The sequence below is a fragment of the Sinohyriopsis cumingii genome, chromosome 2 (assembly GCF_028554795.1).
Source record: "Sinohyriopsis cumingii isolate HCF-2022 chromosome 2, ASM2855479v2, whole genome shotgun sequence".
Lineage (NCBI taxonomy): Eukaryota > Metazoa > Mollusca > Bivalvia > Unionida > Unionidae > Sinohyriopsis > Sinohyriopsis cumingii.
Genome location: NC_142962.1, coordinates 147,859,142 through 148,003,320, shown reverse-complemented (window position 1 = coordinate 148,003,320; position 144,179 = coordinate 147,859,142). Strand labels below are relative to the sequence as shown.

General features: G+C 39.0%; 2 protein-coding genes across 4 annotated transcripts; one reads left to right on the top strand and one right to left on the bottom strand.

Annotated features, from left to right (window-relative positions):
* Positions 1–46,715: 46,715 nt before the first annotated feature.
* LOC149806045 (myoglobin-like) lies at positions 46,716–94,108 on the bottom strand. Of its 3 annotated transcripts, none has more exons than XM_089950910.1 (14): positions 93,978–94,108; positions 93,660–93,791; positions 83,656–83,775; positions 81,059–81,177; positions 78,361–78,375; positions 75,259–75,358; positions 70,455–70,572; positions 62,705–62,756; positions 61,519–61,588; positions 55,793–55,868; positions 52,583–52,681; positions 50,918–51,014; positions 49,547–49,626; positions 46,716–47,634 (listed from the first exon to the last, which is right to left on the bottom strand). In XM_089950910.1, exons 2-14 carry the CDS (start codon positions 93,741–93,743, stop codon positions 47,552–47,554), a joined length of 1,113 nt encoding a protein of 370 aa, XP_089807036.1. In that variant the 5' UTR covers positions 93,744–93,791; positions 93,978–94,108; the 3' UTR covers positions 46,716–47,551. The 3 variants fall into 3 exon arrangements, with proteins under 3 accessions (XP_089807036.1, XP_089807034.1, XP_089807035.1); XM_089950908.1 differs by lacking the exon at positions 93,978–94,108 and adding an exon at positions 92,437–92,532; XM_089950909.1 differs by lacking the exons at positions 78,361–78,375; positions 93,978–94,108 and adding an exon at positions 92,437–92,532.
* On the top strand, positions 94,089–102,190 carry LOC149806044 (small ribosomal subunit protein mS34-like). The gene is made up of 2 exons (XM_089950911.1): positions 94,089–94,276; positions 97,979–102,190. Exons 1-2 carry the CDS (start codon positions 94,097–94,099, stop codon positions 98,288–98,290), a joined length of 492 nt encoding a protein of 163 aa, XP_089807037.1. The 5' UTR covers positions 94,089–94,096; the 3' UTR covers positions 98,291–102,190.
* The last annotated feature ends 41,989 nt before the right edge of the window (positions 102,191–144,179 follow it).

Below are 144,179 nucleotides of genomic sequence, written 5' to 3'. Positions count from 1 at the left end.
AGGATGTACAAATTCACGGTGGACGTGATAAGTGTTCCCACCTTCTTGGTCACTGGTCGTGGTACTATCCACTTTGAAAGGAATGACACGCAGTAACGGCACGGAGGTGTGTCCCACCACGTTCTACTCCACCACATCGGAATACACAAAGATCAAATTCAGTCCTTGGTTCAGTTCTACAGGGAATCGAAAAAACTTGTAAAATTCCGTATTGCTGTTGATCTTCGGTTTAAAATTTGGAGCCATTATTGTGTCTCCACCTAAAACATCAAAGTCACGATTAAAACTGATGGACAGCGTTTGGGTATCCTGAAATTTCATCAGGAGGCGACCAGCCACTTTATGGTACTCCAGGGTGACACTTTTTTTGATTCTGTTCAGGGCTTTGCCAAAGGCTAACTCGAACCTGGAAGCAATGGTGTCCACCAAATGTTGGCCACTAAAATAAAACCCTGACGGAATTTTCAAGGTGTAGATATTGAAGGGTGAATTGTTGGATGGTCTTATGTCCCCTGAAAACCCGGTTTCATTTATGGTTTCTTGCAATTGTTGGTTCAGGATTTCGACCTCAAAAGAGTTTTGCTTTTCAGTGATGTTTTGGATTTGTGTAGGGTGAATCATTTCTACCAAAGTCACTTCCCAATGGACTTCGTGATCTAAGGGGATGGCGTGAGGTAATTTGGCCGTGTAACAGCACAACGTGTTGTGGGGAAACACCTCCATGGAACTGTCACTGGGTAAGGTTAAGTAAAATTGGTTTTGGTGACTCATAATTCCAGAGATCTGTGGCTGTCCAAGGGGTTACTGGACGTCAGAAGCGTGTCTCCGCTCAAAATGGTGTTCTGGTTGTTGTTGGAGTGGTGACTGGCACTGGCACTGGACACAAGGTTCCCGTGGTTCACGTTGGAAGAGAATTTCAGGGAGGGATTGGGAAGCAGGTAACCGATGCAACTGCTCAATAAAATGGTCCACAATTGTTTGTCTCCTTGTTGCAAACTCAAATTGGCAATGACTGCCCCGATGACACAATACACCACGAAGATTTGGCAGAAAAAGACGATTTGCGTTTTTGGCACACGTTCTCCGCACCACACCCACAAAGGTTGAATTGTAAATCTTGCAGAGAAGAACTAGGTGCAGGAGTGGTCGACGTAGCTGCGTCTGTGTGAAAGGGCATGATGGTCACTTCTTTTTATAGTCGATGACTTGCGAAGCGTCGATCCAAGAATCAAAACTGGGTGGATATCCTTTCCAACGTACTTTGACTTCTTTGACACGTCGTTTGCCCACTTTACGGGTTCTGCGTTCGAGAATGCTTTCGATGTCGTACACGTCGTCTTCTTTTTTGGTGACACGTTGTAACTCGGGCAAATAAAACGTTCCTTTGAGCACTTCTCCGTTCATGTCTTCCAATTTATAGACGGCAGGATGACGGCCATGCACTCGTCCAGTGACACGAAACAATTCGGTCGTCCAGTTAGGTAAGTAACCTTTGTCGAAAGTGCGTTTGGTTTTGCCAATGCGCACCCAATCTACTACGGTCAACTCTCCACTTTTCTTGGGGACAGCCCTCGTCCGGGACGTACCAAACAGGCGCTCAAACACCAACACTTCGTTGTCGGGAGTCACATCTTGCGGGGCACGTCCGATGTTTCGATGGTAAGATTGGTTGTACGCTTGCACCAGGTGCGGTAAGATGTCGATGTACTTCAGAGTGTGGTGATGCGTAAAATATTTCCACATGCGTTCTTTCAAAGTACGTTGAAAACGTTCCACGATGCTGGCTTTGGTTTCGGGATTCTCGGTGGTAAAAATTGAATGTCACGTTTCTTTAATTCTTTTTGGAAAGCTTGGTTCAGAAATTCGGTGCCTTTGTCCGTTTGCCATCGAAGACGGTGACGGCCACTTTGTTTCAACACTCGTTGCAGGACTCGCACTAACTCGCTGCTCGATTTGGAAGTCAAGGGTACGACCCAGGCAAATTTGGAAAAGACGTCGATGACACAAAACAAATATTTGTAGCCACGATTGTAGCTGGCCAAATGAGAGACATCGGCTAAATCGGCTTGCCATTGATGATCGATGCCTTCCACTCGGGTGCGACTTCTGGCAAACTTGCGTCGAATGGGTTTGTGTAAAGTGTAGGTAGCTTGTTCTTGTAACCATCGTTGCACTTGAGGTAAACGGAGACTTTTCAGTCGAGTTTTGGCAGCACGATACAATTTTTGAACTCCTGCGTAACCTGCAGGATGGGAGGGATCGTAGTAAATGCTGGCTAACACCTTCTCCATTTTTTTTGGTGTGTTAATAAGTCACCCACTCTTCGGTGATGCTACTTTCGGTGGGTCGAAAAGGTGGTCTAGAAACGGATTTACGTGTCCGATGGGCTACGGGAGTAGAAGTCGAAGGTAGTGGTGGTGGAGGTGGCAATATAATGGCTTTGGTCTTCTTTTCTTTTTTCACTTCTGGTTTCCCTTCTTTCTTTTTCACTTCTATCGAAAGAGGAGTGGACATCATCTTTTTAACCCAAGCTTTCATTTCTTCTCGTTGGGGTGTGGGGGACGGGGTCAACAAGGATGCTGCAATCTTACTTGAAATGGGAGCTGCTGACGGTGTTTGAAACACTTCTCGCATCTCTTCTTCCTTAGGTCTTCGTGGGGTAGCATCTCTGGCGACCCCTGGGGATGGTAGTAGTGGTGGTGGTGGTGGTGGTAGTGATGATGGTGCTGGACTTTTCATTAAGGTCTTAAAATCTTTCAGAGTGGGTAGAGCTGTTTCGTCTAAAGCTTTCTGGTGAAAGAGTTGCAGTTGTTGCAAGAGTTGACCGTACTTTTGCCATTTTTCTGTTTCGGACAAATCTTGGCGATCCATCAAGGACTGCAATTCATGTTGTAACTGGGACATCTCGCTCAAATGGGGATTGGGAGGTAAATGCGGGGTGCGTTGTTCTTGCCAACGATGGTATTCCATCCATCGTTTGTAAGGCACTAAAGCCAGTTTTCGTCCTTCCATGGGGTTGTCAGGGGTCGATTCTGAAATCTTGGGACTTCCGAGGGCCTTTTTATCTTGCTCCCACCAGTCCTCCCAACATGGTTCCCAAGACTCCTTTCAGTAAGGGACCTAACAAGAGGGGTAAAATGCCTCCACGTTGGACCAACATCTTCTTCTTTTGACGAAGGGGAATTTTCTTTTGAACCATTTGGCGAAGAACGTGACGATGTTTGCCTAAGCATTGTTTCTGGTGTTTGGACAAAGGGATCGTGCCTTTCAAGACGTTCAAACAGCATTCGCACACGGTATCGATGACCTCTTTGGAGGCCGATTGAATGAGTTTTTTTTTGTAGAGGTGGAGAAGCTTTGGACAGGACAGATAACATGTCCCCATGTTCGACTAAACGAGGAGGCAGTCCTTTCCTTTTCTTTCCTTGGGGTTGTTTAGAAGAGGGATGTTTTCTGGAGGGTGACATCTTTGAGTCTTCAGGAGCACCAAAAACTGATACCCTACTTGGTCACACACCTTTTTTATACTGGAACGCGTCGCCACTGATTGTCTTTACGTCGTATCAGTTTGAAGACAGGCATGACACGTCGTGCAGGGCTACGCAACGGACTAAATCGAGCCATTTCTTGCTTGGACAAATCCAGTAAACTTTGTAACATGCCCGATCTTTCATGGACTTTGATTTTGGGAGAAGGTACTTTGTGAGCAGCAGCCACTGCCACTAAATTGGAGGGTCCTGCCGCTGGGGAAGTTCTTCTTGGGGTCATCAACAGAGAAGTTCTTAGTGTGATCAACGTCTCCAAGTACTCTTCAGTTCTTGGTGTCATCAACGGAGAAGTGGATGAACTTGAGGATGCCGGAGACACGGTCACCGCCGTGGCAGGTCGTGGCTTGCGAGTGTAAAGTTGCGTCCTAGCCGAAGTGCCTCTCTTGCGACTAGTTTTCTTCTGTGGACTTTTCTTTTTCTGGGGGCTTCTTTTCTTTTTCCGGGGTGGTGTCTGGTAAGAGGAGAGTCCCGCCACTGGGGAAGTTCTCCTTGGGGACCTGGTCTTTTTCTTCTTCTTGGAGCTTCGTTTGACTTTTTTCTTGGGGAGAACTTTGGGGGCACTAAGATCCCATCTTAAGATAGAGCGAATGATGACCCCTCCTAGAGTACCGCTCCCTCCAGGTTTCAAAATCATTTGTTTTTTGGTTTGAGTGTCGATGCGGGGATCGGCCAGTTGGGTCAAAGCGACTTTGTTTCGATCAAAAAAGCGTTTGGTTTGATAAGGAATCTGAATGATTCCTTGTAGTAATTGACGTGCCGTCACCGTGAACCATCGTAAGACTTCTTTGAGACTAGCTTCTAAGACACGAGCTCGTGTTTGTGGATTTTTTTCTCGACTGATGCCATACAAGGCACGAATCAATTTGACGGGAAGATGCGACTGAAGGGACGTCATGTTCAAAATGTGTGTGAGACAGACGAAAAGGGTCTGAGGTTTTTATAGATTTTTTTGTGGAGTGAAATTAAGTCGAGGACGAAGACGTGTACAGGACAGGCCCTCCGTCTTGGCCCCAGTGGTGAAACAAGTGGGTACGAAATCGCAAATCCTCGGGGGTCGTAGGTTTCAAATCGACGAGTAAATAGGCGTGTGGAGTTTGAGTGGCATCGTCGTACGCCTGAGTCAGCCAAGGTGTCCCTAACTGTTTGGCTAAGACTTGCACTTGCGATTTATCTCGAGGGCTTTTAAACAAGACCACGTAATGCGCATTGAGACTGATGGTGCGATGGGCTTTACTTTGTTGAAACAAATTTTGGGTGATGTAAACGACACTGGCATTACGGTGATGCCCTTTGCGCGTGAACCACAGTTTAATTTCTTCTTCGTCTTCTCCTAACATGTCGTCAAAAATGACCAAGTGGGTTTGACGGGAGTCAGAGACGATGCCGTCGTCTTCTTTAGGAATGCCTTCCACAAACACGATGGAATCGCCTTGACTTTCTCGCAAGAGGCTGTACGCCGATTGCCACTCTTTGTAACACCACACGATCCGTTGAGGTGGCCGATCGATCAAATGATGTTTATGTTCGATCAAACGTTTGACGAATTCGGTTTTGCCTGAACCGCTAGGTCCAGCAATGAGCATGTTAAAGGGATGGCGAAGATACAAAGCCTCCCAACTGGCACGATCTAAGTGTTCGTCGATGACTTTGACAGTAGAGGAAGAGGGAGCAGAGACAGCAGAGGTAGCCATAGTGTCAGGAATGTCACTTGTGACACGAAAACAAACAAGACAAGAGTTTATATACTTTTTTTCAGAACACGTTTATTGAATGTTTTAAACATGAATACGAAAGACAAAAATACATAAAAGCCAAAGACTTAAGTACAACGATAAAAGGCACATGATAACCATTAACATGGAATAAACACAAGTGTCTGTACAACATGTTTTGGGTAAAGTTCTGACCACTTCTATAGGGGGTAAGGTCACACAAGTGTCCTCCCGAAAGGGTCTTTCAGGTCTGTCCACGACAGTCCTGTTCTGGGTGATGGGTTCTTCTGGTACTGTCACTAACACAGGTTGAAAAGTCGCTAGGCTCACAATCGCATTCCCCTTCAGAAGCCCCACACTTGAATTGTACCTGTCTAAACTTGTTTTGTGTTTCTCTGAAAGTATGCATCTTTTTCGCTCGGTCTTGGTAGTCACAATGAACTATCGATCTTGCCTAGGGTTCCTTTTTATGTACAGACCAATACCGACGTGTCCATACGGTAAGGTGAAATGATTGGGAAGTTGCACTCGCTTCTGGTACACGATTTGATAGACTTTTTCCAAGGGTCGACTGACGATGTGGTGAGTGGGTAAACGTACAATCTTGTTCGGTTGATAGTTGGTCACTTTAAAGTTTCATCCTCTCCCGATTGCAAGGCTTCTTTCAATACCCCAAAGTTCACCACTCGACTGGTACGATAATTCAGAGTCAATCCTTTCACTTTACACGTCGTGTTAACTTCTCCTTGTGGGTCCCGGTATTCGTAGCCGTAATTTTTGGGACCGCCACTGACGAAACTTTGAATCTTGTCGTCGGGATGCTCGTCTGTCCAGGCTCCTAAACGGTCTCCTTCGATGTCAGGGTGCTGTTGAATCGGGTGATGGATGTAAATGCAACTGTCCGTGTCAAAGTACAGGACGTGTTCCCCTAACAGTTCTAAAGCTTCGTACAATTTTAAGCGAGCATGGGCTGTCACATAAGCCGCAATGATGACATTTCCAAAGGGGTCGTCTTGTACAAAGTCCAGATCTTCTTCGTAATTGACCAAGATCAAATCCTCGCGAACGACGTCCACGTGTTTCATGCATTTGGTTTTGTCGTGAATCATCTGGAAGTAGCGGGAAGGTTCTGTCAAATATTCCGTCTTGGGTAAACACGGTCGTTGTGCCATTTTACCCCACAAGCAATTTAACATCACTTTGGCAAGTGATCGCCTGCCTCGTTTTTCTCGATGTGATCTAAAGAGATGCCTTCTTGTTCATAGTATTTCTCTTTGAATTTTATTTGCTCTTCGGGAGTGTGACACCAGGACGGATAGCCACTGGCTTCTTGCTTGAGTTTCAAAAAGGTATCCACGTAGTCGGCGAAAATGCCTTTCTGCGTGGGGTCACCCTTGTGGTATTGTTGTGTCTTGGGAAAGTGGCAAATTTCGTACACTTCTAATAGTTGGTATCCCATGTCCGGAGCTTTGAACAATTCTACGCTGACCCAGGTTCCCGTCAAGGCACGTTCTTCCTGGGTGTGCTGACAAGGTTGGTCTTGGTTGCACGTTTCGGCACAAGTACGGCACAAAGGAAACATCAGTTTGCCTTAGCAATGGTGAAGTAAGATGGGATGGTATAGGTTCGTGGGAGGCAAAACTTTGCACTTGATCAAGCCTTCGAATTGTCGAATGTTTTTCAGGTCGATGTGTTCCGTCTGCAATTGCGGGTGCCCTGTAGGAAAGTGACAATATTTGCACACGTAAGGATACAACGAACACACGTCCAAGTATTTGATTTCTTCTCCTTTCTCTTCGCCGGCTTGGTACAGCAAACAGGTGGCATTGGTCCTTCCTCCGTACAAACTATCCCTCGGGTTCAGGGGGTCCATCAGCTTGTAACTTTCCACGACACGTTTAAACTCGGGATCGGTTTTCATACGGTGATCGTACTCGTGTTCCCACATTTCCACCACTTGGTATCCTTGCTGTTCTAACTTTAGGCGTCGCTGACAAGTGTTCTGGTACAAGTCTTCCATGGTTCGTTGTAAAAACTGATTTTTAGTGCTACGATCAGGGTAACAGACGGGACATCCGTGAAATAAGCAACCGTTAAACTCGTACACGATCTTGGGGTTTTCTAAGTCCCAGCCATCGACCGAATACGTTCCGATGGTCTTTTCACCCCCTCCGTTGCGCACATGCTGAATCCATTTATCTTCCTTGTCGCACAAGTAATGTAACCAACGTAGGGCTTTGACCGAGTATTGACGTTTGACAAAGTGGGTCGTTTGAGGACTGATGACAGCCACGGTGTTTTCAGGCATGAATCGTTGTCGATACACTAAGGAACACGCTTTGGCAATGGTGCAAGCTTCTTTCAAAGGATCGACCCCTCCGTGTTCCATGAACAGTTCTCGAAATTTTCCACAGCATCGCCGTAAAATGTCCACGTCGGAACGACAATACTTTAACATTTCTTCCTGAAAGTCGAAAGGGTCTGAGGCGTGAGCCTGGTACCAAGCGTAGAAAGCTTCTCGTTGTTCGGTACGCATGTTGTCGGGGTCGTAATAGTGAGCCTCAGGTAAATGGGGTAGAACAGCGTGTTGATTGGCTTTGGTATTGAAAAAGTGTGGAAAGTACCCTTTAGCCATTTCTGTCACTCCAAACGTTTTAGGCATTCGACTCAAAGGCATGGCCAAATAGCTCATCGAATCTTTAAACTGCACTTGTCCCACTTGCATGAAAATGATTTTGGCTCCGTTCAAAGTGACTTTAGGACGTTCGGTGCCTTGTTCCGGATAATACCTCAAAAGAAACTGTCCATCTTATCCGGAGAAATTGTGAGCCATCACTGTGGCATGACGATGACAATCTCCGTAACGTTCGATGTCCTCTTGGCTCCACGTCTTGTCGATGGGGTCTAAGACCCATTGGGCAAAATCGGCTAACGTGTTCGGTCCTCGAAAGATTTTTTCCCGTCCTCCGGGAATCTTGCTGCAGTGAGGGCAATGACTGAAGATAGGTTCTTGAATGCACTTCTCGCACGCTCGATGAGCCACGCAGAAATTAGGAACGTGAATGCCAGTCTCTTGCATGCATTCGAAATCGAAAAAGATGAAATTGCCTTTCTTCTTGTGTCCATCCTCTTTCTCTGGTGGGGGTTGGTATTTTTGCACGTAGCATTGATGTTCCAAGTCCACGATGTGGTGACAAATGTGACATTTTTTTTCCTGAACATACGTGTGTCATGGCACTGTTGGTACGTAGGCCTTGTCCACACGTAGGGCACAATCTCAGGAGTTGACAAGCTCATTTCTGCTGTGAACCTTGCGTCTTCAGATGTTGTTGGTAACGGGCAGGGCTGACAAACGTACGCAGACAAGCAGGACAATGTACTCTTTCTTGTCCTTCGCTCAGACAGGGTGGAGAGGCCAAACATCCTGAGCATTTCCATCCGCACTGTTTGTGTTGCTCTCGATTGTTATAGCCATAGTCACATTTCTCACAGTAATAACTGTATCCCAGGAATCCAGTGATAATGTAATGGTATCGAAATGGTCATCGTGATAATAGACATGAATGTATTTTCCATCCTTAAAGTTTTGGCCTCGAAACAACAGAGGTCCGCGCATTTCTTGAGGGTGCACTTTCAAGGTGTAGGATGGAGCTAGGGCATCTTGCAATTTTTGCATCTCAGGAATGCCACAGAGTGTGTCTTTGGACAGTCCGGCTTGTTGTAACAGGAGTTCTGCTTCGTTTCGTTGTTTGGCTCGACCAGATCGTTGAATAGTTTTCCAGGCTCTTTTCCATTCTACCGTGTCGTTCTTGTTGGCATAGGTTCGTCCCACCACGATGGCTCGGGCTAAACACATCTGGTCTTGAGAATTGTGAATTTGGACGAGACTCTTTTTGGTGCTGCGAAGGTCGTTCACCAATGACACCTTATTGCGTTGTCCGGTCCCTTGAGGAGGAGAGACGTGGGCTATTTTCAGTGTGGCTTTTCCATCGGTGATGTCAAACTGATCATTAGGTTGTTGTACGTGTTGAATCTTGTCCATGACTTTGGAAGGGGTTAGTTCTGCGGGTCTGCTAAACTCGATCCAAACAGGGGATTTCAAGCTGTCGTGATCTATGGATAGTGTCAAGCGAACGTCTTCTTTGGGTTGACATTGTCGCTTGAGTGCGGTGAGCAAAGAATCCCACATCTCGGTGATAAACCCTTTTGCTTTCTCCAATGGTACGTCGGACTTGAAATCTTTAAACTTCACTTTGTAGGTGTAAGCCGTGGTTCTAAATTTTCTAGAGGAGCGCTTTTCCGTCTCTCGAATGGAATAGTACTTTTCAGGGTTGACTAAGGGTGGTGAACTTTGTTTAGAGGGTTCAGATTCTGGTTCACTCATGTCCTCTTCAAAATCACTGGCATGAATTTGTGCCAAGACTTCAGCCCTGGTACGAGGCGATAGATCACGTTTCTGCCTCTTACTTTCTTCTTCTTTCTTCTCAAATGAACTGGATCGTTTCATCTTGAATGAAAAACGTCAAATGACTCAAGTTTAAAAACCATAGACTAATTTATAGTCATGGCAAACCAGCGTATATAAAAGGGTGTGTGTCTTGTCCTTTCACTATTCATTTCACTCTCAAACCGAGCACAACGATGGAAGAGACTAGCCAAATCGAACGTTTCATCAGAGCTTTGCGAGGGGTCATTAGAAAATTCTCTTCAGACCAACCGACGGACTACTCTCCTTCCTTTCGAGATAAAAGTCAAGATACTTGCTATATCTGTCAGAAGAAAGGGCATTGGTCTTCAGAGTGTCCAGACCGTCAAACAAAAAAAAAAAAAAAACAGGGGCTAGAAAAGACAAAAGTCAAGATACCTGTTATTATTGTAAAGAAAAAGGACATTGGTCTCCAGATTGCCCAAAAAAGAAACAAGAGGAGTCAGAAGAAAAGAGGGATTCTTCAGAAGAAGAGAGAGATTCTTCAGAGGAAGAAAGCAGCCAGGTGAAGAAAGAGAAACAGGAGAAGAAAAGAAGAAGGGAAGAAAGTGAGGAGGAAGAGGAGGAAAAGACTGTGACGATGAAGAAATTGAAAAAAAAGAGAGAGTAAACAAAAGAAACAGAAGAAGTGAATGTAATTTATAAAGTGTTCTGTTGTGAATTGTGAATTGGATTGTAACTATGGAGAAACGAATGCATTAATTATATAAGGTAAGTGTCTTTGAGTTTTGATTTTAAATAAGAAGCTACACTCACGCACTCATACACAGACACGTACTATAAGAGTAAAATGTTTGGGTTTCTTTTGTTGATTTTTGAGTTATTGGCAAATTGAAAGGCTATCTCTTTTCGAGAGAAGTGGGTGGCCCTGAAAAGGGCCTTTTTTTGGTGTAGGGGTGAGTTTAAGCAATCAACTTTAACTGCCTTAAGCCTTTGCCACGGCCAAGGCCTACTTCTGATCATGATGATTGGGTTGAAATCACTAAGGGTGGTACGGTAGGCTTAGTCACAGGGTTGGCGTGTTTAGCTCGGGAAGGTCGTATTCTCTTCGGTCGTGATAAAGAAGTCTGATATATTTGTTTCAGACTTCTTAACTCCGCTAAAATGTCCAACAGTACCGTAGCCGTTTGATTTTCACCCTCTTGTTTCTTTGCTGCTACTTCTTGTTGTTGTTGTTTTTTTCTTACCTCTTCTTGTTGCTGTTGCTGTTGCTGTAGGAGAAAAGCTAGTTCCGCTTCCTTTTGTCGTTGCATAAATTTCTCCAATTCTTCTTTCTGTCTCTGTCTAAAATTCTCAACTTGCGGTAATGAAGAATGAGACGAAGGTTCCGGAACAAATTCTTGCGAGGTAAGAAAATCCACAAAATCCCAATGTACTTCTTCTGAAAGTAAGTCCGGGTTCCCTTGGGCGGTCTCCACTGCTGGTGCACCACAGTGAATCGTTTTCTTAGTTTCCGTCATGTTGAATCACTGTCGCATAGATTGACTGCACACAGGCGCTAGCGAATCTATATAGACCACGTGACGTCACAGACTGCTCTCTTCGGATTGGATGCGGGCTGACTGAATTTTGTCACGCATGTTTGGATTGGTGAATGAACTCAATCCGTTTCAATCCTTCCTCTACCTATAAATAAACGCAGTTCAGCGCAATCACTTACCTGTTCTCGGAGCCTCAAGATGTGGACCGACGTTCAATCTTCCACCCTTGTGTCAACAATGATGTTCAGGACGGACATACCCATGTATGTCCGGTCCAAGTGGACTGTTGTTGATAGGACAGATACTAGTCTATGGATGAGAAGAGTTTACATAGAAAGGCAAGGATGCCTCAAGAGGGTACTTGTGTATGGACCTGCAGTTAGAAGGAGTTTAAGAAGAAGAAGATGTGACAGATGCCGTCTATGTTAATATTAACATAAAACCAAAGGCCCTTTTCAGGGCCACCCACATTTCTCAAAAAGAGATTGACTTTCCATTGCCTACCCCTTTTTAAATTTTTTTTTTTAAAAAATCCCATGTTCAATTCCCCTTGTTCCTAAAGTAGTTTTTTTTCTAACATGTTCAATTGCCTTTGTCCCTAGAATCGATATTTTTTCCATTGTTCGAATGCCTTTGTCCCTAGAATGGATATTTCCTTTTTTTCCCTTTCTCCAATGTTAAATTCCATTGTCGCTAATCTTACCCAGGGGTGTTTTTAATGCTAATTCCCATTGTCGCTATCTCACCCCATTCACTACTGCTTATGATGAACTTTTTTCATCAAACGTCCCTTGAGTTAATAAACGAAATAATTTTGTGTTGAATTTATGTAATGTAATAAGAAAAATGTTAGCGTATGGCCGGTGGCTTTTAAATAAATATACACAGTTTTTTTTTCCTTTTCCGATTATACAAAAGTAGTGTATGGGGACGATATAGCCTCACGTAGACTTTTATATTTAAAAAGGGTCACGGCACTATAGCCTCAAGATTTATAGCTTCACGTAGACTTCTTCATTAAATTTGGTCGTTTGTACTATAGTCTCAAGATTTATAGCCTCACGTAGACTTCCATGATAAAAGAAGTGGTTTGCACTTTGGCGTCAGTGGGAATTTAACATGGGAATGTCATCTGGAGATCAATGGGAATTGAACATTGGGTGGTGTTATGGGGTTTCTTAAGTCACAACCATCCACCGAATACGTTCCGATGGTCTTTTCGCCACCTCTGTTGCGTGCATGTTGAATCCACTTGTCTTCCTTGTCGCACAAGTAATGTAGCCAGCGTAGGGCTTTGACTGAATACAGGCTTTTGACAAAAATGGTCGTTTGAGGGCTAATGACAGCAAGGGTGTTTTCGGGCATGAAAAGTTGGCGGTACACTAAGGAACACGGTTTGGCAATGGTGCAGGCTTTTTTCAAAGGATCGATCCCTCCGTGTTCCATGAACAGTTCTCGAAATTTTCCACAGCAACGCCGTAAAATGTCCACGTCGGAACGACAATACTTTAACATTTCTTCCTGAAAGTCAAAGGGATCCGAGGCGTGAGCCTGGTACTAAGCGTGACAGGATGGAAACTTTTAAGTGACCACCTACAAGATTGTACGTTTAACGACACACTAAACCGTCAGTCGACCTTTAAAAAAAGTGTATAAAATCGTGTACCAGAAGCGAGTGCGACTTTCCAACCACTTCAGTTTGGCGTACGGACACTTCAATATTGGTCAGCATATAAAGGGAACACGTCCAAGAACTATAGTTCATTGTAACTACAAAGACCAAGCGAGAAAGATGAATACTTATAAACAGACATCATTCAAGCTGAGTGATTCTCAAATTGAGTGCGATGCTGTGCCTTGAGATGACATCGATGCTGTACGCTGTGACCTCAGCGGTTGAGTATCAAATTATGGGAACTTTGCTATGACTACTACTACTACTACTACTACTACCATACTTACCATGGAAAGTCTTTCTGTGCGTGTCAAACCTGACGGATGCGAAAGCGAAGCCACTCGTTGCAGAACACCTTATAACTTTACTTGTTTTCATGGTCAATGTCATCCTCCACGTGAAGCAATGCGGCTACCACCCTACGGATGTCATCCAAACCTAAGTAAACTCTTGTGGATTTCACCCTACCCTCATCGGACCTGTGAAAGACGAATATTCGTTCCCTGTGCGTTTGCCTGATACTGCAACTTTGAAAGTCGTTTTCAAAAGTTCCAAAGAAAATAGCCTAAATATCTGGGAGGACCAACCCCCAAAGAATTAAACAGAGCCGGATTGTTCTACTTGGGCAAAGGGGATAATTCAAGTGGTTCAGTTGCGGGGTGTCACTTCACGAGTGGGAGCAAAAAGATTCGGCTTTCCTGGAATTGGCTTGATGGTCTCCGCATTGTCACTACCTCCCTTTAGTGGGACCGTAGTCACTGAAGCGACATACCATGTCGTTTAAGAAACCACCTTGGCTAAAAGTTAAACGTTGGACAACACATTTACAAGTATTTAAAAGATAACAATCCAAGAAAATACCACGCGAAGAAAGGAGTAGTATCAGTGAAGAGTGGGTGACTTATTAACAAAAATGGAGATGGTGTTAGTCAGCATTTACTACAATCTATCCCATCCTGCGAGATACGGAGGAGTTCAGAAATTGTATCGTGCTGCCAAGACTCGTCTAAAAAGTCTCTGTTTACCTCAAGTGCAACGATGGGCACGAGAACAAGCCATGTACACTTTACACAAACCCATTCAACGAAAATTTTCCTGAAGTCGCGCTTGAGTGGAGTGCATCGACCATCAATGGGAATCCGATTTAGCCGATGTTTCTCATTTGGTCACTTATAATCGTGGCTACAAATATTTATTTTGTGTCATCAACGTATTTTCCAAATTTGCCTGGTTCATGCCATTGTCTTCCAAATGGAACAGTGAGTTAGTGCGTGCCTTAAGTCTGGTGTTAAAAGAAAGTGGTCATCACCCTCTACGATGACAAACCGACAAAGGCACAGAATTTCTGAACCAAGCTTTCAAAAAAGAACAGAAGAAACGTGACATTCATTTTTTTCACCACCGAGAATCCTGAAACCAAAGCCAGCATAGAGGATGGTTTTCAACGCACCTTGAAAGAACGCATGTGGAAATATTTTACATATCATCAATATGCTCTCAAGTACATCGACGTCTTTCCGCACTTGGTCCAAGCGTGCAACCAATTTTACTATCGAAGCATCAGATGTGCCCCCCCCCCAAAGTGACTCCCGAAAACGAAGTGAATGTTTTTTAGCGCCTGTTTGGTACGTCCTCGACGGTGACTGTCCCCAAGAAAGGTTAAATGCTGGCAGCAGGAGATTGGGTGTGCATTGGCAAAACAAAGCGCACTCTCGACAAATGTTACTTACCCACCTGGACCATCGAACTGTTTTGTGTGACTGAACGAGTGCGTAACCGTAATCCTGCCGTCAATAAATTGGAAGACATGAACGGGGAAGTGGTAAAAGAAACGTTTTACTTGCCCGAGTTACAACGTGTGACCAAAAAAGAAGACCAAGTGTACGACATTGAAAGCATTCTCGAACGAAGAACCCGAAAAGTGGGAAAACGCTGTGTCAAAAAAGTCAAAGTGAGTTGGAAAGGATATCCACCCAGTTTCGATTCTTAGATCGACGCTTCGCAAGTCATCGACTATAAAAAGAAGCGACCATCATGCCCTTCCACACACAGCCTCAGCTGTCACTACCACCGTGACCACTCCTTCATCCAGTTCTTTGCAAGAGCTACAAAAGCAAACCTTGTGGGTGTGGTGTGGAGAACATGTGCCTAAAACGCAAATCATCTTTTTCTGCCAAATCTTTGTGTTACATTGTGTCATCGGTGCTGCTGTGCCAGTTTGAGTTTGCAAAAAGTAGACAAACAATTTTGGATCATTTTACTGAGCAGTTGTATCGGTTACCTTCTTCCCAATCCTTCCCTGAAATATTCCTCAAACTGGAACAACGGGAGTCTTATGTCCAACTTCAGTCACCACTCCAACAATAACCACTCCAACAACAATCCACTTTTAGAGACTCCTCTGATTTCAAGTTCCCCCCTCGGACAGCAAAATTCTGGATTTATGAACAACAATAACCAATTTTACTTAACGTTACCCATTGACAGTTCCATGAAGGTGTTTTCCAACAATATTTTGTGTTGTTACACGGCCAAATTACCACAGGCCATCCGACAGGATTACGAAGCCCGTTGGGATGTGGCTTTGGTGGAAATTATTTACCCTACACAAATAAAAAACATCACTAAAACTCAAAATACTTTCCAAGTCGAAATCCTGAAAGTCCAATTGCACGAAGAGATGAATAAAATCGGATTTTCAGGTGACACAAAGTCAGCAAGCAAACAATCATTAGGCATCTATACTGTGAAAATTTCGTCAGGCTATTATTTTAGCGGTGAACATTTGGTGAACATAATTGCTGACAGGTTCGAGGCAGCGTTTGGCAAAGCCCTGAACAGAGCCCAAAAAAGTGTTAAGATTGAGTACCATAAAGTGGCTCGTCGCTTACTGATGAAATTTCAGGATACCGAAACGTTGTTCATCAGGTTTAATGGTAGTTCGTTTAAACTTTTGGGTGGACATCAACAGCTGGTAGCACAGAATTTGAGTCCGAAGATCAACAGTAATATGGATTTTTACATGGCTTTTGGATCCCCAGTAGAAGTGAGCGAAGGATTCAGTTTGATCTTTGTGTACTCCAATGTGGTGGAGTACTTCGTGGTAGGACATACCTGCGTACCGTTACTGCGTGTCCTTCCTTTCAAAGTGAATTCTACCACGTTCACTAACGAGGAAGGTCGAAACGCCAATCATGTTCAGCGAGAATTTGTACATACTCACTATTTGCCCGTCAGTAGGTCGTATTTCAACACGTTCAACATTGCTATTAACGGAGATTTGGGACAAAATATTCCATTCTCCAAAGGGAAAGTCACGGTGAAACTCCATTTCCAACACGATCCTCTAACGAGACATAAGGCATGTATCCAGTGTACCGAGGAGTCGCTCGACAGCGAGGATATGGTTTAGGAGCTATGTGAATGTTTTTTAGCGCCTGTTTGGTACGTCCTCGACGGTGACTGTCCCCAAGAAAGGTTAAATGCTGGCAGCAGGAGATTGGGTGTGCATTGACAAAACAAAGCGCACTCTCGACAAATGTTACTTACCCACCTGGACCATCGAACTGTTTTGTGTGACTGAACGAGTGCGTAACCGTAATCCTGCCGTCAATAAATTGGAAGACATGAACGGGGAAGTGGTAAAAGGAACGTTTTACTTGCCCGAGTTACAACGTGTGACCAAAAAAGAAGACCAAGTGTACGACATTGAAAGCATTCTCGAACGAAGAACCCGAAAAGTGGGAAAACGCTGTGTCAAAAAAGTCAAAGTGAGTTGGAAAGGATATCCACCCAGTTTCGATTCTTAGATCGACGCTTCGCAAGTCATCGACTATAAAAAGAAGCGACCATCATGCCCTTCCACACACAGCCTCAGCTGTCACTACCACCGTGACCACTCCTTCGTCCAGTTCTTTGCAAGAGCTACAAAAGCAAACCTTGTGGGTGTGGTGTGGAGAACATGTGCCTAAAACGCAAATCATCTTTTTCTGCCAAATCTTTGTGTTATATTGTGTCATCGGTGCTGCTATGCCAGTTTGAGTTTGCAAAAAGTAGACAAACAATTTTGGATCATTTTACTGAGCAGTTGTATCGGTTACCTTCTTCCCAATCCTTCCCTGAAATATTCCTCAAACTGGAACAACGGGAGTCTTATGTCCAACTTCAGTCACCACTCCAACAATAACCACTCCAACAACAATCCACTTTTAGAGACTCCTCTGATTTCAAGTTCCCCCCTCGGACAGCAAAATTCTGGATTTATGAACAACAATAACCAATTTTACTTAACGTTACCCATTGACAGTTCCATGAAGGTGTTTTCCAACAATATTTTGTGTTGTTACACGGCCAAATTACCACAGGCCATCCGACAGGATTACGAAGCCCGTTGGGATGTGGCTTTGGTGGAAATTATTTACCCTACACAAATAAAAAACATCACTAAAACTCAAAATACTTTCCAAGTCGAAATCCTGAAAGTCCAATTGCACGAAGAGATGAATAAAATCGGATTTTCAGGTGACACAAAGTCAGCAAGCAAACAATCATTAGGCATCTATACTGTGAAAATTTCGTCAGGCTATTATTTTAGCGGTGAACATTTGGTGAACATAATTGCTGACAGGTTCGAGGCAGCGTTTGGCAAAGCCCTGAACAGAGCCCAAAAAAGTGTTAAGATTGAGTACCATAAAGTGGCTCGTCGCTTACTGATGAAATTTCAGGATACCGAAACGTTGTTCATCAGGTTTAATGGTAGTTCGTTTAAACTTTTGGGTGGACATCAACAGCTGGTAGCACAGAATTTGAGTCCGAAGATCAACAGTAATATGGATTTTTACATGGCTTTTGGATCCCCAGTAGAAGTGAGCGAAGGATTCAGTTTGATCTTTGTGTACTCCAATGTGGTGGAGTACTTCGTGGTAGGACATACCTGCGTACCGTTACTGCGTGTCCTTCCTTTCAAAGTGAATTCTACCACGTTCACTAACGAGGAAGGTCGATACGCCAATCATGTTCAGCGAGAATTTGTACATACTCACTATTTGCCCGTCAGTAGGTCGTATTTCAACACGTTCAACATTGCTATTAACGGAGATTTGGGACAAAATATTCCATTCTCCAAAGGGAAAGTCACGGTGAAACTCCATTTCCAACACGATCCTCTAACGAGACATAAGGCATGTATCCAGTGTACCGAGGAGTCGCTCGACAGCGAGGATATGGTTTAGGAGCTATGTTAAAATCGGCCTATCGTTCGGTGGTCCCCGTGTTGAAAACGGTGTTGACACGTGAAGTACACGCCTTGAAAGATTCCGCGTTGACGCACGGCAAAGAATTTCTCAAAAATGTCATCATCGACAAACAAAATTTTAAAGAAGTTTTCTTGAGAGCGGGAAAAATGTCTTGCTTCAAACGGGCAAAGACATTTTGGTCGGCGAAAGCCTCTTATGAATGCCCTAAACTGTGCCGAGTCAGGCATTCCTGCTTTACCGACGCCACAGCAAGTACAAGGCAGGAAGAGACTACGAAGACACCCTTCCAGAGGACTTAACACACCCAGAGCTAGAAAGACTAAGAAAAGAAGAACTATCTGAGACTTATATGTTTTTGATTATTAAAAACAATCACAGAGAAAGAAAAATAGAAAATGTTGCACAAAAAGTCTTGCACCTGTTCCAAGTCGAAGCTGTATCTGTTTTCCATGCCACCCACCATGATGACGATGCAAAAATCCCCATGGGTCGAATTTCATCCTGTCTCCTCTTTGACGGCCTCAGCTCCCATCGAGTTTGAAATCAAAGGACAGCCCGAAGATTACATCACTCTGAAACAGAAGTCACTTGTACCTGAAAGTCAAAGTGAACGAAACGGATGGTACCAATCTAGATGCGAATGAGGCAGTAGCTCCCGTAAACAATTTCATGCATTCCTTGTTCAGCGAGGTGGATTTGCACTTGAATGACAAACCGGTCAGCAGCAGCATGGTTATTTACCCTTATCGAGCTTACCTGGATGATCTCCTGACACACGGAAAAGAAGTCAAAAACACTCATCTGGATGCATGCTTGGTATGGAAACCTGACACAGCTGGAAAGTTCGATGAGGTGGCAGATAAAGGTTGTACCAATAAGAGATTTGACGCACGTCAAAAGAAAATTGCTGGAAGCCGAGGTTTAGAACTGACGGACCGCTTGCTTTTGGACATGTGCTTACATGAGAAGTATTTGCTGAACGGTATGGATGTTCCCCTGAGACTCCATTTGACGGCTGGTGCTGACGATTACAAAACCATCATCAAGGACTCTACGTGCGACGTGTGAAAGTGTTACCTAACGTGGGAAACGACATCAGTCACACTTTGAGCAGAACGACCACCAAGTGTCTGATACGACGCGTGGAAGTGAAAACCTTTACAATTGCCACTGGACTCCGATTCAAGGTCGAAAGATCATCTGTTCCAAGAACAGTTACCCAAGCGATTCATCGTTGGTATAGTTAGTAATGCAGCCTTTAACGGAACCCCCAATCAAAATCCTTTCGAGCTGCAGCACTACGAAGTGTCCAAGATGGAAGTCAGCCGCGACGGCAAGACCTTGTGTACCAGACCCTTCGAACCTGACTTCAGTGTCAGGATCGTACTTATCCCTGTATGAAGCTACCAGACAGTTAGGAATCAACACCAGTCATGGCATTACGTACGAGGATTATTCAGGAGTCTACGCGTTGTGGGCTTTTGATTTCACCGCAGACAAAGGCAGCGACGAGGGACATTTCCACCTTATAAAATCCGACCTAATTCAAGTGGAACTTCGGTTTGCTAAAGCTCTACCTGAGACGTCATCCTATATGTCGAATTTGATAATACGATAGAAATCAGCAATTTGAGAGAAATCATTGTAGACTATTAGAAGCAATGGAATACTGTAATTCCTCTTTGAATAGTGGAGAATCTTTGGAAATGGAATGGTAGGATACCGTAGAAGCAGAACCCCAAAACAAAAGACAGACGAAGAGGACATAGTGATGAAGTCCAGATGGCCAGATTAAGAACAACAATTAGTCTCCTGTTTAGCCGAATACCTGGCATAAATAATTAGGGAACTGATCAAGAAAGATTGCTATGGATGTCAAAATGATCATCCCAGTCAAATTCAACACGATAAATGTCTGGTGCTGAATCAAGAAGAATAAATGGATGAGTATCTGGACGAAGCTTGGAGTCTCATCTCTGAAGAAGCAGTGTTGCATCAGTGGTATAAACACTTGCGTGATCATTCCTCTCCTCCAATGATTGCTTTATAGATCCATCACATCGAAGCTCTCTTGGCTCAGAGTACGAAGACGAAGCGAAAAATCGGTTACTTGTCAGACATTTCCAAGCAAAATGTTCGGATTGAATTGATGACTTATGATTACCTGTGAAAAATACAATAACTAAAAATGGATATCTGGGCACTTTATTACCTTTTGAACAACAGATCGTACACTGCTTCTTGGAATTATGTCGTGTGAGCTAAAGATCGACTGCCTCATCGTAATCCTCAAGACCATCAAGCTTATGTCATGAACACGGACGACATTAATCTCCCAGGAACCCACTGGGTAGCCGTCTACTTTCCCCGTGATGGTTGTGTGGAGCATTTCGATTCTTATGGATTGTCACCTTTGGAAGACGACATCATCGACTTTATGAGAAGAAATGCCCAGGCGACATGATTCAATGATGTGAAATTACAAGGTACAGATTCCATGGTGTGTGAACAATATCGTGTGTATTTTCTTCATCAACGCAGTCTTGGATATTCATTAGAACATTTAATGACTTATATTGATCGTCACTCTTCTAGAAACGATGACAAAGTAGATCGATAATTTTGTGACCATTATTGTCGTCTTTTGTTTTTAGCTAGGAAACGTATTGTGTACATCAATGGCCCAACGACTTCCATCATTGGAAGTCTAGCTTGACTTCACAACGTTGCCAACCCTGTTAAAAATAGTTTGTTATTTAAAAATTGTTTGCTTGTTTGTTTGAAAAAATGTTTAATTGTTAATTGTTGGTTGTTTGCTGTTTGAATAAAAAATGTTGTGTTTCGAAACAATTGTGTGTGTCGTTTGTTTTCAATTTTTATCATTATACATGCTGTGTGTGTCGTTTGTTTTCAATTTTTATCATTATACATGCTCTTTGACCTCTCTCTATCCCTCTCCCTAAAAGCAACAATCATTGCACTCCGAACCAACAAAAAATCCTAGGTATGTTTTCTATCGCGTCCATATAAAGGGAGGCAGCCATTGTTGACTCATCCTTTTATGGAGATTTTTTCACGACTAGCCAAGCTGAACGAAGCTTACGTGAATTTAGACCATGTCCTGCAAAGCCTGATACCGAAGCCTGAAGAGATAGAGAATGTCAGAATGTTGAAAGTGACCGAAGACATGATAGAAGAGCTCTTCAGAGAAGAAATCAAGAAAGAGCAAGAAGGTTGTACGGAGAAGTACAGACTTCAGAAGCAGAGAGAACAGAAACAGCAACATCAGGAGCCAGACAGAGGATTTGTCGACTGCCATGTGGACACGAAAGAGTTCTCCTCTTTCCGAAGAAGCAGGCCCTATCTAGCGGGAAAGCCTGCACCCAGACGGGGACACAATCTTAGACCATAAAAGATTGCCATAACTCCCCATCCACAACAACAACCCTTTTCATGGCTACCCCATTACTCTATACATGACATGCTAGTTCAATTGCCAAAAAATTGTGTATTTGTGTTTGTCTGTAGGTTAAAAAATAGAAGCGTGTCTATAAGCACGTCGTTTTCCTAGCTTGTCAAATAGTATATATGTGTTTGTGTTTGTAGTTATTGATTGTAAGTTTAAAAAATGTTTGAGCGTGTTTATTTTAGGCCCGCGCGTTCCATGTTTTAAGGATGATGCTATGGGTCTTGTGAATTTTGGTGACCGGGATGTTTTCCATTACGACCGTGCTTCACAATTACAAAGGGAACCTTTCGTCAGTCTGACTAACCATCGTCAACGAGACAACATGAGTAACATAATTGCTAAATTGCTTGAACCCCAAATGCACCTGGAGTATGCCATACTTTTATTGGATGAGCTGGCTATGGAGGCCATAGCACAAAGTGCTAGGATAGAGGAGGAGGAAGATGAAAAAAGAAAAAGAAGAGGAAAAAGAAGAGAGGGATCCTGTCTCACCTCATGGTGAGACCACTGTGTAAGGTCAAGCCTGAGGCGAGGGCACCTACACAGCCAGTCTCAGCACCACAGCCACAGCCTCTGCCACCAGTACCAAGACCAGTGGTTCGCCAGACTGAAAACTGGGAAGAGGAAATAAGGAGGCAACATCATCAACGCGTGTGACATAGGAGAAGACAGAGGGAAGTCTTCACTATCCCTGAAAGTGAAAAATGGGAGAGTGAAGCCAGTCAACTACCCTCTGCATTACCAGCCACACGCATCAGCTGGAAGCAGATTAGAGCCAGAGATATGTCTGTGGTGCCAGGCCCGAGAGATGTAATCATTAGCCAGGTGTATTTAGAGTTTGGAAAAAAGCCCTTCTCAGGGCTAACCAAATCTCTAGAAAAGAGACTATTTAAGTTGCCAGTTGGCGTGAGTGTGGAGTAGTGTGATTATGAACACCCACTCCTTTACTGATGTGATAGTGTGTGTGTGTTTGTATGCGTTCGCGTACCTTGTGTGGATAGTAGATTTGGGGTTTGTATGCGTGCGCGTACGTGTGTGTAGATAGTAGAGTGTATGTTTGTATGTGTGCGCGTACGTTTGTGTATATAGTAGAGTGTTTGTTTATATGCGTGCGCGAACGTTTGTGTGGATAGTATATATTGGGGTTTTTCGATAGTAGATATTGGATTTTTTAACCTTCCCTTCTGTGTGGATAGTAGATAATATGTGAAGTTAGTGTAAGGGATGTTTTCTTTCACGTCTGTGCTTGATAGATATAAAATCAAGCGCTCGTCATTCATGCCATCATTCGATTCACATTCCATTCAGACACTGGACACCGAGCAGATCAGTCGCATATTGGGTTTTGTCACTCTTAAGAAGTGTACTGGTCCACAAAGCAAAAACGTTTTTGCTGGACCTGTCTGATCATCATAACAACATATAACCGCCGAATCAACCACCACCACCAACAACATGTGAAGTTACAGCCCGTCCAGCTGATTGACCGGCAGACGCGGATTAGCAGCCCGCCAAGCAGTTTGAACTGCTGACGTGATCCAGCAGTCCACTTAGCAGCCTGCCAAGCTGTTAGATATGTAAATGAGGCCCAGCAGCCTGCCCAGCCGTAATCTAACATCCGTCAACACATCTTCAAGAGAAATTTCTTTTAGACAGGGAAAACTAAAAGGTACAATTTATTCAATTGGCATTAAACCTACGGGTATCTACTTGTGCAGTTTGAAAAACATTCACTTTCTCTCATTCACTCTCACCTTTATCCACTAACAACATTATCTTACCCCTAATCCAATTATTTAAGCCTACAGTACATATTAATATATATTTTGGCCAAGCTACGATCACGAATCATTGATACATATCCACATTAATTTCTCAGGATCAGTAGTTAGCAATCAGACAATTATAACCCCCTGACCTATTGTCTATTATTCAAATTCTGGCGCCTTTTCAAAAATGTCATACCGCTCCGGAGGCCTAGTGGTTAGAGCGTCCGCCTCGGATGCGGGAGATCGTGGGTTCGATCCCAGGCCGAGTGATACCAAAGACTTCTAAAATTTATACTAACAGCTGCCTCGCTTGGCGCTCAGCATTAAGAGGTTAGTGATAGGAATGGTCGGCCTGGTGTCAGGATAATGTGACTGGGTGGAACATCATGCTACATGTATGCGGCATGATACCCCAGTGATAGACATCACTAATAAACTGCCACACTGCAGACATCGTAGCGATGTGACTGAAAAATTGTTAAAGCTACGTTAAAAATAGAAATCACACACACACACTCAAAAATGTCACAAGTGATTAGGTCCCAAGTTAAGATGAACGCCATCAGACACAACATTAGGAAAGCAAACAATTCGCTCAGTTTGACCAACAAACTAAACAACTCCATGAACAACTCCCCTGGTAGCCCAAATGCCGCATACCACTCTGATGAAAATGCTTCAAGCAATCACAATGGTAACAATGCCCTACCGAACGCCAACTCTGACAGCCTCCTCACTCTCCATACCGTAATGGGGCTTTTTTTTTCATCCAGCCCCATTTAGTGGGTTTCTGTTCAACGCCCTTTGGACGTGGTTTCACACATATCACGCGATGACCTTTCATTTTCATTTTCAAGCCATAGGACATTTTTTGAACCAGAAAGGATTAACAAAACTCTTCAAATGCCCTTCCCCCATACAAAGCACTCTAGGAAGAAACCTGACTACTCAAGCAGGTACCACATCCCAAACATCCATGTCAAGTTTAAGTGGCCTGGAAACACTCAACCTATCCCCGAATAGGAAAAATCGCATCCAAAATTGCTATCAAATACAATACAATGGTAACCATGGAGGTGAATGACTCAGAAATTTTCACTCAACCTACCACAGACGTTGGGATCTCAGTCACTATGGGAGAGGATAAAACACTCCCGGACTTCCCTGAAAAACCAAACCGTACCATCCCCTCTTCCCATTTAGCTGAAATACACACCCCTTATCCAATGTCTAACCCAAACTCACCGTCATATCCAATTAAATCTCCAATTGTATACCCACCCCAATGATCATCCCCTATACCGCCTTCACCTTCAATCCCTCCACTTCCAATTTTCAAAATCAACAAGTAAATAACGCGACAGACGGTCAAAGTCTATCCGTTATTAGCACTGACCGTGGCTTAAATATCAAGAAAAATCAAGTATCTCCCATACCACCAAAGCCATAAAATCCCAATAGAATGAAGAGCAAGGACAAGAATAAAACTAAACTCAAGGCAAATTCCATACCAAAGGCATTCCATTCCAGTCAAACTGCAGGACCCTCAAAGGAAACAGATACAGAAGAACTATTAGGACTGCAAGGAACAGAAGAAGAACAAATCACTTTCTTCATACATGCCAGATCACCCACAATAAAGAATAAAAATCACCCGTTCAGAAAGCATATCAAGGAAAACGGAAAACTCCAATCAACGGAATACCAAAAGGCAAATATCAAAAGGCAAAAAGACGAAAACAGAAGAAACCAGGACGACCAACCAAAAGATGCAAGCGCCCACCCACGAACGTTAAAACCAAAACCTCAAAAAGCTAATCCTACGAAAGAGGGAAGGAACCAAAACATGGAAAAGAACAACTCAACTAACCAAAAGCAATCCCAGATCAAACAAACACACCACAGCAAAGAATACACCCTTTCATCACCATAATCAGACCAAAAACCAATTATGTTATAAATAAATGCAATAAATGCACATTTAAATGCCAAAAATGTACAAATTGTAGTGAACCCCATCACGCCCTTTCGGACATCTGCCCATACACCAAGAACGAAAAAGAAATCATACGTGTCATGATCGAACAGAATTAACATACCCAAAGGCCAAAGCCCAAACAAAAACAATCAGCAGGAAGGGGAAACAGCACCCGTTCGTCCAAGTAACCCGAACCCAAATCACACTCCTTCAAATCAGCTGATAAAGGGATCAACCCTCACGCCCTCTAATGCGAATGTTAAAAAGGTGGAACAAGCCCCTACGATAAAATCAATTCAAAAACTCATAACATAACAAACTCACAACAGGATGTATGCAATCAATTAAGATACGAACATGCACACAAAATAAATAATAAAACAACAAGCAATGCAAGTGACAAAGGTACAAGCAATGCAAGTAACCCAATGTTATCAACCTTGGAAGCCTTTCCAATAGCAACCATTATTTCTTACCTAAAAGACTTGTTGGCAGGTATCACAACTCTCATCCAAAATGACCACATACCATGTATCCCCTTTTTTAAACTGCTACTAGACTTGATGGAGAAACACCTTGTTTCCATCCAGTAGATACGAGGAATATAATCTATTAATAAAAATGTAATATATATATATATATATATATATATATATATATATATATATATATATATATATATATATATATATATATATATATATATATATATATATATATATATATGGTCAAAACTAGGAAAAACAAACTTATAATTTGGCAATGGAATAGCCAAGGGCATAAAATAAATCAGAATTAATGATCAAATTTAATAAGACCAACCAAAAACCAGATAGCATTTGAAACTTTAATTCATCAAAACTCGAAATACTTACCAAGTAAGAACATATTGAGCAGTATCTTGACAGTGTATCAGTAGTAACAAAAACAATTAAATTGCCAGTGTATCAATAGTAGATAATGCCATGGCAGTGTATCAGTAGTAGATAATGCCATGGCAGTGTATCAGTAGTACCTTATTCTACCAGTAAAATCATTATGAGAGATAACGAATACAAAGGGTATAGACCAGATATAGACCAGTACCTTGCCAGTGTATCAATAGTAGATCAGTACCATGGCAGTGTATCAATAGTAGATAATGCCATGGCAGTGTATCAGTAGTACCTTATTCTACCAGTAAATTCATTATGAGAGATAACGAATACAAAGGGGGAGGTCTCGCTATCTTTGTCAGCGACCTACTCCCACATACTTTGGTCAACACTCAGATTATGAAGCTGACCAGAAATCCATAAAATCCACACTGATCAACTCACAATTGAGATCTTCAATATGTATGACCCTGGTAAACCATATACTGTTTCCCCACTGTCCTATACTCAATTAACAAGCTCCGCAAATTAGTATATAATTTGTGGCGATTTCAATGCACATACCAAGCGATTTGGAGGAAATCACTTGAACAAGACAGGCTCAATGATTGAAGAATGGGTATACAACAATAATCTAGTCATACTAAATGACTGGACCAAAACTAGGATTAGCCCAGAGGACGATTCATTATCAGCACTAGACCTGACAATCCGCACTCCCAATTTAGCAACCATGACTAATTGGGAAGTGGATAGAGAAATCACACTACCTAGCGACCATTTCCCAATAAATATTACCATAAATTTCACAAACCCAATAACCACCTCATCAAAGCTACCCATATGGATATTGGATAAAGTCGATTGGCACACTTTCAATTCCTTACTTTCTGGCATAACTATAGCAAACCTACAAGACGAGGATATCATATCGACATATATAATAACAACATTCTAGAAACGATAAATGAAGCAGCCGCAAAAAGCATCCCCAAAAAGAAATAGGTATCAACACAACTGCAAAACCATCCATCCTATTGTGGAATGACGACTGCAAAAATATAATTAAGGAGAAGAAGAAAGCCCTTAACAAATTCCGTCACACAGGGAAATCATCAGACTATCTGGAGTATAAAAACAAGGAAAAACAGACAAAAGCTCTCATCCGAAAAGCAAAGGAAACATCATGGCAAACATATTGATCCACCTTTGAGATTAAGCAATGCAATTCCAAACAGGTTTGGGAACAAATAAAAGCCACGGGAGGCAACAATAGTAACAGCATTCCAAGTATCATGGGTACAGCAACTAACAAAGATAAAGCTGATCAAGTGGCAATTTTCTTTTCCGGAATGAGCAGCAATAACAATCATTCAGCACAATTTCAGGCACATCGAGTAAAAGTAGAGAGTAAGTATCCTCATCTTTGCACTGACCTGGACCCAAAAACTTCCCCCCAACGCTGTTTTTACCATTGAAGAATTGAAAATAGCTAAAAGAAACAAGATCCACCTCTTCAGGAAAAGATAACCTAGGATAAGAAATCTATAATAAATAAAAAATATCCCACCCAATATCGAAGAAATCCTGCTAGACATGATAAATAAATTTTGGAAGACAGGACAAAAAAATACGCAAACAAGCTATATTTATCCCTTTACCAACAGCTGGTAAAGACCCAACCGAATTATCATCCTACAGACCAACCTCATTCACTGATATTAAATGTAAGGTGATGGAGACAATGATCAACAACAGGCTTAAACATCATCTCAAAAGTAATAACCAAATCTCAAATAACCAAAGTGGCTTCCGTAACAAAAGATCCACCCTGGACCAACTGTTAAGGCTCGAGTCACGCATCAAATTAGCATAAGCGAAAATGCTAGCAATTTTTCTTGACCTTGAGAAAGCCTTTGATCTGGTTTGGACCGATAATCTTATCTCTAAGCTGAACCACTATAGGATCAATGGACACATGCACAAATGGATTCAAAACTTCCTAAAAGGAAGACAAATCAGAACCAGGATAGAAGACCAATATTCAGATCACGAATTAGAAAAAGGTAAACCTCAAGGAAGTGTGTTAAGCCCAACCCTGTTTGATAGTATGATCAACGACCTAGAACGCGTTGTCGACCTAAAAAAAAATTGATCTATCGCAGTTTACCGACGACAATGCCATATGGAAAGCAGGCAACCCATATAGCCAACAATTAATCGCTGATCTGCAAACTAATTTAATAAATATTGGCAAATGGGCTGACAAATGGGTGCTCAAACTATCAAAAGGTAAAACAATTGGAATCTTATTCTATCCTAATACCAGATGCAAGATAGAACCACCCACCCTGTATATACAAGGCGAACCCATCATATTCGAGAAAGTAGCCAAATTCTTGGGTATGTATTTCGATCAACATCTCACATGCAAACGCTACATTACGGAATTAGTGCGCAAATGTAATGGTGGTCTAAATCTCCTCAAAAACATCAAGGGTTTAAAGTGAGGAGCCAGCCAAGACACACTCGTAACGATGTATAGAGCACTTATGAGGTCAAAACATGGACTATGGATGCCAGACCTACGCCTCAGCCAAACCCTTCCTCCTTAAACGGTTTGATATAGTCCAAGCCAAAGCGTTACGTATCTGTACAGGTTCCCTCAACAACACTTCCAAAGAAGAACTACAGATTCTCAAAGACGAAACATCACTAACACCGAGAAGAGAAGAACTGACCCTAAGATACGCACCCAGAATCTCAGTACATGACCCCAGTCATCCATCAAGAGACATCATCAGCAGATGCAACATCCCATTTAGCCGGGGACTTGTTCCCTTCCCACCATCAGGAAATATGATCCACTCATTAAGGAAAGATCTCAGAATTGATAGCCTATAAGCAGAGCCCATCCAACACCCGGATCCCATACCATGGGCATGAAAAAAGCCAAGTATAAGCTTTCTAGCAACAACCTTTGGCTCTAAACAAGACCAGCCGCTGAAAATAAGATCCAAAATCCGAACAATAATTGACAACTCCTATAAGGAATTTGTCAAGATCTACACAGATGGATCAAAATAAAAATAAAACAGACAGAACTGGTGCACCCCTTACTATCCCGGAATTAGACATGGAATTAGGAAGTAGACTCCTGGATAATTGTTCTACATACACAGCAGAATTCTGGGCCATATTTGAAGCGCTAAAATTGATAAACAACCAAAAACGTCATAAAGCGCTAATAATCAGCGACTCAGTGTTTTAAAAAATCCTTAGAAACCGGGCATTCAAAAGGGCGAAAACCCCTCATAAAGGAAATAAAACTACTACTTAGAAACATTATGAAACAAGATCAAATTATGAAATTCATGCGAGTGCATGCAAAGCCGACTTGGCGCCAGAACCAAATTGAACGACTCAAACACTGCCCATTTTGAGTATTGCATCCCAGAGTTATACAGCATGATATCCAAGCAAATCACATCAAAATAGTAAACTGAGTGGGTCCCAAAGATCGTACACTGTACTCGATAAAAAAACAGTGAGTCACAAAATCAAAGCCCCAATAACAACCAACAAGCACAACCAACGAGTCATAAATAGGATCAAAACTGGCAAAACTCTGCTAACATACAAATCAATAAAGAAAGAGGAGCAAATTGTCCGTATTGCTCTACCACTGAGAATCTTCGACATGTATTCAATATCTGTCCTAGATACAAAATACTGAGGGAAAAACTTATCAGTTCTCTTAAGAAAATCGGCTCTCCATAAAACTATCCTGAGCTATTATACCAGAATAATACCAACCCCAAGCTAACCAATGAGGCCATACTAATCTTCCTCAAAGAAAAAGACACTAAGTAAAATCTAATCTATACCAGCAAGACATATCAAACTTTTTAGAACTCGGCCAAAACGAATCATATCATTGATGCCTCTCCCTGATGTAAGGCGCCTTCCCCCCATTCAGTCCGACAATCCCTGCCTTCACCGGTTATCTTGCTCACAAGTGAGTGCGTGTGGGTAATCTCACACTCACCACATGTTCCGTGAAACAACAATGTCTCCACACAAAAAACGGACAATTCAACCAGCGCACAGCGTGTGCATTAAAGCGTTGAGAGGACGTGACACTATTTCGTCCCCCTCGAAAACATTAATAGACCCCTGTGGGGGCATTAAACGGTCGTGTATGCCCCACTGGGCGAATGCGACCTAAATCCAGTGAACGAACGAAATATTCGCGCCATTCAACATTTAACAATCTAAGAAGATGGCAAGTAATCACATCGACAAAATGAAGACCTTGCAAGAAGCTGTAGAAGATTTGGGTATTGTGAAGGAGATGCTCATCAAACTAAATGATGATGACGTTTCTTATAGCCCACATGGAGTGAAAATGGAAATCAACAATTTGAGAAAGACAAAGGAAAGACTAATAGAGCTGATGAAAAAAGAAAAGAAGGAGAGGGAGGATGAAGTGGACAAAAAGAGGATGAGAGCCTAGAACGAAAAAAAATGAAAAAGAAGAGGGGAATGAGAAGAGGAAAAAAGAGGAGGAGAAGGAGAAAAAGGAGAAGATAAAGAAGTAAAATGTAGGACAGAAAATAAGAAGTTGTGGAGGAAAAGAAGAAATTAGAAGAAAAAGAAGAAGAAAACCAAAGGCCCTTTTCAGGGCACTCCATTGCCTCGAAAAGATTTGCTTTCTTGCCTAAAACAACTTTTTAGCGGTATACATGTATTTAACTAATGTAGCACGTATTCATATCAGCCACTTGCTACATTGTTGCCAGCAGTCAGTACCTTTACCTCACCACCTCTTCCATACCTATTGTCCTATACAGTCCCAATACTTGTTGTCTCTCTATAGTCCCACCCATGTTAAAATTTCGCATGTTAAATTTTCCTTGCCCCATATATGTTCCCAGGGTGATCTGGACAGTCTTGTCCCTATACGTTCCCAGGGTGTTTTTCCTTATATGTCCTAATGTGTCCCACGGAATCCCCTATTACTACTCGCGTTTGATAAATCCATCAAAATAGCTGAGGCATATTTGTTTTGTTCCAGAGCTAAGCACCAGTCTTCTTGCAGTCGCATTAGTGTATTTTAAGAGCTGAATCTCTTTCTGAAATGAGAGAGGTGTAGGTGTATGATATTGTGAAAGTACTTGTAGATCTGGTCGCAGATAGTTTTGATATAGTTGGAAGAATGTTGACAGGACGGTAGTTTTGCTATTCAAGGGGATCTTTTTGCTTATATATCAGGGCACCTGTGATTCCTGTGTCGGTTAACAGCCTCCAATATAGCATCGCTGGCGGATTTTGTCATTGAATATGTTTATTACAACTGCTAAATTATTTTCTTCAAACTAGCTCAATATTTTCCGAAAGTTCTTGTCAAGTCAATAGTGAGAAAACCATACGTGTTCTAGGTGACCTTAGAAAACAATCCGAAACCCATCACACGAGTAGCCAAGCCATGCGCATCAGTCTCGCGAAATATCATCACCACATTACAGTTGTCTCGGATTACTTTAGGCACGTTTGCGTATCGTCATTTGGACTTATCTTGGTGTTCAAGCATCACGTTGTCATACACGACACGATTATCCTCACTTAAATAAAGGTCGTCAGTGGTTGCAGCTTCTTAGATTGTGGAAAAGAAATCAACGGTGGAAGATTTACTTCTTCGTGATGACTGAATGGCTACCGTATACTCTCTGATTACGTCTTAACACGGTTGATCTTCAGATGACAACACAATTATGTATAACCAATCCCACGTTAACCATCTCAAAATCGTATTCCATAAATATTGGGTTTTCCCTGAACCGGCAGAGTCAACAATCAGCGCGCGAACTGAGTTTGGAAACATGTCACTGTGCTTGGGTAGTTTGGACTTAACCTGAGCAGATATATCGACGACAGTAAAATCATCGCTGCATTTTCTCTTTCGTGATGCCCTGTTGAATGTTAATTGTTGTGTAATACAATTATGTCTTCATACTATTTGCGATGCCGTATAAATGATCATGCTGAAAATCCAATGCGGGTTCAAACACATAACAGTAGATTTGTGATCTGTGGAACTTGTGGAGCAAAGTAGCTAAATTTCATCTTAAAACGATATCGCTGCTGTCTTGATTCTTGTGAAAGGCACAACTCTGGATACAATTACAGTGTGCCTGGAACATGATTGCATATACTACTTGATTCTAACAACCAACCTTAGCATGAGGAAGCACTATAAACCGCATCAACGCTGAATGCTACCGACATGACTTTGCTTATAAAGCATAACTTTATATCCCTGCATGCCTCTGTGCCGATATAGATCTCATTCATGATTAAATGCAATCATCCCTACAGTCGGAGAAAGAATTGATGGATCATCCAAAGAGACACGAAGGCTAAGACTGCACTTGATGGCTATAAGGTGGAAAAAGTCCACTTATTTGAGATATAATATATTGATATAATAAGCAAACAGATATGCATTGTTGTAAATTTACCTAACCGCGCCAAGAAAGTTTCACGTAGATGGTATTAAGTGAGAACACCTAATGAAATTTAGCAGGCTCATCTTTTGATTCTTCCATATCATCATGTACACGGACACATGCAGGTACGCGTTATCCATTATAGATGTTGGCAGTAGATAAAAGGAAGGCTAGTCGTTGGTGTCTAAAGATACAGCAAGTATCTCAACTGCATTTAAACGTGTATATGCGTGTTCGGTACTTATGGCCCCGGCTATTGCAAGTAGATCCAGGTAAAGAATTTTTCAGAGCAGTTATTAACAAAACATATGGTGCTCGTTCATGTTGGACATGTTAATATAAATCACAACCAACTTATGGTGGAACGATTTAACCGTCACATTTACATAACGGTTATTCAAACATCAATATACGCAGGAAATGTTAACCCGGATCGCAAAGCGATTACACGAAATGGGTAATACAACTTGCATCAGTCACTACAAGCACTAAATAATGAAACCACTCGCGCAGTTGTGTTAAAACCCGCTATTCAACAAAAGGTTATTACCGTTAACGAAAAATGATTTTAAAACCACCACCGTTAGACACGCTCGGTAACAATTTTGTTCGGTATGTGTATGCAACAGGGATGCCGGAAGGCGGGCGACATTGTGCTAATTATCGTGCATGGTCCGTCCATGTATTTACAATTTCAGACCGGACTGATTTCCAGGATAGTCAACACCTTGTCTTTAGCACCCGCTGGCGAATGAGCAGCAATGTCTCCAAGCAGAGTATTTGTGCGAGAAGAATTGCAAGTCATTCCGGCAGATACAGAACTACCATGAAGATCTATTATAATGTACGGGCTTGCGATTAAGTGCCATATGTGCACCAAGAACAATACCTGATATACCTCCGGAGGTACCAGAACGTTGTAACGCCAATGAATTACCTTTGAAAGGTTTTCTAGAGTTTTTGCTTGACGAGTATGCCTATAGAATAACTGCAAAATAATTTTCGAAATCACTATAACGTTTTTGTAACTGACAATCAGGTTACTGGGCTCGCTACGATCGTATTCGACTGCCTCAGCGGCGATATAGGCTGTGATACGTTGACGGTATTGATCATTCTTAACTATACGTGCAATTTCTGCTCATTTGATCCATGTAGGAATGTTGGTATTTAGTTGTGGTGCAGTTTTACAAACTTGTCGCGACAGCTCCGGTGGCATAGTGATTAGAGCGTCGGCCTTGGAAGCGGGAGGTCGTGGATTCGAACCACGGCCGAGTCATACCAAAGACTTACAAAAATGGTACTAACAGCTGCCTCGTTAGGCGCACAGTATTAAGAGGTTAGTTTTAGGACTGGTCGGCCTGGTATCAGGATAATGTGACTGGGTGGGACATCATGCTACATGTCTGGGGCATGATGCCCCAGTGCTAGACATCACTATAAACTGCCACTCTGTAGAAATCTTAGCGATATGACTGAAAAATTGTTAAAGCTACGTTAAAAATCCTAATCCCTGTTGATAGCATGCTTGTATCATCATAAGTGGTGATATCTTCAAAAGAATAGCTCGTAGACGAAAACACAAGTCACGTGTTTAATCAACACACACGAAGGTAACTCCTTCAAGACCACTACAGAATAGAGAGTAACAGTTGTCTTTCTTAGATCATATCAACATCCCTTTTTCTCTAACGAAACTAATTGAGACCTAAACAAAACATCAATTTATGAACAAGTTAACAGGTTATAAAATTTACAGTTACAAAAAGTACTGGCTTTGGATTTTTTGACTTAGATAAAAATTATTGACTAGACTTTAACTGAAAATGATTTAAAGAAGACAGGATTTTATACTATGCAGTCATCAAAATGCAATGCAAATAAATTCAACTAATTTAGCTAACAATAACTGTAACACTTGAAAACATTTCTAGATCACTACAGGGGATTATTATGTCCCTCACAACTGCATAAAATTGACTCAAAACCTCACATAGTCTTTGAGATAGGTTGGCGTCTTCACTTCGCGCCTGGGTCTTATAACTGGTGTAGTCGCTGATTCCAGACATGTCGACTCTGGTACGGGGCGCCTCTGATCAGGTTCCTTTACATGCGTGTCAGCCGTTTGCTCCTGTAAAGTTGTTCTTTCCGGTGATTTATCGCGGATTTGTACTGGGATTGATGTCGGTCTTATGTGTTCACTATTTCTCTTATATTGAACACCATCCGTTGAAGTTACAATACAGTTTCGGTCGTTTGATTCTGTAATAACACCTTTTCTCCAGGGTTTATCTGGTTTGTGTCGGAAATATACAGGCTGACTGTTTTCAAGTTTTAGTTTAATTCTAGCACTGCGGTCATAACTTTTCTTGATACAGTCCTTCCTAGCATCTCGCTTCTTGTTTCTGGGCGACTTCTTTTGAACCAAAGGTAGCATTGATCTTGTTTCTCTCCCAAACATCATTTGGGCCGGACTTAGACCAGTGTCCTGTCTTGGAGTATTCCTTAGTTCTAGCAGTGCTTCGTACTGATCAGTCCTAGAGTTCAGGCATTTAACCATCATGCCTTTTATAATCTTCACACCGGCTTCGGCTTTGCCATTTGATTTTGGGTGATGAGGAGAAGTCACGTGATGTTGAGTGCCCCACTGTTTCGTGAACTGACTGAATTCGTCAGACGTAAATTGTGGTCCACCATCGCTGATGATTATTCTAGGTATTCCAAATTGCGCAAACTGCTTCTTGAGTTTGATAATGACTTGACTTGATGATGTTGTGGTGAGTAAATCAACGTCTATAAAATTTGAGTAATAATCAATCGCCAGCAAATAATTTCTACCCTGTATTTCAAACAAGTCTAACCCAATTTTCTCCCATGGGTAGTTGCCGTCATCATGTTGCTGCAGGGGCTCTTTCTGGAGTTTTGGCTTTCTCTCCATGCAGTGTTCACAATTGTCTGCTAATTGTCTTATTTCTTGATTCATTCCCAGCCAGAAAACGGTTCCTCGTGCTCTCCTAACCATACTGTCAAAGCCAAGGTGGGTACTATGTAAACGTTCTTTAATTTGTCCTCTCCAAGCTTTTGGAATTAAAACAGCTTCCCCTTTCAGTATTATACCGTCATAAAAGCTCAGTGTGTCTCTGATAGAGAAATAAGGTCTCACTTCAGGCTTTAGGTCATTTTTGTTTTTGGGCCATCCTTCTATAATACGGTCAATCAACAACTGACAAGTTGTGTCTTTGGCAGTTTCTCTCCTGATTTCTGTAATTCGCGCATCCGGAATTTTATCAAACATTTCGACCTCACATACTTTCAGCCTAGTCAGTTCAGTGTCATCTGACAAACTTTAAGCACGACTTAGTGTGTCCGCAATGATTAATTCAGATCCTTTGACGTACCGAAACGTAACATTGTATCTAAACATCTTCATTAGAATGTCTTGTAGCCGCTTTGGTGCTTGACTGAGTGGTTTCTTCAGGATGGTTTCCAGAGGTTTATGGTCGTTTTCAACAATCACTGGGCGACCATATGTGTACTGATCGAACCTCTCTAGCCCATACAATACTGCAAGCGCTTCTTTTTCTATTTGTGCCCAGTTCCTTTCAGCTGGTTTCAAAGATCTTGATGCAAACTCAAGTGGGTGTCCATCTTGCAGCAGAGCAGCTCCTAGGCCATCTTTACTACTATCAACTTGTAGTACCAAGTCCTTATTTGGATCATAGATTGCTAACACATCTGTTTGCTTTAACAGTTGTTTCACTCTTTCAAAAGCTTCCGTGCATTGTTTTGTCCATTTCCACGGTGTGTTCTTTCTAGTCAGGTTTCTCAATGGTTCAAGAGTCTCAGACAGATTTGGCACAAATTTAGCCATATACTGTACCAATCCACAAAATCGTTTGATTTCAGTAACGTCCGTCGGAGCATTCATTTCAAGAACAGCTTTGATTTTATCGTTATCTGGCTTGATACCTTGTGGCGTGATTCTATGTCCATGGAAAGTGATTTCAGGGCCCATATCCTTCTTTCCTTCATTCAAAACAATGTGCCTGTCTTCACAGCGTTTGTAAAGCTTTGCCAGCTTTTCATCATTGTCTTTCTGAGCTGCTATTTCATTATCACCACAACCAACGATGATAATATCATCCGCAATTGTAAATATGCCTTCAAGGTCGCTAAGAGCTTCATTCAGTTTCCGCTGAAATATTTCACTGGATACATTCAGTCCGAACGGTAGTCGAGCCCATCTGTATCTTCCAAACGGTGTTATCATAGTAGTAAGTAGACTGGATTTTTCATCAAGTCTAATATGCCAATATGCTTCTTGCACATCGAGTTTCGTGAATACTTTGGCATTATGTAATCCTGGAACTACGTCATCAAAAGTTGGAAGTCTATATCGTTCTCTCACTAACACTTTGTTCAGCGGTTGAGGATCTAAACATATCCTCCACGATCCATTGCTCTTCTTTGTAATTGCCATCTGGCTAACCCATTCAGTTGGTTCTGTAACTGGTATTAAAATGCCGCGTTCTGTCAGTAGGTCAATTTGTTCTTTCACCTCAGTTCTCACTGCCAGCGGTATGTTGCGAGCTGGCAATGCCCTGGGTTTTGCATCATCTGTGAGTCTGAGGTTCACTTCACCAAGATCTCCGAGGTGGCGTTTGACGCTTCCGATAAAATTATCGGTGTTAATTGTGACCAGTTTCAGTTCTTGAACCGCTTTCAAACCTAGCAAGCAATCTAGCTCATTTGGCACAATTACAAAAGTTACGTTATAAGTTTCATTGTTCACTGGGTTTGTCACTGTCAGAGTTGCCTCCCCTAAGGATTTCGCTGTTGACTTGTTCCACATTCTGAGATGTGACACTTTCTGTATTCTCTGAGATTTTCGGACAAATCTCTGTTGGATTGTATTTACCTGGGCCCCAGTGTCAATGTGAAATGTTACATCACAGTCATTTACAATCATTTTGGCTTTTGCCTTTGAATTGATCGAACTGTCAATGTAGTTAAGCCAGAATTCTTCTTCTGTAGCTTCTTCGGGCTTGTCATTTTGGTCAACTGTTTGCACTTTCTTGCAGCATGATTTGAAATGGTTCTTTACACCACAGTTGTTACATCTCTTTCCCCAGGCTGGACATTTTTCTTTGCTTCGTTCATGAAACAGTCCACAGAAACCGCACTTAAGTTTCGGTCTTACCAATCCAGTACCAGATACACCTGCTTGTGATCGTGGTTTCGCGTTATCAACTTTGTTCACCGAATCATGTACTTTGTCTTGTCTGATTTCTTGCACATGTCTATTTGACTGTTCAAATGCTCGGCAAGTTTGAAGACACTTGTCAAGTTCAAGTTTTTCTTCTCTCAACAACAATTCTTGGAGCTTACCACTTGTGCTGAGTACAATTTTATCTCTTATCATTCTGTCTTTTTCTTTGAAATTGCACGACTCTGCTCTTCTCCTAACTTCGGTAAGGAAATGTTCGAACGATGTAAAGTCATCATATTTCACACACCAGAACCTGTGGGTTTCAAGAACTTCATTCCTCCGTGGATTACAGTAGGCTTCAATCTGTTGCAGAACTTTGTCTGGATCGTTTTTGTCATCTTGATTTGCCCATACAAACTGGTCATAAATGTCAATTACCTTCGGTCCTGCACAGTGTAAAATGATGCTGTCTTGTCTTTGTTTTGGGAACCACTAGCGGTCAAATATATTTCTATCTGTCGCTTCCATCTCTTGAAGTTTTCACTTATGTTTCCTTCAGTAATATCTAAAGTCCCAGGTGGCTTTAACGACTCCGCCATGTCGAACGAATCAAATCGGGACGAATGTTCAATTAAATGTGATCTATTTTCGCGACCTGGCTTGGTCAAATTTTCGGAGTTTCTTCAACTCTGTGCGTTTATCCAGCGAAAATCAACGTTGCAGACGTTATCAGGATATGCGTTCACCGCTGCCACCATGTTGATAGCATGCTTGTATCATCATAAGTGGTGATATCTTCAAAAGAATACCTCGTAGACGAAAACACAAGTCACGTGTTTAATCAACACACACGAAGGTAACTCCTTCAAGACCACTACAGAATAGAGAGTAACAGTTGTCTTTCTTAGATCATATCAACAATCCCACATACAGACATGTCGCAGTATGTGGTACAGCTGTAAGAACTAGTAAGGCACGTATGTCAGCTATTCTTGCGGTTCCTGGTATTTGGATATTATGTTCACACGTTCAGTCGTTTTACCGATAATGTTGTTGTTGCAATCGACCGTGATTCATCCTAGGAGGTGGCCGTGGTTGATTTAGGGTTCTAATAACTCAAATATGCCGGCTTTTCGGGTACCGTTTGTTATTCGTAATCCACGCGCGAGTTGCCTAAACTGATTACCGGTAGGGATGCTAGTATATAAGGAGAAATCATTGTATAATTGAGAATATCGTCAATAAATGTTTTAAGAAGTTTTACTTTACCAGGATCAGAAACTGCACTCTCTTCAATCATGGCTATTATTTAATTGATTTCTATATCTTTTTGATCGACGTTGTTGGGTATTTTCTACATGATGTTTCTTCAGTCATATCGTTGGGTGTTTCTGAAATAATAGATTCAGCGAACCTTTAACGACATGGCTATTATACTTGCGAACAGATCTGCGTGCTAGCTGATTACCAGACTTAATACCGATACTAGATTTAAGGCATGGTTGACCACCTACACCAACGCATAACGTAAGTAAATGATAAACAGTATGCATAATGACAAGTTCTGTCGCATAGTTCACGTTTTCCAAGGCATACGTCTATGCACTGATTGTGTGCTAATGTCACTGACCTTCTTATACATTTGCAAATTATATTCTCTAACAGAAATAATTATCTGTGTTTTTGATTGCTGGTGTAAGTAATTTCAGCATGCACTTCTCACCGAATATAAAGGCCTGTTGAAATTCAGTGAATAATATTTGATTGTATGAACATTTGGTGTAAAATATTTTTCGTTTGTGATAGCAATTTTCAAACTCTAGGCAGTGCATTGTAAACAAAACTTTTCACCACACCGCATACACTGAAACCTTTGGCCAAGTAGCTGCACACTGATCAGTACAAAGCATTATACTAACTTGTAAATATTCACCTCTTGTACGTGTAAAATATCTTGCACTGCTTGTATCTGGACTCCATTGTTTCTGTGTCTTTACAGGTAAATATCTTTGCACTTAATTCATAACATTGTATCTCCCGTTTAAACTCTTCACCCTCTAGAACCTTCATATTTTTAGGAAACCGTTCATGATTCCATACATTATAATGCCGGACACATTTCTTTAATTAATTTATCCTCGATGATCATCCTTGCTACTACTGCGAATCACATCAACATTAGAATATTGATTTCACACTTTATTATCCACACTGGATGGCCTATTAAACGTCAGCAACTTCATTTTTCCTACACATAAGTCAATTAATTTATTCATACTCTGGATACGTATTTGATAAGTCATACATCTTTTTAGCCCCTTTGACAAACTTGTTTAATGCATTTAAACGAAACAGCAATTTAGCCTTTTCTGTAAGATTAGAAACACTAAATTGCTCTATTAATATAATCCCAGAATTGTATATGCTAATAAGTTCTTCCAAAATACTGTATGGACCAATAAATGAATTTTTCGTTATTTATATAATAAACTGCAATGATTGTTTAATATAATATACCCACACAATCTCTGTCACTGTCAATATACACAGAGTAAATAAAATATAGCTTTGCAAATGTTATCAGTAGAATATTTCATACATGATATAGTGGTGATTAATAATCATATTCCACATTAGTCACACAGAAAAAGAATTTGTAGTATAGTCACACTCTATAATACAGGCCTGACTGCCTGCATTTTTGTAAAGTTGTTTACATAGCCAGCATATACAAGTAAGAAATCATTAACATTAACACATACTTAAGCACACTGGTAATCTATCCATTTTTTTCTTTGTGGAAAATCATTAAAGCAAACATTGTCTGCAACCCACATTTATGTACACTAGTAAACTTTGGATTATTTGCTTCATGAAATCATTAAAGTAAACAACTACAATTCACCTTTGGCACACCTAATATCAACCATACCAACAATCTGAAATTTGCTGCAACACAAGTTGCAGTGTGTTGATGTGGCTGGGTTCTCTGATTGTTGCCATGATTATTATTTTTTATTATTTATTGCCCCATAGCACATGCATTCATGTGTGATGACTGAGGTAAATATAGTAAAGTCATGGGTTAATGAAGAAATTGATCTATTTCAGCTATAAAAAATTACCATCCCTATTGTAATGCTACTAAAAGGAAAAAGGAGAAAGAGGTGAATTCAGAAGAGATTGTGAAGGAGATATATTGAGAGTAAGAACATTGTATTCGATACATATATACATTGTATTCAATACATATATACATTGTATTCAATACATATATACATCATATTCAATACATATATACATTGTATTCAATACATATATACACTGTATTCAATACATATATACATCGTATTCAATACATATATACACTGTATTCAATACATATATACATTGTAATCAATACATATATACATTGTATTCAATACATATATACATCGTATTCAATACATATATATACATTGTATTCAATACATATATACATTGTATTCAATACATATATACATTGTATTCAATACATATATACATCATATTCAATACATATATATACATTGTATTCAATACATACATACATTGTATTCAATACATATATACATCGTATTCAATACATATATACATCGTATTCAATACATATATACATTGTATTCAATACATATATACATCATATTCAATCCATATATACATCGTATTCAATACATATATACATCATATTCAATGCATATATACATCTTATTCAATACAATACAATAATTGAGTATGGTAATTTTTTTACATTTTATTTTATGTTTTGAAACCCTGTTAAGAATACATGATAAGACCACTTTATAGGTAGTAGTGAAAGAGGTATTGGTCTCAATTTTTAAATAAGTCTTACCTTTAACACCTTTAGGAACACAAGTTCCCTTTAAGTTGCTTAGAGACTAATTATTTCAGACCTAACAAGAAGATATCCTAAATCATTAAACAATAAACAGTCTAAATCTGGACTCTTCAGGGCAGCTAAAGCTTTGGAATATGATACTCATTAATTATTAACTAAAGAGCAATATTTTCAACATTTCTTGAGGCATATAGACTTTCATAATAAAATTTTCTTGATTCAAGAAGTTCTTTTTTCTATTGGAATGATAGTGTTGTCACTTTGATAATACTTTTACTTACTTAAATAGCTCTGGTTCTAAATTGCAAATTATTTCATCATAGTATCACCTTTTCCAATCCATATAACTCTAGACCTTATCATATGACCTTGAAGTTGTTGTTGATGCAACTCTTGTAATTCCTTTTGCTTTTCATCAACTGAATAAATACTAATTATTCCATTATCACCTGATGTAATATTAATCTAATAAAAATTTTGTCTCTTGTCTCTCTGTTTTCTCTTGAATGAAGCATAAGATATTGTTTTTCCTCTTATCTTCAATAAAAGAACAATAAAAAATAATCATTCATCTTTAATTGCATTTCATCATTTGAAATGTCACTTATTATTTATTTTTTAAAAATATTTTTAAAATAGTCTTTAAGTAATGATAATTGAACTTCAAAAATGATTTTCCCTTGTTGATGCTTCCTATTCTATACACTAATGCTACAACAGAATAATAAGTTCTGTTCAATATCTGCAGTTTAAATATATGTTAGATTCAGGTACAAATCAAATATCATCCTTTTGTTTCCACCCCTTCCAAGTGTATACTTTACGAATTATGCTATAAATATAAATTTAAACATAAACAGTTGTGAATGTTTGCCATCTCTCAGAATATTAGCTAAAGATGTAGAAATATTTATTGTTAAATAATTCAAAGTAAACAATTCCATACTTGATATGCAAATACCAGAAAAGTTTAGAAGAATTACAATTGAAATGAAAGTGGAAGTTCAGAATCATTGTAGTTTAACAAATTCATATCGTATCAGTGTGACACAAATAACTGAAAACAAAGTTCAGGAATCCTCATCGCTTAACAGGTATGTATAAAGGTCTGGTAGACGATTAGTGCAGTTTGATTTTGAAGTATCTAAGACACTTACCATTGTTCATTCATAACTTGTAGATATACTACAGCTATGTGTTCATCAGGGCAGTGATTGTAAAATGAGGAGGTAGAAATAATGCCCAGTTTGATGGAAAATATATTTCATTCATTAGAGATTTTACAGTTGATATGTTCATGAAAGAAAATAAATAATAATTATAAGGAGAATTAGGTTTGTAGATAACTTAAGATTCATGACATGGTATATAGAACAACCAACTGAAATTATGGGTAATGAAAATTCACATAAGCATTAAACGGTTTACAAATATGCAGTCATATATGAGAAAAGACAACTATCCACATGATTTCCCCTATAGTTTTGAATGGTTTAACAAGACAGCCACATCATCCAAATAAACATCTTATACCAGTTTAAATGATTCAAACACATCAAATGACATATAGCCATATCTTCAAGATGTCATGGAACAATTTAGATATAAAACGATAGGTAACTTTCATGACTTTTATGTGAAAAAAAGATGCACTGATGCTATGTATCATTTCTGACTAAATGTCTCATGAACAAACTAGATCCAGCTCGTTATGATATGGCACGAGGACTAAAACATTATGCATATTTCAAGTTATTGGGTGTCAGAATTATAACTTTTGACAGACCGTAATTAGTTCCTAGATTACTAAAAGTAGAGTATGAGATGAAATTAACCTGATTCCTTAAAGATACAACAAATCGACTCATTTACCTCCTCAGACACAACTTGAGAACAACATAAACAATAACATCTATCACTACTGCAATGAATAGATGCTCGTGTTTTACCATTATGTTTAGGTTGTGTGGTAATTGTGAAAAGTATGTGTGCCTATGGTACTGTGACTATAGGAATACAAAGCAAAAGTATCATCTTGTGACCCAACCTTGTTCTCTCAATCTTTCATTCAAGTAATACAAAGTTCCATTTCACTGAACTCCTCCATTTTTCTCTTCTATTAAATCATGACAATATCACTAAATATTTGTTGATCATCATGATCTAGATCAAATAATATTAATGGATAATTTACTTCTGTAAAATGCTTGACCAAATTCCTCCTCCACTGGTTACCTCTGCTATTGCCATTTCTACACTATCATGTTGTATCAGCCATTGATCCATTTTGATACTGCTTCCACTTTTAATTTTCCATTCTGACTTAACAGAACCTTTTTTTTTAACTGTTGAAATCAAATTATTGAAACATTGCTTTCTTTTACATAGCCAATACAATACATGATTCTGTTACACTTCCTTTTAATGTTTAACAAATAACCACAACATAGGTTGTTTTTCCCTAATCTATTGTAAAAGTCACAACAAAAATGGCAAAGAATGTTGTATGATAAACATCTGGAGATAAATTGAGTCTATTTCTCATTTATTAAAAAATTAAATGACCTCTTGCCATGAGGTATTTATTTTCTGAAAATTGTTTTTTTTTAACAAGTTAATTAAAAATCCATGAGCATTAATTAATATTCAATGTGTTATTTCAGCTGTAAATATATCTACCAACCCTTTCATTACCCCGTGTATCATATCAGCTACTGTCTCATTAATAACTGAAGCTACATGATCCAGTCACAAAATAATTTATTAATGGATGCTCCTGACTTGGAACAATGTGGAAACTGTAAAGCAATAATTTGTTTCTGTCTTCTTACTCAAGTCTGTAATAGTTAAATCATGAGTTGTTTTATAAATCAAATCATGCCATGATTTACATTAATTTTTGAGGACATCCTCTATCTTTTGGGTTACCTTTTAAACCATTCTATTTTTCAACTATGAGAGGGTATAAGCATTAGAAATTACCTTGTTGTTCAAGTCATTATTTTTAAAAATAAAATTATAAGTAGCATTTTAATTTCTTTATCATTACATCGGATTTCATGATTCAAATTATTTTGTAACTGTTCTATTTGACATTGTAAAGCACCACATACTTCCATGGATTTCTAGATTCTCTCATTTTCTAAAGCATTATTCATCTTTATGATTATCTTCTTTAAATTGGTTGTTTCCATTTGTTAGGTTAATCTTGTTATTTCTTCAGATGTTTAGTTTTCGCTTTGTAAAATTCTCTTAATTGCTTTCCAAGTTTTCTTCCAAGCTGAAACTATGGGGATCTTTCAGCTTTGCAAAGGAACGTCTTCAGGTTCTTCATTAAGTTAACCTTAGATTTTTCATCCCTTTTTCATATCCACCTTCCATCATTTTACAAAGAAATTTAAAAAGTTAACATAAATTCAAGATAATAGAAAGGTTAGTTGTAAGTCATCTTCAAAGAGTTTAGTGAAAATTAATTTTAAATAAAAATGGATTCTAGCAGATGTTCCATTGGTTGAGAAGTTTAAAACAAATGAATTGCATTTTACAAACCTGGTGCTGACTAAATGCAATACAATAATAAGAAGAGAAAAATGAGTTAAAGTAGAGGAGATAAAGCAGAACACAGCATGGAGCTGCAAATAAGTGGAGAAAAGAAACCAGAAAACATGTGAGCGAAGACACTACACAAGTAGCACAATTATGAAAACTTCAGATGTTTTCAAAATGTGATAAATAAAACTTACTCTGTATTAAAACAAAATATTAAATCTGATACAAATTTGAAAATATTCTGGTGTTTTATCTGTTGATTTTTACTGTAAGTCACCAAATCTGAAGGTGTCAGTAATGATTTAAACATTGTTTTATTGTTGTTGTTTATTTTTTGATCTTTCAGATCTGAATAAACAATGAAAATGTTTCGACTAATCAAGGATTAGTATAGCCAGCATAAAACCAATTTTGAAAAATGATATAATACCATTAAGGAATGAGACAAATAAACATAATTGGAATGATGAATCACTGAACAAAGCTATTTTCATTATTGATGAGATTTTCAATAGCTTTATTTTGTTTGTTGTTGACTTTATTGCAAAGAAGACAGACACTCATAAAATTAAAGTTGTCATAATAAGTTTTATCAGACATACAAACCCATCAGTAGCAAAGAAACCAGTACATATTAAATATTTACCCTGTGTTTTTTTTCATATTTTTTCTGTTATCTTTTAAAAATTGATGTGATTAAATGCTATTCAACAAGCACTCAATGCAAACAGAGGTAATCTCAACCAGAATGACAAAATTCCAGTGAAGTATTTAATTCCATCAGTCATGTAATTGTATTTCGGTTATATTGTAAACTGTATAAATTGGTACTCTCATTTGCTAATTATCGATGTAACAGAGTAAATCAAAACATCTGACAATTATTTTGAATATTTTAGCAATCCGTCCATTGAGAAAAATTCTTGTCTTGCTTCCTGTTTTATTCAACTTCTTTTCAGTTAAACTTTCACTTTTCTCTATTTGCATGCTCAGTGTGCAGTTGTTATGTTCAATTCCTGTTTTTACTTTTCAAATTCTGCAGAAATGGTTATTCTGATTTTGGTATCTAATAAATCTGAATATTTTTTGAAGTTAAGGTTAACTTTGCAAAATTAACCTAAGTATTTATTTATCAAGCACACAGTGTGGATGTTACACTGAATATTATAGTTTAGTTGGATCAGTTTCACTGTTTTTGTAAATTTTCAAGACTTGATTTGGAAATGGCTTATGTGGGATATGTTAACAATTTCATATCATAAAGTAGAAATGAACAATAAATGTGTAAATGAGTATGTCATTCAGAATCAGAAGACCACAAAATATTTAAAAACTCTTTATTAAAAAATTGCAATATATTTCACTTAATATTAGCACTTAAAATGTATACAAAGGATAAATGAATTGGATTCATGTACAAAGTATCTGTAAGATAGCTGTGAAATGAATATGATCTTTAGTCTTCCACATTAATGAGGATTCTTAGTATTAAGATGTACTAATTAAGTAACAAGTGATGCAATATATGCTGGGTCTGCTCTGGTGGTCTTTGATGTGGGAGGTCATGGCTTCAAACCCCAGCTGAGTCATACCAAAGACTTACACTAATGGTACTAGCAGCTGCCTTGCTTGGCACTCAGCATTAAGAAGTTAGTATTAGGGACTGGCTGGCCTGGTGTCAGGATAATGTGACAGGGTAGGACATCATGCTACATGTCTGTGGCATGATACCACAGCACTAGACATCACTATAAAGTGCCACACTGCAGACATCATAGCAATATGACTGGAAAATTGTTAAAGCTACATTAAAAATCCAAATCATACATACACACAGTAAATAGACTTTGTATATAAAAAATAATGTTTTAAGGTTGTGTTTCCCATCTATAAACAATATATGTGTCTAACAAAAGTACCAATATTGTATACTTTATCAGTTTGTAAGATGATCACCAATTTCAATTAAAGGAAAAGTGAATCTAGATACTAATTTGCAATAATTATTCTGTTTATGTTGGCATCATCTCCTGGTATGCATTGTTTTGGTGATGTAAATATTTTAAGCTTGCCAAGAGTCTTTATGTTTTGCAATACTTCCTTACAGATATCTGTACTATCAGTGAGTGAAACCTTAATCAATGACTTCGGTTTCGTCATCAATTTCCCACCTGACTATCTGTAGTATGCACTATGCATGCAGAAGTTGCTTCCCTTAGTCCACGTAGGAAAGGCATTATACCTGCAAATATATAATTCTGCATATACACACCTGTCACATATTTATGACTACACGCCTATCACACATTGCAGTGTTACACATAGGATCCTAAAGGCAGGGAGCACTGTGTTCCCCACCCTCCAAATCTCCAGAACACACAACATGCTAGAGGGACACGATGGTACATAATGCACAAGTAGTACAACAAAAATGAGATAATCTAATTTACTTCAACAGTTTTGGCACATTAACTTTGTGATCTGCATTGAACTCAGATTTTCCTGGGATATTTAGATTATTGCAGTACAAGTTTTATCATGTGCTCAAGTAATTCCTGAAAATATCAACATATATGAATGACTGGTTGACCGAAAATAAGCTGCACCATGGAATTTTCCATTTTGGATCTTGCCATGATTGAACTTTAGTGTACACCCATTATCTACCAGCATATATTATAATAATACATAGTTATGTTTTCTGAATTATGATACTTTTCTTTCCACGCTAATAAATCATTAATTAAATGATAAAATGTGTATTTGCATAAAGTTAGTCTCTTTTGTCAATATTCATTATTTCAACTTCAAGACAAAAAAAATTCCTGGATGATTTTAACCTCGTTAATAGGTTACACTAATGGCCATCGAACATTTTACATTGCAAGCTGACAGACTATTGCAAACCTTGAATGTTTTCAGTGCCATATACATTATTTTAAAATAGATATTTATTACAGTTTCATCACCTTTCATGACTTTGGCCATTGCTAGCACTAACAGAGGCTTGGATGGACATTCACTTATGAAAAGCTGAAGGTGCATTTTACAATTTTTTTTTGTTTCCAAAAAGCTTGCCAGGAGGTTGCACAGGATCAAGATTTGGGGGACACAGGGCAAAAACATGAGCCTGAGCTCAGGGACAACAAATGTACTGCTTATGACAACACCTGTCACACACTATCATTATGACTACATGCCTGTTACATGTTGCAGCTATGGCTATACACCTATCACAAGTTGTAGTCATAACTCCTTCAAAGAACAATCCTTTAGTGATGATATTCCTCTACTTATCAAAGCTGTTTTAGTGCGAAATCTAAGTCAGATGTTTTATACAATCCAGAGTTAGCCTTGTAAGACTGATACCATCCAAGTCACATGTTTAACCAATCCAGAGTTAGCCTTGTTAGACTGATAGAATTAAAGTTAGATGTTTCATAGCAATTCTCGTTTTGATGACGACAGTTTCTGAGTATTTCACTTATTAAAGCCCATCCCCTCTGGGATGTACATTGGACGGTTTGCATCCTCCATTGTCTTAAAACTTCAGTCCAGTTAAACTTGCAGAATTTGGGAAATTGCCTCCAACACTTTGCCTCTGCAAAGGTGCATCCCAGTCTGCGAAAAATATTGCTCATGCATGGCAAAAGAATGATGACAGCAAAACTTTTGTGCAGAAAATTGTAAATTATGCTGTATACATGTATTTGGTGTTTTCTTCTTTAATGTTTTATTCCCAAACTGATCACATCAATGTAACCATGGTTCTGATCACCACATGACCAATGTCATCTCATCGGATCAAGAGGCACTTAAGGGGGAAGTGAAATTAAAGTCAGATGTTTTATAGAAGTCTGAGTTAGCCATGTTAGATTGACAGAATTAAAATCAAATGTTTTATAATCCTGAGTTAGCCTTGTCTGACTGATAAAATCCAAGTCAGATGTTTCAACCAGTCCACAGTTAGACTTGATAGCCTGATGGAATCCAAACTTGAAAACAACATGAAGTACATTTGAGCAGACTGTTTCTAATCATTTCTTAATTTAAAAGTCCACTATTGCAATTTCTTGCTGAAAAGATAATCTGACAACTAGCTGATTATGACAAGTCAAAAAAAAATTTTATCAAATGCAAAAATTACAACTTACTGGTCCCTCCTGTTCCCTTTTTGGACACAGATTCATACTCCTTGTTCCTAGTAGCCTTGTTAGACATCCCAACTATATACCTTTCAGAGAAATTTGGAGAACAAAAAATTATATTAAGAACAGACAAATTTATGAAGCCAATGAACTAGACTTTTGAGGTACTGAACCAGTTGTTTCCCTTAGACACTAATTTAGTATTACATTAAGGCCTCAGTTTGTAACTGTATCATGATTAAATGTATTGACGTATAATTGAAATGCACTATTTGGAAATCTATGTGAAAATTGTACTTTGACCTACAGAAAATCGCAAAATGAGTAAGTTAAATTAAAATCACTACACCTCAATTTTGCTCAAAAGCAATACAGATACAGGTATGAGATATGACAAATATTTGTTTCTTGTGGCAACATTAATAAGATAAGTAAAAAACAAAACAAAAACATGATAACAACAGAAGCAATTAACTTGATTGAGGATGTATGCTCCAATTTTGCCAGCCTGTGGAAATCATTCTTAGCTTTACTGATGTGGCTCTTTTGGAACAAGTCGAAGATTGTGGGATGAATAAGCAGATGGCTCAACGGTAATGATGAATCATGTACATCATAATTCTAACATGGTAAATGCATACTTGTTGGCAATGTATCAATGGCAATGATGAATTATGTACATCATAATTCTATGGTAAATGCATGCTTGTTGGCAATGAATCAATGGCAATGATGAATCATGTACATCATAACTCTACTATGGTAAATACATGCTTGTTGGCAATGGATCAATGGCAATGATGAATCATGTACATCATAACTCTACTATGGTAAATACATGCTTGTTGGCAATGGATCAATGGCAATGATGAATCATGTACATCATAATTCTATGGTAAATGCATGCTTCTTGGCAATGGATCAATGGCATTGATAATCATACACATCATAATTCTACTATGGTAAATGCATGCTTGTTGGCAATGGATCAATGGCAATGATGAATCATACACATAATTCTACCATGGTAAATACATGCTTGTTGGCAATGGCTCAATGGCAATGATGAATCATGTACATCATAATTCTACCATGGTAAATGCATGCTTGTTGGCAATGGATCAATGGCAATGATGAATCATGTACATCATAATTCTACTATGGTAAATGCATGCTTGTTGGCAATGGATCAATGGCAATAATGAATCATGTACATCATAATTCTATGGTACATGCATGCTTCTTGGCAATGGATCAATGGCAATGATAATCATACACATCATAATTCTACAATTGTGCAAAAATAATAGGACTAACATATTAACTGAACAAGAAACATACGAAAGGTATTACATGATGTACATGTTCAATACTTACTTTGTAACAATCTGTATATGGTAACTTCGAAAGTCTACAACAGCAGTAACACAATCATTGTATGCTGCCGTCAATGCTTGACAATTGCAACTTTTGACTGAAATCAGAAATGATTGATATACAATGAAAAGTCATTCTGAAGCATTTGATTTTTGATTTGCATTTAAAGATGTGAGAAAATCAGTGTTGGATGATCATTCATCTTCACAAATAGTTTACTATCTTTCATCAAAAACTCTAGGACTTGGAATGTTAATCTCACATTATAAGGCCTTTGGTGACAAAATAGAAACTCCCCCATAGCAAGCTATGCATGATGCTGAATGTTAATCTCACATTATAAGGCCTTTGGTGACAAAATGGAAACTCCCATGGCAAGCCATGCTTGATGCTGAATGTTAATCTCACACAAGGCCTCTGATGGCAGCCAGAAACTCCCTCATGGCAAGCCATGCTTGATGCTGAATGTTAATCTCACAATACAAGGCCTTTGGTGACAAATACAAATACAAATTCCCCCATGGCCTTGGGTGGCAACTACAAAGTCTCCCTTATGCTGAATATTAATTGCACATTATAATGCCTTTGGTATACGAACTCCCCTATGGCAAGCCATGCCTGATGCTGAATGATAATCACACATTATAAGGCCTCTGGTATACAAACTACCCCATGGCAAGCCATGTTTGATGCTGAATGTTAATCTTACATTATTAAGCCTTTGGTGGCAACTACAAACTCCCGAATGGCAAGCCATACCTGATGCTGTGGCAATTTTCCCATTAATGGTAGTCATCGTAAAACAATTTGCTACTAATTTTTTCAGATGGCTAGTATCATTTTTCAAGACAGCTATTAAATTGTATGTACTTTTTTATTTTGGCTAGCATTTTCCCTCTTTATCTTTGTAAAACAATGACATATTTTGAGATTATGGTCAAAATTTAGCTTATCTGTTCAATTTTATATATTACTGGAAATCTGTCAGAACATAGGATAAGGCCATTTGCATCATTTACATTTGCCATGTTTTGTCAGAAAGCCTTTCTCTACAATAATACACACCATCCCCACTTTTAAAAAATTCATACAGCATGGCCCAAGTCATATTATATGAAAAAAACTGCTTTGCTATTTGTGATAAAAACATATATGTATAATGTGCATCTGCCAGGATGTCCGTATATTGTTCTGTCATTATGTCAGAATACTGTCTGTCATGATGTCCATATATTGTGTCAGGATGTCTGTATTGCATCTGTCAGGATGTATGTATAATGTGTATCTGTCAGTATACTGTCTTTCACGATGTTTGTATTGTCTCTTTGTCACACTATTAATTCTCTGTCACAATGTCAGTATATTGTCTGTCATGATGTCTGCATATTGTCTCTCAGTTAAAATGTCAGTATATTGTCTGTTGTAATGTCTGCATACTATCTCTCTATCATAATGTCAGTATATTGTCTCTTTCTGTCTGTCATGATGTCTGTATATTGTCTATCTGTCATGATATCCATATTTTGAAAATTCTGATTAGTTGTGTGCTTTGTTGACGCTGTACTGTCTGTCTTCATTTGCTCTACATTTACTTATAAATGTATCTTTGGCATGTGTTGTGAGTATCTCTCTGCATTTACAAATAAAAATATACCAGATACTAACCAAAAGCTTTAATTCTGGACCTCTGTTCCAGAGTTTCTATAAAGTGTCGATGGTCAGGTGGCATGTACATTCTCATCTTTTTCAAAAAATCCTGTTTATCTATGAAAAAGAATTGAAAAGTAGTGTGCTCACATCAGTAACATTTTGTTTCAGTGTCCTGATAAGGACGAAAGAAGCACACTGGTAAATTAATGGAACATTACTTTAAGAAAACACAGCTTTGCCAAAAGATACTCTTCAATTTCAGAAAATAGTTTTAGTCTGCTCTGGTACTTGAAAATAGGGCAGAAGTAGATTTCTCATGTCAAATAAAAGTCTTAAGTTACTAAAATTAGGGAATAAGCAGGCTCTCCATGTCACATAGATGTCTAAGTTACTGGAAATAGGGTAGAAATAGACTCCCCATATCACATCAAGTCTGTTACTGAAAATGTGGTGTGCATGACATGGCTGCAACTTCTGTATCTAATTAAATAACATAGCTGGCAACCCCAGAGTAGTAAAAATACTGATTGCTTTTGAAAAAAATACTGATTTTCAGGAACAAAATACTGATTTTTAATATTTTAATGTCTATGTAACTATTTACAACATCTACAACCATCAGTAAAGTAGGACAGTAACTTAATTATTTAATGCCAAAGATGCATGTAATGCACTCTTGCACCTTCTGAATAGGCACATTGTTCCATATGGGTGCCAGTTCAGAAGGTGCAAGAGTGCAACACACACTCCGACACAGGCTACGATTGTACTGTCTGGAAAAAGTGTGTGAAATAAATCGCTAGCAACACTAGTAGCTGAGGAAGGTTCAATTATAAAAAGAAATTTAGTAAACTGAACGTCAACCAAATTGCATCCAGGTCCTGTCTGGCATTTATAAACTTCTTAAGTTCATTAGCTTTTCATGCTGTTTTATGTCATGGCACCTCCATGCCCGATAGTGAATGCACAATTTTCAAAATGCAAGGTTTTCTCCTTTACTAGATGGTTTCATAAATCTAAACAAGATGACAGAATTATCCTTCCAGTTCTGTTTGCTCTTCTTTCCTGGAGAACATTCAGAGTGTTCCGTTTTCGTATTTGACAAAACTAGAAGTTAAATATTACAAAAGATGAGATACAATGATGGCAGCAACTGCTTTGTACAATCCAATATGGTGGCTAAAGACTGGCATGGTAGTCTCAATTTTGAATGAACCAATTATATTTTAGAACTCTATATCTCTCTATATATGTGATACATTTACTCTAAGAATAAAACCAGTTGCCCGTTCAAAACAGAAAATTGCAAGGAAATTTTCTATTTATTTCTTTTATATTAAAAAACAAATTTTTAACAAGAAAAACATACACCCATACAAATACAAAAAAAAACAGGACACTTGGCAGCATTGAAATAATTAAAAAATTCTCATACAATTTTAATAATCACAGTAAAAAGTCCTGTGAAAGAAAATCATACAGTCTATGAAAATGGAAATGATTTAAAACCTGTCATAAATAAGCCATGCAGTCTTTCTGCGCTGAAAACTGGTCTGATCTCCATTCCTGGGTCATATTGAAAACAAAATTGCTTACCAAGAAACCCATTTCTTTGTGATTTTAATCAGATTAGTCTTTAATGTTTAACCTGTGCAAATTTGATGACTTTTTTGACATAATCACTAAGCAAATATTTCATGGACATTTAGTGACTGGGTCCCTTTCCCAATAATTTTCTATGTGATGACAATTAGTGACAGGATACATTTCACACACTTTTCTATGCAATGACCCTTACTTGGTGAGAGGGTAGCTTTCCCCATACTTAAAATTTTATGACCCTTACTTGGGCATAGGGTACTTTTACCCGGACTTTTCTATGTAATGACTATTAGTGACAGGGTAATTTTCCCCAATCAGGTTCTATCTAATGACCCATACTTGGGGATAGGGTACTTTCCCCATACTTTTCCATGTAATGACAATTAGTAACAGGGTACTTTTCCCATATGGTTCTGTGTAATGACAATTAGTAACAGGGTACTTTTCCCATACATTTCTATGTAATGACAATCAGTAACAGAGTACTTTTCTCATTCATTTCTATGTAATGACAATTAGTAACAGGGTACTTTTCCCATACATTTCTATGTATAGACAATTAGTAACAGGGTACTTTTCCCATACATTTCTATGTATAGACAATTAGTAACAGGATACTTTCCCAATACATTTCTATGTAAAGTAAATTAGTAACAGGGTACTTTTCCCATACATTTCTATTTAAAGACAATTAGTAACAGGATATATTTCCCATGCTTTTCTGTGTCTGTACATTTTTTGTAATGATTTTGGATTGCATGGATCCTTAGCTCTGTAAAAATATTCAATATTTTACAAGAAATCATCTCTATAATTCTGAGAGATGGCTTTTAAAAAACATAATAGCATAAACAAATGAAGTAAAACAATGAAGATTACCCTCAAAGCATATTTCACTGCCTTTTCATTGTACGGTGAACAAAACAATGATGCAGTACAATGCACAGCAATAGCACATTTTTGTATCAATAAGGTGATGTGGCACAGCTCCTGTAGTGCCTGTTTGTAACTTGTGTTTTAACTAATTCAATTCTACCACAAAAACCAAATGTCATGATTCTGTATGCTTGGTTTACAATATCATAATGAAAATACCACAACAAATCAAAACCACTACCTAATTGAGCAACACACAACACACTTACAACATACTTATCAAATGCATTCGAAACTTAATGCAAAGAACAGTCTCATGAAACACTCTCACTGATCAACGTTTCTCATGGAAATTTGCATCCCACATAATACTGTCTCTCATGGAACATTATGTTTCACTGACACTCAGGGAATGCTTTATCAAAGAACACAGTCTCACAGAACACCATGTCTCAAGGAACACTGCATTATACCAAACACCATGAACAGCATTATGATGCTGCAACTTTCTGCTTAGGAAACCCCAGTATAGTATTGTACTAGTATATGGATAATATTATTTTACCAAAGTGCCAGTTGAATATGGCATATAATGTGGAAGATTTATGGCATTCAAATTATTAAATAGCCAATTTTAATGTTCATCACAACAAAGATGCCACTGCCACCGGAGAAGTGATACTGATGTCTTGCCATTCACTGGTGAAAACAAATATTTGATCTTTAGACCAGAATGCTCCAACTGACCTTCACTGTGGACAATGCCCAATGTGGCATCAAGGGTCTGTAGGGTGGAGCTCTGAGCAGCACTGCCCCCATTCATCTGTAAGGTATACAAAAATAAGAGTACATGGAACACACAGTGTATACCTGTAAACGCTGCTGTAGTTGCATCCAACCAATTGTCATCATGATTTTAAAAATGCACTGATTGAAATTTAAATTAATTCCATGTTGTTTCAGCTTTAGTGGCTTTCAAAGTATGTTTAAGAAGCCTTAATCATAATCAAATTATAAAACACCATACTAAGTCTCCTCGTTTATCATAAATCAGCACCAAGCCAACCATGATTCTCAATTTTGGTACCTAACCTATGAATACTGACCTTGGTACCTAACCTATGAATACTGACCTTGGTACCTAACCTATGAATACTGACTTTGGTACCTAACCTATGAATACTGACCTTGGTACCTAACCTATGAATACTGACCCTGAGCAGTATAGTTTTGGTACCTAACCTATGAACACTGACCTTGAGCAGTACAGTTTTCCCTATTAATACTGACCTTGAGTTTTGGTACCTAACCTATGAATACTGACCTTGAGCAGTACAGGATTTTGATTTTGTGTTACCAACAAGGGCTATAAGACCTACAGCAAAATGATGATTAGATTATACCAGTACATCAGGATTAGATTTTACTTTCACTTTTATCATAGATGATAGTAACTGCTTCATTGAATTATGTGGTTTAAAGTGTCTCGGAGGCAGAAGTTGCATGTTTGAATCCCCCCGAGTCATACCAAAGACTTATAAAAATGGCACTAACAGCAACTTTGCTAGGCACTCAGCATTGAGAGGTTAGTGTTAGGACTGGTCGGCCTGGTGTCAGGATAATGTGACTGGGTTGGACATGATGCTACATGTCTGCGGCATGAAGCCCCAATGTTATACATCACTATAAACTGCCACACTGCAGACATGGTAGTGATATGACTGAAAAATTGATAAACCTACTTAAAAATTTCAAATCACACACACATCACAGAGGATTCTTCCTATTCCTATATATTACCACAAGTAACAAAGTGCCATCAAGAAAGCATAACTGTGCATGTGTAAAACTAAAAGAATTAAGGGCAAGGTTTGTCTGCTTGATGCTTTTACTTGCATATTACCCTGAAACTAATCCAAGTTGATACATAAACCCTCTCAGTCTGTCACATCAACCCTCTGAGTCTGTCATATTAACCATCACATCAACCCTCTGTCACATCAACCTTTTATCACATCAACCCTCTGTGTCTGTCATATTAACCCTCACATCAACCCTCTGTCACATCAACCCTCTCAGTCTGTCACATTAATAGTCGTAGTATTTAGCATAAAATTATGATCACATCAGCCAAGGGTTAAAGTTTGTGAGATGTAGTTAAATGGATCAATTTCAATGAAAGACATCATAATACAGAATTGTGAACCAATAATCTGTCTTGATATAAACAGAAATGGGTGTGCTGTAGTTATGTATTCCCTTTATTAAAAAGAACAATTTCATAATATCAAACCTTGAGGCCCTTTGGGCTGAAATATTTCTTTTAATGGAAGAAAACATTTAAGGAACATTTTATGTACACCCATGATTCCATAACTCCACTTTAGTCGAAGTCTACGTTGAATACAGAGACCTTTATTGTCAAAATACAGTAATTTTAGGGGACTGCAACAAAGACCTTATGGTATCAAATAGATGTAAAAATATCTCAAATATCATGAATATGTTGATAAACCCACATGAATTACTATCACTGCTCAATTTAATATTTGTGAGTGATACACTAAATTGTTATGAAAAATGGGTCTAAGATCCTTTCTGTAGCAATCATAACCATGTTTATTATTCCATACCTTTAAACAAAAATTATGGGACTATAAAAAGGTAACTTATGAACTGTACAGAGACTTGTTATATAGAGCTAATTAGGATTATTTTAATATTTTGAGAAATAGACAGGTTTGTAAGATTTCTCACAATATCTTAGTGGCAGCGCATTTTGCTATTCCCAATAAAATAATTACAATTCGTTCAATAGATCCTCCCAGGATGCACAATAATAATAGAAAATGAATTATGCAATGGAAAAGAATTCACTGCCTGTCTAAAAGAATGAATTTTTCTTTACACTGTGCCAGATTGAGAGATATTAGAAACTGAGTTAGAAGTACTGTAAGATACGCCAAACTTGAGTATTATAATAAAATAGCTAATAAACTCCAAGATGCCAATATTGGCCCAAAGTATGGTGAAATGTTATCAAAACATTTCTGAAGCAACATAGAAAATCAGACTATCTGCTTCTGATACAAAATAACTAATATTTTCACTTGTCTTGCTAAAACAAAGTTATTTAATAAAATTTATCTGAACAATCACAGATAGATGATACTTCCTCTGCCCAGCCTTCTATACCTCTGCCCAGCCATCTATACCTCTACCCAGCTTTCTATACATCTGCCCAGCCTTCGATACCTCTGCCCAGCCTTCTATACCTCTACCCAGCCTTCTATACCACTGCCTAGCCTTCTATACCTCTACTCAGACTTCTATACCTCTACCCAGCCTTCTATACCTCTGCTCAGACTTCTATACCTCTGCCCAGCCTTCTGTACCTCTGCTCAGACTTCTATACCTCTGCTCAGACTTCTATACCTCTGCCCAGCCTTCTATACCTCTGCCCAGAGTTATATACCTCTGCACAGCCTTCTATACATCTGCCCAGCCATCTATACCTCTGCTCAGACTTCTATACCTCTGCTCATACTTCTATACCTCTGCCCAGCCTTCTATACCTCTGCCCAGCCTTCTATACCACTGCCTAGCCTTCTATACCTCTACTCAGACTTCTATACCTCTACCCAGCCTTCTATACCTCTGATCAGACTTCTATACCTCTGCCCAGCCTTCTATACCTCTACCAGCCTTCTATACCACTGCCTAGCCTTCTATACCTCTACTCAGACTTCTATACCTCTACCCAGCCTTCTATACCTCTGATCAGACTTCTGTACCTCTGCCCAGCCTTCTATACCTCTACCCAGCCTTCTATACCTCTACTCTGACTTCTATACCTCTGCTCAGCCTTCTATACCTCTGCCCAGCCTTCTATACCTCTACCCAGCTTTCTATACATCTGCCCAGCCTTCAATACAACTACCCAGCCTTCTATACCTCTGACTAGCCTTCTTTACCTCTGCTCAGACTTCTATACATATGCCCAGCCTTCTATACCTCTGCTCAGACTTCTATACCTCTGCCCAGCCTTCTATACCTCTGCCCAGCTTTCTATACCTCTGCCTAGCCTTCTATACCTCTACTCAGACTTTTATACCTCGACCCAGCCTTCTATACCTCTGCTCAGACTTCTATACCTCTGCCCAGCCTTCTATACCTCTACCAGCCTTCTATACCTCTACCCAGCCTTCTATACATCTGTCCAGCCTTCTATACCTCTGCCTAGCCTTCTATACCTCTGCTCAGACTTCTATACCTCTACTCAGACTTCTATACCTCTGCCCAGCCTTATATACCTCTACCCAGCCTTCTATACCTCTGCCCAGCCTTCCATACCTTTGCCCAGCCTTCTATACCTCTGATCAGACTTCTATACCTCTGCCCAGCCTTCTATACCTCTGCCCAGCCCTCTATACCTCTGCTTAGCCTTCTATACCTCTGCCCAGCCTTCTATACATCTGCCCAGATTTCTATACCTCTACCCAGCTTTCTGTACATCTGCCCAGCCATCTATACCTCTGCTCAGACTTCTATACCTCTGATCAGACTTCTATACCTCTGCTCAGACTTCTATACCTCTACCCAGCCTTCTATACCTCTGCCTAGCCTTCTATACCTCTGCCCAGCCTTCTATACCTCTACTCAGCCTTCTATACCTCTGATCAGACTTCTATACCTCTGACTAGCCTTCTTTACCTCTGCTCAGACTTCTATACATATGCCCAGCCTTCTATACCTCTACTCAGACTTCTATACCTCTGCCCAGCCTTCTATACCTCTACCCAGCTTTCTATACCTCTGCCTAGCCTTCTATACCTCTACTCAGACTTCTATACCTCAACCCAGCCTTCTATACCTCTGCTCAGACTTCTATACCTCTGCCCAGCCTTCTATACCTCTACCCAGCCTTCTATACCTCTGCTTAGCCTTCTATACCTCTGCCCAGCCTTCTATACATCTGCCCAGATTTCTATACCTCTAGCCAGCTTTCTATACATCTGCCCAGCCATCTGATCAGACTTCTATACCTCTACCCAGCCTTCTATACCTCTGCCTAGCCTTCTATACCTCTGCCCAGCCTTCTATACCTCTACCCAACCTTATATACATCTGCCCAGCCTTCTATACCTCTGACTAGCCTTCTTTACCTCTGCTCAGATTTCTATACATATGCCCAGCCTTCTATACCTCTTCTCAGACTTCTATACCTCTGCCCAGCCTTCTATACCTCTACCCAGCCTTCTATACCTCTGCTTAGCCTTCTATACCTCTGCCCAGCCTTCTATACATCTGCCCAGATTTCTGTACCTCTACCCAGCTTTCTATACATCTGCCCAGCCGTCTGATCAGACTTCTATACCTCTACCCAGCCTTCTATACCTCTGCCTAGCCTTCTATACCTCTGCCCAGCCTTCTATACCTCTACCCAGCCTTATATACATCTGCCCTGCCTTCTATACCTCTGACTAGCCTTCTTTACCTCTGCTCAGATTTCTATACATATGCCCAGCCTTCTATACCTCTACTCAGACTTCTATACCTCTGCCCAGCCTTCTATACCTCAACCCAGCCTTCTATACCTCTGCCTAGCCTTCTATACCTCAACCCAGCCTTCTATACATCTACTCAGACTTCTATACCTCTGCCCAGCCTTCTATACCTCTACCCAGCCTTCTATACATCTGTCCAGCCTTCTATACCTCTGCCTAACCTTCTATACCTCTGCCCAGCCTTCTATACCTCTGCCCAGCCTTCTATACCTCTGATCAGACTTCTATACCTCTGCTCAGACTTCTATACCTCTGCCCAGCCTTCTATACCTCTGCCCAGCCTTCTATACCTCTGCTTAGCCTTCTATACCTCTGCCCAGCCTTCTATACATCTGCCCAGATTTCTATACCTTTACCCAGCTTTCTATACATCTGCCCAGCCATCTATACCTCTGCTCAGACTTCTATACCTCTGATCAGACTTCTATACCTCTGCTCAGACTTCTATACCTCTACCCAGCCTTCTATACCTCTGCCTAGCCTTCTATACCTCTGCCCAGCCTTCTATACCTCTACCCAGCCTTATATACATCTGCCCATCCTTCTATACCTCTGACTAGCCTTCTATACCTCTGCTCAGACTTATATACCTCTGTTCAGACTTCTATACCTCTGCCCAGCCTTCTATACCTCTGCTCAGACTTCTAGCCTTCCATTTCTCTACAAAGCTGTACATGGTAATTACAAGAGTAGGTGCACACACAAGGCAATCAATGGTAAGATACAGTAGTAATTGCACATACAAGACAGTCCATGCTGAGATATAGGAGTTACACACATAGGAAATTCTATGAACTCAATTTGATATCAATAAATCACTTGAATTTCTCACCACTAAAAATATCTCATAATATGGTAAGCTGTCCTAATTTAAAATGATGACGGTAAGTCTGTTTGGTATCCTACCTGAACTGGAGTATCAGAGACTCCCTCATATACAAGGCCTTCTGGTAATGGAGATCCCTCACCTCCCCACCTATCCAGGGAGAAATAGTGACCATTAAAAGCAGCTGTGTCTTACATGGAAGATCATACTTGTTCCAATAAATTTTGTAAATAAGTGACAATAGTGATAAAATAAAAAAGAGAACAAATAATACCTCTTATAACTTAATAAATCAATAAGGTACATCTAAAGGAAATCAAGGCCTTCATTCCATTACATTACAGAGTTACTTTTAACAAAAGTTACATTCAATGACATCCTGACTACTGTAATATAATTTGGTAGAACACAACTGCAACAAATACAAGAGAAATTTCCAGACTCCAGGAAAGGACATTAAAAAAAATTCTTGATCAGCAAAAAAAAAACCAACGTTCAAACTGCAATGCTTACATTCAAAATATTACCAATATATAAAAGAATATTTTTGAGAAAGGCCAAAATAATGTACTGGGTGTTTACAAAAACTGCCTCCACTTACCAACACACCATTTTCCAGATATGAGAATCTACTTGTACTTCAAATCTACGATCATTAAAAGGGCAAAATTTCAATGTACCCAAGCCAAAAAAGGAGTTATTAAAAAAAAGCTTTCAATTTTCAGACGCATTTGTTTTGAATAACATTCCACATCATATTAAATCAGCTCCAAACATTTCTTCCTTCCACAATAGGTGTATTAGATGGATGAAATCATTTTAAAATATGGTGTACTTATTAAAGTACATGTTACACCACCCATCTCCTGTTCTTCATTTTCATTTTTGCAGCAATGTAGCATTTGTGTGAATTGTTGCTTATATATTAGGTATTTGCTTTTATGTGTGTGTGTGTGTGTGTGTGTAAACATATTATTAGCTTCTATATTAGATGTACATAATAGAGAGCTTCAAGATAGATTAGTGTCTCATTTGTAACTAAGTCACCATCTGAAAATAAAGTCTTTATTATTAGTAGTATTAGTATTAGTAAATCAAAAGCAGTGAAAATATAAAATAAAAATAAAATATATTAAACTGAAAAAATTAAACTCATTACAGTATTCTCAAGGGAATGGAAATTTTCTGTAGAAAATGATTTTCATAAAGAATCTCATGGTGTAAGTTTTTGATAATCAGGTAGAGAAAGACTGTGAGAAAACTCACCCTGTCAAAAATGGCCTCAAAGTATTGTAAAATGTGTCTGCCGACAGATTGTCTGGAAAAAAAAAGACATAAAGGTTCACTACAGATATATAGGAAGTTCTAGTGGGGTCCAAAATGATTACTGAGCATATTTCTGCATATATTTACAACAGAATCATAACAAATGTGCTGTCCATACAATAGAATCATAATGATAGGATACTACTACTGCTAATAATAATACAATCAAAATAATAATAATGATGATAATACTACTATAATTGCTGTTTGGTGCATAGTATATGCATTTGTCATAAACCAAGTTTGACAGCGAACCTGCCTTCAGAGGTTACCTGTCAACAAAAGCCACTTTGGTCTTGCACCATGGACGGCTACTGTAAACAGGTTTGGCTGTATAAGGTAATCTCACAGAAGCCCTCAAGGGCATACAATGTTCTATAATCTCACAGAAGCCCTCAAGGGCATACAATGTTCTATACATTGATCACAATATGTAAAAAGCACATATTAACTGTGGGTTAATGTCATACAAATATTTCAATTAAAACTTGTATAATATACACACATGTACAACAATGTAACATGTCTGTGACTGGTTAATACACAAACATAACAACAACCGAGACAATGATACAATATTTGTTGAAGTAAAAAATTCTGCTTTCAATACAGTAAGATTATCAGTTTTCCTTAGTTCAAGTAATACCTGATTCCAGTCAAAAGATACATTATATGTACATTACTTCTATGGTGTATTTATTCTTGGTCTTTGGTAGTTTTAAACATAGGTTTGATGCTTATCTTCAAGAGTACATAGAGGAAGTATTAGTGATTTGGTCAAGCATATCACTCAGGTACAAGGTGTACATAGAAGTAGTATTACTGATTTGGACAAGCATATCACTCAGGTACAAGGTGTACATAGAAGTAGTATTACTGATTTGGACAAGCATATCACTCAGGTACAAGGTGTACATAGAGGCAGTATTACTGATTTGGACAAGCATATCACTCAGGTACAAGGTGTACATAGAGGTAGTATTAGTGATTTGGACATATCACTCAGGTACAAGGTGTACATAGAGGTAGTATTATTGATTTGGACAAGCATATCACTCAGGTACAAGGTGTACACAGAGGTAGTATTACTGATTTGGACAAGTATATCACTCAGGTACAAGGTGTACATAGAGGTAGTATTACTGATTTGGACAAGCATATCACTCAGTTACAAGGTGTACATAGAGGTAGTATTACTGATTTGGGCAGGCATATCACTCGGGTGCAAAGTGTACAAACTGCAAAAGTAACTCCTATTCACAAATCTGGTTCTAAGGATGATGCTGATAACTACCGACCAATTTCAATACTACCAAACTTGTCAAAATTGATTGAAAAACATGTCCATGACTCATTCATGTCATATTTAACCAAACACTTGCTGTTACACCCTAATCAATCAGGCTTTAGACAGAACCATTCCTGTGAGACTGCCTTGATCTCCCTAACTGATAAATGGCTTCAAGCACTTGACCAAGGTAGAATAATAGGAACTGTATTTGTAGATTTCAGGAAAGCTTTTGACATGGTGGATCATGAAATCCTTTTGAAGAAACTGAAAATCTACCAGTGTGATGAAAGAACAATTAGATGGTTTACTTCATACTTAAATGAGAGAACACAACATGTTTACATAAATAATGTTCCGTCTGAACCTGAAACAATTAGATATGGAGTACCACAAGGCTCAATTCTAGGTCCACTACTATTCATTTTATTTATTAATGACCTACCACTTTTACTAAGAGACTCAATATCATCTACAGATCTCTATGCAGATGACACAACATTGTCAGACATCCAAAACACAAAGCATGAGCTCGAAATTTCTTTACAGAATGCACTAAACAAACTGGAAAACTGGTGCACATGTAATGGCATGGTGGTAAATACTGGTAAAACTAAAATATTACTTATCTCAACACGGCAAAGAAGGACAAATCTTGATAGTGATGAACTATGTCTGACATGGAAGGATACAAATCTGCAAATAGTCTGTCATGATAGGCTACTTGGTGTTCTGGTAGATAATAACCTATCATGGACTGAACATATCAAACATACCAGTAAAAAAGTCAATTCAAGTTTATGGCTTCTCAGTAGGATAAGACATTTTCTCCCTGAAAGGCACAGGAAACTATTTTATAACAGTTACATACAACCCTATTTGGACTACTGTAGTACAGTATGGGGTAATTCAAATGATAAAAACATAGCAAAGCTGGCACATCTTCAAAAAAGAGCATTTGGGCTAATATCAATCCAGAAAGAAAGCAAGGAAAGTTTAGCTGGTAGGTTAAAAATATTACCTATTAAAGACCGAATCTGTTTGAGAAAAGCCAAATTAATGTACAGGATATCTCAGAATAGTGCTCCTGAATATTTACAATCACTATTCCAGTATAGGCTACCTGGTAATACTCCCCACCTGCGATCCATGTCTACCAAACAGTATAAAATTCCCAAACCAAATAAGGAGTTATTTAAAAAAAGTTTCCAATACTCTGGAACTCTGCTCTGGAATAGTATTCCAGCTGAGATTAGAAATGCCCAATCTATTTCCTTCTTCCAAACCCAATATATTCAGTGGCTTCAGAGATGCAGCTTAAATAAATAAATTCCTTTGTATGAGGGCCTCAAGGTAGATTAGTTTTTAGCTAACTGTGTTACCCTCTTTAAATAAGGTCATTATTATTATTATTATTATTATACATAGAGGTAGTATTGGTGGTTTGGAAAGCATATCACTCAGGCACAAGGTGTACATAGAGGTAGTATTGCTGATTTGGGCAAGTATATCACTCAGGTGCAAAGTGTACATAGAGGTAGTATTGGTGGTTTGGACAAGCATATCACTCAGGCACAAGGTGTACATAGAGGTAATATTGGTGGTTTTGGACATACATATCACTCAGGTGCAAGGTATACATAGAGGCAGTATTAATGGTTTGGACTCAGGCACAAGGTGTACATACAGGTAGCACAGATGGTTTTGGAGAAGCATATCATTTATGTACAAGATGTACACAGAGGTAGTATTACTGATTTGGACATGAATATCACTCGGGTGCAAAGTGTACATAGAGGTAGTACAGATGGTTTTGGACATACATATCACTCAGGTGCAAGGTATACATAGAGGCAGTATTAATGGTTTGGACTCAGACACAAGGTGTACATACAGGTAGCACAGATGGTTTTGGAGAAGCATATCACTCACGTACAAGATGTACACAGAGGTACAGTGTAGTATTGCTGATTTGGACATGCATATCACTCAGGTGCAAAGTGTACATAGAGGTAGTATTGGTGGTTTAGACATGAAAATCACTCAGGAGCCAACTGTACATAGAGGCAGTATTAATGGTTTGTACAAGCATATCACTCAAATACAAGGTGTACACAGAGGTAGTACATATAATTTTGTACAAGCATATCACTCAGGTGCAAGGTGTATACAAAAGTAGTATTGCTGATTTGGACAATCATAACACTCAAGTACAAGGTGTTCATAGAGGTAGCATTACTGATTTGGACAAGCATATCACTCAGGTGCAAAGTATACACAGAGGTAGTATTGCTGATTTGGGCAAGCTTATCACTCATGTACAAGGTGTATAGAGTTTTGGACATGCATATCACTCAGGTACAAGGTATACATAGAGGCAGTATTAATGGTTTGGACTCGGGCACAAGGTGTTCATAGAGTTAGTACTGCTGGTGTTGGATTAGCATATCACTCAGGTACAAGGTGTTCATTGAGGTAGTACAGGTGGTTTTGGACAAACCTCAGGCACAAGGTGTTCGCAGAGGTAGCATTGCTGATTTGGACAAGCATATCATTCATGTAGGAGGTGTACACATAGTATTGGTGGTTTTGGACATGCATAACACTCAGGTGCAAGGTATACATAGAGGCAGTATTAATGGTTTGGACTCAGGCTCATGGTGTTTACAGAGTTAGTACTGATGGTGTTGGACAAGCATATCACTCAGGTACAAGGTGTTCATAGAGGTAGTATGACTGGTTTTGGACAAGCATATCACTCAGGTACAAGATGTACACAGAGATAGTATTACTGATTTGGGCAAACATATCACTCAGGCACAAGGTGTTCAAAGAGTTAGTGCAAGGTATACACAGATGCAGTATTAATGTTTGGACAAAGGCACTCACTCAGGTACAACGTGTGCATAGAGGTAGTAGTAATGGTTTGGACAAGCATATCACTCAGATACAAGGTGTACACAGAGGTAGTATTGCTGATTTGGACAAGCATATCACTCAGGTACAAGGTGTACACATAAGTATTATTGCTGATTTGGGCAAGCATATCACTCAGGTGCAAAGTGTACATAGAGGTAGTATTGGTGGTTTGGACAAGCATATCACTCAGGTACAAGATGTACAGAGAGGTAGTACTGCTGGTTTTGGACAAGCATATCACTCAGGTACAAGGTGTTCATAGAGGTTCCTGGTTTGGATAAGCACATGATTCAGAACCAGCTTAAAGAATTTAAACATATCAACAGATGGTGTCAACTGTATCAACACACAATATAATTCTACATGCACACTTTTGAAGTTTACAGATTATACAATTAATATTAGTTTTCAAATGTAAGTCATAATAGGTAATATGTAAGTTGAAAAGAGTAAGTTCCTTTCATGTATGGATAATTAATGTATTCAGTCTTTTCAGTAGTGCTAGTGGCAAAGTTAAAATGTTACAGATATGTAGTTCACTATCAAACTATAACTCACTGGAGCTAATGGCATTCTACATTACATATATTTTATCATTTACAGACAACTAAATGGTGTTTTGTATTGATAATGAGACTATTGGGAAAAGGTTTACTCCACAAATCACTAAGAAGCTGCTGAATGACCTGATGGAATGTAGCCTGTTGCAGTGCTGCTATAGGCCTCACCTGGTCAAAGCTTTTTGGGATGAAAGATCTTGAAGGTAACAGCTAGAGAATGTCTACTCAAACCTCCATTGCATTGCTTGTATATCAGTTAGGGAACAGTTCTGCTCAGATGCAATGCTGGTGGCAACTGCCCTAACCTCATGAGCCAAAATGTGTAAAAATTTCATTTAATTTTAATCCTCTATATCGATTGCAAATAACCCATCTAATCCATGATATACAGAATGAGCTAAGATATCAATCTTTCCTTCTTTCAAACCGGCTCTTGTTTATTTTAGGTACAACTCAGTGAGTCATGTAGATGACACTGTGGTGAAGGTTCCAATGTGAAAAGAGCTTTTGTGACAAAAGATTGATTGCCCATGAACAGGAGTCTATTCTTGGCAATGAAGTCAGGGGCCATCATGAAAGAAATCAAACCATCCCAACAGAGATGTAAATATTTCATGGTGACAGATGGAGCATGTATTTCAATGTACCTGCTTGCTTAAGCAAGGACTGTATAAAAGACAAACAGGAAGCAGGTATTATGTGAGAAATGAACCAACAATACTCAAGAGCAGTTCAAATGGTACCTTATCCAAACATGTCAGAACTATTGGTAGATTTCATGTCAGGCACAGGGCCAAAGCCTTGTCTTGAGAGATCAAAGTTTGCCAGAGGGTTGGAAAGGATTGTCCTATATCTGGTCTTCCATGGTAGTGGAATGTGTCTGAGTTTGTGGAATGGTATCCTTTTATTTGTGATGGGTACCAATTTCTTCATCCTGAAAAGCCATATAAGAAAGTTAGATATTTAGTGTAATGATACCTTATGCAAAGAATGTGTCCTCACTTGTAACAGTGTCAGATAATTTTCCACTTCATAAACTGTCAAAATGGGGGGCTTTCTAGCCTGAACATTTCTCTCCACCAATTGTTCTGAAAACTGTCTGCCCCTGAGGGCCTGCTTTATATGATCCAGATGTGCACCTTCAACAATTCTAGGGTAGGATGAAAGTACTGCCATTATGGTTGCTTGAACTGCCATGGGAAAGGTCACAATTTTCCTTGGATTCAAACTGCCAGAACTAAAAAGCCATTAATCTTTAATTTTTCCAGTCTGAAGGTAGCATTCAGCATAAGATGGAACTCCAGCTCCCTTGCTTTTTGCAAGATGTTTGGAGTCAGGGGTGCTGGAGAAGTCTGTGGAAAGAGCATCATCTGCCCAGACTTTCAGATACAAAACTGGAGAAAAAATGGAAGTTTTGAGTTCCACTTTGTTGCAAACAGACCCATCAGTGGTTGATCCCCATGGGTGCAGATTCAACTTAATACAGAGGGATGAAATGACCATTTTGGTTTGTATTAGCTGATTCTTCTAGAACAATGAGTCTGCTAATACATTTAAATCTGCCTGGAATGTGATGTACTTTGGAACACGGATTTGTTGTTGATAACACATTCTTTGAAAATTGCAAACAGTGAGGCAGAGGTCTTTATATCTGGCCCCCCAACTCTTGCATTTCGAGATAATTCCCCACAGTGGAGTTGTCAAATAGAATTAGTATACCCTCTCCACAAAATGTCTTCTGGCACCACAGAAATGCCTTCATCTTTATGATAGTGATGCACAACAGTTGATCCTGAGTGGGTCACTTTTCACTTGTATCCTCAATCAATGACAGAAGGTGGGCATGCCCTGCCTGCCATGCTTGCATCCATACAAATTGTTATTCCCTGTTGGTGCAAGGCTTGTAATGCTGGGATGGGTTATAGGAAATCTGACTCATAATATTGGTCCCCCCTTGCCTGCTGTCAATCCTCCTCATATATCACCAGAAGAGTTGATAGGCTGTTGTACCTTTGTGGCATAAGTCCAATAGAAACCACAGAAAGCATCTATTTTTCAGTTAAGGAGACAAAGATGTAACTGGGCTGTAAGTGTAGCCATTGCTGAAAATGTTTGTCTGGTTTTCTTCTTTGCTGGTTAGCCCTCTACCTTACATGGTTCCTCCATAAAAAAACTGATGACAAAGGCAGCATCTGCATCTATGCTGATAATAGCCTCAGCTTTAATATTGACTTATTCACCTCCCCTTTTGTTTTTGATTGTCTTACCAGGACTGCAGCCCACTGATGACACAAATATACAACCTTAGCCAGATTGTGAAACCACCAAAATGGTAAACAAAAATCCATTATTGACGATGTATATTCCACTCATCCTGAAAATATCATTAAGAGTACTATTACTTACCAAAAGTGACCACTGTCCAGTTTGTCTAACTCATAAGTTCACATACTCCAAAGAGGGAAAAACATTTAGAAATAAAAACAGATGTTCTACAAAAAAAATTAATGATGATTTTTACACGAGTTATCTATGGGTCACTTGAAAAACTTGTGAAATGTCTGAACCCTGATGAAAATCTTGATATGTGTTACACACAATTTTTAGATATACATGCACCACAAAACATTAAAGAACAAAAACACACTCTCGTTGGTATGATGAGAAAATCCAAATTGCTTGAAAGACCAATATCATAAACAAAGGAGTGAGGTGAGAGAAATTTCAGATTATGGCATAACAAACAGTGTCTCTTATTCGGGAATCAAAACAAACTTCACCACTTTGTTTATGATATAGCTTTATTACAACATCTGTGGAGCAGTTTGATGGGTCAGTTTCTGCCAGCCTTTTGGGTGGACTGGTCAAAAGGTTTGACTATTCTAGAATGATGACATGAGAATTTGACAATTACACAACATACCATGCATCCTCTCAAGTGAACTTTTCATCTTCTTGACAACATCTGTAATCTGTGTCAGACAGAGGTTTAATTTCTCTGCATTACTGTTCTCTGCATATTTAAGGGCAGACACGACTGACTGTAAGATTAAAACATGAAGCTGCTTATTATTTTTCAGGATCTCTGCACATCAACATAAAATACTGACTGGAAATATGCCTTGATTAAATATTTACTTGACTGTTTGGAGGTCAATTATCAAAGAACTTATTTAGACCCATAATTGATATCTCCATCTATAAGTAACGGTTTTAACATAACTAATGTGACTGGTACATTATACACCTACAATGTTTTTGTATGTAAACACTAGCAGTAAACAAAGTACTGTTGGATAGGTTATTCTTTACTTTTATCTACATTTAAAGTCAATTCTGAAACACATTATTGGCTGTATCTCAAAGACATACCAAGGCAGCTGTCTTGGGCAGGTACTGAACCCATGACCCTTGGATTAAAAATCCAATGCTCTACCAACTGAGCTATCTGAACTCCTGAGTTGGATAGGAGGTATACACTTAAAAGGCACAATGTATTGCTAGTAAGCAGACACTACCCAGAAGAGAATATGAAGTAAAGATGAGAACTGAGGATGGGAGAGAGAGGACATGCCAGCAACAAAGTTTGACAAAGGACTATGGTGCAGAATACAAAATATAGTGTCCAAATTTTTTTCTCTTCAATGGTATCTGCTGTGACTTTCATCTCCATGGTGTCTGCTGTGACCTTCCTGATACTGGATGGCCTTTGATGACACATGGCAGTTAGTGAGATATATCATTGCCATGACTTTGTTGTCAGACTTCCTTCTCTCTGGTTATCTTCCAACAGATGGAACATGGTTTATCTTCTCCCACTCCAAATACCTCAGGGCATGCATGGGAGTCAGTCTCAAGAATGTCCTGAGTACTGAACAGAGCCGCTCAACACACTTTGGCCAATGCTGTAAATGCAGCTGCAAGTACAATTGGTGGAACGCAACTCTGCCTGCACTTTCCTGAAAGATCGCTATACAGCCAAACTATGAGCACAGCCTTTATCTTCTAACTTTTCTGTTTAACATCCAGATGGATGATGTCTGCAAACAAGCCATTAAGGATACAAATTTCCCTCCCTCCCACAACCACAGCATCAACACAACGACAGTAATCAACAAAAGGAACCAAGGGCCACTCATAAGACATGAACCGCTGAAAGTTGTCCTATCAAAGCTCCACCCACTGAAAGTCAGTATTTTGCACACCAAACAGATATAACAGAGGGTTCTATTGTTCCTTCCCACCTACTACCATCATTTCAGGATGTCAGCACTGCATGCTTTACCCAGGAATTCTGGAGAGGATGACCACTGTGAAAGCCTTTCACCAGTGGCAGGAATATTTGCATGGCATGGGAGTTCGCATTCTGTCCAACAACTCTACAGTGGTTACTTATCTCAAACAACTAAGAGGAACCCTATGCTACAGTGGTGATTTATCTCAAACAACAAGGAGGACCCAATTCCCCAGACCTTTGTGTCATGGTGTGGGTTTTTCTGAAGTGGTGATGTCATCAATAAAGCCACATACATGTTTGCCATATCCTGGGATGCTATAACTTAACTAACCAACTCTCTGTCATGGTACAATCAACTTGTACAGAAGGAATGGTCTCTCCATCCGATCTTTACCCAATGGGACCAAACATTGGTGGGCCTGTTTGCAACAAGGTGGAATGCCAAACTCCCACCATTTGTCTCTCCTATCTCAGACCCAAAAGCTTGGACAGTCGATGCCCTATAGATAGATTGGACCAACCTAAAAACACTTACCCTCCAACACCTCTGATTCCAAAAGTGATACAGAAAGCATGGGAATCAGCCTTCTGCCTCATCCTCATCGCACCACTCTGATGGGAACAGATGTGGATCATCAATCTTGCATTGGAAACTCCTGCGTAAAATTTGGGTTTACTCAAACAACCATGATGGCAGTTATTTCATCCCTGTCTGGAGCTCCCAGACCTGCACGTCTAAATCATATTAACCAGGCCCTCAGTCTTAAACAATTCTTAAAACCAGTTGTGGACAGAATTGCTCAGGCATGACGGCCCTCCACTCTGAAAGCATATGAAGTCAAATGGCACATTTTCACCCAATGGTGCACAAACAAACATCTTGCCTCTCAGTCATCTATACCATACACAGCTAATTTCCTCCTCTGGGTCTTCAAATAGAGAACGTTAGTACCGAGTACAATCAAAGGTTACTGCTCTACAATTGCTGACACCTTTCGTCGTCATGGGAGTGAGAATATCGGACAAACCCAGGACTTATACGACCTTCTCATCAACTCTGTGCAAACACAGCCATAAATGTTAATCCTATGCTCAGAGTGGAATCTATCTTGGGTATTAACCTGGCTGGACAAGACAAAATTTTAATCAATTTCAACAGCATCTCAGGCACACCAGCTTCCTCACGGCATTTGTGAAATACATGCCCCATCAGGAATTCGTGAAATACATGCCCCATCAGCACACCCGAATTACATGTAAGTTCCAACAAGATGGGTCAGTCTTACTCGTGACGGCATTTTCTTTCATCACCAAGAACTATCTCCCTTCCATGGGTAACCAAACTTTTGTCATGAACCTCAGTCTCATCTGGACATATCAACTGAAGGCCACCTACAAGACCCAGTCTGGGCTTTCATGTGGTACCTTAAAAGAGCAGAGCCATTGCATCGAAGAAGACATGCCTCTTTCTACTTCTCAAAAAAGGACAGGTGGATCTATCAGAACAGACTGTCTCATCCTAGAGTAAGGAGGTTATTCGTTCAGCATATAGGAAAATAACTCCAGCTCAGATGAACTTATTATGCACTTTGGCACACAAGGTTTGAAGCAGTTGCCACCAACCTAGCATCAGACCAGAACTCTTCACTACTTGACATCATTCAGGCTGTGGGATGGAGATTGCAGTTCACATTCTCTTGCTTCTTTCTTTGAGATATGTCATCCCAGAGGACCCAATTTGATTTGATAGGACCTATATCCACACCTCAACAGGTCACCTGGCAACTTCTTAAGCCATGGCTTCATTACATCTGCTGGATTTTGGGTGGGGGAATATTTCCCTTTTGAAGCCACTCCCGACTGATGGAGTCCCCTCCAATCAGGTTACCCAGAAGGTGTCTCACATACCTTAGGGCAGGGGTGGGCAAACTATGGCCCGCCAAGGGTTTTCATGCATCCTAGGAACAAGTCATCATTCACACTAACTCTGTTTATGTTACTCAAATAAATGTGCTTCTTTTGAAGTTTAAGTTTAAGTTTTCAGATATTAACAACATATTAACAACTGAAAATTAATTAGATGTTATTCAGAAAAACCTTTTGTTTTTGCTATTTCAAATAATAATTATTTTACTTAATGAACTATGCAGCCCACGACAAGGTGTAAATTTGTGTATGCGGCACTTGCACTGGAAAGTTTGCCCACCTCCGCCTTAGGGGACAGGAGATATCTATGAGGCAAGGTGATGTACCTCCCTCCACATTCTCTTAAGGTATTATGATAGGGTAATGTATTTGAAGAAGAAACCAATTTTTCCTAGTATAATATGTTTCTTTGAGAATATTTACCAAATCAATACACACACACCCTCCCAGCCTCCCCACAGTTACATCGATAGAAGCATGCCTTCTGCTCCAGTATTAACTGAGATATTTTTAGGCTCTGCCACCAAGTCACCCTTTAGCTAAAAATAGTATCTGGGAGGGCTGGATTCGTGAGGCAGTAGTAATTCTCCTAAAGTATTATGACTGGGTAATATTTGAAGAAGAAACCAATTTGCCCTTCTCTGGTTTGCTATGGCCTTCAGTATCAAGATTTCAACCCCATCATCTACAGCTTGCTTCCTTGCCATAACAGCATGCCATTCACAAAGTCTGCTGCAAATATGACAATTGTAATTGACATTATTTCATCATGATTATCTCCCTTTCCTGTGCCACAGTAATATACACTTTTGATCCCAATCCCAACAGGTTTTTCTTGTCCAATTATAAGTCATCCATAAAGTTACATGAATGTGCACTGAAACTTTAGTTAATATACAAAAGAAACCCAAATTTTTCTTCTTTGGGTCACTGTGACCCTGACTTTGAAGTTTTCCCATCCAAACTCAGTAGGTATTTTCTTACAAGGACTGCAAGCCTGTCACACTTTCGTGAAGATATATTTTTACACAATTAAGGCTATTCTGCAGAAACAAAACATTCACATGTACATACTAATTCAATGATAGCCAGATTGATGGACAGAAAATGCATAAATATCCACATCAGTGTGAGCCAAAGCAACAGTATTTTCAATGAAATTCATTAAAGTCTATTTTTATAAATCCTGACTGTATATAGTTTATGCCATTTTAAAACCATCAAACAAACACTGATCTGAAATAAAACAAATTTATAAATCATAACTTAACCCTGGAAAAGAGTTTTAAAAAATGAGCACAATGCTACTCATTCACTTACAAAAAATGTACTGATCAAATAAAAATTAAAGAAGATTGGCTTTGTAATACGTTTTAAGCTCAACAATACATGTACTGTGGATGAAAATGGGAGCTTGGAGGAATATTCATTTGCGTTTGCATGGTTCAAAACATTATTTATGTGCTAACTATTTTTTTGACAGACTGGTGAAATGACTGGCTCTGCTGAGAAGAAAAAGCTGTGTTTTGTAGCAATGGCAAAGAGCTACTGCATAGAGTGTCACCTTCAGAGCAGCTGCAAAGTCAAGCTCTATTTGTACTGTAACTGTGACGAACCAGTCTGCCTCACCACCTCCAGGAAGCGTGTAGAAACAGCGCAGGTTTCTGGAAATTAGTAATTATCAGTAAATATGGAGAAAATCTCAGGGTCAGAAATTTCCTTCTCATTTAGAAATTATTTCTATTTACCTATTCATCTGATCACATAACATGCAATTTCTTTGCTTCTGAGAAATGGTTTAATGTTTGTACTGTTTTAACTGTTGAAAACTTTCAAGAGTCATAAGAATTACAGGCAATACTATATAAAGTAGATATGTAAACAGATCTATCCCAAATTATGTTTATTTTTTTGTTACTTGTAACAATGTAGTGGTCTGCAGGCACATTAATTGGTAGTGGAATATGCAGATATAGAAATAACATAACTGGCTTGGTATGAGCTGGAAAAAATGTTTCATTTTTTTTTCTTTTTAATATGTTAAAGCTTTGAATCATAATCTCACCATCAGAAAATTTGGGCAAAGTAAATTAACAAAACTGGATATTTCTTAAACTTTTACTCATCAGTGGTTGAGAAATAAGCAGAGATCAATAATTAAGGCTCAGACTGGCATTGTAACTTTGTTATAAACTGTTAAAAGCTGTCTCCAATCAAAATTTTAATTTATAATGCCATAAGTTCAAAAAGTGGGAAGTGGATTAAAGAACCATAGTATTAGATCACGAGGCTGTCTACCTAGTGGATTATAACCATAATATTAGCTCACAAGGTTATCAGCCTAGCAGATTAGTACCATAGTATTAGCTCATAAGGCTGTTGACCTCATGGATGAGAACCACAGTAAAAACTCACAAGGTTGTCTACCTTGTAGTTTAGAACCACACAATTAGCTCACAAGGCCATCAGATTAATCAATTAGAGCCATAGTATTAGCTCACAAGGTTGTCATCCTAATAGATTATAACCATAGTATTAGCTCACAAGGTTGTCAGCCTAATAGATTATAACCATAGTATTAGCTCACAAGGTTGTCAACCTAATAGATTATAACCATAGTATTAGCTCACAATGTGTCAGCCTAATGGATTACAAATACAGTATTACAAGGTGTCAGCCTAATGGATTAGAATCACAGTACATACTCACAAGGATGTCAACCTAAAAACCATATTATAAGCTCACAAGACTGTCAGCCTAATGGATTAGAACTATACTATTAGCTCATAACTACTGTCAGCCTAATGGATTAGAACCATATTATTAGCCAACAAGGCAGCGAACCCCATGGATTAGAACCATAGTATTAGCTCATAAGACTGTCAACCTAATGGATTAGAACCATACTATTAGCTCATAAGACTGTCAGCCTAATGGATTAGAACCATATTATTAGCCAACAAGGCAGTCAACTTCATGAATTATAACCATAGTATTAGCTCATAAGACTGTCAACCTAATGGATTAGAACCATACTATTAGCTCATAAGACTGTCAGCCTAATGGATTAGAACCATATTATTAGCCAACAAGGCAGTCAACCTCATGGATTAGAACTGTAGTATTAGCTCACAAGGCTGTCAACCTAGTGGATTAGATCCATATTATTTGCTCACTATGCTGTCAGCCTAATGGATTAGAAACATACTGTTAGCTCACAAGGCTGTCAGCCTAATGATTAGAATAGGAGGATTAGCTCATAAGACTGTCAGCCTAATGAATTAGAACCATATTATTAGCTCACAAGGCTGTACACCTAGTGGATTAGAACTGTAGTATTAGCTCACATGGCTGTCCACGTAGTGGATTAGAACCATATATATATACATGAATATATATATATATATATTATATGCTCATTTTCATCTCCATTAACTCTTTACAGTTAGAATCGTGCAGTATTTTACAATACTGAACACTGTCATATTGCATGCACATGCATGACACGTGCCCAATAGTAGTACATGTATAATGTATTAGGAACTACTTTGTAAACAAATCATGTACACTCATTTAGTAGACATTTTACGTTTTGGTTGATTCAATTTGTTTCTGAATTAACTAATTTAAAAAGCAGCTGTTTTGTGGACTGCCACATACCAGCTGCTCTGCAATATTCTGCGTTAACCTTTTTGATACAATGTTTCAGAATTAGGCTAGTGATAGATTCCATATAGGTCATAACATTGCTGGGGTCCCTACAAAGAGCATGCAAGCGACAAGGCATAAACGTGTCTTCGTTAGCTGTTTAGAATGTCAAAAACATACTTAAAGTTTTACATCCTGAATTTCCTCAAAATGTACTTTGTTAAATCCAAATTACATGAACTATGTCATGGTTTGTAAAGCTTGGTTACACATTTTTAAATTGTACTATAATTTTGACAACATTCCAAGTGTAATAACATCCTCCTTACTGCACTCAAAAGAAATGAACATTATATTCCATAGTGTCTTTTTGATAATTACATTGAAAGAGTTCATATTTTCCCCACATTATGATTCTTAACATTCAATGACAGAACAGAAACACACATGCAGATGAGACAAGAAGCCTCCCTTACTGCTCAAATCAAATGTACTTCATGTAGAATTGACACATATAAATGCAGTTTATAATCACGAAATTTAGTAGAATTGATAAAATACCAAAACCCATTAATTCCAAACCAAATGGAAAGTTGTTGCAATTATCAATCATTCATGATATGAGTATAAATTTCAAAAGTGATGTCGAGTGTGCGACTATGTTCAAATTTCTCTGGACTGAGTTATGTGTGCATTAATATTGTTGTTGTGTACTGATTAATCTGCGCTTGTGTATTTAGTTTGGAATACAGCATAAATTCAATTACTTTTGTTTCTTGTAGTTTATTTTCGTTTATATAATTAAGCCTTAGGTAGAATAAGAAAATGAGTATATAATAAAAAGGTTACCACATTTGCATGGGAAAATATAAACTTGTTTTGTCAGATGAATATAATGCACTACCATGGTCATGCAGAATCCATCCAAAAAACTCATTCATATTTTCCCATACAAATGCAGTAACTTATAAATATATTTTGTAAAATTATATATATACATGTATATATATATACTTACTCTAAAGCTGGAGGACTGAAAAACAAACATGTATATAATAAAAATTATGCTTTTATAACACAGACTCAGCTATGATATTAGACTATGCATTATAACACAAGAGTGGTATTTACATCACATGGGGTGTCATATGTGCAGACTTCAGTGTTATTAACATGGGGTACATGGCCTCTTGATAGCTTCTAAACGGGCTGGGTCAGATTTTGATGGGACAATATTTGTGTGGTTACTATTTCTTAACCAGAAAAATATGATCTTCATTTTTCAGTAACTTGACACTATGTTTAACACTGAATAAAAACAAATTAACATTAAATTTTCTTTTTTCATCTAGATAAATTTGTTGTGTTTCATCATCAGTAGTCATCCTCATTCAATGAAATTAATTATCCACCATTTAATTCAGCACAAATTAGAATCTGATAATGGACTGCCTGTGAAAGACAGTCAGGTCTACAGCAGCAGTCAAACATTTGTCCAAATTAATACCCAATGAAATTTACATAGTGAGCTTAATTCTAGTGCCAACCACCATAATGGAGTCAATATGCTGCAGTCAGCACTCTCTGCTCATGTAATCTTTCTTAATAAGCCAAAGTGTTTTGAATAGCAACCTGAATCTATTATATCAAGCAAATACCAAAAAGACATGTTAATGACAATCAGTTCATGTGTTATCTATTTACAGAGTGAAACTAACACTCCTTCATTATCTTTACCATAAAAGAGCTGGAGATAACAAATTTGATATTAACAACTAATACCTGTCATAGCAAGCAATGATGCCTATAATGATGACTTTATAATTGTCATAGCAAGTAATGGTACCTATACTGATGACTATAATTGTCACAGCAAGCAATGATGCCTATAATGATGACTCTGTAACTGTCATAGCAAGTAATGGTACCTACACTGATGACTATAATTGTCATAGCAAGCAATGATGCCTATAATGATGACTTTATAACTGTCATATCAAGTAATGGTACCTACACTGATTATACATCATAATAGCGTAACTTTTGTTTTCATACCTTTTTCAATTTGAAAAACACAAGCTGAGATGGATGTGATGATGCTGAATCAAAAAAGTAAAATGATTTGATACTGGCTTCTGACTATAAAAACATTGCCTTCTGGCCACTCATTCTTTCAATGGTATATTCATACATGTATATTCAAAGTAATACACTTATTTACTTCCTAACAGATGAGACACAAACATCAGGTATACAAGTCTAACACAGAAAGCAGGGATCGTCCTGGGCTTCGCCAATATCGCAAATTGCGATTATTTTTCCTTATTGGCGACAAAAATATCCCATCTGGCGATTTTTTTTGGCGACAGACTTTTTGGTTATTTAATGTGTACATACAATAATGGATTTGGACTGGATAAATTAAAAGGGAGAATGAAAGGAAGCCACAAACTTGACCAAGCAATGCATTGGAATCAATCTATTGCACAAACGATCCTTTGTTCGTATTAACAACCCCATCTTTACAGTGCATTGTTACATCATAATCTGCTTATGCTGACATCTGGGCTGGGTACTGTATCACAGTCAATCATGCTATCGAACTATACCTACAACTGACCGACTTCTGAAGACGCGAATAAAACAGATACAATTGATTGAATGGCTAATCCTTCTGTTGTTTTTTTTTTTTTTTTTTACATATACCAGTACAATAGTTTTGCTGAACCTTCATAGAAAACTGATAACCTTTGAAGTACCGACTACTGCGTATAAATACAAAGCAAATGGAAAAAATCTCAATCACAATTATATCTGTCGCCAGTGCAGCATTTTACTCATTGATCTTTTCCTTTTGCCATCAGTCCGTGTTACGGCTGCAGAGACTTAAACTCCGCAACAAGAAATAGCAAAAAAAAAACAGTTTTGCATAATTAATAATAATTATTTATTTTTCAAAATACAGGAGTGAAAGAATCTCTAAATTGGGTGTGAATTTATGCTTATATATATGGTCCAATATTGCCAGGTTTTGACTCGTGTAAGTTTCATTCGTGGGAATGGAGATCCTATTTTGCTTGTCGGGAAAATTTATACAGCGTTCAGTGATCATTCTTGGGATTTAGGAAGCACATCACAACAAGCTTTCTGAAGCTAGCCATGGGGGGGCTGCTGAGAGACTACTGGTGTCACCTGTCAGCACTGTAGACTGAACGTGGATTCAGTAAGATAAGCCTCATAAAAACTGATATCAGAAATAAACTCTGCATCTCATCTCTTGAGAATTTAATGAGAATCAGCATGTACAGATGTGAACAATTAGAATTTGAAACTGCATTCAAGAAGTGGGCAGCCCTAAAATCATGACGGATCTTCATGTAACACTTTGTAACATTTTGTTAATGCTTGTTGTAATTAGAGTATTAACTAACTCATCTTTTGTAATTTTCATTGCCTGTTACATTAACAGACTAAATTAACACTTGAAAAAATGTACACTACTTGTTCTGGCGACACTTTTTGAAAATTGGCGACAAAATATTGAGGTTGGCGATTTTTTTGGCGACAGCTTTTTAAAAGCCAGGACCATCCCTGCAGAAAGACAAACTAATTGTTTCTCTTCATGTTTCTTAATTTACATGTCATAAGCAACTAGGTCTAACTTTAAACTGAAGACCATATTTTTTTTAATCCTGTAACCAGTACCACATTATTACCTGTCAGGGTCTGCTGTGGTCCAGTTAGCGAGAACAAGATCAGAGTGGGACAGAACTGGCTGAATCCCTAGTGTCTTGGACAAACCACACCAAGGAACTGCAAGGCATCTAGGGAGCTTCTAAAAGATGTGCAACAGATGGTTTAAAAAATTATATCATTTTTTCTTATGATATTCCTTATTACATAGAGAGCTTTAAGTAGAAACAAAGGTCCAAGGACATTCCTAAACAAAAGTCCATTATTACATAGAGAGCTTTAAGTAGAAAACAATGGTCCAAGGACATTCCTAAGCAAAAGTCCCTTATTACATAGAAAGCATTAAGTAGAAAACAAAGCTCCAAGGACATTCCTAAGCAAAAGTCCATTATTACATAGAAAGCATTAAGTAGAAAACAAAGGTCCAAGGACATTCCTAAACAAAAGTCCCTTATTACATAGAGAGCATTAAGTAGAAAACAAAGGTCCAAGGACATTCCTAAACAAAAGTCTCTTATTACACAGAAAGCATTTAGTAGAAAACAAAGGTCCAAGGACATTCTTAAACAAAGTCCCTTATTACATAGAGAGCTTTAAGTAGAAAACAAAGGTCCAAGGACATTCCTAAACAAAAGTCCCTTATTACATAGAGAGCATTAAGTAGAAAACAAAGGTCCAAGGACATTCCTAAACAAAAGTCTCTTATTACATAGAGAGCATTAAGTAGAAAACAAAGGTCCAAAGGACATTCCTAAACAAAAGTCCCTTATTACACAGAAAGCATTTAGTAGAAAACAAAGGTCCAAGGACATTCCTAAACAAAAGTCCCTTATTACACAGAGAGCACTAAGTAGAAAACAAAGGTCCAAGGACATTCCTAAACAAAAGTCCCTTATTACATTGAGAGCATTTAGTAGAAAACAAAGGTCCAAAGACATTCCTAAACAAAGGTTTCTTGATAGGGCAGATGCTCAGCTGGCCAAAAAGACTTTTCAATAATTCAAGATATGTCAGTTTCTGGTTCTTTTATTATCTTAAGGTACTGAATATTTAAACTATGTTTGATATTATTGAAAAAAAACTCATTGTAAAAATCTAGTAACAAATATATTTTTTCTTACATCTCTATGACAGCATGTTTACAAAAAATGTGTTATGAGCAGTACAATATAATTTATCATGGTTTTTTACTTGAACCTGGCATTATGGATGAAAAATCACTGAACCTGTCTCAAACAATCTCTCAGATATTTTCACATGCTAAGACTGATAAAATCTAGAATAAATATTTTGGAATTTTATATATAATGTTCATCATTTAAGGTATTCTTTTAACATATCCACAAACTTGGTTTGATAAAAATCCATTCACTTTTGTGTTGTCATACTCACAAGCCAGCAATGCTTAGAACCAGATTCATGACCTTGAACCTTAAAATGAATGTCAGAGTGCTGACTATTAACTCTTATATATGTCACTGTGTACATAAATAATGTCAGTACAGTACAGAAAAACAAGAAGTGACCAATGACTTGATCCCAACGACAATCATGTTGGCTTTCAATACATCTTGACAAAGGTGTAGATGTGCTAAAGATCATCTACAACCAAATAAATATTGCAAAAAGTGTTATACTGAAAAGCCCATGTCAGTGTCACCATTCATACAAGAGATGCAGTGAGACAATCAGTACAGTGCAATGTTGGAGGTTTGATGGCACCATTTTAATTCAGAACCAGCTACACATTGCTATAATAGTGTTTTAGTGAAAACTGCATGCCTATAAGACTCAGAGGATAAATAGCCATATAAAGACTTTCAGGAGGCTGTCTAGGTAACCAATTTGGAGGGTAGATCAGCATCATTTCAATATAGGAAAATAAGTGAGCGTTCATTGCAAAATAAGACTTTTGAAAAATATTAGTGTTTAAGGAAGTAGCTGTTCTAAGATTTTTAAATTTGGCTGACCACATTGGTATCATTTTCAATTATGCTCAACTTCAAATATGTGTAAAGTGTTTAGCGAAAAACCCCAGGTCAATACAACCGTCCCTTCAAGATGAGTAGTGATAACAAGATTTTCAAGATGGCCACCACTGTTTGGCACCATTTTCCTTTCGCACTTTATGACCAATTAGATATCGTAAGTCTTTCAGTGAAGACCCAATGCCTAACAAACCATCTATTCAGGAGAAGTAGCTACAATATAATTATCAAGACTGCTACCGTGGCATTGTTACTGCTCATCTAATTCACATCATTTACATAAGTCTTTTAGTAAAGACCCATGTCAGGAGACAAATAGTGACAGCAAAATTTTCAAGATGGCCACCATGGTGGATGTCTGGGAAACACTATTTCATTTAGGACAATCTAGACATCATAAGAATTCTTTCAGTGAACCCAATGTCAATATGACCATCCATTATGGAGACATAGCAATAACAATATTTTCAAGATCACCATAAGCTCTGACCAGTAGATAGAAAAACAAACAGATTTCAATAAATATCAATGTTTACCTGTATAAAAAAATAGAATTACAAGGAAGATTAAAGCTAGGATTAATATCATACTTAATAAGAAGTACTACAGAAAGAGGATTTGCCTGACTTTACCTCAGGAACACCCTTATCGCCATCCTGCCAGATGTACCCAGCACTAATGAAGGACAACTGAAGATGGGCCAGTCGTAGCTGTCGGTAACCTTGAAGTTTATGATGATCAAGGACCTCCATCTGCAAAAATCTATACTACTTGATAATTAAGCAAAGAATGGATGTAAACCTGATAATGATACACACTGGCATGCCTGAATGCATGCCATCCATAAACTCATCCATCCATCCATCCCGTCCTTTTGTACAGAAGACTTCTCATGATCCATCCCTTAGCAAAAGATGCATTTACCAGTGTCAGGTTTATTTTGTTGTGTTAGAAGAAACCAGCTTAGCAATATCATAAAAATTAAATAAATAACATTTTGCATTCAAGTTCTTATGTTGACTTTTTAGACATTTTCTAGGAAATTGCTTGGAAGGAGATCATTCCAGAATGAAGTAGCTGTAAAACTATAAATATGTGCATTCCTATTACAAAGGGTATTTATAAAAAGTTCTGAATATTATTGCACTGTAAAAAAAAGTTCTTTAGAAGTAAACAATGTGTGAGTACATATCATCAACATACTCCCCATGTATGTCTTTCACACATTCTTAGTCTCATTATCCAATTACTAAATGCATTTTTATTCTAATCTGGGTACATTACATTGCTCATACACTGGAATACTGTACTTCATCTGCACTATGGGTTTAAAAAGCATCTACCTTTCAATAAATCTTTCATAATGCAATTCAGCAAAAACTAATATGGAATTAAATCAATTTGGAGTGGCAAAAGTTGGATGTTGTGCTCCTTCAGGACATCTGTCACAACTACAGATTTATTATATTTACCAATCAGATCAGCCATCTTCAGGACCCATTTTACAAAAACCTTTGAGCTACAAACAATTCTTCAGTATATTAAAAAAGTTGCTGAATTAATGCTCATGACAAGATATATCTTCCACTGTGTATCGAGCATCTTCATCTATTGCCCCCTTCCACTGTGTATCATGCATCTTCATCAACTGCCCCCTTCCACTGTGTATCATGCATCTTCATCTATTGCCCCCTTCCACTGTGTATCAAGCATCTTCTACTGCCCCCTTCCACTGTGTATCAAGCATCTTCATCTACTGCCCCATTCCACTGTGTATCAAGCATCTACATCTATTGCCCCCTTACACTGTGTATCAAGCATCTTCATCTATTGCCCCCTTCCACTGTGTATCAAGCATCTTCATCTATTGCCCCATTCCACTGTGTATCAAGCATCTTCATCTACTTCCCCCTTTCACTCTGTATCATGCATCTTCATCTACTGCCCCATTCCACTGTGTATCAAGCATCTACATCTATTGCCCCCTTACACTGTGTATCAAGCATCTTCATCTATTGCCCCCTTCCACTGTGTATCAAGCATCTTCATCTATTGCCCCCTTCCACTGTGTATCAAGCATCTTCATCTACTTCCCCCTTCCACTCTGTATCATGCATCTTCATCTACTGCCCCATTCCACTGTGTATCAAGCATCTACATCTATTGCCCCCTTACACTGTGTATCAAGCATCTTCATCTATTGCCCCCTTCCACTGTGTATCAAGCATCTTCATCTATTGCCCCCTTCCACTGTGTATCAAGCATCTTCATCTACTTCCCCCTTCCACTCTGTATCATGCATCTTCATCTACTGCCCCATTCCACTGTGTATCAAGCATCTACATCTATTGCCCCCTTACACTGTGTATCAAGCATTTTCATCTATTGCCCCCTTCCACTGTGTATCAAGCATCTTCATCTATTGCCCCCTTCCACTGTGTATCAAGCATCTTCTACTGCCCCCTTCCACTGTGTATCAAGCATCTTCATCTACTGCCCCATTCCACTGTGTATCAAGCATCTACATCTATTGCCCCCTTACACTGTGTATCAAGCATCTTCATCTATTGCCCCCTTCCACTGTGTATCAAGCATCTTCATCTATTGCCCCCTTCCAGTGTGTATCAAGCATCTTCATCTACTTCCCCCTTCCACTCTGTATCATGCATCTTCATCTATTGCCCCATTCCACTGTGTATCAAGCATCTACATCTATTGCCCCCTTACACTGTGTATCAAGCATTTTCATCTATTGCCCCCTTCCACTGTGTATCAAGCATCTTCATCTATTGCCCCCTTCCACTGTGCATCAAGCATCTTCATCTACTTCCCCCTTCCACTCTGTATCATGCATCTTCATCTACTGCCCCCTTCCACTGTGTATCAAGCATCTTCATCTACTGCCCCCTTCCACTGTGTATCAAGCATCTTCATCTACTGCCCCCTTCCACTCTGTATCATGCATCTTCATCTATTGCCCCCTTCCACTGTGTGTCAAACATCTTCATCTACGCCCTCTTCCACTGTGGATCAAGCATCTTCATCTACTGCCCCATTCCACTGTGTATCATGCATCTTCATCTATTGTCCCCTTCCACTGTTTATCAAGCATCTTCATCTACTGCCCCCTTCCACTGTTTATCAAGCATCTTCATCTACTGCCCACTTCCACTGTGTATCAAGCATCTTCATCTATTGCCCCCTTTCACTGTGTATCAAGCATATTCAGCTATTGCTCCCTTCAAAGCAGCCAGATCTGCCTCAGAAGTGCAAACAACATTCTTCCAATATGTGGGTCATCTTCCATGTACCAAAACAATGATACCTACTCAAAATTAAAGGATATTTCAGGGAGTTACATCTATAAGTTTACCGCTCTGCCATATGCTAGAAATCCAAATCATTCTTAATATCAGAAAAAAATAACCTATAAGTGCTAAGATTTTACAGTATGCTCTTTGCTTAGTAGGATAATTGTTTACCTCTGTCATTTTTAAGTCACTATCATTAACCTATTTTGTATCACATGCATACACGAGCAGCTGCAGATCATTTCAAAGTGCATTTTTTTCTTCTATCAATTAGTGCCACAGGTTGACAGGTTCAAGGAAACAAAAAGCAAGTCATAACAGAAGATTCATAACTTTTCATACACCACTCAAATTTGCATATTTCAGGGTGTTGTTACCACTACGATTCTAAGCACACACCATAAGACATGACATCTCACCTGTAAAGCAATGTCAACATGTTACATGTATCAGTAACATCTGATGAAGATGAAAATTGTTCAAAATTTTAAGGAAATCCCAGCTTGATACACAATAACATTATAGCAAAGGCTTAGCATCACAATACCCTGCTAATATTATCACAAAACCCTGCTAATAGCATTATTTAATTTTGGGACACAAAATTAAATTTGTTTTTCATTTGAAATTTCAGCAATCAGTAGAATCAGGTACACAAAGAATTTTCTAGCTGGGATTGATTACTACTCACCAATATTAATAAACATGTACCTGGAGAGTCAACAGTGCAAAATACACTGATTCTAAACAGTTTTGAGAAAAGTCAATATTGGTCACAGTGAACTACAATTGGAGTGATGGTGTTATTGAGCTCCACCTTGGAATAGGGCAATTCTCGAGAAATTGCATGCAACAACTTGAATTACACATTTTTTAGCTCTTTCTTGAGAAATTGCATGGTCGTTGAAGCTCCAGCTTGAAATAGCCATTTCTCGAGAAACTGCACATAACAACTTGGAATTCCAGATTAATCGGTGTTTGTGTGTGCTCTGTACTTTGAAATTATATTACATATAAGAATAAAGACTACTTTTGTGAATTCTAAGTACTACTCACTATCTAATTATTTCATATTAGTTTTCAACGATTTATACATTTATTTAAAATCTTTGTATTTAATTAATCTGATTTTCCCTTTTTTAGGCATTTTTTAAATAATTGTACTTGAAATATGTTTGAAAAAAATATTTGTATGTGAAAAATATGTCTGAAAAAATATTTGTACTTAAAATATATGTTTGTAAAAACATTTAATAACATAGTATATTTAAATTTTGATTTATTTCTTGTACTTGCATCCAACATTTTTGGAATTTAGTCCTGGAAAGATTGATTTAAAGATATGGAAAGGTCTTAAGGGGAGATGTAACACAAAATGAATATTCAGAACATATTACAAATCTAAAGGGACTGTTACTCTTGCCACAAAGGGTTATATTTCACAGCCTAGGGTGTTTATTTCAAATTGTTGAATTAGCTGGCATACCTTTTTTTTTTAAAATTGTTCTAAAAGGACAAGGTATGAGAGACTTAGGAGATGTTGCATAACATGAATAGTAGGAAGATGTCTAAAGTGAATTTTACTATGCCACATAGACTTGTATTTCACACCTATGGGAGTTATTCCAGTGGATTATGTTGTATAATGCATACAATTTGCCATATTTTTAAATTAATCAGTTTAAATACTATTGTAAAGCAGGGAAATTTCTCTTTGGAGATTATTCCAAGCTGCTGCATGCCATATTTTGGAATTTAGTCCTAGAAAGAATAACTTAAAGGTAGGAGATGGAGTTTTTGCATAAAATGAATATTTGGAAGATATTAAACATCTCAAGCAATTGTTAATATCACCCAGCAGGGTTATATTTCACAGTTATGGGGGTTATTACAAATTGTTGCATGATGGTTGCATTCCATGTTTGGGAATTTGGCCTTAGAAAGAATGATTTAAATGTAGGAAAAGTCTTCACTGGAGTCTAGGATCAGTAATAAAGTATGCATGTAGTTATACCAAGAAAATGGAATAGAGATTTGTGTTATTTAGATATTTTCCTTACATGATTTTACAACAAATGAGTATAGCATCTTCATGGTAGTAAAAGGTATGGTACCCATTTTTACAAAGGGTTACAGCTGAGTAATGTCTGAAAGAAATCAAATGCTAGATTTAGGGTACCAGTATTATCATTTCATATGTGGTACAAATGAGAAAGCAACAATTATGTGATGATTTTAAGAATTTTGTCTGTGTTCTTATTTACAGTTTTATAAATATCAAACAAACAAGAAATCCACATATTATATTAAGAAGGAATTCTGTGTTGACCACTTTCCATTATGATGATCTCAGCCTCAAAATGTCATTTTTATTCTCTTCAACAATTATAGGTCTTGCCTAACATTCCTCTGCACATGATTTCTAACTTCAAAATGTACTTTAAACAGCAGCATGATTCATTATGTTCACATCAAACAAAGTATAATACATTTGTTTGAGAAATTCATTGGCGATATCTAAAAATGTTTATTATTTATTTGTCTAAATCAAAATGGCTGTGTGTGTGATTTGGATTTTTAATGTAGCTTTAAAATTTTTCAGTCATATCACTTTGATGTCTGCAGTAAAGCAGTTTATAGTGATATCTAGCACTGTGGCATCATGCCGCAGACATGTCGCATGATGTCCCACCCAGTCATATTATTCTGATTCCAGGGCAACCAGTCCTAACACTAACCTCTTAATGCTGAGCACCAAGCGAGGCAGCTGCTAGTACCATGTTTATAAGTCTTTGGCATGACTCGGCTGGGGTGTAAACTCATAACTACCACATCTGAGTGTATATCAAAATTAATTTAATTTTAAAAAATTGTAACACGAAATAATTTAGAGTTTTTAATCATTGCTGCAATAATTAGGAAAGAAAACAAAATCATATTAATAGTATTTAGTACAATATGTTACATGTACTTAGCTTCAAGACCTATCATAAAATTCACTTGAAACTCTGATGAAAGTAAGAAAAAAAACTATCTAACTATTCCCTTAATTTTCCAAACTTGAATGAATAGTTGCAGAAACCTGATATCTTTAGGTCTCCCATCTAGTACATAAAATCCATTATTGTCAAAATCTCATGTCACACATGGAAAAAGAATTAAAAAATGTCTATATCAACATTCTCCATTGCAAAGGCACTAATGGAACTGCTACAAAACCATTTAGTTACTTATCTTCAATTTCCTACATCAGCAACAATTCAGCCATGTACATCCACAGGGACTCATTACGAAGAAAATTAGGAGCATCCACCAATGAACTGAGAGCTGACGGGTCTAACCTGTAATAATGCCTAATATTCCTTGCAATGAGCCCAAGTGTAAACATCAGCAAAACAGCCACTTGGTCTATTTATACACAGGAGTCTGACATTTTATCAATAAAATACAATGAAATCTCATACAACACAAAATTGCCTGAAAGGTATTAAATCTCTGACAACATGAAATTACCCTATCTGTATTATTATAATACTAATAAGGTGATTTCGTGTTATCAAAGATTTTATCATACTTTATTAATAAAACATCAGACTCCTGTGATTTATATCGCTTGATGCGGTCACGCAATTTCTGGAGAGAGAGCGCAACAGCTTAGGATTCTGAATTGTTGCATTATTCCAAGTTGGAGCCCAACAGTATCATACATACAATAAGATATCCACATAAATAACCCCACCAGTATGATTATTTGAGAAACTGAGCTAAATGCATTGATTGAAATTGTAGATGCATTAAATATATGTCACAGTCTCCCACTTCTGAGGTGATGATCTAGCACTCAGTATATTGCATCCACAGACAAAGCTACATTATTGTAAAGTCAAAGCCATTTGATATACTGACCATATGCAAAAGGTAAAAGAAGTCAATGAAGAATGAAATGTAGTTCATGGTGACCTACATTTGCATAACAGTTTAGTTCTCTTCAAGATGGATACACACACCAAACTACAAGACCCTGTAAGTAAGAGTACGTGAAAATACACCTAGAATAATGTAACCTATAACAAGGAATGATAAAGAGAAGGACACACAGAAGGACAAATAGAATGGAAGATGAGGTTAACACTAAATGCCTGTTTTATATTATTTTTGATCATATAAGATTTGTTTGTTTCCTTTGATTTCAATCAAAACAGTCTTAAGGTAAAAGAAAGGCAGTTTCAAGACAACAAAAAAACAACTCATAACTTTGACTATAAACTGATCAAAGGATGTAACATATGAATTAAATCTGAATTAAGAAAAAAAACAAAAAATATCAGGACATTTAACAAACATTAAATACAAACTTTAAACTCATTTTCCACAAAAATATCAGAAGAAATTGTGTATATAAGTATTAAATATGGTCAATCAGATGCCATTTAACATGGTGAAGAAAATCATACATGCAATGTTCTTTGCTTAGTTTAAAAGCAAACATTAACCTTTAATATATTTGTATGAATTAGCAAAGATGAAAGTAAAATTGGATAATATGTATTGAAAGAGGTAGGCATATATAATCTATGAAACAGCATTGAACTTGATAAACAAAGCTCTTTCCTATAAGCCAAAAGCAAATGCTTAAATAAACACTTTAACATGGTTACTAATTAAAGATATGTGTATATATATATATATATATATATATATATATATATATATATATATATATATATATATATATATATATTACTTTACAATATGTAGACAGTGAAATACAAACTATCGGCTTGGAAGAAGAGCTAGCCACCATAGCAGAAAACATGGGCTCAGGGCAACTAGAATATCTCAAAAACTGCTTGGATGGCAACTATTTTGAACTGCATCAACCTGTATAATACACAATATTGTACAGAATTTTCACGTAGGAAAAGGGCTTGTGTTTGCAATGTGAGCATCACATGGTGCAAAAAATGACCTTCAGATGTGAAAAATGTAGGTATAAACTTGAGGTTGGAGTGCATCAACTTCTTTTGCTATGAACTGCCAATGACCTCTCCGATCAAGTAAATAATATTCTTATGCTTTCTTTTAATATACCTATAGAAAAATATGGACATTCTTGACCTCACTTGTGTGTTTTATTTTTTTATGAATAGGCAGGTGAATGCAGCATTAAATTTGTGCATAAAAACTGTCCCTTGCACCCTTAATACACTTGTCCAAACATGGGAGATAACTCTAAAAGTACTAACAGTACTAGTCATACAAATCCAAATCATACACGGTACACTAACTCGATACATAAAACTAGATGGTTTTGAAGATAAACCAGGTAAGAGTGTGACTGATCAACAGACAGACAGAAACAATTTGGAGGTATAACTTTTTAAATGATGATTAGGCAGACTCCATTTTTTTTAAAGGACACAATGTCTATTCATGATACAAATGCATACCAAGTTTCATGAAGATATATCAATGGGTTTTAGGAAAAAAAGTTTAATGGACAGACAGATAAGCTTTACTCCTAAATACCACACACCCACCCCTTCCTTATGCAGGGGATATAAATAAATATGGGTAACTCAAGGATCGCTGAAAATCTTTTCTTATTATCAATATGCATTCCATGATGTGCAGGTATACTGTTATCTAAGTATGTGTGTACTACACCATATAAACAAGAAGCCTGAGCCAATGACAGGTATACTGTTATCTAAGTATGTGTGTACTACACCATATGAACAAGAAACCTGAGCCAATGACAGTGCTAAGGGTTTTGCTTCTGCCATCACTTTCAAAATTGTGACTATGTACATGTGGAATAAGTTACATAAATAAAGCTCTAACATGTATATCTTTGACTAAGATCAATACTTTATCAATGAAGTTGCAAAGCATGAAATGATTAATTTATATGTGTGAACAATATATGACCCAGAATGTTAATCCATGATTTATCTCCCTAGATGGACCCTGAATCTAGAAACTACTGAAAACACGTCCAACATTAGCAGGAAATTCTAATATTAATAGGTCTGGAATATTTTTCAAATCCTGGTACATGGTTTGAAAACGTAACATCTGGTTTTTACTGCTGTACTATACCTTATCTACCTCTTGCCTCAGTCTGTGTTGCATCACAAGCTCTGGCATTCTACTACAGACCTGATTCCATGGCTCAAAGTAAGCTGGTAGCTCTGCCTTGTTTACAGTAGGGGACAAAATAAAGTAAATTATATATATATATATATATATATATATATATATATATATATATATATATATATATATATATATATATATATACACACACACACACACACTAAACATATAAAAATTAATAGCTACATTTAAATATTACAGATCTAATAAAATTAGATATAAATATGAAAAAACACAGAAACACCTAAATACAATTATCATTTTGTACAAAATGTTGTTACCTTAAAAATATCTGATAAAACCATCTGTGCACTTTATTTGATGACCTTTTAAAGAAAATGTACATTTGAGTGAATACTGGATAAAAGAAATAAAATGTAAATTGATTTTGATCTTTTTTGTGAAACAGTACAAATATTAATTTCTTTTACAACAGTTGTTGTTGTTGTTGTGGGGTCTAATTACATTTTTCAGCACACGATAGGATATACATGGTGGCCAGTATTAATGGTGGAGGAAAAACCAAGGAAAACCCTGGAAAGAACCACCGACCCATGAGAAGCTACTGGCAAGCTTTCTCACATACCCACATTGGCTGAATTCGAGACTCGAACCAACAAAGACAGTGGTGAGATTGCAGTAATCCGTAACGGAGAGCGCTTTAGACCACTCGGCCACTCGAGGCCCCCTTACAACAGTTGTAAATCTCGAAAAATATGTATATATTCACTCCTACATCATTCTGACATGACAAAAATAAGTCCGACAATATAAGACATCGACTCTTATAGTTATGTTTTTGGTCGATCCCAAAACATACATAGAAGGGTCACTGTCTTACACGGTAGGAGTAGACAGATATATGAATACTTTAACCGATATTTTGCAGGAATGCCATCTGCAGCCATTTGAGCGTAAAATGATCCATTGGCACAAACACAAAACAAAAGTAATGTAGAAAGGCTAGAACTATTCGTTACAGAGATGTAAAAACAACAACAAACGAACTAAACACCCAGTTTTTCTCTTTTAAGGAAGAATATTGGATATTTCAGTCGCCTATTTACCAATGGGGCATAACTCAGGCTCAGAAAGGGTGGTAACTCAACATACAATTTGAGTGAATGTACACTAAATCCACACTTCCGGGGCTGTAATGTACCTACCAGTGGTTTCTCAAGCAAAAAGCCAACTCTTTGTGAGACATGATAATCAGCAAGGTTAATAGACAGCCGACCTTCTATATCCATAATGTCTTAGCTGGGTTTTCAACCCGTTCTTCCATCTCGGTTCAGTTCCTGAAATTGGAACGCGATTTTATATCCGGCATTGTAATTGTGTAATACACCTTTCACGCGAATGTATTTGATAAAGAGATAAAATAAATAAGAATGAATCCTTTATTCAGACGTAAAGGTCGTTAACGTTTGAGATCAGAACATATTTTTTGTTTGTTAACTGAACGTATTCATGAAAAAATCTACCTTTACACCGATCAAAATATTTCCGGCGGTTGATCTTGGCTTTTGACCATAAATAATTGTTTTCTCTCCTTTCTCTCACATTGTCTTCTGGTTCATTTTATATCCATTCTCTACAAATAATGCCTATCAGATATGTAGGCAGGGAAAGTTTCTTCAAGGGGAAGACTCTGTTTGAGATTGCGTGCAGTTTAAAGAACTTTGGTGAGGGTCGGGTCGTGTATCGATTCAAGTGGAAAAGGGTCTATCCAGAAAAGAGCTTCTACCGACTAACTCGTGTCATCCCCGACCTTACAGATAAGGTAGAGTAGAAATGGCAACAGTAAAATTACGATCACCACCACCATCTTCATCTTTCATCTGCACAATGAGACTGCTGTGGAATGTCATAGTAGTAGAATAATCGTGTAGTTCAATCCTTGGTATTGACGTACATCAGCACTGCAATTTTGGATATTATCCCTTTATCGACCAGTGCAGTTTACACATATCCAGGGCCGGCGCTACCATATAGGCAAACTAGGCAGCCGCCTAGGGCGCTGATTTCAGGGGGCGCATTTTTAATTTTGTTTAAATTGTTTATACATCATGAAATTGATATTTTCTGGTGGGGAGAGCGCCAGAATCTAACCTTGCCTAGGGCGCCAGATAGTCTGGCCGGGTTAGGCGCCGGCCCTGCACATATCTATGTTAAATGTCAAACAAGCTGACTAATTTCTAGCAATATTATTCATATAATAGGCGTGGTAACTTTGGGTATCAAAACCCAAGCAAGATATTGATCAGGTATGGCCAGTCAACATAAAACGAGACAATATTTAGTGGACTAGAGAAATTATATCAACTTAAACAACTTACAAGTGCACTCCAGAAAATATTAGGATGATTTGCAGTCTTACAGTGGAATATATGCATGCAATAGTAAATACATTAAACCGGTTTTTATTTTGATTTTGTTGTGGTTGTGATGTCATTGAGAGACGTGTTCCTCTTGAGAATTTGGAGTGTATGACACTGCATCAAAATAGGGTCTGGGATGATAGTAATATTTAATTCAGCTTCAGTGTTGGTACAATACTCAGTAAAAATCTGGACATCAACTATCAAGGAAGAAGATTGTGCCAGCATGCAGGGCAAATAACCCAAACAAAATAAACAAAACTGAAACACCATACACTGTACAAATCATGTTGTTATAGTACCCACTTACCTGGTACTTGCTGGAGGGTTGGTTTGAAGGTATACAAGCAAGAAGCGATCACTGCACTCTCATCAAGTGTGTGCCACTGAGCAACTTTCAAATGAAAAAATGAATGCAGATCCTGCAGTGGTATTTGATGCACTTCTGAGAGTGGCTGTGTCTTGTTAATCACTGGATGGTACTGGTGGTAGGTGCATGGTATAGCTACTAAGATATTGATTTTATTTAATAGGTTCATATCTTTGTGACTTTATCCTGAAGCCCATATTAGTGGAAAAGCAAGACATAGTGGTCACTTCTTCAGCACTATCACGTGGCCTAGTGGTTAGAGCATCCGCCTCGGATGCGGGAGGTCATGGGTTTGATCCCCAGCCAAGTCATACCAAAGACTTTAAAAAATGGTACTGACAGCTACTTCGCTTGGTGCTCAGCATTAAGAGGTTAGTGTTAGGACTGGTCGGCCTGGTGTCAGGATAATGTGACTGGGTGGGACATCATGTTACATGTCTGCGGCATGATGCCCCAGTGCTAGACATCACTATAAACTGTCACACTGCAGACATCTTAGCAATGTGACTGAAAAATTATTAAAGCTACGTTAAAAATCCAAATCACACACATACACATCATGAACCCTGTTACCTTAAAAATGAATCAAACCTCATTTGACTGATTCAGATGGAATTAGACACATACAATGCTGGCTGGATTATGCAAAGCCAAACAATGTTAGACAAATATGTGCAGATCTTAGATAAGGTAAGATGGTATGAATGTTGAGTCTTTCATTATGTTAACAAACTGTAATTTGATTACTAAAATATGTTGCATTTTTAAATAATTCCTGATTATGTTAAGAGAAGTACAATTTAAAATGTATTTATCTAGATAACATAACTCTTTTCAAGTGATTATTTTAATTCCAGCATGCAAATAAAATTGAGTCAGTTTACACTGCACACTTTTGACCTTTTATTACAATATGTGAGTGCCTCACTCTTTGTTGCACATTTCAACGATGAAGGCATACTGCTGTATGATAATAAGTATTGCATTAATTGACAGGTGCCTCTAAAAGGTACATATGGTATCTTTTGTGTCATTGTACAGGACTGCTAGTGTTGAACTGTGAACATGCATACTACAAAAACCCAACAGTTAAATATTTACACATACATCATAGGGTATATTTGGTTCAGCCAATATGTCCAAAACATTCCCCATTTATTTTACAGGTTTTCCTTTGATAACCAGCCCAAGAACTTTCAGGATAGATCATACCATTGGTACATTTTTTATTATGGTATAGGTTTGACATTATGAATCTCTGATATATCATCTTTACAGTTGGGTCATGAAATTAAAAATCAAGTTGGTGTTTAAAAAAAATGTAGCCTGCAAAAAGACATTTCCAACAATATTTGCAAGACAGTTCCATTGGTGGCATTCACCATTTATAACATTATGTTTATTTATGGTTTTGCTGAAATGAATCTACTCTTGTAAAGTTAAATTACTTTGAAGAATGTGTGACAACATGTTATACATTGGTTTTGTGTCTTTACTGAAATATAAATAATATTCATAAAAATGAGAGTACATAACTTGACACAGAATGTAAGAAAATACACTTTAATCCCCATTATTTAACCATATCTAATGTTAAGCCCAAAATATACTACTTTGTACTGATACAAATAGTTTCAGCTTGGAAGTAGAAAAAATGGTTACCTCCCCTACACCTAGTCCTCCATGCAGCAGAAAGTCGTATGAGGGAAAAGGAAAGAGTATAATGAGGCTAATGCATAATAATTTCATACACATACATGCAAACAGAAAATTTGGTTGAATGTACCAATACAAGAGACAATTTTTATTCACAAATTTTGATATCACATCAACCTAATATAAAACTTATTTAAATAAAAAAAGAATTACAGTGGAAAGGTAAATAAAAGCTACAGTAAATCGGATCATAAATATATATATTTTATTTATCATGACAAATTAATGGAGGCTCATGGCAAACAAAGTTTATGCACCCTAGACCCATATTTAATTCACACATATACTGTTTATGTCCGAAGGTCTTTTTCAACTGACGATTTCAGTACAGATGCAAGTCCTGTACTTGTATGATAATTTTGAAAAACATTGTGTACTAAACAACTTGATGCAATTCAAAATAGCATAGCTGCCACCCAGACTTTATTGAGATACTCTACTTACAGTGATCCCAAGATGTCTACTGCTATGTTTGCCTAGCTGACTGTTGGTATTTCACACTTTTGATACTCATTTGGAGCTACTTTGGCTATGTCTGTAGAGAAAAATGGGCCTCATATACATGTTAGCACAGTAATTTACAGAAAAATCATGCATTTTTTTCTGCTGGAAATTTCCCCTAAAAAAAAAAGTCAATCTATTCAGACCACCTTGGCTGTTTCTGTGATGGTATGATCCATAGGGCTGACCTGAAATTGTTAATGGCTAGATATTGTTAAGTAACTATGGGAAGTATACATGCTTCATCAGTTCACAAGCCTGAAATGCCAAATTTTCCTATTTTGGTCTTTAAGCCTGGTGAAGATGATAAGGGAAAAGTTATGTCCAGATTAAATTTTGTTCTTCTTTGTGTTTACAAAATGGTCTACTTACATGAAATTTCACTTGCCCAGCAGTGATTTTTTAAATTTTAGTTCATTGGCTACAGAATTGTTGTCCCATGGTGTCCACATTGTGTGTTTTTATTGGTAGATGTGCAGTATGTGATGATAATATGGGTTTATCTCTATACTTTCAGGAAAGGAGGAAAGGTGAAGCATATGGACTAAAGGTTTTCCGAGGAGAAGTATTTAGAGAATGTAAAATTGAAGCAGGAATGAAGGCAGATTGGAGGCTGGTACCAAAGGAGGAAGAGGAAGAGTTTTGTAAACTGACTGATCAACCTCGTGAGAAAAACATTGTTCCAAAATATAAAGACTTTCCACCGTTGTTAGCTGAAATGATTAAACAACAATACAAGGACGAAGGAATGAAGTTGCCAGAACCATTCAAACTGCCTATAAAAATTATTAAGTCTATCAACAATCGTTCTGTACTGGCTGAAAGTTGAATGTACAAGCCTCACATGATAATTTCATAAATATTTTCATAATTGATTGTTTGGTCCTATTTTTTTAAAACTTTGTTAGCAATTTATACCAAATGCAACTGAAGATTTAAAAAAGGACTGGTCATTTGTATTTTGCTCCCAATTTTCATAATGGTATCTTTTTCTTCATTGGATTTAATCTAAATTAAACTGGATAATAAGAACATTGCATTTAATCTGTATTAATCAAAATAAGAATTTCTATCATGAAAGAAGTTCTGAAAATTCTTGATTAGGTTCTGAGAGCTTTGCTGTTTTATGGGTTGAAATCTTGATCAGTGAAATAAATGTACTGTATTTGAAAGATTTTAAACTATTTAATTGTTGCCTTAAAATTACCTTTTTTAAGACTGGGCTTCCATTAACAGACATTCTGGTGTATTGTATGCCCAAACATGGACAGTTCAACAGCTGGATGATTAGAGACTTTCCTTCAACCGTTACACTCAAATAATAAACTCCAGATGTCACAACTGGTCAAAATTGCAATTTATACTAGTCCATACATCCAGTAAATGTTCCTATTAATTGAATTGCCCAGCAAAGAAAATGGTGACGAGTCCCATGTTTTCCTGCCTAGACCCCATTAGCATCTCAATCTACAGTTGTATGCATTTGATAAGATATTTGTAATATTTTATTGGAGACTTTGCTTTCTAAAATTATATTTTTTTTGTGCTAGTAAATAGACTTTAGAAAGTTGCCCTGAAACTTGCATATATATTCATAACAAAAAACAATGTTTATGGTAGCAGTATTGACAGATATTTATTAAAGTGTCCAGATTATGGTTTTGAATTAGCAGATTTTGACTATAACAATTACCAAATTTTACAATATCTGAAACAGAAACTTGACTTTCTCTCTGTCAATGCATCAGGCTTACTGAACAACTGTTATAATGTGCATGTTGTGCTGAACTCGGCTAGAGATTTTTTAATTTGCTTTGCATATTTTACCTCTTATTATGACAAAATTCAATTTGTAAGACATTTCTTTATTGAATTTATCTGACATTTTCAGCAAAAAATCACTAGAATTGTTGTGATATTGTTTCCAGCTGCTACTTATATGTACCTGATGCCAAAAATCACTAGAATCATTGTGATATTGTTTCCAGCTGCTACTTATATGTACCTGATGCCAAAAATCACTAGGATCGTTGTGATATTGTTTCCAGCTGCTACTTATATGTACCTGATGCCAAAAATCACTAGGATTGTTGTGATATTGTTTCCAGCTGCTACTTATATGTACCTGATGCCAAAAATCACTAGAATCGTTGTGATATTGTTTCCAGCTGCTACTTATATGTACCTGATGCCAAAAATCACTAGGATTGTTGTGATATTGTTTCCAGCTGCTACTTACATGTACCTGATGCCAAAAATCAAGAAAGCATCTGGGTATTCTACCTCAACATGCATCTTGGATGGTTTTGTATGATCTACAAGGACTAAAAACTATGCAGTGGCATACAAACCTAAAATACTGTTTCTTTAAGTGAAAATGTTACTTATCAAAGGTTCTGTTAACAAACCACAGGAGTTTCAAAGGTTAAACATATTTCTCTGCAACTTATAATTTTTCCTAGCAATACTGCATTTAATGTGAAAAGCATAGATACTTTAAGAAAATCATGAACAGAAAAATCCTTCTATATTATCCTCTTAAGCAGACATGTGGAAATATATAATTTTGTGGTACAGGTCATTCCAGCATCACCGATAGCCACTTGCTTGTTTGTTTGCCAGTTTTGTAAACATTTAAAGGCAACAAACTATACTATGCCATTGTCTTGTGAAAATGTTGCCACCTTATTAAGAGATGAATAAATTGTACAAGTTTTTAAGTCATTGAATAGTACATTATTTTCTATTATTTTCTCTATATGTACATCAATTAAGTGTCCTCCATTTGGGCTTGCAGTACATGTATATCAAGGTTACCCCATGTTGGCTTGTAATAAATATATATCAGTTATGTGTCCTCCATTTGGGATTGCAATACATGTATATCAAGGTTACCCCATGTTGGCTTGTAATAAATATATATCAATTATGTGTCCTCCATTTGGGCTTGCAGTACATGTATATCATGGTCACCCCATGTTGGCTTGTAATAAATATATATCAGTTATGTGTCCTCCATTTGGGCTTGCAATACATGTATATCAAAGTTACCCCATGTTGGCTTGTAATAAATATATATCAATTATTTGTCCTCCATTTGGGCTTGCAATACATGTATATCAAGATTACCCCATGTTGGCTTGTAATAAATATATATCAATTATGTGTCCTCCATTTGGGCTTGCAGTACATGTATATCATGGTTACCCCATGTTGGCTTGTAATAAATATATATCAGTTATGTATCCCCTAGTGGGATTGAAAATATAGAGTGGCCTGATGCACCCTCATGCATGATATAAGACATGACTAATACATACAACATTTTGTGCATCCGATCATAATGTCATGTTATTCCAGCTGAGAGGGTCTTGGACATTCTAAAAGAGTGCAGTTTATTTGAAAGAAAGAAAAATTGATATAGCGTTATTTATTGTTTTTATTTGCCTTTCATTAGGCAGAGCTTACTTTTTTATAATGTCTATCCATCAGTCTGTTCTATATTCCATTTTTGCACAGCTGCTCAATTCATCCACTATCTACAGTTAACAGATTTAGCAGATGGCTTGCACACTGGATAAGGATGAACCCAATTGACTTTGGAGTCAGAAGGTCATTCATCAAGGTCACTATGATTGATAGAAGAAAAATGGTTTCCACACACTAACATCAGTAATACATCACATACCTGGACCAAACTTTGTGGATTGCTTGCACTTTTAGTAAAGAAGAAACCTATCAGTTTTGGGGTCAGGGGTAAGGACAGTGTGTCTGAAAGGAGAAAAATGGTTTCTGCATGAAAGTTCAGTTATCAACCATGTACTTTTGCCAATGCATGTTGATGGCTTTCATGTTGGGTAAGAAAAACTCTTGAATTTGTGGATAACAATCAAAATCACTATGAATAAAAGAGGAAAAACATACAGGTGTCAATGGTAGTTACCCGCCCGTTCATAATCACCCAGGTAATAAATAATTATTTATAAGTTACCTGGTTAGTTCATATGAAAACAACAACAAAACACAAGTTTCCACGTTCAGATCAAAGATTATATCTGGCAGCATCAGGAGAGAGCAAGACACAGAATAATGAGTACAGTTCAAGGCTTGTGTCATGTGACCGATTCATTGTAGATCTCTGTCTACTGATCTCAGGTTTTCAACCTATGCAACCACTTGGTTATGTACATCGAACAGTTTCCTTATTTTTTATTTAGAGTAACTGTACATGACACATTTCATTGAAAACAGATGGGTTTCTTGAATTAGAAACAATGTGTCAAAGATTCATTACAGTTTGATACACACTTAAGTTGCAGACCAGTCTGTATTGAAAACAAAACATGGCATCAAATATTAATTGAAATGAGCTTTATTGATGAGATTCATGGATGTTATATGACTGAAAAATGTTAGTGGAGAGGGATTTTGTTAAATTGAAAAACATGTTGCATCAGGAAAAGGAAAAATCAATAGTGCATTACAAATTTTGAAAGAAATTCTACAGTGATGTAATACAGCATTCAGAATTTGTGGACTTTACAACCTTTCAGCGAAGATTTAACATGTGATGTAGACTAGTTACAGTGAATGTTTAAAAAAAAAAGTTAATCATTTTGTTTTGTATCTGTATTCTCATACTAATCCACATGGAGATAGCCAATTTGTGACAAGAATTGTTACTAACTGCAGATACAGATCAATAGGAAAAATAAATGTACTTTTTTCATATGGTTTTCTGTAGTTATGGCATGTATGTATAGATTACTGATTCTATGCTCAGATTGTACTTTTTTGCTCCTCATATTAGTAATTATTATGCTTATACCTCTTAGGGGTTGACATATTTGAACTTATATTAAACTGGTACAGGTTCACATTTAATATAATTTCCCTTTTGATGAAGTACCCAGGTAACTGATCATTAGGATTGATGGGTACAGGGATGACATTTTCTGTAAAAATTATGTTTAAAAAAGCAGGCTTTTTTTGCATAGTAACTTTAGTTGCAAACTGTATACCCTGACAGAAAGTTTGTGGAGGGCATGAATTTGAATGTTTGGAAGATGGCCTATTGATTTTTGGTCAGGTATTTGGCTTGGCATTCTGTTAAGGATAAGATTTTTGTGTAACACTTCTAAATTATTGTTAAAAACATAATAAATCTGTATTGAGTGCATTTTTAAAGTTGGTATTTAATAAATTTATGTTATTGAAATAAAATTATTTGTTTGGTGTTTAATGACACAGCAACAAAAGCAGGTTATATAGGGACAAAGGGACAAAGCAATTAGAGTAAATTGTCTTGCTCAATAGGACCACATGTTAGCCAGTTTGGGCTGATGGTAAGATTTGAATCTACATCCATTGGTTGAGAATCTGGTGCATGAACCTCTGCACCAGCTTTGCTTCTTAATTAAAAATAAGATGTAATTTTTTTTAATTAAATGTCAGCTTAGCAAGGGTTTCATTTGGCACTATTGTCTTTTACCATATGTACTTGCTTAGAAGACAAGTCTGCACGCAAACTGCACAATCCCAGATTTGCCATCGCATGATGTGCCAGCTGATCTGGGTTGGGCTGTTTGTTAGACACTGATTGGCAGGTGCATTAAATTATGGCAGATCAGGATTTTTTGCAGTTGACTCGACATATAAGCAAGTATATTTGGTAAATTTGTATTTTCACTGGAAATATTTTTCTCATGTCATGACCGGCTTTCTTTTGCTTTACATTCAGATGTCATTGTTTTTTACAGAAAGCTTGCCAAATGTTTTGTGAAAGTATATGTAGCCTGTGGTCATTTGTACTCCCATGGAAAGTTCGTAGTCATTTGTACTCCCATGGAAAGTCCATAGTCATTTGTACTTCCATGGAAAGGCCATAGTCAATTGTACTCCGGTGGGAAGTTCATGGTCATTTGTACTTCCATGGAAAGTCTATTGTCATTTGTACTCCCATGGAAAGTCCATAGTCATTTGTACTCCCATGGGAAGTTCATAGTCATTTGTACTCCCATGGGAAGTTCATGGTCATGTGTACTCCAATGGGAAGGCCATAGTCATTTGTCCTCCCGTGGGAAGTTCATGGTCATTTGTACTTCCATGGAAAGTCCATTGTAATTTGTACTCCCATGGAAAGTCCATAGTCATTTGTACTCCCATGGGAAGTTCATAGTCATTTGTACTCCCATGGGAAGTTCATGGTCATGTGTACTCCAATGGGAAGGCCATAGTCATTTGTCCTCCCGTGGGAAGTTCATGGTCATTTGTACTTCCATGGAAAGTCCATTGTAATTTGTACTCCCATGGAAAGTCCATAGTCATTTGTACTCCCATGGGAAGTTCATGGTCATTTGTACTTCCATGGAAAGTCTATTGTCATTTGTACTCCCATGGAAAGTCCATAGTCATTTGTACTCCCATGGGAAGTTCATAGTCATTTGTACTCCCATGGGAAGTTCATGGTCATTTGTACTCCCATGGGAAGTTCATGGTCATTTGTACTCCCATTTAAAGTCCATAGTCATTTGTACTCCCATGGAAAGTCCATAGTCATGTGTACTCCCATGGGAAGTTCATAGTCATTTGTACCCCCATGGGAAGTTCATGGTCATTTGTACTCCCATGGAAAGTCCATAGTCATTTGTACTCCCATGGAAAGTCCATAGTCATGTGTACTCCCATCATGGAAAGTCCATAGTCATGTGTACTCCAATGGGAAGGCCATAGTCATTTGTCCTCCCGTGGGAAGTTCATGGTCATTTGTACTTCCATGGAAAGTCCATTGTCATTTGTACTCCCATGGAAAGTCCATAGTCATTTGTACTCCCATGGGAAGTTCATAGGCATTTGTACTCCCATGGGAAGTTCATGGTCATTTGTACTCCCATGGAAAGTCCATAGTCATTTGTACTCCCATCATGGAAAGTCCAGTGGAAGTTCATGAGTAAAGTTGACAACATGTATCATTAGAAAGCCTACACCATAAGGAATTTGAGAAATACTGTTGCCATTTTTTTGATCTCAAAGATGAAAGGTCTCATTTCAAGTTCAAGTGCAGTATTCCAAAACAATGTAAGATCTACATTTGACACTCCATCAAATCGGCAGTTTGGCAGGATTTACTTCTTTGATACAACACATCTTAAAGTGCTGTCCTTCATCTGGTACCCACTTTTCTGTAGAAATTATTAATTAACATTACCATGTTCACAAATTTTTATGCCATGTTGCAATACTTGTAAATAAACAGTCAGCTGATGGTAGTTCAAAGAAAATATAGTACATGGACTTTAAAATTATGAATTTGATCTGAATAAATAAAAAATATTTTAGTGAGGATTAATTAGTATTTAAGGTCTTTTTAGTAAATGCTTATTTTTAGACAGAAATCCTGCAGACAATCATCAGCAGAACATTCAAAATAATAATAAAAAAACAATTGCCAGAGTTTTAAGGAAGACAGTATATAATTGCTAGTAATCGTGTACATCCTACCATTTTTGACCAAATTAATTTAACACAATTTTTCTGCATGACATTTTGAAATCATGGCATTTTTCATAAATGAGAGAATGTTGAAGAGTGAACCCAGAATCCTGATATTGGTTATAGAAAATTCTGTGGTAGAAGAAAATAAGAGTAGAGTCATTGCTGATAATAAAATTAATTGAGAAAGAAGCATAAATTTGGATTAACGACTAACTTAAAAAAAGAATCCCATTATAAAGACATTATCTCTCCCAAATAGGTTATTGGCAAACATGCACTGTTCCCCTGCAGACAAGGAGTTAAATGTAAGCAGTGAGGAAAATTCCTCAATAAATTATCACAATACAAATTACAGTAATCTTAGGTTTAGATAAAAAATTAAATGAATCAATGAAATCCATAATATTAGTATTTATATGGCTGCTAGGATTCATTTTATATATAATTTAATTATTGTGTTGTCTGCTACTACCTAATCTAGTAGTATAATGACATCATTTCTAACAAATAAAAAAACAGGGTAAGAAAATATTTAGAAAGATCAATTTTATTACTCTACAGCACAATTATATTACATACAATTCAAACGTTCTACTTTTTTATTAACAAAAAATTGATGTGGGTCATTTCATTGGTCCTGAAATGTCACCAGGGTTGTAAATTCTGGGCTAAAGATGATAGATGGCTGTTTTTGTGTCTGTCTGGTATTACTTATTGCCTAATGTTCCATTCATTTTTCTTCCCCAGATGCCAAGCATATTACTATTCTAACTCTATGGCCCCATATACCATGATTATTGCTATTCAAACTCCAGGTCTCCATATACACTGTACCATGATTATGACTAATTACAGGTCCCCATATACCATGATTATTACTATTCAAACTCCAGGTCTCCATATACACTGTACCATGATTATGACTAATTACAGGTCCCCATATACCATGATTATTGCTATTCAAACTCCAGGTCTCCATATACACTGTACCATGATTATGACTAATTACAGGTCCCCATATACCATGATTATTGCTATTCAAACTCCAGGTCTCCATATACACTGTACCATGATTATGACTAATTACAGGTCCCCATATACCATCTTTATGACTATTCTAATTCCAGGCCCCAGATACCATGCATTTCACAATTTTTGCATCCTGGTTCCCAGATACCATGCATGTGACAAATTTTACTTCCTGGTTCCCAGATACCATGCATATTACTACTTTACTTCCAGGTCCCCAGATACCATACATATGACTATTTTACTCCAAGAAAAAAATAAGTGTAAAGAATTGTAAAAATTTCACCAAGTAAATGGGGTTTTTTTTCTTTCATTTTTCTGTTGTGTCTTTACATTACACAAATTCTGCATAATTCATTGTGCTGTGAAACATGGAAATAGATAAGCATTTGAGGCATCTTTACTAGGATCCTAAAAAAAATACAATTGTTACAGAAATAATAAGCAGGTGTAACAAATTAAAAGGTACAAAAGAAAATTAAATGCATGATTAACTGAACACTACCTACGCATTACTGAAGCACTGGCTACACAAATATTTCAATACACCATTGTTTATCTTAGTCATGTAGATGACCAGTGGCAGGCAGACATTGTTTTCATGCAAAAATATGTTGATCCCAATTATATCTCAGAAATGAAGAGTACATTGAAAACGACTGGTCCACAAGATTTTAAACCAAGAAATCAAGATCACATGGATGATAATTAACTCGTGAGGACATCTACAAAATTTTATAATTTTATTCAAAGAAGGTATAGCAGTAATACACAGTTACTTGATCAATTATGACTTTTAGTCATAAAATATTACCATGGTCAATTTTAACTCCTCCATGAAACTTCCATTCTCAAATTATTACCATAAAATGAACCAAAATTTTCATATGGGTAGAAATTCTACACTATCTGGATGAAGTAAAAGCCAGTACACCTTTCATTATATATATATATATATATATATATATATATATATATATATATATATATATATATATATATATATATATATATATATATATACAGCTTTTGAATATTCATTTTTCAGAGGAATTCAACTACTGCAATAAATGGTTGAATCACACTTAGGATAAATAATATTTCCAACTGCACCTTCTGAAGGGTCAACATCAGACAAAGTGATAGGGGAAACGGACAACTGAATACAAAATACCAGGGAAGCAGAGCTTATCTAAAGAACTAGATAAATATTGTTTTACAATAGAGGGAACGAATATAATAGAAAGAAAAAAATCGAAGTAAGTGCATGAGGATATAGAAAAACAGTTATTCGCGGCTCATTATGTTAACAAAAATGCCAATTTCGTATTTGAAGTATAGGTGAACATCGTTCAACATTGCCAAAGTTAAAAGATATTTTCTGATAAGTTTAAGAGAAACCAGTAAAAGCTAATTCAAACCATCTTATATTAAAATAATAGCTTCCTCATATTGCTTGCACTAGAGATCTTAATTGATTGAGAAAATTATATTTATATTACATACATGCAATATACATTGGGCAAATTTTCTTTCATTTTGAGTATGATTCCATGTGTTACAATGAAGCAGATGCAGCATACATGTTGGAAGGGAAGTCACGTTTTTAACTTTATTGATACATTATAATGAAACAAGGTGTTTTGCATACTTCAATCTGTTTCATTTTGAAGATATAAATAGACCTTGATATGATGAAATTCGAAACCTGTTTCATATTATTCATAGGAAACAGAATTGCTCCATTTTTTAAAATATGCAATTCGTGAATTGTATAGATATAAGTGGATATGTGCCATATAAGATATAAATTTGTAACATATCTTCGAAGGTACAGTATAAATATCATGTGAAGTGAGAATTATTTACCCCATCTTGTGCCCTAAGGCCATCAAAATTCAGGGAGCCTTTAAGTGTTGACTAGCACCTGCTAGTCCCCTATTATAGACTGATCCAGTGCACTCTTTGTCCAGCCAACCATGGCCCCCACGAGGTAAGCTCAAACAGGAGGTTTTGCAATACAATTATTTGGAGACAGTAGATAAATGGTTTACAAGAACAATTTTGAGGTCCCATAGTAGGCTCATTTGCTAAAATGTGTGCTGATAGCTTTCTTATTGATGCCTTTGACAACTTTGGTTGTAGTGACCTTGCTTGTGTTGGAGTTGGGTATATATCCAGCTTGTCAAAAGAAAAATGTTAACAGCATTATTGATAATTCAGGACTTTCTACTGAAAACATGCAGATCATATCAAATAGAGGAAGTAGCGTGAGACATCTACGGTTCTTTCAAATGTCATAAGAAAAGCTCCCCTGTAGGCAATCAGTTTTGTTTTGTTGCCATTGTATCAGTGACAAAAGAAGTTATGTCTCGTGTGTGCTAGATCATATTTTGATTTTGTTCGAGACTTATTTTTCATGATAAATGAGCTGAAAACCTGCAAAAATGGTATTATCTGATAGGTGATCCGCGATGATTTACTGAGCTTGACTTCGACCAGGACGTGGATTTCATGTTTTTGGACTTCATAATGAGGCACCGGCTTATACAATTTCCAGCAATGGGCATTGGACCATAGCAGAAAGCAATGAGCTGAAGAAAAAATCGTATTAGGGACGGCAATCACGATATACAGAATTGACCTTTTTCTTAACTGCTGACGCATACATGGAAGGCAGCATCACCCCAAGGTAAGAGTAACACGTGGAGAATGTCTGGCGAGGATTTTATCACTAGGAACTTATTTATACTTGGGAGAGAGCTGTGGTTAATACTCTTACCTTGGTGTGATGCTGCCTTCCACGCATGCTCAGCAATTTAAAATTTCAGGCCAATAATCGATGGATGCACATATGTTCTGTTCTGACAGGAATTAATACTAAAAAGTGAGCATTCTGAAGGATTTAATGCCATGGGTTAAAAAAAAGAGTGATTTTACTTACCACCCGCATTCAAAAGTCAGTCAAAACAAATTTACTAATTACTAGCTAGCGGCCGATAGTCTGAACTGAAAGGAGGCTGAAACTACAGCATAGATAGTGCCAAACATTGTTGGTCTCCACCACCAGTAATATCAGAGACAAGGCGGATAATTACTTGTTGGTCTCTGCTACGATGCAACAGGTTGTTGTAAATACAACCCAGAACATTACGTTGATGATTATGATCTTGTCAACAAAACAGGAATTTAATTTGACTTTTTCTACACGTGTTACTACTCGTGAATTTTGCAAACTCGTAATCGCAATGGCGTCACTGCGAGTATATTCAGTTAGACAAATATCCTATCATTTAATTGATTCGTGGTCTGCCAGCGAACAACTCATTTGTGTTTTCAGCAAACACAAGCGTGAACTGGAATACAATTGAACTTCCTGTCGGCGCGTACGACTGATAACTGATCAATGAGGAAATTCAACGAAGAATCACATTGTTTACAGGCAAATACTGTAATTTATATGCGTGAAGATTCTCAGTTCTGTCATCGCAATCGAATCAGCATTGTATGCGGCTGACATTAAACGGTGATCAGTAAGATCAGTTTTCGAGTGACCTGACGACATTCCAGATGATGCCCGATTTTGTATATGCATTGGCTATCATATTGGGCCCGACATCGCCAGGATTACATCAACGATGCATATCATTTTAACCTATGACACCATCAGTGACAGTGTTGACTACGGAGTTTCCTCAAGTTCATGGTTTCATACTATTTTGTTTTCACCAACTGTGGAATCGGGTGAATTGATATCAATCATTCCAAAATCACCTGTGTACCTTTCATGTCATATATTCGTTTTATCCTTATTGATCAAGACGTGCACATTGTAGATCTACGCGACGAAACGTTCATTTTATTCAACTGTACATTCAAGATCGACCTGACATAAAGATGGACGTACAATACAAATACGCGTTATTAACACGAGAAAACCCGTTTATGCGACTTATTATTTCTTGGTGACGTTGTTCATGGATTTTTCACAGATAAGCCAAATTTGCTCACAACCTTATCATCGCGTGCCGCTCCGACTGCCAAAGAAGTTGCAATGCGAGTCGTTGATAGTATCAACGATGTTGCTGCAGATTGGTTAAATAAATCTGGGATTGCGAGCGGTTCAATCAATCCGAGATCGACTACAGCAATTAATGACTTAATCGCCATCAAAAGCGGTTACGCTACCGTCAGCAGAAACTATTCGGTGATTCCAAATCTGGAAACGGGAAGTGAATTTAGACGCCGGACTTTGACGCAAAGCTATTGGACAAAATCAATGTATAAACAATGGCTAAAAGAGATTTTCAGTATTATTCATATTCGGCTAGACTCCCTAATGAACAAAAAAAAGTAGAATTACAAGTGCATGACACATCTAGGTTTTATCGTCCATGTGAGGCATTCTTGGAACTCGAGGGAAAACTTGTACAAAAAGATGATATCAATTACGGCGCCATTTCCCAAGTCGGATTTGTTAATAATGGTATCATGGCGTTGTGCAGCAGTGCACATTAATCTTTCAACGGAGAGGAAATCGAATCAATTCTTGGTTAAACACTTTCGATAAGGTCACATTTACGAGTACGTGTCTATTCAGAACTGCCTGCAGCAGCACGAAGTAGGCTCAACACGAATAATAAACTGTATTCGATGGCTATCGAGGATAAAATAATAAGCATTGCCGAACTAGAGACTGTGTTCGCGGAAATGGAAAATCACTTACAACTCAGAGCACAGATAAGGAACCGCATATTTCATTTACAAAAAAAAAAAACCGTTTACCATAGTATTGTCAAGGCGGTTTTGCCGGTTACCAATTGTTTTTATGTAGGCCACTCCGTCTATATTGTGCATCTTGCACATCGTATGTGGCTGTTATGATAAAATGTTTGAAAGTCATCGGGGTAGAAGGCAATTACATATACAAAACTAAAAAGATAAAAATCCTATTAGCACTTTAATATTTAAATGATTGTTTGTTTGCTGTTTTATTTTAAACGAAATCAATGGCACTTTCAACGCATTTTATGCTCTACCATAAAAAGGAAATGGGAGCAAAGTGCCTTACCCAAGAACACACCGCCGTGCATTGGGCGTGTATAAAACTCGCAGCCCTTGGATTACAAGTCTGACTCTCTGCTATTTTAGCTCTCACAGCTATCCATAGTGGAGGAGCCTAACAAGAAACGTTAAAAATATCTTGAACTTTAAATGAGTTTTGTAACCTTTGAACGGATTAATATTTGCAAGCTGCTATGAATTTTCATGTGCCCCCCCCCAAAAAAAAAAAAAAGACACACACACACACACACAAGGATGCTGTACCAACCTCATTTGGTTACTTGGGACCTTCAACACATTTTCGGCCATGACATCCCGAGGAAATGGGAGCTAAGTGCGTGTCCCAAGAATGTACCGTGGTGGATTGGCTTGTGTGGGTATCACACCCTCAGTCCTTGGATTATGAGTCCGATGCTCTACCATATTAACTAACGTGGCTTCCTATCTTTAGAGATTGTGTTGCACTTGAGATGCTTTAATTGTAGACTTCATTTACGTGAAATATTTATTTCGTTGTCCTGGATGCCTCCAAAGCCATGTTATTATGTCTACTCTACTCTTACTAGAGCAGTTTGTGTTTTTAGTAATAGGAACGTGCTTTATTTAGCTGTACTGGCATTGCAAAGCTCTGAAGATTGTATCAAAGGATGGAGCTCAAACCCGGACCTTCAGATAAGGCCTTAGAGTGGTTACCTTTCTTGATTTTGTTTCACGGTGGTACTACTTCAAACAGTGCGGAATCATTTCAGTAGAAGTTCTTAATTATAACATTGCTAGTAGTGAAGTGGGATACCCTAGCGACAATGGAAATTATCATTACAGACCCCCTTGGGACAATCTGGCGACAATGGAAAATTAACATGGAGAAAAATCGTGGGACAATCTGGCGACAAGGGAAATTAACATGGAGAAAAAATCGTGGGACTGTTGAGCGACAAGGGAAATTAACATGGAGAAAAATCGTGGGACTGTTGAGCGACAAGGGAAATTGAACATAGGATTTTTATTTTAAAAAAAAAAATTTTTTAAAAAAAGGGGTAGGCAATTCAAAGACTATCTCTTTTCGAGAAATATGGGGGCCCTGAAAAGGGCCTTTGGGTTTTTTCTTCTTCTTCTTTTAACTTCTTAACTTCTTCCACCATCCTCTTATTTTGTCCATCATTCCTTTCTTCTTTTTCTTTTCTGTTTCCGGCAACCAGTCCGGGTGGCCCATGGCCCGGAACTTCTCTTGGATTTTCATCCAGTTTGTGTTCAGTTTTTCTAATTCATCCCTTTTTTTTCTATTTTCTTCTTCTTTTCTTTCCTTTAACCACTTTTCTTTGATCTTCTTGACCTCTTCGGTCAGCACATTCCTCATTAGTTCTTCAGCTTTCTTAAGTTTTTTTAACCCCCACTTCGCGAAACACCAATCTGTCCATTCTACAATGTCTTCTAGAAAGCACCTTGCACTCGTCACATGATCTATCGCTTCTTTTAACTTACCCACTTTGACATACGGTGGGTTAATTAAACCTCTGATTCTCTTCTCCTCATCCTCTATCATTTCTTTTACAATATTTACGGATAAGTGGAGGCTGGTTACTTGTCTTGAGACGAAGTCTTTTGTCACTGCATACCTCCATTCCTGTTCAACCCTTTCTACTACACTCAATCCATCTACCATCCAATACCAACTTCCCATAAGATCGTTGTATAAAGCTGAAGCTGCTGGCATCTTCTTGTTTGCTTATTCCGTAGAATGGGTTCCAATGGCCAACACTGTTAGTTTTATACTCAAAGCCCGAACGTGAAGGAAAACATCCCCTAAAAACATAAAATTGATCTTACCTAGATCATGACCCAACAACGCGCGGACGTGAAGGAAAACATCCCCCTACTTTCTCATTTCATATAATAAAACCCTAACTTTACTCTTCACATACGCTAAGAAACCCATAATCTACTATTCACACAAACATACCTGAGCTCTTACAAACACAAACACACAAACACACAAACGCATACCCTCACACTATCTTAAAAAAGAGTTAGTGTTTATATACACACTACTCTACCTACACACATTGGCAAATCTATCGTTATTTCTTTTCTAGAGTATTGGGTAGCCCTGAAAAGGACTGTTTTTTTAAACTCCAGATGCACCTATCTAATGGTTGCACCTTCCTGGCCTGGCGCCGCACACGCATCTTCTTCCCCAGTCTTCTTTCACCTTTCTTCTGGGGAGCGCAGAGGGAGGATGATTCGCTTCAGCACCCCAATCCTCTGTTTCAGGAATATTAAACGACATCATCTCTTCTCTTTTCTTTTCCTCCTCTTCCCTCTGTCTTCTCTCCTCTTCTTCCTTCTTTATTCTTGCTTCTTCTACTATAGCCTCCGCTGATAGTTCGTTTACTATCCGCCTGGCATATTCCAGGTGCATCTGGAGTTCTAACAGTTTCACTATTCTGCTAGTCATTCTTCTGGCTGTGTTGATCAATCAACAAGGGTAGCTGGACTGCCGAACGAGTTTCAATTTATACTGAAAGCGCGGACGTGAAGGAAAACATCCCCCTAAAAACATAAAATTCATCTTACCTATATCATTAACCAGAACAACGCGCGGACCTAAAAGAAACACTCGCTCACTTTTTTATGCTACCCATCACTTCAATAGACTATCCACATACGCAAAGCAATCCAATCTAACCCAAAATATACACCTCAAACAGCCCAAAAAAACAAACATCATTTTAATCTACTATCCACACCAACCTACTTTATCACTTACAAACACAATCACACAAACACATACCCTCAAAATTTTTAAGAAAGAGTTAGTGTTTATTTTCACACTACTCTACCTTCACAAATTGGCAAATTAATAGTTATTTCTTTTCTAGAGTATTGGGTAGCCCTGAAAAGGGCTGTTTTTTTGTTTGCTATGGCATTCTTTTTTAGTTTCTAAGAATGCGATGTCCTCTGAGGATAGACTTTCTGGCGATAGGTCTGCTTCTTCGGAAAGAGAAGAAGAATTCTTTGGTGTCGATACGACAATCCACAAAGCCTCTGTCAGCTTCAGGTTGCTGCTGCTGTTGCTGTTGTTGCTGCTGTTGCTGCTGTCTCTGAAGTCTGTACTTCTCTGTCCATTCTTCTTTCTCCCTGTTCATTTCTTCTCTGAAGAGCTCTTCTATCAGGTCTTCAGTGATTTTTAACATTCTCACATTCTCTATTTCTTCTGGCTTCGGTATCAGACTGTGTCTGACCCTATGCAAATTCACGTAGGCTTCGTTGAGCTTAGCTAGTTTGGAGCACATCTTCTTAGGAGGATGAGTCGACAATGGATGGCTAGACTGGGAACAACCCGGTTCTTAAAGTTAAAGCGCGGACGTGAAGGAAAACATTCCCCACACAGTTTTCGAGCCGCAACGTTCATGAGAGGGATAGTAAGAAATGAAAGAGCATCAATCCAACATTCTTATAGCTAAACAAAAGACAAAGGCATTTTTTTCTAAACACAACATTTTTTATTCAAAAAATCACTTAACACTAAACAACAACATTTTTAACAATAATCCAACACTATAACATCAAACAATTTTTTTCAAATCACAAACATTCTTTTCTTCAAATACAATCTACTTTAAACAAGGCTGACAACGTTGTGAATGAAATTGTGATTTCCACTGTTGGAAATCATTAGGCCATTGATGGACACTACGTTTCCTAGCTTGAGACAAAAGATAAGCATAATGGTCACAAAACCATCGATCTACTTTCACATCGTTTCTAGCAGAAGAACGAGGATCGAAATGAGTCACTAAATGTTCTAAGGAATAGCCCAGGCTGCGATGATGCAGAAAATACACACAGTACTGTCCACACACCAAGGAATCTGTGCCTTGTAATTTCACGTTATTGAATCGGGTGGTTTGAGCATTTCTTCTCATAAAGTCGATGATATCGTCTTCCAAAGGGGGCAATCCATACGAATCGAAATATTCCACACATCCTTCTTGAGGAAAGTAGACGGCTACCCAGTGGGTTCCTGGGAGATGACTATCGTCCGTGTTGATCACGTAAGCTTGATGGTCTTTAGGTTTGCGATGAGGGAGTTCATCTTTAGCACAGACGACGGGATTCCAAGAAGACGTATACGAACTGTGGTTCAAAAGGTAATAAAGTTCCCAGGTATCCATTGTTTTGTGTTTGTTTTCTTCTTCACAGGTAATAATAAGTCGTCAATTCGATCCTGACTTTTTGCTTGAAAATGTCTGACGAATAAACGGTTATTCGTTCTGTTTCCTCACTCTGATTCAGGAGAGCTTCGATACGATGGATCTCTTGAGTGGTTAATGGTGGACAAGAATGTTCACGCAAGTCTTTATACCACTGGTGCAACACGTCTTTGTTCGAGATGAGACTCCAAGCTTCGTCCAGATACTCGTCCAATTTTTCTTCTTGACTCAACATCAGGCATTTATCGTGTTGAATTTGACTGGGATGATCGTTTTGACATCCATAGCAATTTTTCTTGATCAATTCCGTCATTTTGTCGACCAAGTGTTTGGCAAAACAGGAGACTAAATGGGCTTCTTGTTCTGGCCATCTCGACTTCATCATGATATCTTCTTTGTCTTGAGATTCTTCTCCTTCCACGGTCTCCTCACATTCCATCTCCAAAGTTTCTCCACTAGGTAAAGAGGGATAACAGTCTTCCATAGCTTCTAATAATCTAGAATGACTTCTCTCAAACTGTTGATTTCTATGGTATTATCGAATTCTGCATACAGGATGACGTTCACTGTCTGTTTCAGTGGTGCTGCAAACTGAAGTTCCACACGAATCTGGCCAGATTTTATAGGGTGGAAATGTCCCTCGTCGCTGCCTTGGTCTGGAGTGAAATCGAAAGCCCACAAAGCATAGCCTCCTGCATAATCGTCGTAATCAATGCCGTGAGTGGTGTTGGTTCCTAACTGACCGGTGGCTTCGTACAGGGACAAGTACGATCTCAAGTAATTCGACTTAGTCTTATCGATGTCATCAAATTTAGGTTCGAAAGGTCGGGTACACAAGGTCTTGCCATCGCGACTGACTTCGATCTTGGACACGCCAAAGTGTCGAAAGTTGAAAGGATTTTTAGCGATGGCTCCGTTGAAGGCTTCATTCTCGACCATACCAAGGATTAAACGCTTGGGTAACTGTCCTTGGAACAGATGATCTTGGGTTATGGATTGAAGGTTAGCGGGAATGGTGAACGTTTTCACTTCCACGCGTCGGATGGGATACTTGGCGGTCGTTCTGCTCAACGTCTGACTGATGTCGTTTGCCACTTTAGGTAACACTTCTACGCGTCGTACGTAGAGTTTGGCTTCTTGGATTATGCTTTTAGGAGCCTTAGCAAGATCAGCAGCCTGCAAATGGAAAGTGGTACTGCTGCGATTCAGTCTCAAGCGAACATTCACCCCGTTCAGCAAATATTTCTCTTGCAACCACATGTCCAAATGCAAACGATCCATCAGTTCTAAACTGTTCTTGTTTAAGATTTTGCTTTCTCTTGTCTCAAAGCCTTCATTGCTTGGATCTATTGCGTCGAACTTGTCTGGTGTGTCATCTACCCACAGCACACAGGCATTGAGATGACTTGTCTTGGCATCTGTTCCGTACGTCAAGAGATTTTCCAGGTAGGCACGGTAAGGGTATGTATCCATGCTGCTGCTGACCAGTTTGTTATTCAAGTACAAATCCACTGAGCTGAACAAGGAATGCATGAAATTGTTGACGGGAGCTATATTATCATCGTCTTCTACTCCTTTATCATCTTTTTTTAGAACTTGGACTTTCAAGTACAAGTAACTGCTATTCAGAGCGATGTAATCTTCGGGCTGCCCCTTGATTTCAAACTCGATGGGAGCTGAATCGGACAATGAGGAGATGGGATTAAATTCCACCCATTGGGATTCTTGCATGGTCATCATGGTGGGGGGCATGGCAAACAGATCCAGTTCCGTCTTGGAACAGGCGCAAGACTCTCGGTGCATCATTTTGTTTTGTGTTTCAATAATCGAAAACGTCTAAGTCTCGAACGGTTCTTCTTTTCTTGGCCTTTCTCGCTTGAAGTCTGGTGAAAGGGTGTTTTCTTCTTCGTCGTCTCTTTCTGCCTTGTCCTTGCTGAATGCTTGACTCGGTAGCGTGCAGGGCATTTATAGGTGTTTCTCGTCGGCCCAAAATGTCTTTGCCCGTTTGCAGCAAGACATTTTTGCCTGCCCTCATGAAGGCTTCTTTAGGGTTTTGTTTGTCGATGATGACATTTTGGAGAAATTCTTTGCCTTGTGTCAGTGCCGCATCTTTCAAGGCGTGCAATCCGCGTGTCACCATCGGTTTCAACACCGGGGCCACCGAACGAAAGGCCGATTTTAACATGTCTCCTAAACCGTGTCCTCGCTGTCGAGCCACCCCTTGGTACACTGGATACATGACTTACGAGTCGTGAGAGAACCGTTTTCGAAAATGGAGTTTCACCGTGACTTTTCCTTTGGTGAATGGAATATTTTGTCCCAAATCTCCTTTTATAGTAATGTTGACCGTGTCCAAATACGACTTGCTGACCGGCAAATAGTGAGGATGGACAAATTCGCGGTGGACGTGGTAAGTGTTTCCACCTTCCTCGTCAGCGTTCGTGGCAGAATCCACTTTGAAAGGAATGACACGCAGTAACGGCACGGAGGTGTGTCCCACCACGTTGTATTCCACCACATCGGAGTACACAAAGATCAAATTTAGTCCTTGGTTCAGTTCTACCGGGGTACGAAAATACTGGCCAAAAGTCACGTTGCCGTAAATGACTGGTAATTCGGGTGGTGTTTTTTGTTCTAATTTCTTCCTCAGTTCCATGTCCCCGCCCAACATGTCAAACAATTCAGGACAAAATATAATGGAGACGATTTTACTTCGCTCAAATTTCATCAAGAAGCGACGAGCTACTTTGTGGTACTCCATGGTGACACTTTTGTTCTTGACATTGTCCTTCTTAAAAGTTTCCCCAAACACACCATTAAACCTGGAGGCTATGGCGCTGACCAAATGATGACCACTGAAATAATAGCCTGGGAGAATGGACAAGTTGTAGGTCCACGTTTTAGTTTTCTCATCATAGGTTTTATTGGTATATGTGCTACTACTAGTCTTATTCAACTCCTCTTGCAATTGTTGGTCATGAGCTTCCACCTGAAAACAATTTTGCTGGGGAATGACATTGAGGACTTGGGTCGGGTGAATCATTTCTACTAAAGCCACTTCCCAATGGGCTTCGTGATCTAAGGGGATGGCTTGAGGTAATTTGGCCGTGTAACAGCACAACGTGTTGTTGGGAAACACCTCCATGGAACTGTCACTGGGTAAGGTTAAGTAAAATTGGTTTTGGTGACTCATAATTCTAGAGTTCTGTGGCTGTCCGAGGGGTTAGTGGATGTCAGAGGCGTGTCTCCGCCCAAAATGGGGTTCTGGTTGTGGTTGTTGGAGTGGTGACTGGCACTGGCACTGGACACAACGTTCCCGTTCGAGGAGAATTTCAGGGAGGGATTGGGAAGCAGGTAACCGATGCAACTGCTCAATAAAATGGTCCACAATTGTTTGTCTCCTTGTTGCAAACTCAAATTGGCGATGGCTGCCCCGATGACACAATACACCACGAAGATTTGGCAGAAAAAGACGATTTGCGTTTTAGGCACACGTTCTCCACACCACACCCACAAGGGTTGTTTTTGTAAATCTTGCACAGAAGAACTAGGGGAAGAAGGACTGGTCGACGTAGCTGCGTCTGATGTGTGAAAGGGCATGATGGTCACTTCTTCTTTTTATAGTCGATGACTTGCGAAGCGTCGATCCAAGAATCGAAACTGGGTGGATATCCTTTCCAACGTACTTTGACTTCTTTGACACGTCGTTTGCCCACTTTACGGGTTCTGCGTTCGAGAATGCTTTCGATGTCGTACACGTCGTCTTCTTTTTTGGTGACACGTTGTAACTCGGGCAAATAAAACGTTCCTTTGAGTACTTCTCCGTTCATGTCTTCCAATTTATAGACGGCAGGATGACGGCCATGTACTCGTCCAGTGACGCGAAACAATTCGGTCGTCCAGTTAGGTAAGTAACCTTTGTCGAAAGTGCGTTTGGTTTTACCAATGCGCACCCAATCTCCTACGGTCAACTCTCCACTTTTCTTGGGGACAGCCCTCGTCGGGGACGTACCAAACAGACGCTCGAACACCAGCACTTCGTTGTCGGGAGTCACGTCTTGCGGGGCACGTCCGATGCTTCGATGGTAAGATTGGTTGTACGCTTGCACCAGGTGCGGTAAGATGTCGATGTACTTCAGAGTGTGGTGATGCGTAAAATATTTCCACATGCGTTCTTTCAAAGTGCGTTGAAAACGTTCCACGATGCTGGCTTTGGTTTCGGGATTCTCGGTGGTAAAAAAATGAATGTCACGTTTCTTTAATTCTTTTTGGAAAGCTTGGTTCAGAAATTCGGTGCCTTTGTCCGTTTGCCATCGAAGAGGGTGACGACCGCTTTGTTTCAACACCCGTTGCAGGGCTCGCACTAACTCGCTGCTCGATTTGGAAGTCAAAGGCACGACCCAGGCAAATTTGGAAAAGACGTCGATGACACAAAACAAATATTTGTAGCCACGATTGTAGCTGGCCAAATGAGAGACATCGGCTAAATCGGCTTGCCATTGATGATCGATGCCTTCCACTCGGGTGCGACTTCTGGCAAACTTGCGTCGAATGGGTTTGTGTAAAGTGGAGGTAGCTTGTTCTTGTAACCATCGTTGCACTTGAGGTAAACGGAGACTTTTCAGTCGCGTTTTGGCAGCACGATACAATTTTTGAACTCCTGCGTAACCTGCAGGATGCGAGGGATCGTAGTAAATGCTAGCTAAGACTTTTTCCATTTTTTTGTGTTGATTGGTGTCTTAATAAGGCACCCACTCTTGGAAGAGGCTACTCTTTTTCTCTTGGGGTATTTTCTTGGATTGCAAGGCTTTGCGTGTGCGGCCAGCAATAGGTGTCGAAGAGGAGGATGTCTGAGCAGGGGATATCGGTTCTTGTTTCACTTCTGTCTTCACTTCTGTCTTCACTTTCTTTTTCTCTTGTGAGGAAGAAGGGGTGGCCATCATCTTTTTAATCCATCCAATTCTGGAGGTAGGTGGTGTTGTTAACTTGCGTACTTTTTCTGGTGGAGTTTGAAACCCTTCTTCTTCTTCTTCTTCTACTTTTCCTTTTTCTGTCTTGTTCGCGGGTACTGGTGGTACTGGTGATGGTGCTGGACTTTTCATCAAGGTCTTAAAATCTTTCAAAGTGGGTAGAGCTGTTTCGTCTAAAGCTTTCTGGTGAAAGAGTTGTAGTCGTTGCAAGAGTTGACCGTACTTTTGCGATTTTTCTGTTTCGGACAAATCTTGGCGATCCATCAAGGACTGCAATTCGTGTTGTAACTGGGACATCTCGCTCAAATTGGGATTGGGAGGTAAATGCGGGGTGCGTTGTTCTTGCCACCGATGGTATTCCATCCATCGTTTGTAAGGCACTAAAGCTAGTTTTCGTCCTTCCATGGGGTTGTCAGCGGTCGATTCTGAGATTTTGGGACTTCCGAGGCCTTTTTATCTTGCTCCCACCAGTCCTCCCAACATGGTTCCCAAGACTCCTTTTAGTATGGGGCCTAACAAGAGAGGCAAAATGCCTCCACGTTGGACCAACATCTTCTTTTTCTGACGAATGGGAATTTTCTTTTGAACCATTTTCCGAAGAACGTGACGATGTTTGCCTAAGCATTGTTTCTGGTGTTTGGACAAAGGGATCGTGCCTTTCAAAACGTTCAAACAACATTCGCACACGGTATCGATGACCTCTTTGGAGGCCGTTTGAATGAGTTTTTTTCGTAGGGGTGGAGAAGCTTTGGACAGGACAGATAACAGGTCCCCATGTTTGGGTAAACGTGGTGGTAGTCCTTTTCTTTTCTTTCCTTGGGGTTTTCTGGAGGGTGACATCTTTGAGTCTTTAGGAGCACCTAAAAACACTGATACCCTACTCGGTCACAGGTCTTTTTTATACTGGAACGCGTCGCCACTGATTGTCTTTACGTTTTATCAGTTTGAGGACAGGCATGACACGTCGTGCAGGGGTACGTAACGGACTAAATCGAGCCAGTTCTTGCTTGGACAAATCCAGTAAACTTTGTAACATGCCCGATCTTTCTTGAACTTTGATTTTGGGAGAAGGTACTTTGTGAGCAGCAGCCACTGCCGCTAAATGGGAAGGTCCTGCCACTGGGGAAGTTCTTTTGGGGGTCATCAACGGAGAAGTTCTTGGTGTGATCAACGTCTCCAAGTACTCTTCAGTTCCTGGTGACATCAACGGAGAAGTGGACAAACGTGAGGCTGCCGGAGACGTTGTGGCAGGTCGTGGCTTGCGAGTGTAAGGTTGCGTCCTGGCCGAAGTGCCTCTCTTGCGACTAGTTTTCTTCTGTGGACTTTTCTTTTTTTGAGGACTTTTTCTCTGTTTCTTTTTCTGGGGGCTTCTTTTCTTTTTCCGGGGTGATGGTGGTGGTGTCTGGTAAGAGGAGGGTCCCGCCACTGGAGAAGTTCTTCTTGGGGACTTGGTCTTTTTCTTTTTCTTCTTGGGGCTTCGTTGGACTTTTGTCTTAGGGATAACTTTGGGGGCATTAGGATCCCATCTTAAGAGTGAGCGAATGATGACCCCTCCTAGAGTACCGCTCCCTCCAGGTTTCAAAATGATTTGTTTTTTGGTTTGAGTGTCGATGCGGGGATCGGCCAGTTGGACCAAAGCGACTTTGTTTCGATCGAAAAAGCGTTGGGTTTGATGAGGAATCTGAATGATTCCTTGGAGTAATTGACGTGCCGTCACCGTGAACCATCGTAAGACTTCTTTGAGACTAGCTTCTAAGACACGGGCTCGTGTTTGTGGATCTTTTTCTCGACTGATGCCATACAAGGCACGAATCAATTTGACGGGAAGATGCGACTGAAGGGACGTCATGTTCACACTGTGTGAGACAGACGAAAAAGTGTCTGAGGTTTTTATAGATTTTTTTCATGGGAGGAGTGAAATGAAGTCGAGGACGGAGACGTGTACAGGACAGGCCCTCCGTCTTGGCACCAGTGGTGAAACAAGTGGGTACGAAATCGCAAATCCTCGGGGGTCGTAGGTTTCAAATCGACGAGCAAATAGGCGTGTGGAGTTTGAGTGGCATCGTCGTACGCCTGAGTCAGCCAAGGCGTTCCTAACTGTTTGGCTAAGACTTGCACTTGCGATTTATCTCGAGGGCTTTTAAACAAGACCACGTAATGCGCATTGAGACTGATGGTACGATGGGCTTTACTTTGTTGAAACAAATTTTGGGTGATGTAAACGACACTGGCATTACGGTGATGCCCTTTGCGCGTAAACCACAATTTAATTTCTTCTTCGTCTTCTCCTAACATGTCGTCGAAAATGACCAAATGGGTTAGACGGGAGTCAGAGACGATGCCATCGTCTTCTTTAGGAATGCCTTCCACAAACACGATGGAATCGCCTTGACTTTCACGCAAGAGGCTGTACGCCGATTGCCACTCTTTGTAACACCACACGATCCGTTGAGGGGGCCGATCGATCAAATGATGTTTATGTTCGATCAAACGTTTGACGAATTCGGTTTTGCCCGAACCGCTAGGTCCAGCAATGAGCATGTTAAAGGGATGGCGAAGATACAAAGCCTCCCAACTGGCACGATCTAAGTGTTCGTCGATGACTTTGACAGTAGAGGAAGAGGGAGCAGAGACAGCAGAGGTAGCCATGGTATGAGAAATGTCACTTGTGACACGAAAAAACAAACAAGACAAGAGTTTATATACTTTTTCAGAACACGTTTATTGAATGTTTCAAATATGAACACGAAAGACAAAAATACATACAACCCAAATAGTGATGTACAGGAATATAAAACACAGCAAAGCGATCAAAGTGGAATATAAACAAGTGTCTGTACAACATGTTTTGGGTAACCAAGATGTCCTAGGGACAGTGTGTAATGTTCTTACAGTCTCTACATGAGGTATTGTCACACAAGTGTCCTCCCGGAATGACCTTTCAGGCATGTCCATGACAGTCCTGTCCTGAAGCGAGTGGTTGTTCTCGGTGACGGGTTCTTCTGGCACCGTCACTAACACAGGTTGAAAAGTAACTTTTTTCCTTGAACAACTCTTGTGCATACTGGGCCACTTCTTGGGACCAAGTCTCAAAACCCTCCTTTTTCCAATCACGAACATCTGTCCAATGAGGGTGTAAGTCACAAGCTACACACACATCGTCATACACGTCCTGGGTCGCTAAAAGTTGACGAATCTTTTTTTCCTGTTGAGGTCGAGAAGTATCCAGATGAAAACGCAAGGCTTTGAGCAAAAGGAGTTTTTCGTGACCATTTAAGGCCATGGAGCTGGTAAGTACTGATCGTAAAGAGTCCACAAAGAATCGGCTGGTAAACGAAATCCCAGAAAACAAGTCACTAAGACACACACCACTTGTCGTCCAAAATTGAATGGATACAGTTCTTGTAATAATTGATGGTAATGATCCACGGTTTGAATATGGTCATTGAGTTCCTTCCACGGAATCTGTTGGATGACATGTGACATAAACCGTGGCATGGCAGCCTGTTTTTATATTCTCTTTTTTTCGGATGCAATAGACGTACTTTCTAGCCAGAGATCTACGTTCTCCAGTAGGGAATCTAAATCTTGCATACTGTAACCGAAACGTCAGAGTTCGTTTAGGTGTTTCCTCTTCCTCTAAGTAGATTCCACGTAAAATATGTTGGTAATCCTTTAACTTGTCTTCCTCAATGCATTGCACTAGGTGAATCTCGAAGTAACCATAATCATGAACATGTCGATCATTAGCGACCTCAAAGTTTTGAACAATGTCTGACCATTGAAAGAATTTCTGACGAATCAGTTCTCTTATACCCTTCAGGTACCAGTGGTTAAAGATCTGGTGACGTATCGGATGCAATTGTTCTTTACGTTTCACTTGTATTTTGACCAGCTCTCGGTAAATGCGTTCTCTCAACTCCACAGGCAAAGCACGAATGTTCTCTTGTAAAGTATCCATGAATAGGTCATACTAAATCCTCTTTGGTCTGACACAAGAAATGTACTCTTTGCACAAACATGGTTTCACTTCAGTGTCGAATTTAAATCGTTGAGTCACTAATCTACACATTACAATTCGTTCAGAAGTTTCCTCTTTCACCAAGTTGACATTGTGTTTAAGATGTTGGTAATTCGTTAACTCTTCCTCTGGAATTCGATGCAGTACGTTTACAATGATGTAACTACAATCGTCCATACCAAACCAATCCTTTTTAAAACTAGAGGATCGTTGATCAATGTCTGTCCAATGGAACACTTTCAATTGAATCAGTCCTTGTATAGCCTTCAGGTACCAGTGGTTCAAACACCGGTGACGTAACGGATGCAATTGTTCTTTACGTTTCACTTGTATTTTGACCAGCTCTCGGTAAATGCGTTCTCTCAACTCCACAGGCAAAGCACGAACGTTCTCTTGTAAAGTATCCATGAACAGATGATTATGGTAAGAAGTTACTTCAATGTCTCGGTCCCACTAAGGGTAAGTAATGACAATTCGGTGACCATCGAGCATGTTCAACGAAGGCCGAATCTTGCGGTTCCCAGTGGTGAAGTGACACACCGCAACTGAAGCACTTGACTTTATCTCCTTCGCCCAAGTAGAAAAATCCGGCTCTGGCTAATTCTTCGGGGGTCGGTCCTCCCAGATACTTTGGCCATTTTCCTTTGAACAATTGAAGACGATTTTCAAAGTCGCAGTATTCCGACAAACGCACAGGAAACGAATATTCGTTTTTCACAGGTTCGTTTCAATGAGGGTTGAGTGAAATGGGCAGGAGTTTGCTCAGGGCTGGATGACATCCGTAGGGAGGTAAACGTGAAGGTCGACATTCCCCTTTAAAACGAAACCCAGTAAAATGTCCAAGAGGACGAGCAGCATCGCTTTCGCATCCCACAGGTTTGACACGCACAGCATCACTTTCCATGACAGGGATAGGGGCACTAAAGTTCCCATGATGCTTTACGGCATCGCTCAGGTCACAAGGTACAGCATCGGTCCCATCGCAAGGCTCACAATCGCACTCGTCTGCAAACTCCGTTACGCAATTACAATGGTAACCACATGGACAATCGCAGTTTCCTTCCGGACATTTTCCGTCGCAATGTCTGGGTCTTATCCATCCAGTATTAGTCACACTAGAGAAAGATACAGCTTTTTTACAATCCCCAAACTGGAACGATGTCTCTTTCAAAGTATTCATCTTGTTCGCTCGGTCTTGGTAGTCACAATGAACTATCGATCTTGCCTAGGGTTCCTTTTTTATATACAGACCAATACCGACGTGACCGTACGGTAAGGTGAAATGATTGGGAAGTCGAACTCGCTTCTGGTACACGATTTGATAGACTTTTTCCAGGGGTCGACTGACGATGTGGTGAGTGGGTAAACGTACAATCTTGTTCGGTTGGTGAGTGGTCACTTTAAAGTTTCCATCCTCTCCCGATTGCAAGGCTTCTTTCAATACCCCAAAGTTGACCACTCGACTGGTACGATAATTCAGAGTCAGTCCTTTCACTTTGCACGTCGTGTGCACTTCTCCTTGTTTGTCACGGTATTCGTAGCCGTAATTTTTGGGACCGCCACTGACGAAACTTAGAATCTTGTCGTCGGGATGCTCGTCTGTCCAGGCTCCTAAACGGTCTCCTTCGATGTTAGGGTGATGTTGAATCGGGTGATGGATGTAAATGCAACTGTCCGTGTCAAAGTACAGGACGCGTTCCCCTAACAGTTCTAAAGCTTCGTACAATTTTAAGCGAGCATGGGCTGTCACGTAAGCCGCAATGATGACATTTCCAAAAGGGTCGTCTTGTACAAAGTCCAGATCTTCTTCGTAATTGACCAAGATCAAATTCTCTCGAACGACGTCCACGTGTTTCATGTATTTGGTTTTGTCGTGAATCATCTGGAAGTAGCGGGAAGGTTCTGTCAAATATTCCGTCTTGGGTAAACACGGTCGTTGTGCCATTTTACCCCACAAGCAATTTAACATCACTTTGGCAAACGATCGCCTGCCTTCGTTTTTCTCGATGTGGTCTAAAGTGATGCCTTCTTGTTCGTAGTATTTCTCTTTGAATTGTATTTGGTCTTCGGGAGTGTGACACCAGGAAGGATAGCCGCTGGCTTCTTGCTTCAGTTTCAAAAAGGCATCCACGTAGTCTGCGAAAATGCCTTTCTGACTGGGATCACCCTTGCAATACTGTTGTGTCTTGGGAAAGTGGCAAATTTCGTACACTTCTAACAGTTGGTATCCCATGTCCAAAGCTTTGAACAATTCTACGCTGACCCAGGTTCCCGTCAAGGCCCGTTCTTCCTGGCTGTGATGGCAAGGTTGATCTTGGTTGCACGTTTCGGCACAAGTACGGCACAAGGGAAACATCAGTTTGCCTTGACAATGGTGAGGTAAGACGGGATGGTATAGGTTCGTGGGAGGTAAAACTTTACACTTGATCAAGCCTTCGTATTGTCGAATGTTTTTCAGGTCGATGTGTTCCGTGAACAATTGCGGGTGCCCTACAGGAAAGCGACAATATTTGCACACGTAGGGATACAGCGAACACACGTCCAAGTATTTGATTTCTTCTCCTTTCTCTTCGTCGGCTTGGTACAGCAAACAGGTGGCATTGGTCCTTCCTCCGTACAAACTATCCCTCGGGTTCAGCGGGTCCATGAACTGGTAACTTTCCACGAGGCGTTTAAACTCGGGATCGGTTTTCAAACGGTGATCGTACTCGTGTTCCCACATTTCCACCACTTGGTATCCTTGCTGTTCTAACTTTAGGCGTCGCTGACAAGTGTCCTGGTACAAGTCTTCCATGGTTCGTTGCAAAAACTGATTTTTAGTGCCACGGTCAGGGTAACAGACGGGACATCCGTGAAATAAGCAACCGTTAAACTCGTACACGATCTTGGGGTTTTCTAAGTCCCAGCCATCGACCGAATACGTTCCGATGGTCTTTTCGCCCCCTCCGTTGCGAGCATGCTGAATCCACTTGTCTTCCTTGTCGCACAAGTAATGTAACCAACGTAGGGCTTTGACCGAGTATTGACGTTTGACAAAGTGGGTCGTTTGAGGACTGATGACAGCCACGGTCTTTTCAGGCATGAATCGTTGTCGATACACTAAGGAACACGCTTTGGCAATGGTGCAAGCTTCTTTCAAAGGATCGACCCCTCCGTGTTCCATGAACAGTTCTCGAAATTTTCCACAGCAACGCCGTAAAATGTCCACGTCGGAACGACAATACTTTAGCATTTCTTCCTGAAAGTCGAAAGGGTCCGAGGCGTGAATCTGGTACCAAGCGTAGAAAGCTTCTCGTTGTTCGGTACGCATGTTGTCGGGGTCGTAATAGTGAGCCTCAGGTAAATGGGGTAGAACGGCGTGTTGATTGGCTTCCGTATTGAAAAAGTGTGGAAAGTACCCTTTAGCCATTTCTGTCATTCCAAACGTTTTAGGCATTCGACTCAAAGGCATGGCCAAGTAACTCATCGAATCTTTAAACTGTACTTGTCCCACTTGCATGAAAATGATTTTGGCTCCGTTCAAAGTCACTTTAGGACGCTCGGTGCCTTGTTCCGTATAGTATCTGAGAAGAAACTGTCCATCGTATCCGGAAAAATTGTGAGCCATCACCGTGGCATGACGATGACAATCTCCGTAACGTTCGATGTCCTCTTGGCTCCACGTCTTGTCGACGGGGTCTAAGACCCATTGGGCAAAATCGGCTAACGTGTTCGGTCCCCGAAAGATTTTTTCACGTCCTCCAGGAATCTTGCTGCAGTGAGGGCAATGACTGAAGATAGGTTCTTGAATGCACTTCTCGCACGCTCGATGAGCCACGCAGAAATTAGGGATGTGAATGCCAGTCTCTTGCATGCATTCGAAATCGAAAAAGATGAAATTGCCTTTCTTCTTGTGACCGTCCTCTTTCTCTGGTGGGGGTTGGTATTTTTGCACGTAACATTGGTGTTCCAAGTCCACGATGTGGTGACAAATGTGACATTTTTTCTTTCCTCGACATACGTGTGCCTTGGCATTGTTGGTAAGTATGCCTTGTCCACACGTAGAGCACAATCTCAGGAGTTGACAAGCACATTTCTTCTGTGAACCTTGTGTTTTCAAATGTTGTTGGTAACAGGTAGGGCTGACAAACGTGCGCAGACAAGTGGAACAAGGCACTGGTTCTTCGCTCAGACAGGGTGGAGAGGCCAAACATCCTGGGCATTTCGATCCACAATGCTTGTGTTGCTCTCGATTGTTATAACCATAATCACATTTCTCACAATAATAACCGTATCCTAGGAATCCAGTGATACTGGTAATGGTATCGAAATGGCCATCGTTATAATAGACATGAATGTATTTTCCGTCCTTAAATTCTTGGCCTCGAAACAACAGAGACCCGCGCATTTCTTGAGGGTGCACTTTCAAAGTGTAGCGTGGAGCTAGGGCATCTTGCAATTTTTGCATTTCAGGAATGCCACAGGGTGTGTCTTTGGACAGTCCGGCTTGTTGTAACAGGAGTTCTGCTTCGTTTCGTTGTTTGGCTCGGTCGGATCGTTGAATAGTTTTCCAGGTTCTTTTCCATTCTACCGTGTCGTTCTTGTTGGCATAGGTTCGTCCCACCACGATGGCACGGGCTAAACACATCTGGTCATGAGAGTTGTTAATTCGGACGAGACTTGTTTTGGTGTTGCGAAGGTCGTCCACCAATAACATCTTTTTGCGTCCTGTCCCTTGAGGAGGAGAGACGTGGGTCATGTCCAGTGTGGCTTTTCCATCGGTGATGTCAAACTGGTCATTAGATTGTTGTACGTGTTGAATCTTGTCCATGACTTTGGAAGCGGTCAATTCTGCCGGGGTGCTAAACTCGATCCAAACAGGGGATTTCAAACCGTCGTGTTGTATGGAAAGTCTCAAGCGATCGTCTTCTTTGGGTTGATATTGTTGCTTGAGTGCAGTGAGCAAAGAATCCCACACCTCGGTGATGAACACTTCTGCTTTCTCTAACGGCACTTCAGCCTTGAAATCTTTAAACTTCACTGTGTATTTGTAAGCCGTGGTTCTAAATTTTCTAGAGGAGCGCTTTTCCGTCTCTCGAATGGAATAGTACTTTTCAGGGTTGACTAAGGGTGGTGAACTTGGTTTAGAGGGTTCGGATTCTGGTTCACTCATGTCCTCTTCAAAATCACTGGCATGAATTTGTGCCAAGATTTCAGCCCTGGTACGAGGCGATAGATCACGTTTCTGCCTCTTACTTTCTTCTTCTTTCTTCTCGAATGAATTAGATCGTTTCATCTTGAAAGCAAAGAGTCAAATGACTTAAGTTCAAACACCATAAACTACTTTATAGTCATAGCAGACCAGCGTATATAAAAGGGTGTGTGTCTTGTCCTTTCACTATTCATTTCACTCTCAAGCCGAGCACAACGATGGAAGAGACTAACCAGATGGAACGTTTCGTCAGAGCTTTGCGAGGGGTCATTAGAAAATTCTCTTCAGACCAGCCTACGGACTACTCTCCTTCCTTTAGAGATAAAAGTCAAGATACTTGCTATATCTGTCAGAAGAAAGGGCATTGGTCTTCAGAGTGTCCAGACCGTCAAAAAAGAAAAAAAACAAGGGATAAAAAAGACAAAAGTCAAGATACCTGTTATTATTGTAAAGAAAAAGGACATTGGTCTCCAGATTGCCCAAAAAAGAAACAAGAGGAGTCAGAAGAAAAGAGGAATTCTTCAGAAGAAGAGAGGGGTTCTTCAGAGGAAGAGAGGGATTCTTCTGAGGAAGAAAGCAGACAGGTGAAGAAAAAGAAACAGGAGAAGAAAAGAAGAAGGGAAGAAAGTGAGGAGGAAGAAGAGGAAAAGAGTGTGACAGTGAAGAAATTCAAAAAACAGAGAGACTAAACAAGGAGAAAAGAAGAAATCAATGAACTTTTTATTAAAGTGTTGTGTTGTGAATTGTGAATTGGATTGTAAAAAATGGAGAAAAGAATAAATGAATGATATAAGGTAAGAGTCTTTGAGTTTTGATTTTAAAATAAGAAGCTACACTCACGCACTCATACACAGACACGTACTATAAGGGTAAAATGGGTGGGTTTTTTTTGAGTTATTGGCAAATTGAAATTGTATTTCTTTTCGAGAAATGTGGGTGGCCCTGAAAAGGGCCTTTTTTTCTTTATGGTGCAGGGGTGAGTTTAAGCAATCAATTTTAACTGCCTTAAGCCTTTGCCACGGCCAAGGCCTACTTCTGGACTGCGTAATGATGATAATGATTGGGTTGAAATCACTAAGGGTGGTACGGTAGGCTTAGTCACAGGGTTGACATGTTTGGCTCGGGAAGGTCGTATTCTCTTCGGTCGTGATAAAGAAGTCTGATACATTTGTTTCAGACTTCTTAACTCCGCTAAAATGTCCAACAGTACCGTGACCGTTTGATTTTCACCCTCTTGTTTCTTTGCTGCTACTTCTTCTTGCTGTTGTTTTTTTCTTACCTCTTCTTCTTGTTGCTGTTGCTGTAGGAGAAAAGCCTGTTCCGCTTCCTTTTGTCGTTGTATAAATTTCTCCAATTCTTCTTTCTGTCTCTGTCTAAAATTCTCCACTTGCGGTAATGAAGAAGGTAACGAAGGTTCCGGAACAAATTCTTGCGAGGAGAGAAAATCCACAAAATCCCAATTCACCTCTTCTGAAAGTAAGTCCGGGTTCCCTTGGGCGGTCTCCCCTGCTGGTGCACCCCACTGGATCGTTTTCTGAGTTTCCGTCATGTTGAATCACTATCGCATAGATTGACTGCACACAAGCGTTAGCGAATCTATATTGACTACGTGACGTCACAGACTGCTCTCTTCGGATTGGATGCGGGCTGACTGAATTCTGTAACGCGTGTTCGGATTGGTGAATGAACTCAATCCGTTTCAATCCTTTCTGTCCCTATAAATAAGCGCAGTTCACTGCATTGATTCACCTATTCTCGGAGCCTCAACATGTGGACCGACGTTGAATCTTCAACCCTTGTGTCAACAATGATGTTCAGGACGGACATGCTCATGTATGTCCGATCCAAGTGGACCGTTGTCTACAGGACCAACAGCAGTCTGTGGATAAGAAGAGTCTATATAGAGAGACAAGGTTGCCTCAAGAGAACTCTGATGTATGGCCCTGCTGTAAGACGAAGTTTGAGGAAAAGAAGATGTCGCAAATGCCCTCTATGTTAAGGGCATATTAACATAAACCAAAGGCCCTTTTCAGGGCCAGCCATATTTCTCGAAAAGAGATAGTCTTTGAATTGCCTACCCCTTTTTTTAAAAAAATTTTTTTTTTAAAACAAAAATCCTATGTTCAATTTCCCTTGTCGCTCAACAGTCCCACGATTTTTCTCCATGTTAATTTCCCTTGTCGCTCAACAGTCCCACGATTTTTTCTCCATGTTAATTTCCCTTGTCGCCAGATTGTCCCACGATTTTTCTCCATGTTAATTTTCCATTGTCGCCAGATTGTCCCAAGGGGGTCTGTAATGATAATTTCCATTGTCGCTAGGGTATCCCACTTCACTACTATTGCTGAAGTAATTTCGTTTTCAACAGAAGAGGAAGTCTCTTGAAAACACTGATAAGTAAGATAGTTAAAAATAGATTACATTGTGTCTATTAGAATATATGATCTTCATCCGTTTTAATCCTGTTCAATAAATATTGTATTACACGAAACCCCCAAACTTTGAGCATTCTCAGTATTTTGTTATTAAGTTATAAAGTTATAAATTCTTCAGAAGGTGTGCCAGTTAATATGTAGCTGATATTTTCAGGAATAATGATGTATTGTCGATCTATTTTGTAATGTACAATTTGACGAAAAAAATTAACTCCCGGTATAATAATAATAATAATAGTAATAATAATAATAATATTAATAATAATTATTATTATTATTATTATTATTATTATCATCACCATCATCATCATTTTAATGGGACCACAATTCTAACGGAGTTTTAGTGATTCTGTTACCTTGGCTGCAAGACGACAACGACAATATTCGTAATTGCAAATCCAATTAAAACCAAAACGTGTACCTGAGTTCAAAAAACACTTTACCGTATACAATCGATTGATACTTTATGGTCAGGTGTTTGTTTATAGCCCGAGGGACAGCAAGACTGAGGAGACAGATAATTAAATCAAGAATGACACTGCAAGGTGAGCGTTGCTAGAGTTCAGCAATTTAGGAAGAAAAAATAACATACTCCATGATTGTTGCTGCAGGCCACTTAAATGGTATACAAATGCATATCAAAATTACTGCTATAATGGCATAGCTTTTCTATGCACATTTCATACATTTTTTAGCCTTACTTTACATACGAAATGAAGCTCAAGTGCTTGAAATTTTGGGCTCCTACCGCCCAAGACATAGTGAAACCATTCATGACCATAATACAAATACCACAATGAAAGATCAATAATGACATACACTATGTGTGTGTCTGTGTGTGTGTGTGTGTGTAATATTCATATCCATATGCATACAAACTTAGAAATACATGTAATTATTATTTAAAATTTATTTTATAATTTAAAAAAAATAAAGAGGCCGTGTAGGGGCGGAGGTGGGATTTAAATTCCACACAAAATATTTTTCTCAAACAAGGACTGCGACTCTGCTCATCGGCTGTTGAGTTGAAAGTGACGCTAATTACAATTCAATTAACTGTGTGCAGTTGCAATCCCCGACAAATGATTGGCCAATGAAACCCATGTGACCACTACGGGGCAATTCAGTTGGCCCTTCCGGTCTCAGCTCATTATCATAACAGAGTAATAGACCCAATCTCATTACACCACCCATAAATGTACTTAGGTGGCGCTATACAGTTTCGCATTTAGGAATTTAAAGAAAAAGAATGTCCCCGGCTTTCCTCACTGGTTATACTGGCTATTTGAAAAAGACCTTGTATATCTTAGGTATAATGCAAAGAACCTTTAATTCCCTTTATTTTGGTGTATGATTGATGGGTGTACTATGGGTTATAGAGTATACAGCTTGGCCTTATTTCAAATGTGCATCTTTCAAAAAAGTGCTAGCTCTACTTGGTCATTTTCACTTCCTGAACTTCAGAGGTCAATTGTATAAAAAAGAGCCGATAACTTTTTTTACATTTTATATATTTGGTAATTCATTCATTGCACTTTCAGAAGCTGGTATTGTCTAGTCTGGCAAAATTCATTTTCCCTATTTTAATAGCTGCTATGTATAGTGTACTTTAGACTAATTCAGACTGATTTTTTAACACAAGGGAGCAGTCATTTTAGTTAGCAGTGTGCTTAAATCATGTAAAATTTCCAAAAGTACAATATCCAAAAGAAATATCATCCACATTACATTAATGTAGCATAGAGGTATGCAAACGTTCTCTCCACTGTGCATGTTTTAAATGCGAACTACTTCACCTTACATACGTCACTCTCTCAAAAGTACATATTATCTGGTGAGCGCCACCTTACGCACGAATAAGTAGTTTTATGGTTAGGTGTTTGTTTATAGCCCGAAGGACATCAAGACTGAATCAAGAATGACACTGCAAGGTGAGCGTTGTTAGAGTTCATCATTAAGGAAGAAAAAATAATATACTCCATGATTGTTGCTGCATGACACTTTTAATGATTTCAGTATAGATTATATATAGAAATAAAACATAATTCGAGTCAAAAGGTATACAAATGCATATCAAAGTTACTACTATAATGGCATAGCTTCTCTATCATACATTCTTTAGCCTTACTTTACATACATAATGAAGCTCAGGTGCTTGAAAGTTTAGGTTCTGACCGCCACCACACAGAGAGGGCCAGACACATTCGGCGCTATCTGTGTAGCCCAACATGGAAAAAAAGAAAAAGGGGGAATACCTGCAGCAATCAAGCAAAGCAAACAAACATGGAACGAAAAGAAAGCATAATAATCAGATAGTGCCGATTTGTGCACCCCATATCGCGAAAAGAGTGTATTACATGTCGCAGGACGCCACTGGAAGAATGTGTTGCAAGATGGTAACACTTTCAATGAACCCATATGAAGTGCAGTGCCAGTATGATGTGGACGGCTGTATCGTTCTGTGCACCCACGAGACCTGGAAGAAAAAGAATTGGAAAGCAGAACAAGGCAGTTGGAAGTGATATGATGACGTGTACAACAACGGAAGTCAGTACTAAATTACAAACTGGAAATATTATCTCTCAGGCGTATATATTTCTTAAAGGCATCGGACCTCCACCAACCCAAGACTCGAATAAGACTGTCTGAGAGTTAGCACCCTCTGTGACTGCCCCAATCCTAAAACTGTGAGTCTTGAATAATTGAGGATTAAACCGCATTTCAGGAGCGATGTGCACAGGGCTTAGTTGAACTCTTGCCTTGTTATAGGCATCCCCCGAGAGGTAAGGAAGAGTGGTCCCGCCTGACAACCACGCAGTTGTAAATATTGACGCAGCGCGTGGACAGGGCACTGGTCTTGTACTTTTTGGGGCACGACACTTAAGCGATAAAGGATACCCTTGGAGTGTTTGTAATGTGTAAACTAGACAACTAAACCAGCGTCACTGATCTGAACCTGAGAGAACTGAAGCAATTTTGGATTGCTGCAACCAGGCTGTCTAACAGTCATTTACCTTACCCTCAGAAATGCTTAAAATGCAAGAAGATACATAGACTTAAATAGAGCCGCACGAACAGCATTGTGGGTAAATGTCGGCAGGACTAGAACGAGTTTTTGTAGCATACATTTATCCATTGGTAGTCTGGCACCTGTGTGCTGTAAATGTTTATGAAGCGTTTGCAGGAGTTTTGGAATAAGAAAGGAATTGGTTGGATCAGGGATATTTTTTAGTTGTGCACATAGCCACTAGCCGAGACATAGGTAAATATGGTTGATGCGAATAGTGTTTTTCAAACAGATACGAGATAAAAAGTGCAAAATTGGTACTTGAAACCTTGAAAGTACTGTGGAGTTTTAAAACGGTTGAAAAATCGATGTAATGTTTCCAACTGCGCCTGTAAGCTTCTACCGAAGATGGATAAAGAGCACTTTGTACTAACATGGACAGTATTACTACCAGTCTGTTAATATCGGTAGTTCCGGGACTTGTTCTGAGATTTCCTTTGCACAATGTGAGAGCTGGAGGAAACTGTGCAATTGTTGCCCAGAAAGAGCATCCACTAAATCGTCTTGAAGACCAGGGACCTAACTATTAAGGAACAAAATATTGTAGTGGAGGCAGGTGATGATCAGTCGCCGAATCAAATACATAATGTCGGATTCCCTGCACGATTGTTTATTGATGATATGAACTAAGGCCATGTTATCAGTATGGATATGAATACAACTGTTAGCAAGCAAGGGTCCCCCTATTTGAATAGCAATTACAACAGGGTAAAGTTCAAGTAGAGTAATGTTTTTCTCTTTCCACTCCTCATTCCAAACCCCATGAAACCTTCGTGAGCCCAAAACAGCCCCGTAACCCACAGAACTAGCAGCGTCAATGAAGAGATTCAGTGTGTCCGAGTTCAACCAGCGATCTGGTAAGAAGAAAGAGCGAGCATTGAAATACTGAAGAAACCCACTCTACAAAATCAAATCAGATTTTACTGCTTTGTTGAGTAGAATGTGGTGTTGGGCATGTGAAACCCCAATTGTGAGACTAATGAGTCGACGAAGGAATGCTCGTCCTGGAAGTACCACTCCACAAGCAAAATTGAGGGTACCAATTATAGACTGAAGATTATGAGATGTAATCGTTTCTTTCTGCCGGCAGCTTTGTATCAGTTCATGACATATACCAAGTTTGTCAAGCGGTAGATGCACTTCCATTATTTCTGCATCCTATTCATAACCTAAGAAAGTCATCACAGAGGCAGGGGAGGAAGGTTTTATCCTCTGCCATAGGAATGCTAATGTCTTCACAGAGCCGTAAGAAGTCGTTGAGTTTCTGCAAACATCCATCCTTAGTATTATCTAATATGAGAAAATCATCCAAGACATGAACCATATGATGTATGCCCAATTTTTTGTTGGCTATCCAGTGCAATAACCTGCTAAAAGTTTCGAAAATATTACAGCTCGAGCTGCAGCTCATCGGTAAACAATTATTAAAATAGAATTTGTTTTTCCGTTGAAAACCAAGCAAAGGATATTGTGAAGGCATGAGTGGTATAATTCGAAAAGCACAAGCTATATCAGTTTTATCCATATAAAACCCTTTCCTAAATACTTAATGGAAGATATAGCATCTTCAACCCAAGCATACTGAACTGACGACTTTTCTGGCGGAATATTATCATTGACAGAGTGTCCCTGCAGATGTGACAAGTGGTGAATAAGACGGTAAGTGCCCGGAGTATTTTTCTTCTTAAGCGGCTTGATGTGGCGCTTTCAAGACCATTTTGTGGGCGGTTTGCTCCAGATTTTGCGATCCCACGAAAAAGCAAAGGCTTATTTTGTAATTCCAACTTTTGAGAGTAACACGGCATGACATTGAAAGGCTGTGTTACATTCTGTTTGCATGATATAAAGGGGTGGTTCCCCGAAACAATTGAAACATTTGTGTTGGAATGAGCAGGCCAAACCAGCTATACAGTTTTACCTTTGTGATAGGGGAAGCAGACACCTCTTGGAAATTTAACGTTTGGGGAATTTTGATGTTGATATTGTGCAGTCCTTTGCAGTCTAAAACCGCCTGCGGGTACAACTCTGAGTGTGCTGTGCCCCATTCAGCTTCATGGCGGCTGACCAGTTGACGGAACTGCTTGGCATAGTAACGCCAGTTGGCTTTTATGTTAGATAGAGTCATTACTGTTTCCATATGTTGCGACAAACCTGCAGTTGATAATGTTTTTCTTTCTGCGAGAATTGCTACGAACCTATTCCAACCAACTAGGGACCAGTTAAATTCGGGAGAAGCCTGGGTAATATCAATCTGCATCTTAAAGGTCTCCACACTCCAATCAGGAAGAAGCATGGCTATATCAATGTACTGGCCTTCCTAAATGAGTTATTTGATCTTTATAGGGATAACAGCTGTGATTTGAGTAGATGCACTAACAAATTTGGATTGGTTTTGACATGGCATTGCCGACTGACTGGGAACATTTACAGGGGTGCACAAAGTAGCAGTACCTATCAATGTGTCTCCCACCAACGCTGACGTTGCAATCCACCACCTCATGATTCCGCTGTTGTGACGTAGATGCAGCAGGTGAGGGATTAGCAGCTGGTTGATCTATCTCTTGCAGGGTGCTGAATGTTGGCCAGTCGGTCATCGACGTGGGATTTGATGGTGTCATTTACCTCTCTTGTTATATTTTTTATCGCCTCAGCATCAAGGGATGAAGAAGTGTCAGGAGCTGAAGCTGAGGAAGTTATTCTATGCCTGACATTCCTGGTGTCCACCACCCGCTTTACCCCCTTTGAAGCTTTTCGTCGCGGAGGCGCTCTTTTGCGTGCAGTATTCATAGAGTCTACCACCATCTGTACCACCTTGGATACTTTTCTCTGTGGAGCCATTCTGAAAATAAAAAGAGAAACAGAAAACAGTATTTCCATATTGTGGGAGTAGGAGTGAAATTGTTACATGGTGTACAAACTACATAAGTCATGGTAACTAACACCCTAAATAGCTGCAGTCAACACGACCAACTAGATACGAGTTCAGGAGACACATCATGTACGTAGAATTTGTAGCATTGAGATTGAAGCCATTGGCCAAAATTGAGAACTGATTTTCCCAGTAACTGCAAGTGGAAAGAGATGAATATTGATACGATGCAGATGGAATTAGTCAAGTGGTCAGGAGTTACTTGATAACTGGCAGAGTCAAGGAGAAGAACCCTCTTGGGAACTATTAACATTAGCATGTATAGTCGAGGTGGTTGACTCAAGTGATCTCTGATAAACTTGATAACTGGTTGAGTGAAGTTGAAGTATCTACTTCAGAACTTGTAATAATAGATTCAAGTGATCTATGATCCACTTTATATATTGTTGAGTGAAGTGGAAGTATCCACTTGATAACTTGTAATAATAGTAAAGTGATCTATGATTAACTTGATAACTGGTAGTGTCAAGTGGAAGTAGCCACCTGACAACTTGTAATAATAATCAACTGGTAGTAGTGAAAGGGGTCACCCTAGCGACAATGGGAATTAGCATTACAGAGACCCCTGGGTCACTCTAGCGACAATGGAAATTTAACATGGAGAAAAATCGTGGGTCAATCTAGCGACAAGGGGAATTAACATGGGAAAAAACCCTGGGTCACTCTAGCGACAAGGGAAATTGAACATGGGATTTTTTTTTTAAATTTTTTTTTTAAAAAATTTTTTTAAAAAAGGGGTAGGCAATTCAAAAGACTATCTCTTTTCGAGAAATATGGCTGGCCCTGAAAAGGGCCTTTGGGTTTTATGTTAATGTATTCATTAACATAAATGGCACCGCATTGGTCTTCTTCTTGTCCTTAGGCTGCGTCTTACTGTTGGTCCGTACATCAGCACTCTTTTCAGGCATCCTTGTCTTTCGACGTAGATCCTACGTATCCACAGGCTGGTGTTTGTCCTGTGGACAACGGTCCACTTCGATCGGACATACATGAGCAAGTCTGTCCGAAACATCATGGAAGACACAAGGGTGGATGACTCAACTGTAGTCCACATCTTGAAGCGACGAGAACAGGTGAATCATTGCATTGAACGGCGCTTATTTATAGGCGGAGGAAGGATTGAAACGGATTGAGTTCATTTACCAATCCGAACACGCGTTACAGAATTCAGTCAGCTCGCATCCAATCCGAAGAGAGCAGTCTGTGACGTCACGTAGTCAATATAGATTCGCTAGCGCTTGTGTGCAGTCAATCTATGCGACAGTGATTCAACATGACGGAAACTCAGAAAACGATCCAGTGGGGTGCACCAGCAGGGGAGACTGCCCAAGGGAACCCGGACTTACTTTCAGAAGAGGTGAATTGGGATTTTGTGGATTTTCTCTCCTCGCAAGAATTTGTTCCGGAACCTTCGTTACCTTCTTCATTACCGCAAGTGGAGAATTTTAGACAGAGACAGAAAGAAGAATTGGAGAAATTTATACAACGACAAAAGGAAGCGGAACAGGCTTTTCTCCTACAGCAACAGCAACAAGAAGAAGAAGAGGTAAGAAAAAAACAACAGCAACAACAGCAAGAAGAAGTAGCAGCAAAGAAACAAGAGGGTGAAAATCAAACGGTCACGGTACTGTTGGACATTTTAGCGGAGTTAAGAAGTCTGAAACAAATGTATCAGACTTCTTTATCACGACCGAAGAGAATACGACCTTCCCGAGCCAAACATGTCAACCCTGTGACTAAGCCTACCGTACCACCCTTAGTGATTTCAACCCAATCATTATCATCATCAACATTACGCAGTCCAGAAGTAGGCCTTGGCCGTGGCAAAGGCTTAAGGCAGTTAAAATTGATTGCTTAAACTCACCCCTACACCATGAAGAAAAAAGGCCCTTTTCAGGGCCACCCACATTTCTCGAAACGAAATACAATTTCAATTTGCCAATAACTCAAAAAAAAACTCACCCATGTTACCCTTTTAGTACGTGTCTGTGTATGAGTGCGTGAGTGTAGCTTCTTATTTTAAAATCACAACTCAAAGACACTTACCTTATATCATTCATTTATTCTTTTCTCCATTTTTTACAATCCAATTCACAATTTATAACGCAACACTTTAATAAAGAAAAGTTCATTAATTTCTTCTTTTCTCCTTGTTTAGTCTCTCTGTTTTTTGAATTTCTTCACCGTCACACTCTTTTCCTCTTCTTCCTCCTCGCTTTCTTCCCTTCTTTTTTTCTCCTGTTTCTTTTTCTTCACCTGTCTTCTTTCTTCCTCAGAAGAATCCCTCTCTTCCTCTGAAGAATCCCTCTCTTCTTCTGAAGAATTCCTCTTTTCTTCTGACTCCTCTTGTTTCTTTTTTGGGCAATCTGGAGACCAATGTCCTTTTTCTTTACAATAATAACAGGTATCTTGACTTTTGTCTTTTTTATCCCTTGTTTTTTTTCTTTTTTGACGGTCTGGACACTCTGAAGACCAATGCCCTTTCTTCTGACAGATATAGCAAGTATCTTGACTTTTATCTCTAAAGGAAGGAGAGTAGTCCGTAGGCTGGTCTGAAGAGAATTTTCTAATGACCCCTCGCAAAGCTCTGACGAAACGTTCCATCTGGTTAGTCTCTTCCATCGTTGTGCTCGGCTTGAGAGTGAAATGAATAGTGAAAGGACAAGACACACACACCCTTTTTATATACGCTGGTCTGCTATGACTATAAAGTAGTTTATGGTGTTTGAACTTGAGTCATTTGACTTTTTGCTTTCAAGATGAAACGATCCCATTCATTCGAGAAGAAAGAAGAAGAAGAAAGTAAGAGGCAGAAACGTGATCTATCGCCTCGTACCAGGGCTGAAATCTTGGCACAAATTCATGCCAGTGATTTTGAAGAGGACATGAGTGAACCAGAATCCGAACCCTCTAAACCAAGTTCATCACCCTTAGTCAACCCTGAAAAGTATTATTCCATTCGAGAGACGGAAAAGCGCTCCTCTAGAAAATTTAGAACCACGGCTTACAAATACACGGTGAAGTTTAAAGATTTCAAGGCTGAAGTGCCGTTAGAGAAAGCAGAAGTGTTCATCACCGAGGTGTGGGATTCTTTGCTCACTGCACTCAAGCGACAATGTCAACCCAAAGAAGACGATCGCTTGAGACTTTCCATACAACACGACGGTTTGAAATCCCCTGTTTGGATCGAGTTTAGCACCCCTGCAGAATTGACTGCTTCCAAAGTCATGGACAAGATTCAACACGTACAACAATCTAATGATCAGTTTGACATCACCGATGGTAAAGCCACACTGGACATGACCCACGTCTCTCCTCCTCAAGGGACAGGACGCAAAAAGATGTTATTGGTGGACGACCTTCGCAACACCAAAACAAGTCTCGTCCGAATTAACAACCCTCAAGACCAGATGTGTTTAGCCCGTGCCATCGTGGTGGGACGAACCTATGCCAACAAGAACGACACGGTAGAATGGAAAAGAACCTGGAACACTATTCAACGTTCCGACCGAGCCAAACAACGAAATGAAGCAGAACTCCTGTTACAACAAGCCGGACTGTCCAAAGACACACCCTGCGGCATTCCCGAGATGCAAAAATTGCAAGATGCCCTAGCTCCACGATACACCTTGAAAGTGCACCCTCAAGAAGTGCGCGGACCTCTGTTGTTTCGAGGCCAAGACTTTAAGGACGGAAAATACATTCATGTCTATTATCACGATGAACATTTCGATACCATTACCAGTATCATTGGATTCCTGGGATATGTTTATTATTGTGAGAAATGTGACTATGGTTATAATAATCGAGAGCAACACAAACATTGTGGATGGAAATGCTCAGGATGTTTGGCCTCTCCACCCTGTCTGAGCGAAGAACCAGTGCCTTGTTCCACTTGTCTGCGCACGTTTGTCAGCCCTACCTGTTACCAACAACACTTGAAGACGCAAGGTTCACAGAAGAAATGCGCTTGTCAACTGCTGAGATTGTGCCCTACGTGTGGACAAGGCATACGTACCAATAATACCAAGGCACACGTATGTTCAGGAAAGAAAAAATGTCACATTTGTCACCACATCGTGGACTTGGAACACGAATGTTACGTGCAGAAATACCAACCCCCACCAGAGAAAGAGGACGGTCACAAGAAGAAAGGCAATTTCATCTTTTTCGATTTCGAATGCATGCAAGAAACCGGCATTCACATTCCTAATTTCTGCGTGGCTCATCGAGCGTGCGAGAAGTGCATTCAAGAACCTATCTTCAGTCATTGCCCTCACTGCAGCAAGATTCCCGGAGGGCGTGAAAAAATCTTTCGGGGACCAAACACGTTAGCCGATTTTGCCCAATGGGTCTTAGACCCCGTCGACAAGACGTGGAGCCAAGAGGACATCGAACGTTACCGAGATTGTCATCGCCATGCCACGGTGATGGCTCACAATTTCTCCGGATACGATGGACAGTTTCTTATCAGATACTATACGGAACAAGGCACCGAGCGTCCTAAAGTGACTTTGAACGGAGCCAAAATCATTTTCATGCAAGTGGGACAAGTACAGTTTAAAGATTCGATGAGCCATTTGGCCATGCCTTTGAGTCGAATGCCTAAAACGTTTGGAATGACAGAAATGGCTAAAGGGTACTTTCCACACTTTTTCAATACGGAAGCCAACCAACACGCCGTTCTATCCCATTTACCAGAGGCTCACTATTACGACCCCGACAACATGCGTACCGAACAACGAGAAGCTTTCTACGCTTGGTACCAGATTCACGCCTCGGACCCTTTCGACTTTCAGGAAGAAATGCTAAAGTATTGTCGTTCCGACGTGGACATTTTACGGCGTTGCTGTGGAAAATTTCGAGAACTGTTCATGGAACACGGAGGGGTCGATCCTTTGAAAGAAGCTTGCACCATTGCCAAAGCGTGTTCCTTAGTGTATCGACAACGATTCATGCCTGAAAAGACCGTGGCTGTCATCAGTCCTCAAACGACCCACTTTGTCAAACGTCAATACTCGGTCAAAGCCCTACGCTGGTTACATTACTTGTGCGACAAGGAAGACAAGTGGATTCAGCATGCCCGCAACGGAGGAGGCGAAAAGACCATCGGAACGTATTCGGTCGATGGCTGGGACTTAGAAAACCCCAAGATCGTGTACGAGTTTAACGGTTGCTTATTTCACGGATGTCCCGTCTGTTACCCTGATCGTAGCACTAAAAATCAGTTTTTACAACGAACCATGGAAGACTTGTACCAGGACACTTGTCAGCGACGCCTAAAGTTGGAACAGGAAGGATACCAAGTGGTGGAAATGTGGGAACACGAATACGATCACCGTATGAAAACCGATCCCGAGTTTAAACGCCTCGTGGAAAGTTACCAGTTCATGGACCCGCTGAACCCGAGGGATAGTTTGTACGGAGGAAGGACCAATGCCACCTGTTTGCTGTACCAAGCCGACGAAGAGAAAGGAGAAGAAATCAAATACTTGGACGTGTGTTCGCTGTATCCCTACGTGTGCAAATATTGTCGCTTTCCTGTAGGGCACCCGCAATTGCTGACGGAACACATCGACCTGAAAAACATTCGACAATACGAAGGCTTGATCAAGTGCAAAGTTTTGCCTCCCACGAACCTATACCATCCCGTCTTACCTCACCATTGTCAAGGCAAACTGATGTTTCCCTTGTGCCGTACTTGTGCCGAAACGTGCAACCAGGACCAACCTTGCCATCACAGACAGGAAGAACGGTCCTTGACGGGAACCTGGGTCAGCGTGGAATTGTTCAAAGCTCTAGACATGGGATACCAACTGTTAGAAGTGTACGAAATTTGCCACTTTCCCAAGACACAACAGTACCGCAAGGGTGACCCCACGCAGAAAGGCATTTTCGCCGACTACGTGGATGCCTTTTTGAAACTGAAGCAAGAAGCCAGCGGCTATCCTTCCTGGTGTCACACTCCCGAAGACCAAATACAATTCAAAGAGAAATATTACGAACAAGAAGGCATCACTTTAGACCACATCGAGAAAAACGAAGGCAGGCGATCGTTTGCCAAAGTGATGTTAAATTGCTTGTGGGGTAAAATGGCACAACGACCGTGTTTACCCAAGACGGAATATTTGACAGAACCTTCCCGCTACTTCCAGATGATTCACGACAAAACCAAATACATGAAACACGTGGACGTCGTTCGAGAGAATTTGATCTTGGTCAATTACGAAGAAGATCTGGACTTTGTGCAAGACGACCCTTTTGGAAATGTCATCATTGCGGCTTACGTGACAGCCCATGCTCG

Bases quoted from the DNA above. Each gene is read 5' to 3' on its own strand.
- LOC149806045 (XM_089950908.1), bottom strand. From the start codon at position 93,743: ATGGATATAGAAGGTCGGCTGTCTATTAACCTTGCTGATTATCATGTC. The intron at 83,776-92,436 runs GTATAGTACAGC...AGATTTTTGCAG, and splicing joins TGAGGCAAGAGGTAGATAAG to ATGGAGGTCCTTGATCATCA. The intron at 61,589-62,704 runs GTGAGTTTTCTC...CTCCCTGGATAG, and splicing joins TTGAGGCCATTTTTGACAGG to GTGGGGAGGTGAGGGATCTC.
- LOC149806044 (XM_089950911.1), top strand. From the start codon at position 94,097: ATGCCTATCAGATATGTAGGCAGGGAAAGTTTCTTCAAGGGGAAGACT. The intron at 94,277-97,978 runs GTAGAGTAGAAA...CTATACTTTCAG, and splicing joins TCCCCGACCTTACAGATAAG to GAAAGGAGGAAAGGTGAAGC.